At 32.0% G+C, this 144,179-nt stretch overlaps 7 protein-coding genes and 4 long non-coding RNA genes across 16 annotated transcripts; 5 read left to right on the forward strand and 6 right to left on the reverse strand.

Moving 5' to 3' along the window:
- The first annotated feature begins 6,444 nt into the window (after positions 1 to 6,444).
- LOC127149908 (uncharacterized) lies at positions 6,445 to 8,077 on the forward strand. The gene is made up of 4 exons (XR_007821775.1): positions 6,445 to 6,900; positions 6,999 to 7,075; positions 7,149 to 7,213; positions 7,826 to 8,077. It is a non-coding gene; the product is annotated as an uncharacterized LOC127149908 (long non-coding RNA).
- A 25,458-nt stretch (positions 8,078 to 33,535) lies between these two features.
- Positions 33,536 to 34,190, reverse strand: LOC127148137 (uncharacterized). The gene is made up of 2 exons (XR_007818850.1): positions 34,113 to 34,190; positions 33,536 to 34,015 (listed from the first exon to the last, which is right to left on the reverse strand). It is a non-coding gene; the product is annotated as an uncharacterized LOC127148137 (long non-coding RNA).
- Positions 34,191 to 34,367: 177 nt separating this feature from the next.
- LOC127148138 (uncharacterized) lies at positions 34,368 to 35,023 on the forward strand. The gene is made up of 2 exons (XR_007818852.1): positions 34,368 to 34,541; positions 34,654 to 35,023. It is a non-coding gene; the product is annotated as an uncharacterized LOC127148138 (long non-coding RNA).
- Positions 35,024 to 40,594: 5,571 nt separating this feature from the next.
- LOC103501238 (meiotic recombination protein SPO11-1) lies at positions 40,595 to 49,810 on the reverse strand. Of its 2 annotated transcripts, none has more exons than XM_008464768.3 (15): positions 49,719 to 49,810; positions 49,518 to 49,617; positions 48,910 to 48,974; positions 48,715 to 48,816; positions 48,424 to 48,497; positions 48,140 to 48,156; positions 47,787 to 47,856; positions 47,660 to 47,696; positions 41,855 to 41,902; positions 41,689 to 41,747; positions 41,586 to 41,617; positions 41,393 to 41,498; positions 41,131 to 41,251; positions 40,960 to 41,023; positions 40,595 to 40,871 (listed from the first exon to the last, which is right to left on the reverse strand). In XM_008464768.3, the coding sequence occupies exons 1-15, from the start codon at positions 49,771 to 49,773 to the stop codon at positions 40,670 to 40,672; spliced, it is 1,152 nt and encodes a 383-aa protein (XP_008462990.1). In that variant the 5' UTR covers positions 49,774 to 49,810; the 3' UTR covers positions 40,595 to 40,669. The 2 variants fall into 2 exon arrangements, with proteins under 2 accessions (XP_008462990.1, XP_008462989.1); XM_008464767.3 differs by having other exon boundaries at positions 48,910 to 48,983.
- A 12,778-nt stretch (positions 49,811 to 62,588) lies between these two features.
- Positions 62,589 to 68,366, forward strand: LOC103501237 (mitochondrial import inner membrane translocase subunit TIM50). The gene is made up of 10 exons (XM_008464766.3): positions 62,589 to 62,989; positions 63,117 to 63,205; positions 63,528 to 63,564; positions 64,369 to 64,430; positions 64,526 to 64,639; positions 65,059 to 65,163; positions 65,248 to 65,346; positions 66,198 to 66,354; positions 66,467 to 66,569; positions 67,857 to 68,366. The coding sequence occupies exons 1-10, from the start codon at positions 62,722 to 62,724 to the stop codon at positions 67,900 to 67,902; spliced, it is 1,080 nt and encodes a 359-aa protein (XP_008462988.1). The 5' UTR covers positions 62,589 to 62,721; the 3' UTR covers positions 67,903 to 68,366.
- A 4,795-nt stretch (positions 68,367 to 73,161) lies between these two features.
- On the reverse strand, positions 73,162 to 74,915 carry LOC127149868 (uncharacterized). Its single transcript, XR_007821689.1, has 4 exons — positions 74,409 to 74,915; positions 74,227 to 74,312; positions 74,055 to 74,123; positions 73,162 to 73,406 (listed from the first exon to the last, which is right to left on the reverse strand). It is a non-coding gene; the product is annotated as an uncharacterized LOC127149868 (long non-coding RNA).
- A 4,179-nt stretch (positions 74,916 to 79,094) lies between these two features.
- Positions 79,095 to 82,245, forward strand: LOC103501236 (zinc transporter 11). The gene is made up of 3 exons (XM_008464765.3): positions 79,095 to 79,793; positions 81,053 to 81,081; positions 81,646 to 82,245. Exons 1-3 carry the CDS (start codon positions 79,340 to 79,342, stop codon positions 82,177 to 82,179), a joined length of 1,017 nt encoding a protein of 338 aa, XP_008462987.1. The 5' UTR covers positions 79,095 to 79,339; the 3' UTR covers positions 82,180 to 82,245.
- Positions 82,246 to 82,688: 443 nt separating this feature from the next.
- On the reverse strand, positions 82,689 to 92,517 carry LOC103501235 (uncharacterized). Its single transcript, XM_008464763.3, has 6 exons — positions 92,148 to 92,517; positions 90,690 to 91,035; positions 83,648 to 83,732; positions 83,367 to 83,453; positions 83,044 to 83,283; positions 82,689 to 82,916 (listed from the first exon to the last, which is right to left on the reverse strand). The coding sequence occupies exons 1-6, from the start codon at positions 92,285 to 92,287 to the stop codon at positions 82,840 to 82,842; spliced, it is 975 nt and encodes a 324-aa protein (XP_008462985.1). The 5' UTR covers positions 92,288 to 92,517; the 3' UTR covers positions 82,689 to 82,839.
- A 2,891-nt stretch (positions 92,518 to 95,408) lies between these two features.
- On the forward strand, positions 95,409 to 102,089 carry LOC103501234 (uncharacterized). 4 transcript variants are annotated; one of them, XM_051079416.1, is made up of 6 exons: positions 95,409 to 95,540; positions 95,665 to 95,820; positions 96,209 to 96,404; positions 97,315 to 98,034; positions 98,324 to 98,535; positions 100,957 to 102,089. In XM_051079416.1, the coding sequence occupies exons 2-5, from the start codon at positions 95,666 to 95,668 to the stop codon at positions 98,513 to 98,515; spliced, it is 1,263 nt and encodes a 420-aa protein (XP_050935373.1). In that variant the 5' UTR covers positions 95,409 to 95,540; position 95,665; the 3' UTR covers positions 98,516 to 98,535; positions 100,957 to 102,089. The 4 variants fall into 4 exon arrangements, with proteins under 4 accessions (XP_050935373.1, XP_050935371.1, XP_050935372.1 ...); XM_051079414.1 differs by lacking the exon at positions 100,957 to 102,089 and having other exon boundaries at positions 98,324 to 98,821; XM_051079415.1 differs by lacking the exon at positions 100,957 to 102,089 and having other exon boundaries at positions 95,453 to 95,575; positions 98,324 to 98,821.
- On the reverse strand, positions 100,145 to 104,058 carry LOC103501278 (pectinesterase QRT1). Its single transcript, XM_008464817.3, has 5 exons — positions 103,706 to 104,058; positions 102,121 to 102,316; positions 101,819 to 102,022; positions 100,847 to 101,082; positions 100,145 to 100,524 (listed from the first exon to the last, which is right to left on the reverse strand). The coding sequence occupies exons 1-5, from the start codon at positions 104,056 to 104,058 to the stop codon at positions 100,377 to 100,379; spliced, it is 1,137 nt and encodes a 378-aa protein (XP_008463039.1). The 3' UTR covers positions 100,145 to 100,376.
- Positions 104,059 to 112,003: 7,945 nt separating this feature from the next.
- LOC103501233 (uncharacterized) lies at positions 112,004 to 118,396 on the reverse strand. 2 transcript variants are annotated; one of them, XM_008464761.3, is made up of 6 exons: positions 117,268 to 118,396; positions 116,625 to 116,719; positions 116,428 to 116,550; positions 114,648 to 115,463; positions 113,071 to 113,284; positions 112,004 to 112,953 (listed from the first exon to the last, which is right to left on the reverse strand). In XM_008464761.3, the coding sequence occupies exons 1-6, from the start codon at positions 117,560 to 117,562 to the stop codon at positions 112,412 to 112,414; spliced, it is 2,085 nt and encodes a 694-aa protein (XP_008462983.1). In that variant the 5' UTR covers positions 117,563 to 118,396; the 3' UTR covers positions 112,004 to 112,411. The 2 variants fall into 2 exon arrangements, with proteins under 2 accessions (XP_008462983.1, XP_050935382.1); XM_051079425.1 differs by having other exon boundaries at positions 116,428 to 116,536; positions 117,268 to 117,417.
- Positions 118,397 to 144,179: the final 25,783 nt, after the last annotated feature.

Raw genomic sequence — 144,179 nt, forward strand, 5'->3', positions numbered from 1 at the left:
CTATGATTGATTACTCTAATTTGAACGATCAAGTATGTTTTATAAACTCTATCTCTGTGAATGATAAAATTTGTTTCATAAATGTTTTCCATGAAAATGAATATTCTTCTGAAGGTAATAAAACATGGTTTATAAACGGTTGTGAATGGTTGATCAGTTTCTAATGTGATTTCTAAACTATTAATATGATCCTCATTTTGAAAAGGTGATGTTTTTATTTATTTATATGTTGAGTGGTCTTTTCTCTCTGGTTTTGTTCATAAGATTTTTCACTAATCTATAATAATCTATGAGGATAAGCGTTGAGTCATTGCTCCATTATCGTATTTGTGTAGTTGTGTGAAGTGAATTCAGCGTATGGTATCATAGCACTCGTTGTGAAAAGTTTGAGTAAGATGATGATGAGACGTTGATTGAGTGTGCCTCCCAAGTCTGAGAATGAATGAATGTGGAGAGATGCTGGTGGAGTCCGAAGTTACTCGCGTGATGCTAGTGAAAGCAAATCTCAAGTCTAAGCAAGGGGAAAACCCCAGGTCTTCGAATTGAGCATGTTTCCAAATGAATCCAACATATGGCATTGTAGCGCTCGTTGTGTGATGGGTGAACTATTGTAGATTATATGATGTGTGTTAACTATTTGATGCGATGTACTTGATATGATGTGACTCGATATTATTATATTATCTTTATCTTTGGATTCTATGTGTTTTTCCCAAAAAGGTTTTCTTAAAACCTGTCGCTTACTAAGTCTTTTTACTTACGTTTTAAGTGTTTCCTCTCTCTAGGTTGCGAGGCGTTGAGGGCATGTGAAGGTTGGTTCTGAGACGTTGTATCCTTGTTAAGGAGGGAAGACAGACTTACTCTGTAGTCTTACATGGCTTGGTAGCCATGGCATCTCATCATGTCTTTAAGGATTCGGAGCGTAAGGTTTCCGCTCCTTAACACCCAAACCTCAACTAAACAGGGAAAAGAGATGTAAAATCTTCAAGGAGTTGATGCGGTAGAGAAATGAAGCCCTAAAGATTGTCTTCTTACTCGAGGCGATTGGATGAACGAGGTAAAGAAGAAAAGGAGATTAAGCTTCACACTTCTAATTATCCGCCTCATAAAAGCAATAGAAGCGGCAAAGGAGAGAAAGGAAGATCCCAAGAAATGTCTTTGAGATTGATTATGGATAACAAAGGAAAAGAAAACGGGATTAGAGGCTTAACCACCACAATGCAAAAGGTTGCAACTTGGTGGAAAAAAGAAGGATGTGAGAATATTAGAGTCGGCTTATTCTATATAAAGCAAAGTTGTAAATTGTAAATTTGTACTTCTATGAGAACTAAGTTAGTAAAGAGGAGTTTTAAGTCATTCTGCTGTGTTATTTCTTGAGTATTTTCCACTGCAAAAGAAGTGAAGGTCTCTTAAGCTTAAAAGGAAGAGCTTCGTGAAGAGAGGAAAGGGAAAGTTGTTCCACTCACTAGGTGTTCGATGCATTATCTCGTGTGGGGCTATGCATTGAGTATCTAGGTTACACGTCCTCTAAATGGTCACTTAGAGTGGCATTTCGGCGGGGCGTGATAACTCTTCAAATCAAAAAGGTTATAAATGTTTTGATCCTTAAACAAAAAGATTCTTTGTGAGTTTGGATGTGTCTTTTCTAGAAAAAACAACCCAACTTCCCTAAAATTCTCTTCAAAGGGAGAAATCAAATTTGGAAGAAATTTTTTGGAATATTTGTATTCCTCTTTCCACTTCAGATGTTACTAGTTCTATGCTGCCAAACACAGGAACTTCTTAATCAGAGGGAGAAATACTATAAAATGATCATATTAATCGAGTTCCTAAGTTTAAGTTTTATACTAGAAGAAAATTCAATCAAAGTAGTCAGGACAAGATAGATAATCCTTTGCATAGCCAATCTAGGACTCCGACAAATGAAACTAGTAATCCTTCTTTCGTTCCTACCCCCCTCCCCCACTCTAATACCATATTGAAAGTAGTGATGAAGAAAAAAGCACAAGATTTACATGGAAACCCTACTACTGAAAGCTTAAAAAAACCATGGTGTAGGGATTTCTTATTATTTTCTTATGAAGATGATAATACAAAGTGATGACTTTATAAGCAACAAAGGCCTAGTTAAAAAAGGAATATAAATGAGGGGAATATAAACTAGGGCTGACAAGAAGAATGGCAACATAGGAGGTTCACTTTGGATAAATGACAAATTTATTTTAAATTGACTAAATAGCAAAATAGAAAAATCTGAAAAGAAAATTGCATGAGCAATGTCTTAAATGCCCCTACCTAATTGACAAACTTGAATCCTAAATACAATTGTTCAATAAACCCCAAATACCCTATAATTAAATAGAACTCCCAACACACAATTAACACCTAGCACCATTAAAGCTCCACATAATTTATGTAGTCGTTTTATATCTTTTTCAAATTGTGCGCTTTCAAGTAGAAATGATTGAAGTTAGTTTCCAGCTTTGTCCCCTTCAAAACCCTTTAAAGTCTTCATACATTTGGCACAAATCAAGAGATTTTCTTCTTGTCAGCTCCTCCGGATGGAGACTTACATGTCGAACAACCTACTGCAAACCCCAAAAAGAACCACGATGAAAAAATAGAACACTCACGACAAAACTCATCGTGAAACCCGCCGCAAACCCACACCAACGTTGGACGCCGTCAAACGCTGCTCAAAAAAGCCCGTTGTTGCTTATGTCGAAACTCCGACGTCTTCCTCTCCGTCGATCGCACTTTTCTCCTCTCTTGTTTGCAAGAAAAACTTTCTCCCTCTAATGTTTGTCTCTTGTGTCAGTTGCCCCCTCTCTCCCAATCTCCTTCTTTTCTTTTCTCAAATAAAACCTAAAAGAAGATTCAAATAATTACAAAAATGTCATTGAAGCATAATTAAAATTCTCAAATTTAAATTCAAATTTTTATTAAAAATATATATGATGTATTATTTAATAAATTGTTTAAAATATAAAAAAACAGAAAATCTTGTATTTATATTTGGCATTATTTTAGGAGAGGATCTAAAATTTAAATTCAAATTGTTATTAAAAATATTTATTGTTTATTATTCAATAAATTGTTTAAAATATAACAAAACTGAAAATCTTGTGTATATATTTGTCATTACTATAGGGGAGATTGTTGCAATCTTGTCCAGCAACAAAATAGCAGGTTTAATTAAGATTTACCAAATTTGAATGTTGTTTGCAAAATACACTGTCTTGTGCTATTTCCAATATCCTGTCTCATTTTTTGAGCTATTCAAATACATCATATTTGGAATATATTAATTATCCTATACTCAGGGGAACGATACTATATCTTGATGACCAAATCTTTTACCTTTTTGCATGTGTCCCAAATCTGTTGTTTATAACATCATTCATACTCGACATATACCATGTTTGGGAAATCTTAATTCTATTGGTTATTATAAAGTTCGTTTAGTTAAACAATCGTTATTATGATTCAATGACAATATTTAGAAAATCGTCCTTATTCTTGGTTTTGTAACAAATTCATCTTAATGTTAAGTTTTTTGGATTTAAAAAGCATATGATTATATGAGTCAATAATTATTAATATTTAAATATGTGATCATGATATAGAACGAATAGTTTATCACAATATTTAAAAGTATATATTACAGTGTAATTGTGTCAGCAATATATGTTATACATTCTATCAAATGTTGTGGATCTAATATGGAAAGAATAATATTGTCATGTAGTATGTACAAATACACTGTAACTCTATAGAAAATCAACGCAATCAAATCTAGCTGATTTAACCAATAAATCGATTTTGCTAAATTAAGAAAAAAGAAATAAACAATAAAACAAATTGAACAAATTAAATATATTCAAATTTATACTTCCCTTATATTTTCCAAACAAATATTTTCAAGTAGGTTAATGAAATATATTTATTTACTGACCATAAAAATATTTTTAAAAAGCTCAATGAAATATTCTCAGTTAAATAGAATTCATTAAGCTTTTGTTAATAAATAAATAAATTTGGAGATTATCAAAACAAATTAAAACTAATAAATTAGAATTGTTATTTTTAACATTTGAATCATCCAAACAAATAATCGTTATCTGTAGCATCGTTTTAGGGATAATTTATAAAATTTGAATTCAAAATAACAATTGTGTATTATGTATTATTTATGAAATTATTGTTAAATCAGCATAATTTTGGGGATAAAGATGTTGTGAATGAAGTTTGTTATCTTCAACATTATTTTAAGGAAGATAATCTAACTCAAATTAAAGTTGGGTATCTTTAGGATAATTTTAGGGATTCAAACTAACGATTTAAAATTAAGGTGTAAAATTTCGATTTAAAATTAAGGTATAAAATTTGAATTAAAACTAACAATTTTAGAGAGACATATATATTTGTAAACTCAAAATGTTAATAAATATAAATTATATATCATGTATTACGTCTATTTTTTGATAAATAGTTTGAATAATAAAAAATGTGAAATAGTTGAATTTATCTTTGGCATCATTTAGGGATACAAGGTATAATTTGAATTCAAATTGACGATTTTAGGGAATGATATAAAATGTAAACTCAAATTGTTATTAAAAATATGTAATATGTATTATTTAATAAAATTTTGATAAATAATATGAAATATAAAAAATTGTGAAGTAATTGATTTAAATCCTAATAATTTGTAAATCTAGTTGAAACTAAAGTCATATGCTTAGGGGACGTTGGTGCAATTTTCTCAGCAAAAGAATATTTTTTTTATTTAGTTAAGATTTACCAAAAGTGAATATGTTTACAAATGCACTGTATCCGAGCTCTGTGAAGGGGTATACCCGGGTAAAAAAAATTTTAAAAATTATCCGATAGGCGGTTTTGCTATAAATCAAATTATTTGTTGTATTTGCTATTTTTCTATTTGTCATCCAATATTTTGTTATTTTGACGGTTTTCTCTATAAACTACACAACTACTTTTGAACTTTCAACGTAACATGTAACAGGTCCACTAATCCCTAAGCATTATTACTAAGTATGTATGTATTTAGATTCGTTTACTAAAACAAATAAAATGTTTTTCAAATGTGGATTTTCCTGCAAAGAGTCTACTGAAGTTGCTTGGAAAAATAAACTAAGAGTTAAATGAAACTTTAGAAAAGTTGGTGTATATAAGGGAAACCAATTGTAATTAAGAGTTATTTCTGTGTAGAGACATTAAAATTCGTTACTAAGATTGACATTACGCAACGGTTATCTCCATCTTTTTCACATTACTAAAAAATTGAGGAGGGGACCTTTCTTATTAAGACAATAGACAGCATGATCACAACATGTATTATTGTGTTTTTTATTAGCTTATTCAAATACATCTATATAACTTTGTTATCTATTTTATTTCTTATTATTCTTGTTTTATTCCAACACATTTATATCTTTGTTTGTTTTTCTATGACAAAAGCTTGACTGGTGAGAGTTCACTTTTGACTATCAACTTTATAAATGTAAATTATAGAATTTAAGGAATAGTTATATTTCTTGTCTTATTTACTTGTACAGAATTGTGTATTTATTCTCTTATTACCCACATGTAAAAATATAGAATATTTCTCAATAAAATGTTTCCTCCTCATGGTATCATAGCAAGGAACTTTAATAAACCCGGTAACTCCTATGTAGTTGCTATTCCTGCCTCAAATGATTCCATCTCCCCCTATATTAATCTTCAAATAAGTGATCTTTAGAGCTTATTAAATGAGTTAATTTCATCATCTTGTGTAACGCTCCAACAAACTCGTTTTTGTTCATTTTGCTATTAATATTTATGTATGGTCTTGGAAAATTCAAATTATTGGGAGAACCTTATCATTTTGAATTTTCCGGTTTACTAAAGTTTGGGATTTTCCATTTTGTTTAAATATTAAGTATTTTTTTTATTTATTTTATCTATTTTAGTATTTAGAAATTATTTGGTGAATTAATGTTAATTGAAAGGAGGGTTGGTTGAATTTGGTGAGATTTGGAGAGAGAGAAGATGGTTGGTTTGGGTTATTTAAGGGAAAAGAAAAGAGATATTGTTTTATAAAAGCCTTGGGTCTCGTGCATAAAGAAGAAGAAAAAAAATCAAAGAAAGAAAGAGGGGAAAAGAAAAGAGAAAAAGGGAGAAAAAAAATAAAACCCTAGCCGTCGCACGCCGCCGCCGCCGCGAACCCGAGCCGCCAAGCCTTCCCCTCTCTGTTCAGCAGCTCAGCCGAGTCTGCAGTCCACCCGAGCCGTCGCCGAGCTTCCAGCCGCGTCGGAAGATCCGTCCAAGCCAATCCGCGCACGCCGAGCGTCCGCCGGTGCAGCCCATCTCTCGCAGTCGTCGCCCGAAGCCGAGCCCGCGTCACCCTTCGCGATCCGCAGCCGATCCGTCAGCCAGCCGCGTCCGCATCGCCGACGTTCACACGCCCAGCCGCATCGCGCCGCTTCGATCCGACGCAGCGCAACCGAAACGTCCGTCTGCAGCCGTCGCCGAGCGAAGCTGTGGTGTAACCGGACCACCCGCAGCCGTCGCGCCACCCGAATCCGGAAGCCAGCGCCTCGTCGCGCGAGGACCCGACCCGGCCGAAGCCCCCGCTCCGTGACCCGAAGCCCGGCCCGCGCCGAGTGCCTCCGACCCGGAACCCGAGCCGCGTGCACCCGCGAGCCGAGCAGCGCCCGCGTGCGAGCCGCACGTGCGTAGCCTCTTTACCGAGCCGAGCCGCGCCTGTCTGCACCACGAGCCGCGCCTGTCTGCACCGCGAGCCGAGCCGATCTTCAACCTCCAAGCCGAGCCGGTCCCTGTCCTTTTTCCAGCCGAGCCGCCAAGCCTAATTTGGCTCCTTCCATCCAATTTTTGGTAATTAAATTAATTATTTTGGCATTACCCAGTAAGACTCAATGTTTTTGGACACTAAATAATTTAATTTGGAATTAAATTAAATTATTTTCCTTAAGGGACGTCTTGGACCAAGTAACTGCTGCAGCGTGGGATTTCTTCAGTAGGGGCTCAAGCATTGCAACCTCTTTCTAGGGTAAGTCATTTCAACTGAGTTTTGAATCGTTATTCGTTGGTGACTTAATTACGAATTTTGGCGCATTAAACAGTTAGGATCTCGTTGCTTGGAAAGCACATTTGCCTCGCGGTTAGAACTCGCCAAGTAAATCTCCAGGTAAGAGATTTCTACTACTAGCTCCATGTTTAGAATTATGAGGTCACGTATACCTTCAATTGTGCATGTTGAGGACTAGACTGTACGATGCATGAAATTAATGATAGTATGATGCGATTGATGATATGGTTATATTATAGCATGATGTTGTGATGACGAGAACTGTTATGGCTGTACGACGGGTGTTGAGATGGAGAGTGAGATGATGATTAATCTGTTATGATTATATGATGATGCCATGTGTATGTATGTTGTGGTTAGGGTACCTGTTAGCTTAGCCTATTAGAGTCGTACCTGTATGGGTGTCCTTCGGGATCACCACCTATTTAGGACTGTGTGGTCCGACGGGACACCAGTCTAGCATGGATATAGATATGACTCGAGTGACTCGACGGGGTCCTCGCATCTCGATTGTCCTAGGAGTCCCCCGGGACACCGAAGACAAGAGTTACGTTCCTACGGGAGCGCATGTTGCACGTGTTCGGGAACGTGCCAGAGATTGGGTACCAGTTACAGGACTCTGATAGGAAGCTAACAGGCACCTAGTGGGACTAGTAGTGGGTCCCTTACTGAGTATTTTATACTCACTCTCTTCATGTCATGTTTTTTCAGGTAGAGGACGAGGTAAGGGCAAAGGCAAGCTGGCGAGCGACCAGAAGTGACCGTGGCGAGCCATAGGGATTTCTGCTTCCGCTTATTCTTGTTTTTGACGTTAGTACCTGAGTTTGAGTATTCTTCACTATTTACCACTTTTTAAAGTAGATAGGGCCCGAGTAGGACTTTAGAACGAAATTTCATTTTTGCATATTACTTTGTTTGGATTTTCATAAATAAATTTCTCAAACCTTATGCGTTTTTACTAAATTGTATGACTTAAACCACTTGTTCTACATTTAGTAATGACTTCGACTCAGTATAAGGAGTTGGGTCGTTACATCTTGCCGTCTCACCAGATAAACGATGGCTTCTTAACTCTGCCTATTGCAAATATATGACATCTAATATTTCCCTTATAACTACTTCTATTCCTGTAAAATCTTTACCTCCAATTCAGGCTGCTGATGGCAATTGCATAAACATCTCTCATATTGGCACCATTGGTACTCCCAGTTGGTTTTATTTTCCCTTAATCTCAAATTAATTAATTAATTAATGTTTTGATGATAAAAATTTATTATTTTGAATAGTTCATATCGTAAAGCTCAAAATAATGATTATGACACCTTTTGAATCACCCAAATCGAAGTTCAAACGAAAAAAATATTACTAAAAGAAGCTTAATGGAAAGATATCTGAGATGGTGATGTGGCAGCCAAATAATCAATTTGATACAATTAGAGAAAGTCACTTGGAGCAAATGTGGCTTTTGTTTTTGTTTCTTTTATTGACTTTTAAAAAGAAAATAAATTTAATATTATTATTTATCTTCGTGTCTAACTCTAGTTTTCGAGATCCCCTCAACCTGCAAATCCTAAACCATTGAAGTATTTGAGATCCCCCGTTGGTGCTTAAATAAAACCTATTGTAAATTTTAATTAGAAGGCAACATAAATTTTTCAAAAATAAATATTTTAGCACTTCAGTTGAATTCTAAACATTTTCTAGAATTATGTTAGGATCCCACCTAACAAGGAGTATCTCAAGAACAAAGGATAAACTCGAAAACACTTAAATAACAATCAAAGATGAGAATATATGAAATGTATATTAGATCATAAGAACAAGTAACAACGTAACTCTAGCATTTTCGAGAGGGCTACACTCTTTCAAGGTTCCATTACAAGGAAGTCTTTCTACAAAATTCTTCACACCTCTCTCCAATCCATCTCCTACTATTTTTAACAAAAAGACTTAACTAACTTACTAACTATTTACTAATAATATACACCGACTCAAATCCTAATTTTTAATTTAGTCAAAGTGAATTCTAGAATGGTGCTGAGTGGATATGAACTTTCTATTTTAAGTCGATTTGGTCATCAAAGAATAATAGGGTTCTAAATTAAAGTACTCATCAAAAAATTATTACCCCAAACGTGAGCTTCTGTGTGTCGTCGTCAACCGTGGGTCACCGTCGATGAGAAGACGTCAACAAATAGGTTGATAAAAATGTGAGACCTTCTGTATGGTGGTCACCAAAACGTGGGTTGTCGTCGGTTACCATAGGCCAAAACGTGGTCGACCGATGAAATGGAGAGGATTGAGGATTTGGAGATTTAGAGATTTAGGGAGGAAATTTTGGTAAAGTTTTAGCAACAATTTTATTTGTTGCTAAAATTATTTTAACTTTTACTGACATTATTTGTTGTGTTGCTAATTCTTTTAGTGACGCGAGTTAAAAATATGTTGTTAATAATAATATTTTGTGACAATTTTTTTTTATATCGCTAAAAATGATCATTTATTGACGAAAATTACTTGTGCTACTAAAACTTTGTCACTAAATAGTAAATTTCTTGTAATGCGTGAAAAGAGTCAAAAGAATGTTTTCAATCAAAATCCCAAGATGTGCTTGAGAAAGTGGATGTAAGTCGAGTTTTATCGAACCACGATAAAATTACGGTGTCTTCTTCTCTAACTCTTTTCTAATTATTTTTGCATTTAATTTTAGTTACATATATTCTTGTTGGTTGAGTTAATTTGATTGCATACTCTATTACATACTTTTTGTCAATATTGTTATTTAACATATTTTAGCTAATTTTCTTTGTTTAATTTAAAATTTATCTAATTAGTTAAATTTAGGCTTGTTTGTTAATTAATTAAACCCTATTCACCTCTCCCCTCTAAGGTTGCCATACCAGTTCAACACCAGTTTGAGTCTTCCATATACTTACTATGTCCCAAACTTAACCTTTAATCTAGTGTTAGTTGGTCAATTCTGTGATGTTGGCTTAACTGTTTCTTTTTTTCCAAATGGTTGTTAGGTTCAGGATCCGCAAACTAGGATAAACGATTGGCCAAGTCGCAAAGTGGGAAGATTGAGCTCATATCCCTCCAGTTTCCTCCTCCTTCATCTATCTTTACTCCTATCACTGACTCTGATACATATCAGTGGCACCTTTGTCTTGATCATGCTTCTTCTGAAAAACTTCGTCATTTAATTTTCGTTAACAATTTGAATAATGTTACTAAGTTTGTTCCTTTTAATTGCTTAAATTGCAAACTCGCTAAACAACCTACTTTGTCTTTTTCTTACTCTAATTCTATATGTGATAAACATTTTATTTAATTCATTCTGACATTTGGAGTCCTACTCCTACTATTACTTTTCATGGTTATCGCTATTATGTTCTATTCATTGATGATTATTCTCGATTTACATGGATTTTTTTCTTAAACATCGCTCTAAAGTATCTCGCACTTATATTGAGTTTGCTCATAATTCACACAAATTCTCTTGTCTTGTCCAAAATTCTTCGTACTGATAATGTCTTGGAGTATAAAAACTCCACTCTTCTTTCTTTTCTCTCCCAACAGGACACTCTTATCTAGTGCTTTTATCCCCACACCTTTAAAAAAATGGGCATGTTGAGCGTAAACATCACCACATTCTTGACTTGGTTTGTACCTTCCTTCTTTCTACCTCCTATCCTGAGAAATTTTGGGGTGAGGCTGCTCTTCTGCCTATACCATCAACCAGCTTCCTTCCTCTATTCTTCAAAACATTGTCCATTTGAAAGAGTATATGGTACTCCTCCCAACTACTCTAGCCTTAAAATTTGTGGTTGTGCATGCTTTGTTCTTCTTCATCCTCACGAACATAATAAACTTGAACCATGTGCCCACCACTGTTGCTTTCTTGGCTATAGCACAGAACATAAAAGTTTTCGTTGTTGGGATCTTCTTTCCAACAAACTTCGTATATCTCATCATTGAAGGGATGAAAACCCTTTACAGCGGAATAATTACAGAAACCCAATTTTAATTGAAACCTTAAAAATACCAATACATTGGCAAAAAATTACAAAAACAATTTTTATGGTTAAACATGCTTTGAATAAAAATACAGAGAAGAAAATTTACGCTCGTTGACGACTCTGAATCTACCAATCATCAATTTGGGCACCACCACTTGGAAACCTTCCTATTCTCTGATTGAGATGGTTTGTGGGAACCAAAATTGGAATAAGGAAATTTTTCTTAGAGAGAAAATTTTGCTCAGAGAGAAATGGGAGAGCAATTCATTTTCACAGAATTCACCACCATTTTTGTTACGCAAAGTATTCCCACTTCTTAATAAGTTGGAGATAATAAATGGGAACGTGGGAAAACCACCCACGTTCCCTATTAACTTAATAATAATTATTAAATTAATGTATATTAAACTAATTAATTAATTAAATTAAATAATTAATTAATTTAATAATTAATTAAATCATATTTAATTAATATTTTCATTTAAATCATATTTAAATGAATATCTCTCGCATAACCTATAGTTTTAATTTAATTAATTTAATTAAATCAAGTTTAATTAAATTAAATTAAACTATTAATTAATTCTCCAATTAATTAATTTCTAAATTAAATATCTTATATTTAATTTAATCCATAATTTGAATCATATTCAAATATAAATTTCTCTCATAACCTATAGTTTTAATATGTATCATATACACATTAAATTTTAACTTATAGTTTTAATATGAATCTAATTCACGTTAAACTAATATTTGAACTTATTAAAATATTTTATTCTCTCGTAAATTAATTTTGAATCATATCCAAAATTAAATTTATATAATAAAGTCTAATTAAAATATAAACTTTATATTATAATGTATCAATATGCATTATATTAATTCCCAAAGTAAATTTGAACATTTCAAATTACAACAAATATAAATAAATTTCATTACTCTTTATGAGTTAGGAAGGGGACCTAATGGACCTACAGATCAGAAGCTACAACGATATGAGATTAATTAGCTAAACTCATTAACTACATTAATCAATATTCGTTAAATGTGTGTACACTCCATTAAAGACTCACAGCTGAACTCTTCTCACTGTAGATATATTTCTGTGTCCACGGATATAGACCAATACCAGTAAGTTAGTCCTTCACAAATGTTCGTAACACCAGCTTGGTCAAATTACCGTTTTACCCCTGGGTTACCTCTAGTCTTTAAATACCAGTGCTCCTCTAATGAACAACCTGTTTATGGTCCAACCACTAAACAGAAACCCCTCTCGTGCCATAGAGAGAGTAGGGCTCTTTGTTCAAGTCCCAGAGATACCATATAAGGGAACACTTATCTACTTACCCTAAAGGTGGGAATGAGTGAATTCCATCTTGTGTGATTATATTCTCAGCTCCCTGCTCGATCTTGTCCCCAAAATGATAAGCATATTGAGTCGGAAATTTGGCCACTCTCACCCGTACAAATCAAAGGACAATCCCTCGCAAACAAGAGTTCATAATACACTCAAGATTGAGACTAAGTCACCTAGGTCATCCTAATGAAATAGAAATCCAACTAGTTAACGGAGTTACATCTAGTGATTACTATTTCGTGGTCCAGTCTTATGCAAACTCATTGCATAGAATACCCTCACTCGCATGTCGCATGCATGAACACATTGGATCAATGTATTTGTATCAAATACAAAGTGAGCCGTATCCATAGTGTTAACAGGATAAGGTACCCAACCTTAACCCTATACTATAGACCCTTTAAGCTGATCTTGAACATTGATCCCGTATGTCTCTACATACTGTTCAAGACTCATCAAACAGCTTAGGATGTTAGTTTATTGGATTTAGGTTATTAAGAAAAAACTAATAATATAATCAATAACACTTATTGAAATTATAATAATAATATACTTTATTAATGGCAGTCAATTGATTATATTTACTATCTATGAGTTTTAGGACATAAAACCCAACAATCATGTCACCTTTTGGGAGCGTACTATATTCTCTTCTTTGTCCTCATTCCATACCTCCTTCTCTAGTCCTCATCTTTTCTTCACTGATACATCTATTGAATTCTTTTCTCTCTCTGAGTCCACTTTTGATATTGAGCTTGCTCAACCTGCACCTTCTCTTGCAAATCTAAATCGGTCGCCTGTCTCCAATGATGATTCTAAGTTGACTCCAGATACCCCTCTACGTCGTTCTACTTAGGTAAGGCAACCTCTCATCCATCTTCGAGATTATCATTGTTTTCTCCATATTATTTCCCTTGTTGAACATACCTCTTATCAAGAGGCCAGTGCTGACCTTGTATGGCAGAAAGCAAAGAATGATGAATTGCATGCTCTTGAAAAGATGCACACATAGAACTATATGTTGATTTACCTCTCGGTAAACGACCCATTGAATGCAAGTGGATTTACAAAATAAAGACTCACTCTGATGGCACTATTGATCATTATAAGGCTCATCTTGTTGCGAAAGGATACTCTCAAGAATATGGTATTGACTATGAAGAAATATTTGTTCCTATGGCTTGAATGACATCTATTCGAAGTTTGTTAATTGTTGTTGCTGCCAAGCAATGGCCCCTTCTTCAGATGGATGTCAGAAATGTTTTCCTCAATGGGATGCTATCTGAAGAAGCCTATATGAAGCCACCTCCTAGTACTTCTCCTCCTCCTCACATGGTGTGCCTCATGCATAGAGCTTTATATGGTCTGAAACAGGCTCCACGAGCTTGGTTTGCACGTTTAGCTCTACCATTACTCAACTTGGTTTTGCCTCCAGCTCTCATGACACTGTGCTCTTCACACGTCAGACACCTCATAGTATTGTGTTCTTCTTCTTCTCTATGTTGATGATACGATTATAACTAGTAATGATCCACAGGTCATATCCAACCTCCAACATTATCTTGGTCAACACTTTGAGATGAAAGACAACCTTGGATCTCTCAACTACTTTCTTGGCCTTGAAGTCTCTCAGCGTTCGAATGGGTATTTGTTGTCTCAAGCAAAATATGCATCTAATCTTTTAGTTTGCTCAGAAATCACTAACTCCAATACTGTTTCGACGATGTTAGATCCCAATGTTCACCTAACTCCTTTTGATGGTGTTCCTCTTGAAGACATGAATTTGTATCGAAAACTTGTTGGCAGTCTCATCTGTCTAACAGTGACTCATCAGGATGTTGCATATGTTGTTCACATTGTTTGTTAGTTTATGGTTGCTCCCGAAACCATCCACTTTACTATTATTTTGCGCATCCTTCGGTAAATCAAGGGAACTTTGGGGCATGGACTTCAGTTTTCTTCTCAATCCTCTCTCGTATTATCTGGCTACTCTAATGCAAATTAGGCTAGGGATCCTACTGATCGACGATCTACAACAGGTTACTGTTCCTACTTGGAGATTCTCTCATTTCTTGGCACAGTAAAAAAAGCAAAGTGTTATCTCTCGTTCTAGTACTGAATCAGAATATTGTGCTCTTGCTGATGCTACCATTGAACTCTTATGGCTCCGTTGGCTCCTTGCTGATGTGGCTGTCCCTCAACAGGGTCCCACACTTCTTCATTGTGACAATCATAATGTCATCCAGATTACTCATAATGATGTTTTTCATGAGCATACGAAACACATTGAAAATGACTGTCACTTTGTTCGTCATCATCTATCGAGCAACACTCTCCTTTTACATTTTGTTTCCACTATTGAGCAATTAGGAGATATATTCACCAAAGCCTTACCATCTAGTCGCTTTAGTCAGTTACTTATCAAACTCAAATTGACATCTACTTTACCACTTTGAGTTTGAGGAGGGTATAAATGTAAATTATAGAAGTTAAGGAATAGCTATATTTCGTGTCTTATTTACTTGTACATAATTGTATATTTATTCTCTTATTACCCACGTGTAAAAAATATAGAATATTTTCTCAATAAAATATATCCTTCACAATGTTATTAATTATACTTTATAAATATTTAAAAGAAAACACCTACATTATTTTATAAGTGTGGCTTGTTCAAGAAACTTAAGCCTTATTTGGTCACAATCTGGCTCCACTTTGTTCAACCCTGCTGCAACTCATACTAGAATAGGTAGACCCTCACTGTCATATGAGACTAAAGAGACATAGTATTTTAGGTAATGATAACCCTGTATATATATATTTATAAGTTGATCCCAGGGTTCCTATAATTCCCTGGAATTAATGGGGTTGGTCTTTTCTCAGCAGATTACACTCCTATATGGAAATCTAAAAGTTATGGGCTCATAATTAAGATAAGACAAAGCAAATATGTCCATTAATGGCCCAAATGTAAATGCTAATTAATTTGCTACCCAACTATGAATTCATTATTAAATTAGGTTTTCTTACCATGCACGCTCGCGTTGTTCCATCAATGCTCGGATGGTTGCAGCGCCAACAAGACAACGATGAGTGCTCGCCCTTTCTGGAACCTCAACCTACTGTGACTCCCCACTCGTGCCATATCTATTATGGGACTTTTTTTTTTTTTTGTTTTTTTCTTTTTTTTGTTGTCTTTTCCACCTCTTTTGAAGCTTGAATATTGCTCTATTAACTCAACCAAAAATCAGTCAAATAAAACAACTTTTGAATTGATACTAAAATGGCCTTCCTAGATGATGTACCTAACACTTATAAATCACCACTTTTACTGAGTAAAGCTATCAAAAAAAAATTAACCAAAAGGCAATCCAACATTAGAAATCACAATATATATACAAGTAAATAAGTTTATAGGGATTCAGAAATCAAGCATAATTTTGCCAACTGATATGGCTTAATTCTATTGGAAGTTTCGGGTGGGGCAATTAAAACTTTTTTTGTAATCAAAATTCCTTCCCATCCCTTCCCTTTTCAAAAAGTTATTGGTGTTCGTTGTTTGTTAGGTGAATAGATCCATACTTCCAATTATTCCCACTAAAGGCTAAAGAGGTCTTTGACACAACCCCATTTTATACAATATTATCAAAATCACATCAAAAAATAATAATAAAATTATTACTAACAAAATAATAATAAAATATAAAGTCAAGATCAAAATTCTCCCAAAAGGAATTATGCCACTTGTCAACACTACAACTATTCTCCCTTCTCCCTTCTAATTCTCTTTCTTTTCTTAGTTCCATGCATTATTATTATTTAATAACAATTGGGAGCAATAAATAATAAAAGGAGATTTAATTTTTATTTAGGAGAAGTGGTAGTTGTTACTAAAATTAAATAAGCTTTCAAAGTTAATATTATGATAATGAGTTTGGGCATTTTGAGGAGAAGAACTACTCATCATAGGAAAATGCTTAGACATGAAGTCTTTTTGGCTACAAAAGGCAACCACTATTCTTCATATATATCACACTAATTGATTACTTTCCAACCAAACTATAACCAATATATAACCCACATTTCTTTTTTCTTTCTCTTTAGCCACACACACACACACCTCTCTCTCTCTCTCTCTCTCTCTCTCTCTCTCTCTCTCTCTATTCTCAAAGCCCTTTCATTTAATTTGAAGGTGACCTATTGATTAAATGAGTCCGGTACATCTAAAAATATCAACAAAATTGAAAATGAATTATACCATCACTCTTCATTTAAGTTTGTTAGTATTAACTTAGTATCAAACAAGTAGGTTTAGTTATATTGAGAGTCGAAAAGATTCTTAACGAGCTATCATCTCTCAACGACGTTTCACACATTGCAGGATCTTGATTTCTGGTCCTAATTAATCCAATTTAATTTAGAAAATATTTATGTGCAATCTAGGTGGTTGCAATTTGATTTTGGGTCCTAGTCCATTATTATTATTATTATTTAATTAAAATGGGTTTATGGGGTTGGAGAGAAATCTCCAAACATTTGAATTGCCCCTCCTAAAGGCAACCATTAATCATCACAGACTCCTAATGTTGGTGGTTTGAAAGTAATTAAAGATTTATTTCACGAAATAATGTTTCATTTTATGATAGCTAGTATATTAGATCGGTTTTTCTAACTTTTGAAAACTTAAAAACTAATGATAGTTAAAAAAAAATAAAAGATTTCGAGAACTTATTATATATTAACATATGTACAAACTAATAATTTAATATTATCAAGAAAAGAAATAGGAAGAATATTATAAAGAAACCATCAAAACAACCACATTTTTAAAAAAACCAAAAACAAACAAACTTCAAACTGTTGTGAAAATTCACGATCGAAATACAGAAATCGAGAAAATATAATATTAAAATAATAATATAATATAATAATTAAATAATTAAGAAATTAAGAAAAATTAAAAAAATCTCAAATTTCTCCAATTTCTCCAATTTCATTAGATTTCTCAATATTGGTGCGTCTTACAACTCCACAAACAGCCACTATTTATAGGCAATTTGGCAAACGTGTGGATTACATGGCCACTAAAACTCCATGTTTACTTGACATATGACATGAGTGTCGGATGATAAATGAGTCAGACATGTGACTATAGTCACTAAGCACACTAATGATCATCTATTTATATTATTAGTATTTATAATGCAACTCTATTTGATAACTACGTGATTTTTTTTATTTTAAGAGATTAATGTTGTAATAATTCTACTCGTAAGTTTTGGTTTTATTCATCCAATATTAATATTTTCAAAACACTCAACAAAAATACGAAAAAGAATAGATTTTAGTTTTAAAATTGGACCAAAAATTGAAAGGTTTTTTTAAGGAAAAAAAAAAAAGAAATATGGAAACAAAGAGTATGAAATTAAAAACAAATAGAGTTTTCAAAAACAGAGAAGTAAAGTGGAGATGGGTTTTAAAGAAGAAGCAAAATGGACATATACCAAAATGAAAAGGGTATTAAAGTAAATTCACCAAAACCCACCAAAAAGAAGTTCAAGGTTCTCTCTATATAAACCAAGCCACCATCTTGTCCATCTCCCATAATATCCACTTTTTCTCACCAACAAAACACACATACACAACACATACACACTTCATCTTCTTCCTCAAATTAAAGATTGAACAGAAAGAAAAAAATCAAAAACCATGGATCAAAATGGAGTAGTTCAATTCCAACACCAAAAGACAAGCATAGGAGATCAAAAGAAGATGAAACCCACCTCTCATCCAACACTAAAAAAGGTAACAAAATTACTTTTTTCACTCTCTCTCTTCTCCTTCTTCTTCACTAACCTTCCATTTCACTTCCATATCTCCTCCCATTTCTTCAACCAACCAATTGACAAAAACTCCATGTTCCTCCTTTGTAACGCCCTCCTCGTTTTCCTTGCAAATTACTCCGGTCTCTTCAAATCCCTCTCTTCTTCCCCCAAACATCTCGACACCAATTTCCGATTCTTCGACTTCGGCCTCGACCTTCTTCAGAAGCCGTCATCGACTCACTCTGAAACTCCAGAAGAAAAGAAAGATGACGCACAACAAAACACACCAAGTTTTGAACAACAAGAAGAAGAAGAAGCGTTAGGGGAAAGGCTTTTTGGAAGTGAAACAGGGGAAGTTGTAGAGATGATTCAAGCAGAAGAAGAAGAAGAAGACGACGAAGAAGAAGAAGAAGAAGAAGAAGAAGGGAATTGTGGAGTGATGAGTGATGAAGAACTCAATAGAAAGTTTGATGAATTCATCAAAAGAATGAAGGAAGAAATCATTCTAGATGATGCTCCAAGAACTCTAGTTGTTGTTTGATTATTATTATTATCACTACTTAGTTTTAGGCTAAATTACAAAATCAAAATTAAAATTAAAATATTTTAAATAAACTTCCTTATTTGTTTTTAAAATATTTTTATTTTTTTAAAAGGTGCAATAATTTACTTTTGACCTTTCATGAACATTAGATTGAATTTGAAATTTTGAATCAGTGTTGTCATGGTGTTTAAGTTCTAAATTTTAGTTTTATACACTGTTTCCAAGCATCAATTTTTGTCTAATATTCTGATCAATTTTTACTGATTTGAAATGTTTCAGAAAGGTCAAGGTAATTATAACTTTTGAAAAAATATGGATATTTTTTTAACAAATGATGACGTTTAAAAGTATTATTTTATTTGTAATTTAGCCTTAATTTTATTAAAATGATTGGAAATCTTAAAAGAAAAAAAATAATAATAATATATGACACCTCAAAAAATGTTTGTAATATATGTTTTATCTTCTTATAGCATATATTTCGTCGACAAGATTAATTTGTACCTATGAAGTGTTATTATTACATCTTTATAGATAAACATTCAAAAATCTGAAAAGAAAGATATTAATTATAGATTCACAATTGAATTCAGAATCTGAATTGAAATATTTATAATTAATTTATATTATCAATTAAAGTAAGTATAGGTATAACGCAGTGAATAATAGACGTAAATTCTTTTATTGGGATGAAAGATTTAAATTATTATGTTTGAAGATATTGTCCTAAATAAAATTCATATTATTTAATATCAAATAGAGAATTGTGTTACCAAACAAAGGGCATTTTGGTTGTATTGTTGGATGCGCAAAATTATTTGGAATTTGGTAGATCTCTTCAAAAAAGTTCTCTCCTTTTTATCAATTCATTTGGGTCACAAGTTTTCTTTAAAGTTTCTTCATTGGTTGGTGGCAAATTATCTTCTTACACAACTTAAAAGGTACAGTACTTTTAAAATTTTACAAAATTGGAGTTTGATATATTATGTAAAAGTTGGTTCGTTTTCTTCTGAACAGAAAAAAAAAAAAAGAGAGAGAGAGAAATTATTAACAGCTTAATCAAACATATATCATAGTGGTCAATTAAATTGGTTTTGGATTTTGGGTTTTGAAAGTTAATGTTAGGGAAAGGGATTACTTACTCTCTTAGATTTTCTCCCCTATTTTTAGATTATATTCTTACCGAAGGTCAAATTTTCTCTTCTAATTCGTTTTAGTTCCACAATTGTAAAATGAGAAAAAAGATTAAACTAAAGGCAAAATAATTAGAGGTTAAACTAATTGACTTTGAAGATGCTAATTGTTTATGTTATCCACCAAAATTGTTAGATTTAAATTTCATGTCGAATATGATAGTTAATTGGTTTTGGGTTTTGGGTTTTGAAATTATGCTTAAACCCTACTTTTTACTTCTAAATTTCTTTCGTCTATTTTCTATTGATATTTTTAAGAAACCAAACAAAAGTTTTTGAAAACTACAAACATAAAAATAAAAACCATATTTAGAATAAACCAATATTGGTTGGCTTAAAAAAAAAGAAAAGACATGATCTGATCATATTAAGTTATGGGTTTAATTTATGGTGGTTAGATATCTAAAAATCAATTTTCTACGAGTTTCTTTAACATCTATCTAATATGATAAGGTTAGGTAGATTGTCTCCTTAAATTAGTGGAAGTGCATGTAAACCGATCCAAATAACAATATACCAATACTAAGGTATAAGAAAAAAATGGAAAGAAATAAGCAAAATTAAGAAACCTATCAAACTAAAATTGGTATGAAGAATTGGCCTTAAAGACAAATATAATTTAATTTTAAAACATTAGATTAATTATTTAGGTTTAAAATGAGAATTCATCAATTAATTTAGTATTTTAGGAATGTTAAATATTTTCAAAAGGAAATTAAGCGGTGATCAGCCAAGCGTAATGGTCCAAATTAAAATTGAATTTTCAACTCTTCATCAAATCAAAGGTAAACCTAAACTTATTTAACTACATGTATTATCCACACAATTTAACCATATTTTCTAAAAGAAAAATAAACGGATCTTTTTAAAAATATAAAAAAAAAAAAAACGTCAATATATTTATACTTTATAGAACAATTTCAAAAACTGAAAAAACTCAGAGGCCTACCGTGTAAAATACCAAAAATGTTCCATCAACAACTCCGTCAACAACGCATGCCTAATATATTTGCGATTGTTTGGATTTGGTTATTGTTTGATACGCGATCGTTTAAATGATTTTTTTTTTCAAAATTTAGTACACGATTTTTTTAATTCTTTTGGTACACGAGATCGTTTACTTTTTTTTTTTACAGAATCGTTTATTTAGCTAGATCTTTTTTTTACACGATTGTTTACTTTTTTACACGATAGTTTACATTTGGCTACTCTAATCTAAATGATTTTTTCGATGTAAAAAAAAGAAAAAAAAGAAAGACGATGGAAAAAAATCGCAACGAAAAAAAGAGGAGGAAATGTAGAAAGACGATGGAAAATATTAAACGACGTAAAGAAAGAATTGAAAAATAAGAAAGATGATGGAAAGACATTTACAGAAAAGAAAAAATAGGAAAAAAGAAAGACGAAATCGCAGGAGGAAGACGATGAAAAAAATAGCAAGAGGAAGACGAATCACAAGGAAGAAAAGAAAGATGGAAGGGCAAACCTGAAATATTTAAAACATGACTAACTTTATGGGTTTTATATGAACCGTAAATAGTTTGATGTTTTGTTACATTTACCGATATAATTAACCTAAAGCTAAAATCTGATTAATAAAATAGAGAAAATTTAATTATATAATAGAAATATTAATTACATAAAATGATCATGTTGTTTCCTTTTTCCTTTCTCTTTTCCTTTAAAATAGATGAGCTTTCAAACCCTTTCCCTTCAAAAGAATCTCATTCTTCTTTTAAGGAAATAAAAAATAAAAGAATACTATCCTCTAAAAAAATTTTGAAAAACCTTACTATAATTATAATATACTTTTTTAGGGAATAATAATAATACATATAAACCATTTACATATTAAAAAAAATTATCAAAAATAAAATATTTGGGTTTAGTTAATTATATAATAATAAAAGTATACTGCTAAAACAAAAAACACATTTAAAATCAATTACAAATTAACTTTTCAACCTCAAATGAAACTACAACACAACAAATACTATATTCTACCCATCAATCAATGTCAACACTTTGATTCTTATGCTTTGTTGATTGCTTTGTGACAAGAAACAAATATTCTTTTTTGAAAAACTTTATTCTCTTTTTTCTATTATATATAAATATTAGTTCTATAAGGAAAAAGTGTTTTGACTCACAACTTAAAGACTTTTTGTTAACCTAAAAATTAAGAAGCAATATAGCTCATGCATATTTGTTTATCTATTCTTCTCAATAATATAAATCATTTTTTTCATAAATTCCAAACGCACAATTATATATCTACTTTTTCAAAACATAATTAAACTTACGTTAATCATATAAGTTTACACAAAATGATCGAGTTTTTATACGATTTGTATATAGATAGAATCCATCTATGTTATAAGATTAGTCCTTGAACTAATATATTTGTCTAAGACTGATTTTTAAACTTTCAATCCATTAGATCCCTAAACCTTAAAAAAAAAAATTGTATTATATGATTTTAAAATGTATTATATGAGTATCTAAACTTTCAATTTTTGAATTTAATAAAATTTTTAACTTTGGATTCTCGATCCTTTGATATTGTTCTTATAGCTCACAAACCTATTCATTATATACATGGGACAAACACAAAATTAAAAGAAATTTTGAAATCTATTTGTCATTTAATAAAATACAATCGAGTATCAAAAAAAAATGAAGTTTTAATTAAAGACATATTTATTATTTTTAAAACTTAGTATTCTATTAGAACAAAAAATTGAAAGCTTAGAAACCGATTTAACATTTTCAAAATCCTACCATCATTTATTAGACAGAAACATAAAAATCGTCGTTAAGAATGACAACGAGGATGTAACATAAGAGTTGATAGACTGAAGTTATAATTTTGGTTACACAAAATTTTCAACCCCAACTTAATTGCTTCTAAATGTCTCCACAAACTTTTCCTTCGTGTGAAAGAAAATGGAAAATTTTTAAAAATAAATAATTTTAAAAAACAAGAGAGAGAGAGAGAGAGAGAGAGAGAGAGAGAGAATTTGATGTGAAATTTAGAGAAGATTCGGATTCTTATAAGAAAAAAAATAAAATAAAAAGCAATTGGAGTGAATATATATTTTAAAAAGTCAACATCTACAATATGCTTTCTCCTTTTTGATGGATATAATCAATGATCAATTTAATAGTTCAAACTCAAATGTGCATCTATTTTCTTTTACATTACAAAACAAAAATTGAACAAAGGATCCCAAATGCCCTTTCTAATTTCTCCACTTTTTATCAAAAAATATTGAGTTATTTTTTTAGATTGAGTTATATTATGTCATCTATTTAATTAATGTTCTAGATTTTTAATTGAATATAGACTTCCTGGATGGAAATTCATTTCTAGATTTGTCAGAGTTTAGCTTAATTAAACTAGATATAGAGATACTTTAGAGTTATGCTCCTCCGTACATATACTAAACAATATACACACTCAATCTTCCTTGAATATTGTTATTACACAATAGTCATCTTATAGTTATCATCGATCTTTCAACGGAATCTAAGTAAGGTCATGTGAGAGTTTTGATTGAGAAAGACAATAGTCACCTTATAGGTATTAGGTATCATCAATCTATTTAATATAGATTTAAAGTATTTAACCTAGCATCTACTTCTACGATAAATATTACTATTCACCTTCTTAAAGTTAAAAGAGAGACTCGGGTCCATGTTTGGTTGAGTATTTGAAAACAAAAGATTAAATGAAACAAAATTGGATTCAATGTTTTATATGTGTTTGGTAGCAAAAGCTTAGAAAGAAAGAAAAGTTTGATGTTAAAAAAAAAAAATTGTATAATATTTCTTTTGTAAAATTATATAATTTATTGGGAAAATTGAAGTGTTGGTCCCTATAGTTAAGAATAAGTTAAAATTTAAATCTACTTCCTATGATTTTGATAAAAGTTTCATACCACATATATAAACTTTGAATTTAACATAATTTTATATATTAGACACTGTATAATATATATTTTAATTTAAAAAGAATGAATTGAATTTATAATAATTAACATGATATATTATATTTTTAAATATTTTTTTCTTATTTGATGTAATTACATTTTAAATTTCAAAAACTTTTAAGTATGGAATAAAAAACATAAAATGTTTGTTTTACGATTTGGATCATATATAATTCGACAAAAATGCAGGTTATTTGTTGTTGTATTTATTGAACTCAATAAATCTAAAATCGAACTATGCAGACTTTAATGTTTTAATTTTATAATGATTGTACTAAAAGGATTAATGAAAATAACTCAGAAATAGAGATTTTTTGTTTAAGAAAATATTGTAAGTTAGTACATATATTTGTGTTTTTAAAGTTTATGCCCTTTACCAATTTTGTCTCTTATTAGCATTCTGTTATATATTTTTCCAATTAAGTTCTTACGCTTAGTAAATGTTGATGAGCAACATTAGTAATTTCAAAATTATATGTTTGATTAATGGCATGATTAACATCAAGAAAACAATATTTTGGAAGATAAACTAAATTGAATCTTAAACTTGATAGCCTTGGTTCAATAATTAATTATTTATTCTTATAATTAGATAATGATCTATCAAAAATTGCATATGTGTATCTGTTTAATTAAGAGATAAGTTACATATATGTGGACCCATTTTCAAATTTATATGCATAAGTATGTGTATCTAACCCACCTAATTGAATATACGATATCTAATGGTAATTGATCATACGATAGTCTCCTTCGTTGAAAGCTAAAGTTTTATCTTCATCTCTATCTATTTTAATTTTAAATCACCAATTTGTGAAGTGATAGATTTTAATGAGTATAAGAAATGAAAAAAATGAAACTATACATTTAGATATATTTGAAAGAAAAATGGGTGAAGGGTATAAAAAATTGATTGAAAGAAAGAGAAATTGTGGAACATTGTTTGTGGGGGGGGCTAAAGAATCAAATGGATTCTTGCCACTCTCATGTGATAAATAAACAAATGGTGGTCATTTTCAAAACCAATATATAATAGTTTCTTCTTTCTCTCTCTCTAAAAGTAAATTCTATACCAAAAGTGTTGTCTCTTCCATCTTCAACAAAGTTTGTTTTCAAAATATGTTTTATAATTAAATCTCCTTTTTTTTTTTTTTTTTTTTTGTGAATACAACCCATTTGGAAGAATGAAAACAAATGGAGCAGATCATTCCCTTTCAATAATTGGTTTTCTACAAATAATTTTTTTAAAAAATGTAGAATAAGGTAATTCCATGGTCTAGAAATTACATAAGATTCTAGTTTGTTCGAGAACTTTACCACATGTGTTACGTAAGAATATATTAAAATATTGTCTTTTAGAAAGAGTAAAAAGTTTGCTTAGAGAAACTCTTTTTCTTCTTTAAAAGGTTAAATATGGAAAAATTTACAAAAATATAGCAAATTGTACTGTCTAATGAAGTCTTATAGACTTCTATTAGTGCCTACTATCAAATCTAAAATTTTACTTATTTTTTAAATATTTTTATTCATTTTATTATATTCGAAAATATCTCTAGTTTTATTTTTGTTTGAGAATAATCTCATCAAACATATTTATTCTTAAAACTCTAGTCAATTTATTAATTAAATAGGAAAAATAGTTTTTTTAAAAAAAAAGACTTATTTCTAATAAATTTTCAAGAGGCTCGTTTGACTCGATTCATGGAAACAACTCAATTTCAATAATAAAACACTACTGAACTTGCATATATATCTAGTAAACAATTTCTCGCTTTTTTACATTTTTCACATTTACCGATAAACTCAATGTTCTTCCACTTTATCTCTACTTCTCATGGTTAACAAATAACTTCATCTTAGTTTATTTATCAAGTTTTTGCAATTATCAATCAATTCTAATGTAACGACCCAAAAATTAAGATAATTTTAGAGTTATTATCTTAATTTTGTTTAATTAGATTTAATTTATTAGACGTTACTTTGAATTCATTTAATGAGAATTAATTGATTTATGTGGAAATTGAAATTAATTAAATATTTCTTGGATGAATATTTAATTAATTAGAGATTTTGACTTGTGGTGTTTGTTGAGATTTTGATTAAATGGTAGGTTAAGAGGATTAAGTAAAGTTGTAAAATTTTAGTGTTGTTGAAGTTGAATTTAATTATATAATTATGGATGTTATTTATTTAAATTGTGGGGTTGAAAGTTTGTTGGAGATTTAATAATTTTATGTATATGTGGAAATATATATATAATTATTATGTTAAATGAAAAGATAATTATATTTGTTGAAGTATAATTATTTAAGGAAAAGATAATTGTATTTTGGAGAAATGATATTTAGTAAGGGAGAAAAAGTAAAATAATTATATTTTGGGAAAATATAATTATTTGTAAAAGGATAATTATTTTGGAGGAAGATAAATAATAATTAATTATTGTGGAAGATAGTTAATTATTTTGGAGAAAGACAAATAATAATTAATTATTATGGAAAATAATTAATTATTCTACAGAAAGATAAATATTGATTCTGGAGTGGAGTTGTTATGGTTGGATAAGATAATTCATGTTGGAAGTTATAAGTGATTTATTGGAAAAGATTTGATTGATTAAATTAATTGAGTATTTAAGTTAATTTGAGTTTTTGGAGGGAAAAGTTAGTTTTGGTGGAATTGGAATTAATTGAGTATATATATATATATATATAATTTGGAAAAGTGAAGTTAATTATATGATGGAATATATTTATATTTGTTTGGAAAAGAAGATAATCCATGAGAAGAGAGATGGTTGATTTGATTGGACAAGAAAAAAATATATATTTATGATGGTTTAAATAAATATATATGTTTATTGTAGATTTTGGTGAGAGAAAAATAATAATAATAAAGAAGTATTATTATTTTTTTATTAATGGTTATAAATGCTTAAGATTTTGTGCATTTAAGACATTTATTTAGGAAAGATAATGGGAATAAAGATATATATATATTTTTTAGTATTATATATATATATATATTCCAGATATATATATGACCAGATATGCTCCTACGGGATCATAGATTGCATGTGTTCGGGAACGTGCCAGTTCTTGGGTACCACTTTTCAAGACTCTAATGGAAAGTTAACAGACACCTAGCGGGACTAGTAGTAGGTCCCTTACCGAGTATATGTTTATACTCGCTCTTTCTATGTTTAATATTTCAGGTGAAGGTAAAGGTAGAGGAAAGCTGGCGAGCGACAGAGAAGGATCCGTGACATGCTATATGGGGACTCAGTTTTGCTTCCGCGTTTATGTATCAGTGTTTTAGCATTATGTTTTCAATGAAAATTTAGTCTTCCCTCATTTCAAAAAGTGTCTCTTATTATTGTTTCTTTTTAGTAATGACCTCGACTTAGTATAAAAAGTTGGGTCGTTACATCTAAGCAAGGAGTATCCATGTTTTAGAGGAGTTAAAAGAGAAAGATAAATATGGTTGGTTGTGATGATCTTCTTGCACGTCGCCATGTCACGATGAACAATTTTTTTTCCTTCAAAGTATATGTTTTTCCTTAATTGACTAATTAATTGATTCTTCGTGAACCAAACTCCTATAGAAAAGATCTCCCTTATTGTTCATACGGGAGATACAAAAAATATACTTCTTTGTTTTTTCGAGCTTGACTTTTTCGAGTATTCTTATTTTGTTTTTTTGAGCACGTTTTTTGTTCCATTTTTCGAGCACAATCAAAGGGGAGTGAGAATTTTAATTGGCTTCCGATGGAGATCTGATCAAAACAAAAGAGTTTAGGTGGTTTATCCTAGGGCGTCGTGTCAATTTTTCAAATTGTTTACACACTAGGCATAGCTGCGAAACGTCTTAGAAAGAGTGTGATCCACGGCTCAGCTTTTACGAGCTTCTATTTTGCAAGTTTCATTCGGAGCTTCTGTTTTCTTATTTTTCATTCCCACTATTGTGTAGCTATTTTGGAATTTTGGTTCTTCCATCGTGTCGCACTCTGTACTAAGTTTCTATTGGATTGTAATTGATCCACAACACAAGTTATGGTTTGTAAGAACATAGTAGGTTAAAACTACAATGTAATACATCAAAAACCCAAGCAAATTAAAGGTTATATTTCTCACACAAAAATAGTATATTCGCATAACCGAATTGAAAATTTTAAGAAATTTTAAACCAAACATACTAATCATCCCATAATTTCTTAATTAATTAATCACGAAGCTCAAGATTATCAAATTTAAAATTAATTAAAAGTCGACATGTGTTTCAAATTAAAAAATATAAGATATAAGTCAGCAGATCTCGATGAAATCGCGTGTTTTTGTCATGATCGTTGAATTGAAAAAAATATTAAGATACATGTAGGAATGACAAATTTGGAGATGACGATTGAAAATATAGCAAAAATCAGTAGGAATAAGATTTTTAGCAAATTGAAGATGCATGGCTATCTGTTAATCTCGATTTTTCCCCTGATTCTAGGACATTTCGTAGGTCTAAAATACAATATATTTTAATGGATCGATTAAGGGGCAAGGTGACCAAATTTGGGAAACACATTGTATTTTACAAACCTAGTTATTTGGTTAAATCCTAACTAAACCCGGTATTTATTTGTGGGACGAAATTACAGCAAATGTCCCTATATTAGTAGAATATTTATCATTCAGATTCTCAATTAGTTATCTTATTATATCATAATTGAACCTCAATCTTTAATAAATATTAATATATTCATTTACTAACATTTCGAAATTATATAGTTAACTAATACATAATATATATTTTTAATAATATTTTGGAATTATATAATTAATTAATTCATAATATCTATTTTTAGTTAGATTCTGAAATTAAATACAAGGCAAATTTGAATTTCCAAAATAAAGTTTTTCTAATAAGTTTTCAAAATTGTTTCTTTATCTTTTTAATTCCTTTTTGTTATTTAAAATTGTATCTTTATATGTTTATTTTCAACATGTCCATAACACATATTTTCAAAATTTATTGGATATGTTTATTTTCTACATGTCCATAATACATATTTAAGAAATTGTTAAATATATCTATATAGCCAGCTTTCAATTCTATCTTTAAAAAATGTTCTTGTGTAATGCCCAAAAATTAAGATAATTAATTTTGAAGTTAATTATCTTAATTTTGTTTAATTAGATTTAATTTATTGGGCGTTATTTTGAGTTCATTTAATGAGAATTATCTGATTTATGTGAAAATGAAATTAATTAAATATTTCTTAGATGAATACTTAATTAATTCGAGGTTTTGGCATGCGGTGTTTGTTGAGTTTTTGATTAAATGGTAGGTTAAAGAGGATTAAGTAAAATTGTGGATTTTTAGTGTTGTTGAAGTTGAATTTAATTAAATAATTATGGATGTTATTTAATTAAATTGTGGGGTGGAAAGTTTGTTGGAGATTTGATAATTATATGTATATGTGGAGATATATATATAATTATTATGTTAAAGGAAAAGATAATTATATTTGTTGAAATATAATTATTTAAGAAAAAGATAATTGTATTTTAGATAAAGATAAATAACAATTAATTATTGTGGAAGATAATTAATTATTCTGCAGAAACATAGATATTGGTTTGGGATAAGATAATTCATGTTGGAAGTTGTAAATGATTTATTGGAAAAGATTTGATTGATTAAATTAATTGAGGATTTAAGTTAATTTGAGATTTTGGAGGGAAAAGTTAGTTTTGGTGGAATTGGATTTAATTGAGTATATATATATGGATATATATATTTAATTAATATTTTGGAAAAATGAAGTTAATTATATGATGGAATATAATTATATATATTTGGAAAAGAAGATAATCCATGAGGAGAGAGATGGCTGATTTGATTGGACGAAAAAGATATATATTTATTTACTAGAGAGAATGATGGTTTAAATAAATATATATGTTTATTATAGATTTTGGTGAGAAAAAAAAATAATAATAAAAAAGTATTATTATTATTATTATTATTATTATTATTATTATTATTAATGGTTATAAATGCCTAAAATTTTGTGCATTTAAGGCATTTATTTAGAAAAAATAATGGGAATAAAGATATATGTATATTTTTTGGTATAATATATATATCCTAAAAGGAAAATGAAATAATAATAATAATAATAATAAATATTATTGTTATTATTTGGGTCTATAAATAGAATTGGAATGCCTAAGTTAGAAAGTAAAGAAAAAAACATCTTCTTCTCTAAGATAACCTTTTGTTGTCGACGTCTCAACAGTTGTAATTAAGATTGGTCTCTTTGGAAGTTTGAGGATTTAAAGTGATGAATTTTTTTCCATTAAGTTATTCTTCAACCTCCATTTGAGTAACTTTGGTAAGCCAATAAAATTAATTTAATATTTTATTAATTTAATTTTGGATTTATTTGGGGTTTCTTTAAAGGTTCAATTAACTAATTTTTTTTAGATTTAAATCTTGAATTTTTACCAAGCTTGAATTGGTTTCAATCCCTTTTGTTTGAAAAGTTAATTAATTTGGGAGAATTTTTTTATGTTAGTCAATTGCTAATTTTATTAATTAAAATACTGAGTTTTCCTTTTATGATTAGGATCAAGTTAATAGGAGAATTTTTACTGTCAGGGAGTACTTTGTTTGGCTAAAATTTCAAGGTAAGAGATTCTATTACTGGACCTTCGAACTGAATTTAATAGATTGCATGTAATTATGATTATGCATTGATGGTAGCTAAAATGCATAATTTGATGCTATTGATAATGATTGTCATTGTATATTGATTGTTGATGATGACTGTTGATGTTGATATTAATGCATGATATATTAATCACATGATTAAGGACGTTAAGATTAATACTCATGCCATGTTATGATGTTATGTTATGTTACATGCTACGATAGAGTGTTCTGTTAAGTTTGTTTATTAAAGTCGTACCCACATGAGTGTCCTTCGGGATCACCACCTTTTTAGGATTGCATAGTCCGATGGGACCATCAATCTGGCATTGACATTGACATAGACATGATTCGAGTGATTCGACGGGGTCACTCGTAGCCCGATTGTCTTAGTGTTTCCTTCGGGTACACTAAAGACCAGATTTTCCTAGGTGTTCCTTTGGGTTCACCAAAGACCAGATTTGTTCCTACAGGATCACAGATTGCATGTGTTTAGGAACGTGCCAGTTCAATGGTACTTCTTTACAAGACTCTAATGGGAAGTTAACAGACACCTAGCGGGACTAGTAGTAGGTCCCTTACTGAGTATATGTTTATACTCGCTCTTTCTATGTTTAACATTTCAGGTAAAGGTAAAGGTAGAGGAAAGCTGGCGAGCGACAGAGAAGGATCCGTGACATGCCATATGGAGACTCAGTTTTGCTTCCGTGTCTATGTATCAGTGTTTCAGCATTCTATTTTTAATGAAAATTTAGTCTTCCCTCTTTTCAAGAAAGTGTCTGATGTTATTGTTTTTTTTAGTAATAACCTCAACTTAGTATAAAGAGTTGGGTCGTTACATCGTGTATGTGTATTTTGTGTAATATTTTAAAATATTGTTATTTATGTTTTTTTTATTTTAATGTTAATTTAAAAATATTTGTAGTCTATATCTTATTTGTTTAACATTATTTGTATATTAATTACATTCCTTATACTACATCCTTAAGAAGTATATTCTAAAAACACTAATGTATGTTATACAACTTGGAGACAGTAATTTAATTATAACGAACAAGTTTTTGTTATGGCTTTACAACGAGTAAAGACTATTTTTTATGGTAGATGTATTGAATCTTCCTGGTATCTCAATTATTATGTTGTCGAGGTATATGTTCCATTTTCATATTCGTTTCAAGAATTTGTAGAATGTATTCAAGGTAAACCTTTTCCTTCTTTCAATCTTTCCGTGATTCGTTCGATCGTTTATTAGGATGGTTGCAACCATTCCAACCTCATTCGAATTGTTTGAGGATAAGGATGCTTCTTGGCTTATGTTAGTTTTATGAAAATTTTTCAATAATGATTTACTCATGGTTGTTAACTCTATATCGGCTAGTGTTGCTAAAAGTACAGCATATTTGAATAGTGAAGTACCTAGAACTCAACAATCATATCATGATACTGTAATTATGGACTTTGATGTCTTTGAATCGTCGCATGATGAAATTTCTATTAAAGTAGGATCAATGTTTATAAGCAAATCAATATTAAAAAAAAGTTATTTATTTGCTTGCTATGAACAATAGTTTTGAACTTACTACTATTAGATCCAACCGTACCTTGTTAGATATTCATTGTAAGGATTCGTCGTGTCCTTGGTATTTACATGCTTTCGTATTTAAAAAAATGATATTTGGATAATTCGTAAATTCACAAATACCCACTAATGTGTTGTTGACATCGTTAAAGATGATCATAGGCAAGCAACATCTTCGATTGTTTCTAAGTGTACGAAGTCATTTTTTTAAAATGAATGAAAAGGGCTCCATGTCATCCTTCTGACGTTATTAATTATATGAAGATTCATCGTGGAGTGAATGTAAGCTATGAAAAGGCTTGGAGAGGGCGTGAGATTACTTTAAATTCTATTAGGGGTACTCCAAAGGCCTTATATGTCATGTTGTCAACATTCTTGAATGCATTGATCTGAAACAATCTAGGAACCTAGGTATACGCTATCACAAATACACTATAATTTAAGTGTCGTCCAATCAAAGTTTCCAAGTGTCTCATTTTTAATTTCATTGTTTGTAGGAACATATACGGCTGAAGAAGTAGACAACAAAGGTAAGCTTAAGTATTATTTCATGGTTTTGGTTGCTTCCATTGATACATCGGATTATTGTTTATCAATAATTTTAGTTGATGGTGCAACCATGAAGAATAAATACCTAGGTACGTTAATATCTACATGCACTATTGATGGTCATTCTCAAATTATGTCTCTAGCTTTTGCTGTTGTTGATTCTGAGAACGACCTGTCATGGTTATGGTTTTTTCGTAATCTTAAAGTTGTATTTGGAGAACATAATGAACTAGTAATTGTGTCTGATGCTCATAAAAGTATAGAGAATGAGTTCAATGTTGTGTACGAAACAGCTAAACATGGGTTATGTGCATTCCATTTGTATAAGAATCTTATAAAGAACCATAAGTCTCTTCCGATTGAAATTTCCTTTCATATATAGTTGTGCTAGAGCATATGCACCCGTGGAGCAACTTAATCATCTTTCTCCATCTTTATGAGTACTACGGAGTCCTAATATATGTTGTATGTGTAATCAATTTTAAGTTATAATTGTACAAGGCTATTCAAATAAAGATAGATCTTAATACAAAATTAAGTACACTTGATAACACACACTAGTCAGTCAATGCCTCAAAAAAGTTAGACTTAAGCAATATGCAGGGTAAACTATCAGTGCAACAAACAGAAGAATTCACCAAAATTACAAAATACAATGTACTTTAAATATATTTTATTGATTTCACTATAATTAAGTTATCTCAATCCATAAATTCAACTAACAGATGAGAGTGAAAATAGAGTCATATGCAGGCAGAATGCACAAATATAGTGTACTTGACCACCCATATCTTAGCTTTTCTATGTGCCATGGAGCTTTCCCTTTGTGCTCGTTGGATTCTTTGCCTTTTTTTTTTTTTTTTTTTTACTTTTTGCCGCTTTTTACTTATGATTTGTTTATAAAGTGTGATTTGAATAATATATTCTATAAAACCTTTCTAGGTATTAAAGGTGATAGATTGTTACCTTCTTTCCCTTTTATGTATCCTTTATTCTTGTATTGTTATCTGTTGATTCTTCCTCTGTTGTTGTGTCTTTTGTTTCTGAACTATGGTCTTCATTATCCTCTGTTTCATCTTTTTTCTTCTCGATGTTAGTCTTCTTCTTCTCATTCATCATCTTCACTTTCAGTACTCTTCTGTTCATTAAGAGTGGTTGGTTAATATTTCTATTACAAATATTCCAAATACAATATAGTTTATTAATTGAAGTACACAAGAATGTATATACTATACTTTCTCTTCTTTTTTAGGTTCTTCCCCTTGCTCTTCATTTGTTGGTTTCACAAATTTCCTTTTGCTAGCCTACTCATGACCATTATGGGTTAAAATTAGGTTGTATTGCTTAAAAAATCAAAGGCAAAAAATATTGATTACCAAACTTTTCATTCTTTATTTTTTCTGCATGACATTTTCTACTTTTGGAGGTTCATTCCTTCCCATTCTTCTTTGAAGTTTTAGGACTGTCATGCTTGTTTCCGGAGCCTACAACTATTGGATCTTTTGGTCTCTGTTAATGCTTATAAGAAATTAACAGTAAAAATCATGCATATATATTCAAAGGATTTGTCAGAGTTTCTGTTGTAGATATTTTTTAGGTGCTTTTGTAGGATTGGCAAAGAAAAGGACAACATGGAGGCATGATGGCTGCCAGATTCGTATTAGGTTAATGAATCAAAACAATTTTGTTTTGCTTGCTATCACAATTTTTTGTTCATTCAATGGAGTTCCAGAGGTTCGATTATGGGTTTTAATATTATTCATTTTTCGTTCATAGATTTCAAGAAGTTAAAGGATAACACTTTTGATGAAATTTTGACATTGAAGTTTTGTAAGAGCATTGTGGTGGTGCTTGGAGGAGGGTGCAATCCCTCTTTCTTTTGATCACATATGTTTTGTGCTTTATGATTAAGGATCATCACTCTTTTTTTTTTTTTTTTTTTTGTTATTAAGTATATAATGTCCAAATTGTGTGTTTATTCATTTGAGGAAACAGATAGCTGTAACTTTTGAATTATTTATTTTCATTTTGGAAATGTTCATATGGGGTTGTCCATATATTGTTCTAATTAATTTAGAAAAATCTTTTATGAAGTTGTAAAATTTTGTATTTGACAATGTTTGAAGAAATATAAAGTTTTGTCAAAGGTATTGGAGCAAACATCGATCCATAAGATTGAATCAACAATTTATTTATTATGTGATTGTTGCACTAGATTACATGACCAATTTATAGGAAAATATCCAAATTACAATTTCAAAAAAAAAAAACTCAAAAACAGACGTGATGTTTTTTAAATGTGGTCAACACTTATATTTTTTACATTTTTTTTTATCAACTATACAAAATTTTGACATTTTCACGTATCAAGAAAGAACCGTTCTTGACATTTTTTCAATGTCATCACCACTTACATTCTTAACATTTTTTTCGTATCAAGTATGCAACGTCTTGACGTTTTTCATATACCAAATAACATTGTTCTTGACATTTTTTACATGTCATGAAAATCAATATTCTTGGCATTTAATAAATGTCAAAGTTCACTAGCCTTGACGTTTATTCAAAGTCGTGAACATCATCATTCTTGATAATGACTTCAAGTATATTTTTAAAAACGTTAAGTATAGTGATTTTTTTACTGTTAGAAAACGTTGAGAGTCTGTTTTTGTAGTAATATAGTTTAACATATAAATATCATGTATTATATCCCTCTTATACCCACAATTCTATGTGAATCCGATCATATAAAATTAACATTCGAATCTCATCCAAATATATCTATCTCATATTGTAGTCCTTATATGAATCCAATTCAGATTAATATTTGAACAGCTTAGTCAAGGATCCAATTCAGATTAATATTTGAACAGCTTATTCATATATATCTTATATTGTAGTTCCATATAAATCTAATTCATATGAATTTAATATTCGAATCTCATTCAGATATACATGTCTCTCATAATATAATCTGGATTATAAGTCGTATATATCTATAATTAACTATATCCCGTTTATGTATCAAATTAAAATACACAATATTTTATATTAACCATATTAATATAAAACTTCCTTAAACAATTTGAAAAATGCAAATTATTCTTCGTTACTATCCTTCGTAAGTTAGTAGCAGGACCTAATGTATCTACAAATTATAAGCTACAATGATATGAGATTAATTAACTAAACTCTTTTAAATTAATATTTAATTAATTAAATCAATATTTATTAACTATGGGTCACTCCACTAAAGACCGATAGTTGCACTCTTCGCAGTGTAGAGATATATTTTCATGCCCATGGATATAACCAATCAACAGAGGATTGATCATTGACAAATTACTCATAACTATAATTGAATCAAATTATCATTTTACCTATGTAGTTAGGTCTAACTTCTTAAGTACCACTTACTCCTCTAATAAACAAATAGTTTAAGTCTAATTATAAACTAACCCCTCTCAAGCCAATGAAGGTTGAGGTCTCATTGACGTTCAAGACTTGAAATCAGCTATTAAGAGAGCAATTTATCTACTTTTCCTAGAAACGGGAAAGAGAGAATTCCATCTTGGGAAGCTATGCTTTCAACTCCCAACTTAAACAAATCCCCAAAATAGTTGGCTCGTCGAGTCGACTAGCATGACCAATCTCACCTATACAAATCAAAAGATTGTTGTCATAAAGCAGGATTTCACAACTTACTTAGGATTAAGGTTAGTCTCTCGTATGGTCATTCTAGTGAAATATTAGTTTCTTCAAGTAACGGTGTTATAAAGAGGAACCAATTATTTTGTGGTTTGGTCTATATATAAACTCCTTTTATACAAGTCGCCTCTACTCACATGTTTATAACACTTGCATCTCACGTAACAATTACAAAGTGGGGTTGTATTCATAATGTTAGTAGGATAAGTTACGCACCCAACCTTTATCCATTAATTGTAGACCTTTGAGGATATAACTTGAACATGAACCACTTATAAGTCAACCATATACTATTCAAGTGACATCATATTATCTTGAATCTTAGTTTATTGAATTGAACTAATACAATTTAATTGTTAAATAAAATACTTCTTGTTTTATGAGATAAATAATTTGTGTTATGAAACTATATAAACCATGAGATTTTGGACACCAAATCCAACATTATGTCATCACAATACTTCCATAGAAGAAATGTGTGCAATGGAACCCACGCTCATCTACAGAAGAACACTTCTTTTTTTTGGTATAATAACTCGAAGATGAAAGATCAGACCTTCGACTTTTAGGGTGGTAGAATGAAGGTCATGTCAATTGTTGTTAAGCTAATCTAATTTTATTCAGAGAAGGAAAATTTTCTAGTATATGTTAGATATTATATTAAATTTACCTCATCCCATCAGCTTCTATGTCAATCGATGATTTAATACAGTCTCAGAACATGTGTTTCAGGGAGGTATTGTGTTCAAGCCCTTATATTGTTATTTCTTCAATTAATATACATTTTCCACACCTGTTGGACCTTTCACATATTTCAAGCCCACAAATTAGAGAAAGTTGTTATTTCTTCAATTAATATACATTTTCCATACATGTTGGGCCTTTCACATATTTCAAGTCCTCAAATTAGAGAAAGTGTTAGATATTATATTAAATTTGTCTTTAATCGTCGGATCAAAACGTTCCTTTTTATAAAGAAAGATGATTGTTGTAAGGGCAATGAGTCATAGACAAAGAATTGAATGCTCCCAAGGTTCCTATTGCATGGTGTTAACATCGTATAAGCAAAGTAATAGACACAGCTTGACCTCTAATAATAATGGTTGGTGTTTGTAGAGGAGAAATCTCCAGAGTAAGCATTAGAATTTGAAATTGATGAGAAGGAAGTGAAAACCCTCTTTGTTGGGGAAAATAAAATCTTTCATTATTATTATTATTATTATGATTACTCACATAATAATTCAAGTTATGTGGTTTTTATATATTCTTCATTTTGCTTTCAGATGTACAACAATGATCTAGTGGTCGCAATCTTGTCCCACATATCACAACCAACTTCTACCTTTATAATTAATATGTTATTAAATGTATGACACCAAATCTTATTTTAAAACTATATATTTTTATTTACCTAAATTGTGGCTATTCTTCTCATCATTAATTATAGTTTATAAAATTAGATGTTTAAAATGATTACTTGATGATGTGGTTGCTTACAAAACAAATGTGGTATATATCATATATGTGCCCCTTCATCTTTCATGTAGGTAGGTCGTACTATGAAAATTTATAAACTATGGGCCTATGGCTATGGAAAACAATAATTTCTTCTTCTTTTTTTTTATAATAATTAATGTTATCTTATTATTAGGATTATTTTTAAATATAATAAATTAAACTAAAATATTTATAAAATATAACAAAATATTACGATCTATATACTATTGTAGACTATTATTCATGTATATTTGTATCATGATAGATACATATAATAGTTTAATTTGGTCTCTCATGATTTATTACAGATAGATTGTGATATTTTGTTATATTTGTAAGTTTTCTTATTATCATTGTTTTATAAATATTTTATAGTAATTATTTTAAATGACAAAATTTTATTGTCTATTAATAATGTAGAACGATAAACACTTTATTAAGGATTGATGATATAGTTTGTTAGTGTATTTATTGTAAACATATTGAGCGAATTAACTTGGCATTTAAATTTTTATTTTTTTATTCTTTCTTTTTTCTCTTATATTAAACTAAGAAACATGTTTTGTAATAACTATTCTTTCGTTTCATGCTGTTTGCTATTTTTTAAATTATATATGTAAACATTTTACATTAAAATAAAAAATTTTAAATTAAATATAAAATTTTATGCTTTATTTATGTTAGATAATTATTATACATTTTAGAAGTTAAAAAATGATAAATAATTCTTTTTATTTTGGTTTTGGAAAAAAAAAAAAAAAAAAACCTGAAACTCTAAGCAATAAAAGAATGAACTTGATTTCTTGTTTCCAAATTTTCGATGTAAATATGGAAACGTAATTTTTAAGTAAAATAAAAATAAATTAAAAAAAAAAACAATTCTAAAATGCTTTTGTTTCTTAAAAATCAAAAACAAGAAATAGGAACGAAAAATGTGTGGGAGTATCCACCTCACAAGTTACACAATTTAGGTTAATCTTGGATTGGTCTATCTTAAAAGCCCTGTATTTTTACTTCTATGATATGGGTATAATCCAAGGAGTATGAGGATCGTAAATATATCAATTACATTCAAAATATTTATATATATAGCAACAATTTAAAAAATATATATAAATATAACAAAATTTGTCAAAGTCTACCAATGATAGAAATCTATCACTGGTATACCATGTTACAAATGTTGTCTATCAAAGTCTACCCGATAAACTTAGTTATATTTGTAATTTTTTTAAATATTATATACTTAATTATTATTCCTCAAATTGCTATTTATTATAATTATCCAATGAATAAAGAGATTTTTACACGAAAAACTTTCCATTTAAATTCTATTTTGGTTCCTAAATCTTTTAAAATGTTTGCTTTAGTCGAGAACTTTTTAAAAAGAGTTTACTTTGGTTCTTACTATTAGGATTTTACTAACTCTCTGACGGAACAATGATATGATTTCTATATTTAGATGATTAAGCTGTAGATTCATCATATTAATTAAATTGACTAATCATGTAAACATTTATCTGCAATTTCGTAGGCTTTATTTTCTACCTAGTGTTATTCTTAATTTTACTTTTTAGTTTTTTTCACCTTGTCATGGTGGATGTTATTTGTTAACACTAATAGGCGAGTTTCTTTTTCTACTCGATGTTCTTATGATTTGCTTCCAAAATTTTGTAAAAGTAAAAATAAAAGATGTGGGAGTGAGGGAGGGAAAGATTATGTTTTTGTGTCGATAGAAAAGATTTATATGATAAATTAACACGATCTAAATTAAAAAACAAAATGAGATTTAGGATTTGTCTTTCTCACTATTGAATAAAAAAAAAAAAGAAATCAAACCCATTTTATGAGCTACAATACAAATGAAGGTGGTTATGATAGTTATATAAATGAAAATCTTTAATTCGTGATTGTGTTTGAAATGAAACCATTTTGGAAAAATAATTTAAATGCCAGTCTTTCCAGTATTTGTTTCTACATGTGGCATTCCTTATTAAAAAATTTTAAAAACATTTCAAATATTTCAAATCCTATTAATTACACACAAAATAATAATTTTAATAACTTATCAAACATGTTTTTAAGTCGAGGGACATCTTAAACGTAAAATTAAAAGTTCACAAACCTATTAAATATGAAACTCTTTAGAAGCTCCTGGACATAGACTATAATGTCTTGAAAGGCCAAACATTTCGATTGGGATGGATTTGATCATTTTTTTTTTTTTTTTTGTTGGTTTTGATCGTGTTCATCTCTTTTCTCATATCTCTACTTGCACCCTTCCAACAAAATTGTCCAATTTATGAATTCAAACCTCCCCTCACATCTTGCTTTGCTACGAAGATTCAGGGAATTTATCACTCTTAAGTTTCACCATCTTCCCTTAAAACCAAAACCTAATAATTAGTTTGAAAGATATTTGATCCGAGTAATCAATATTACAAAGAACTACTTGAACAAAAATTGAATCGTGAAATATGAAACCGATGAAAAAGATGGTTAAGTCGAAGCATGTAGAAACAAATTAGTATTATAAATTGGGCTAAAACGTTCGATCCAAATATGAGTTTTTAATTATGTTACATTACTAACTCATTCCATTACCATTCCAAACCAACCCCATGTTGGTAGAGTGTATGGATTGATAATCACCTATGAGTTTACCGGTTGTTAGTTCACTTTCTATTTTGGATGGTAAATAATGGTCTGACAAAAATGAAATATTGTGCACAGACAGTGCTTCAATCTCAAATTTCACCCCTCTTTGAAGCATGGAGTCCAATTCCAACCTAAGGGAGGAAGTAGTCTTTGTAGAAAATGGCAATGCATGAAACAATGATAAAAGGAAACTAGAGCTGTAATGGTAGTAAATTTTACCTCCAATGTGGTACCTCTCTCCGCAAGTAGCATCTTTGTAACAAGGCTTCAGTTCTTCTCTTGTCTGACAGGTTAAACAAGACCTTCAACAGATCAGAAATACAGAAAATGACATTTGAAAATGCACTGCGTACGTGTGTGCACGTGTGGGTGCCAAGTGAGATCCCGCACCCTTGGATGTCAATGGGATGAGACATTGTTCTGGTAGATCGTATTTCTCAGAATCTGAAGCAAAAGCTCCAATCCATTGTAGTTGTGGGATTCTGAGATTCTTTGCATCGTAGGCCATTTGCTTTTGAAAAGGAAACGGGTCAAAAACATTGAAGGGTAAGTAAGCTATCATGCTCTCATTGTTTCACACACAATACAACTGGTTAGTTTGGAGTCTGCATTAAATAATTTAGTAGATAATTGTTTGATTGAGGAGCCTAACCATAGAACCGAAACGATATGTAGTCAGAATGTCAAAACCATATGGATCACAATCTACCAAACAAAATGCAGGCAATGCCAAAACATCAACGAGAAGCCGCAAAAACCTGATCAATACATGTGTGCATATTTCAATGACTCACATGATCAATTGAAAAATGAGATTAGCATGTTTATGACCATAATTTCTTTACCTTCTAGTGGGAACATCTGGATATCCACGTCCCTAAAAGAAAAAGGCTAGCACATTTGAATATGAGAAATTTCATGTTTGTAGGACTTAAGAGGCATGCTCACCGTGATTACAATGCACCGGTTTCTGCTGCAGAACCGGTCATTTGCTAAACGCTGAAACACTGCACGCTCAAAAAATGAAACATCACATACTTCAAATGATCAAAGTGAAAGTTAATATTGAGCTTCCTTGAACAGTGAAACCAGCTTTTATCACTATAGCCTTGACCTGATTCTTTCTCTACAACGAGAATGTAGTCTGCAGCAGTAGCAATATCTGCATATAAAAATAAAAAATAATCATAAAAGCAAGCAGAACTCGATCAAAATGCTTTCACGAAGAGTAATACTTGGATGCATCCAAAGATGCACCCCACTCTCATTACATAACATAAAAATTTAATTAAAATATTTATAAAAAAAAGGTAGGAATAGTTTGTCACGTGACAAATTGTGATTATACAATTTGCCGGAATACACAGAGATAGGTGATGTCTCTAAGATGATGTCTCTAAGATGCATCTAAGGGTTTTCCTTTCAAGAATATGGAGGAAAAGGAATGCCATAAGAACAATGTAATTTAAAGGTATCATTCCAAGTGTCTAATTTAGGCTTCTAATCTAGCGATTTTGGCTAAGTTATATATTAAAAGCAGTAAAGAAAATACGACTCCGAGTTATGTGGAAACCCGAGTACCAGGAGAAAAACCACGATCTGATCACTTTTTTATTATTATCTCATATGAACAAAAGATACAATAGGGAAAAATAAATAGACAACAAGCTTAAGATAAAAAAGGAAAGAATATTGGGTTAATCTTTCCTTGGGCTTAAGCCCATTAATTCTAACATTCCCCCTCAAGTTGAACGTAAATGTCAACAAAGCCCAACTTGCTAACACGTGGATCATTTGAGAAGCCTCTTGGTAAGAACATCAGCAACCTGTTGACTCAAGGAGATGTAAGGAATGCATATGCTAACATTGTCCAATCTTTTGTTAATAAAGTGTCAATCAATCTCCACATGTTTAGCTCTATCATGTTGAACTAGATTGTTGTCGATGCTAATAGCTACCTTATTATCACATAATAATTCATCGACACGTCATTGTCTTGATGAAGGTCAGATAAAACCTTCTATAGCCAAATTTCCTCACATATCCTCAAACTCATAGCCCTATACTCAACTTCAGCATTGCTTCTAGCCACAACCTCATGCTTCTTACTTCTCCAAGTTACGAGATTGCCCCATACAAAAGTACAATAGCCAGAGGCGGATTTTCTGTCAACAAAGGACCCTGCCCAATTAGAATCCGTATAGGCCTCAAGAGCTCTTCTATAGATCTTCCCGAACATCAACCATTTACCATGAGTTGTTTTTAAGTACACCAGAATTCTGCCTCCATGTGATTCTCAAAAGGGGCCTGCATGAGCTTGTTAACGGCATTCACAACGTAGGAGATATCCGATCTAGTGTGTGACAAGTAGATCAATATTCCCACAAGGTGTTGATATTTTTCTTTATCAACTAGAACTTTATTACCTAAGTTTCCCAGTTTACAGTTGAACTCAATAGACGTATAAGCAGGATAGTCAGCAAATCAAGGGTATACTTCCTTTGATATATGGAGATGCCTTCTTTTGATCTAGCTACCTCCATATGAAGGAAATACTTCAGATTTTCCAAGTCTTTAGTTTCAAAATCATCACCCATCTTCTTCTTCAGTTGGATGATCTCAACGGTGTCATCCCCAGATAAAACAATGTCATCAACATAAACAATCAACATAGCAATCTTCCCACCCTTGGAAACTTTTGTAAACAAAGTGTGATCAAAGTGTCCATGACTGTACTTGGGACTTGACAAAGGTAGTAAACCTATCAAACCATGCTCTCGATAACTATTTTAGCCCATACAAGGATTTCTGAAGTTTGCAAGCCCGATGATCAAACTGAGCTTCAAACCCTGGAGAGGGGCTCGTATGGACTCCCTCTACCAAGTCCCCATTCAAGAAGGCATTCTTAACATGTAGTTGATATAAGGGTCAATCCTTATTCACAACAACAGATAACAAGACGCTAACGGTATTTAGTTTTGCAACTGGCACGAAGGCTTCAGAATAATCAACTTCATAGGACTGTGTAAACCCTTTTGCAATTAACCTGGTCTTGTGTTTGTCAAGAGTTCCATCTGCCCTGTATTTGACTTTGGACAGCATTTACATCCCACGGTTTTATGTCCCTTAGGGAGAGTATAGACCTCCCAAGTCTTGTTCTTTTCAAGAGCTCTCATCTCTTCCATAACTGTAGTTTTCCGCACAAGGCACTCAAAAGCAACGTGGGTATTTTTAGGTATCATGGTAGAGTCAAAGGTAGCTGTAAAAGCTCTGAGTTGTGGTGATAGTGATAGACCCCCTATCATCCAACAGTACAGTTGTAGAAGAAAGAAAACTAACATGTAAATAGATTGCTTAGTCGGTTATAAAAGTCTATTAAAAAAGTTAGTTAGAAAATTTAGTAAGAAAGAAAAGGTTAAATAGCACACTAGTCTAAAGGAATAGGCAGAGAGTTTTGTAAGAAGAAATTCCTTTGTTCATTCATGAAAGATAGGGTAACAAAGAGAGGGGTTCTGAATTCTGTAATTGAGTCTTACTATCAATAAAGCAATCTTACTGATTGATTCATAAGAACGGATCTCATCATATTGGTATCAAAGTCTATTCATCCTGGGCTAGAAACAAAAGATGACGAAACAGGCTGAAGAAAGGTTCAAAGTTGTCGAACAAGAGATTACTAATATTCAAGTGAAGAACTTGAAGCAAAGATCACGAAGTAGTTAGAGAAATCAATTTACAAAACGAAAAGAACCAACATTAGCAACAATTAATTTTGAAATACATGGAAGGAATGATGAAGGAGCAATCGAGATCAACCAGCAAAATGAAAGCAAAGATAACAAAGTTGATCGACGAACCTAACCCGACAGAAAAGGAGAACGAAGAGAAGAACAACAATTGGAACAAGTTCAAAAAAGTCAAAATGCCGATATTCAACGACGACAACCCGGATGCGTAGCTCTTTCGCGCGGACCGGTATTTCCATATTCATAAACTGACAGACTCCGAGAAGATGATTGTTGCAACTATTAGTTTTGAAGGACCGGCTCTGTACTAGTACAGAGCACAAGAAGAACAGGAAAAGTTTACAAGTTGGCCAAATTTGAAGGAACGCCTACTAGTGCGATTCCGATCTGTGAGGCAAGGATCGATATGCGGATAATCTTTTAAGATTTGACAAGAGTCAACGGTAGAAGAATATCGAAATCATTTCGATAAATTGATGACACCATTATCAAATCTACCTAACTGAGTAATTGAAGAAACCTTCATGAACGGATTACTACCATGGATCAAAGTTGAAGTTGAGTTTTGTCAACCGATCAATCTAGCCCAAATGATGCGACTAGGGCAACTCGTAGAAAACCAAGAGATCGTCTTAAATGAAGCAAATCTTAAAGGCTACAGTGGAGGTAAGTACTCTACATCATCCTCGTCCATTATTAAATCAAACATCACTGCAAGCCCAAACGATAATAAAGGCAACACCATATTTCCAATGAGAACCATCACATTAAGGGAAAATACGGCTGGAGAAGTGAAGAAAGAAGGACCTTCCAAGAGATTAAGGGTGTGTTTGGGATGAGGTTTTAAGAGGAAAAGGGTTAGGAAATTGGGCCAAACCGTGTTTGGCCCAACGGTTTGGCCTAAGGATTATGATAAATGGGGATTAGGGTTATCCTAATCCCTAAATAAACCTATCTTATCATCTCTTTTACTTTCTTACAACCCTACATTACCCTATCCAACTAACTCAATCCTAATTATATTATTATTTTTTAAATTACTACAATCATAATTTTTCCCCCGAACACATATTATATAGCACTACTATTATAATCCCTCATCTAAACATATACTATCATAACACTACCTTTTATATTCTTTCCCCCAAACACATATTACCATAACACTACCAATAATAACCTTTATCCCAAACACATATTATCATAACACTAGGATTATCATAATCCTAGGATTATTATAATCCTTTTTCCTCGTAACTCTTTCCTTCCCCCAAACGCACCCCAAGTGATGCATAATTCCAAGCTAGAAAAGAAAAAGGCCTCTGTTTTCGCTCATTGCATCGAAAACAGAGGCCTTTTTCTTTGGCTTTGCACCTATGATCATGAGAGTTGCGCCAGCCACATCATTTGGGCTAGACCGATCGGTTGAGAAAACTCAACTTCAGCTTCGATCCATAGCAATAAACCGTTCACGAAGGTTTCTTCAATTACTTAATTAGGCAGATCTGATAATGGCGCCATCAATTTGTCGAAATGATTTCGATTTTCTTCCACCGTTGACTCTTGTCGAATCCTCAAAAATTGTACGCATATCGATCCTTCCCTCACAGACCGGAATCGCACGAGTAGATGTTCCTTCAAATTTGGCCAACTTGTAAACTTTTCCCATTCTTCTTGTGCTCTATATCAGTACAAAGCCGGTCCTTCAAAACTAATAGTTGCAACGATCATCTTCTCGAAGTCTGCTAGTTTATGAATCTGGAAATATCGGTCCGCGCGAAAGAGTAACGCATCCGGGTCGTCTCCGTTGAAAACCGGCATTTCAAATTTTTTGAACTTGTTCCGACGTTGTTCTTCTCTTCACTCTCCTTTTTATTCGGGTTAGGTTCGTCGATCAATTATGTTATCTTTGCTTTCATTTTGCTGGTTGATCATTCCTTTGGTGTATTTCATAATTAATTGTTGTTGATGCTGGTTCTTTTCATTCTGTAAATCAATCTTCTCTAAATGCTTCGTGATCTTTGTTTCAAGTTCTGGTAGTCACTGGAAGTATTAGTAATCTCTTGTTCGACAACTTCGAACCTTTTTACAGCTTTTTTGCCATCTTTCATTTCTTGCCCAGGATGAAATCTCTGATACCAATATGATGAAACTCATTCTTATGAATCAATTTGCTTTATTGATTGTAGACTCAATTACATAATTCAGAACTCCTCTCTCTTTGTTACTCTATCTTTCAAGAATGAACGAAGGAATTTCTTCTTAAAAAACTGTCTGCCTATTCCTTCAGACTAGTGTGCTAAACCTTTTCTTTTTAAATAACTTTTCTAACTAACAACAGACTTTTATAACCAACTAACCAATCTATTTACATGTTAGTTTTCTTTCTTCTACGACTGTACTCTTCTACGACTGTACTACGACTATACTGTTGGATGAGAGGGGGTCTATGATTCACCAATTTCAAGCCCTGAATTATTATAGAGGCGATCAATTTCGGTACCACGAATGTGTGACTGCTATAAAGAATCAGAACTCAACGGCGCATGAAAACGGTTGATCGATGGATTTAGGGTTTGTGACACGTGGATTGGCAACTGACCAAAAGGGTTATGCAGTTGGGCAAAGGAGGTCGGTTGGTAGTAAGCCGGTTGAACACCGGAGAAGATGGATGGCGGCGGTGGACATACGGGCTTGGAAGAGGTGACACTGGGCAGACATACTTGGCGCATGCAGTTGGTTTCCTCCACTAGGCGGCGTGGTTGGCTCCAAGGGTGGTCCCAAACTGCTCACTGACGGCGTTTGAAGCTGTCAGAGCAATTTTTCCATGGCGGCGGCAATAACGGTGTTGATCCCAACGGCAGCAATTTCGGTCTTTGTTTTGGTTTCATCAATATTAGTGTCTAGGGTTTCGTCTTTACCTAGCTGTAATACCATATTAAAAGTGGTAAAGAAAATACGACACTAAATTACGTGGAAACCCGAGTATCGAGAGAAAAACCACGATCTGCCTTTCTTATTATTATCTCATATGAACAAAAGATAAAATAGGGAGAAAATAAATAGACAACTAAGTTTAAGATTAAAAAAAAAATATATTAGGGTTAATTTTTCCTTGGGCTTAAGCCCACTAATTCTAACATTATATATCTAGTATCAGCGAGACAGCATACCTGTAACTTCTTCAACTTGAACAGGAATAAATTGGGCCTGCATGAGATTGAGATGCATACGTGCAAATCAGTTACAGCTGAGAGTGACTAAAGAGGCAATTGTATTGTGAAGAATAATAATCTTTACACTGTTAGGCTTCTTCAAGCAATCAAATCTTCTGCCAGCTTCTGAGAACCTCAACCAACCCATCACCAACCTATAAAAAAAGTGACTGTCAAGATTCAGTTCTTAAATTTCTTCCTCAATGAAAATGTCAAGAGTCAGGGCTTAATTTTCTTCCACAAGGAAAACAGATTGCAGCGCTAAGAGGAAATTTAACAGAATCTAATGGTATAGAAAAGCCTGACATGGGTATCAACCCACAAAACAAATAATTATGAACTACAGACTGCTTGGAAAGGATTAAGTCAAGAAAGCAAGCAGCATTCCGCACTATATTCTTCTTTTCTGAACTGGCATATGTTTTCCTCGATACTCACCCATTACCAACAGAAACCTGAGAGAACACAAGTTTAAATGATCATCAGAAACAGACATAAACTATATGATTAAAAGAAAAGTGCAATTGATCGTAATTCAACACCTAATAGTGATGCAAGACAACAAATAATTATGCATTAATTTTATCAAAGAACAGCATTTTGTGGCACGGAGCCAACCCTAAATACTATACTGAAATTGGATCCCACATGAACCAATATAATCATAGAGGAAAAGAAGATATGTAAATTGAAGCCAAAGTAAAATGAAGTGCAGCACCAACCACATTCAAATTATGTCGGCTACATTGCAAAAGAATGCAGATGTCGTTGATTGCCCGGTCAACAACTGACTGATCTGAAAAGTATTCATCATTATATGAGGAAGCCAATGTCATTAAACTCTGTTATACCATAACCAAGCAAAACAAGGAAAGGTTCAGAAAATCTTCTGCCACAAACTTGCTGAAATCATAAATTTGAAGGATCTGTTGAAATTTGAATTTTCTGAACATGCCTGCCAATTAATTGTTGTAAGATGTTGAATCTTAGAACATAATTGTGGGTTTTATTACCTGTAAATATAGAGGGATGCATATAATACATATCTCTCTTTGAGCTATGTCTATTTTCTCGCAGAAGCTGCTGAATTATGAGTAGAACTCTAAGCAAGACATCTGATAGAACAAAATAATATCAAATACAAGTGTACTCTACAGTGTATACAGATTATGATTTTGTAGTATCATTCCTCGGAATAACCAATTCACCTAGTCTACGGACATGGCTTTCCCTTTGAAGTGTTAGAACATCCTTCCCTTCAGATAAATTGAACCTACAACAACTGCATAAAAAATTAGCGAAAAACCATCTAAAATCTCTTTTGGTACAAATATCGTTTTCAAAACACAAGTCCAATTTCAAGATAGTGTCATCTTCACATTCGAGAACTAAACTTTCTTGAAAAATAAAAATATTGTGTCTAAAAACAAAAGAATGACTGAAAACTAGGTCATAAACGTAAAACGCATTTTAGTTAAGAATTAAGATTGAGCAGTGACTTTCGAAAATGACAAATCGTAGCTAAACTATGCAACTCTGCTTCAAGTTCTAGAGATATATTCGCATCCAACTAACACATATTTTCTGCTGGTATTTTCTGAGCGGCTACTGATTTGGCCTTCGATACGATCCAATGACCCGATGGTAAATAAAGAATCGAAAACTAGAGAAAATTTTCACACGAGTAGGCAAATGAATGCTCGTAGTTGAGTAAAGCACTTAAAAACATTGTAGATCATGAACTTTATTTGGTTAGCAATCCGAAGATTCAAAAGATTGGAAGCAAAATGAATATTCTATACAGAAAATTACGAACCAGTTTTCAAGGGAATTGGTGCAGTAACTTTTGAACCGATCGATGGCGATCATCTTGGAGCTTCCATTGCTCAGTTCGACGATCATAGATCTAGTTAGCTCTGCAAAAGATTGAATTGGAAAACGGAAAGAAAATAGCAGCGACGAAACAGAAATCAATTGGAATAAATATGAAAATCAGAAAAATCAATGGAATTGTGACCTGTGATTTTCCTCAGAACTTCAATTCTCTCCAAGCTTCCTCGGTTTCCCTCCATTTTTCTTCGATGCAATTGGTTTTCAAAATATTCTGCATCCTTTATATATACGGCTGTGGCTGTACGCATTACTTTCTTTAAAAAAAAAATAGGAAAAAAAAACTTACTTTTGTTTAGTAAAATTGAACTTAAAAAGATTATTATTACGGTTAACGTTATAATAGTACGTAGTTATGATAATTTGAGTTTGAGATGCATATTATTTTAATTTAGATTATAATAGTATGTATATAATGTGTCAAATTTAGAAAAAGAATACAAATGTATCGAGATTACACTTGAATGAGAGATATTCGTAACTCTAACAAACATGTCTCTACTTTTTAAGGCAAATCTAATGCTAACTTTGTCTATATACTAGGTGAAGTCATCACAAAACAACGTTGCATCTCTTTTCATCATCTTGATTCCTCAACAACAAGATATCCATATTTCTATGTTGCGTCAAAACTTCACTAGGACGAGTTTTAGCCCTTCATTAGGACAAAACATGCTTGAAATGCTATATAGAGCTTAGGAGTGATTCACGCACTTTACTAGGCTTGTCAAGGTAAAAATAGTACTTTTCAAAACTCTACCAACCTACTTTGCAACCAAGCTTCTATTGACCTAATGGTTATCTAATAGGCTTTATCAGGTCATTACAACTCTTACCGAGATGTATAATTTATGTAGTTATTGTGTCGATTAAGAACTATTAAGTCCAATTATGTGCTTTTGGGTGTCGCTATGTGTATTGGGATGTCATCAACTTTTTCTCTCTTGACTGGACATGCTTATCAAGAACCATTATAAACCAACATATGGTCAACTTTCCAACTTAGCTTCGACGAACCCTTTGAGCCAGCTTGAAATCAGTAAATTCTTCACATGGATAGGGCTCAAAAACTTGGAAAAAAATCGCAGTGCAATTTTTTTTCCGACAAAGAGCAACCTTAATTATTTCTTCGATTACAAAGTAATTTCAACTATATTGACTTCCAAAAGTTTAAAAACTCTTCTTAACAAATTAGAACCCATAAACAATAGGACAACGATAATAATTATAATTACAACCCCAAGGTGGAATCTAATGCCAAATCATAATATAACCAATTTAACAACACAAAACATACATCACATAAATCTAGCAACATTCATCTCCTGAATAAGCACCCACCAAATGCATTAGAATGATTAAAGGATTAAACATGCTTTGTATAACTTCAAAAAAAAATTAGAAGTTGTACATCTGAAGCTCAAAATGCTCATTATTTTGTAGTCGTAGTTGAACACGAACAAGTCTTGGACAACCACAAGGTCTTTCCTACTATTTTCTTGGATTTAGAATTAGTTTATAGGAACAAGAATGTGATTTGAGAACAACAAATTAAGAGAGTTTTTTTTTTGTGAGATTTGCATAATTTACACTAAATTTGAGCAAATGACATTAAACCTTCATCAAAATTAATCCTCACCTACTTATAAGCATTAGCCATACAAGTAATGCTTGAAGTGAGTTAACAAGAATTTGACGGTTCAAATTCATTCCATTAAGCTTAAAGTGTTGGACACATCCACTGAGTTGATGTTGGATTTTTTCACTATAAAAATATTATACAACCATATGAAATTTGTAATTTAATTAGCCCTAAATTAATTAATTTTCAATATAATTATATAATATCAAATCATAAAATAATTAATAATTTAATTAATTATAATTTAATATCCAATATTAAAATACTATTTTATCTATTTATTCCAATCAATTGAATTTCTTATCTTTAAATCCTATTTAAATATCATTTCTCTCTCAATTTGTAATCATTAACTATATCTAATATTATTAAAGATTCAATCTCTAATTCAATTTGAACGATTCGGATTTCTCGATCACATTGTTCTAAGTGTAATTCCATAATGAGATAGTAGAGGGAACTAATAGACCTACTGATTATGAGCTCCAACGATCGAAGATTTACCAGCTAAACTATTTTTAACCAAGTTAACCAACATTCAGTAATTAACTGGATTTTCAACAATAGCTCATAGCTACATTCCTCACTATAATATATTTGCATCCACTTGATTTAAACATGATTAGTAAATCAACTCTTCATAGGTTGTTCATAGTTTTGGCCAGGTCAAAATATTGTTTTACCTCTGAAATTATATCTTGGTTTATGGCCCATCCATTAAACTAAGTTCCTCTTATGCCAATAAGAGAGCGAGACCACTTGTTTAATATCTAGAGTTAGCACTTAAGGGAATAACATTTCTACTATTCCTAGAAGCGGGATGGAGTTAATTCCATTATGCACCCTATGTCCCCAACTATACAGATCTTACCTTTGAAATAGGAGATTTATTGGGCTAACGTTGATAAGTTGCCCTCACCTATGGAGATCTAAAGACAATCCCAAGTAAACAAGAGTTCATAGTTCGCTCAAAATTAAAATCAAGTTAACCTAGGTTATCAAAGTTGAAATACTCAGTTTTAAACAATAAAAATTGTTATAATGTAAAATTGACTATTTCATGGTTAGGTCTTATGCAAACTCTTTTACATAGGACGTCTCCCCTCGTATGTCTCTACATGAGTGATTAGGGATCACATTACTTGTATTAAATACAATGTGGGTCGCATCCATTGTATCCTCGGAATAAGGTTCTGCATCCATTGTTTCCCGATTTGGAATAAGGTGCCCAACCTTATTTCTATATTTTAAACCATTTAGATTATATATCACTTGAACTTGATCCACATGTATGTTACTACATAAACTTTAAGTATTTATATCATAGTCAATAAATCCTAGTTTATTGAATTTTGAGTTTATAACGAGCAAATCTCTTATTTAAGAATAATTTAATGATCAATAACTCGTAAAAAAATTTATTGAATAATAGAACCGTTTGCATTCACAATCATGAGTTTTATGACATAAAACCCAATAATTGGAGAACATGATAGAACATGAGATCGTAACTAACCATAATATCTAGGTACAACCCAATAATATTTTTTAAAATCCAATTAAAAGTTTGCTGATGTTGTTAAAATATAAGACCTACTAAATATTAATATAATTTACAACTAACCTCCATTTCCCTAATTAGAACAACTATTTATGATTTTTAAGGTGGGATGTTCAAAATTTTGTAGTCCACTTTTGTTGCAATAAAAAAAATTATTGTCAAATATTTAACTATTTATTTTTAGAAATGGTTTGGAAGCCGATGAATTTATAATGTAATGTAATAAAAGATTCATGTGCTGGATTGAACTATTTTAAACCTTTAATACCAAACTCATTCAATTGGTTCTTACTAGTTTCAACTCAACCATATTTTCCACTCTTTTTAAGTTTGAGGATTCCATTTTCTTTTACACTCCCAATTTCAATGCCCTTCAGATTTTCGGTACATTCTAGTTTCTAAATAGTCCTTTAGGGAGTCATTTGGGGTAAAAATTATCTTAAGATTATGATGACAAGCCCTTCTTATAGTAGTACTATTAAAAAATTTCCAATTGACCATCGTAAACTCTATTTCAAAACCTTCATTTGCTACAATTTTTACTATTTTACATACATCGTTTTTTTATTAGTTTTACTATTTATTTCTCAAACAACTACAAGAAATGATGAATATTCCGACACATAAGTTCGTCGGGATATATACAAAAAGGCGACGAAAATCGTTCTCTCGATGACTAAATGGTCGTCGAGGATGTGGTCGGGCAAACCACGTCGAGAGAGGAACTGTAGACGCAGAGAATGCAAAGCATAAGGAATGATCCATTCCCAATGCACCATTAATACAACTTCGAGAGAGTTCAAAACTCCCGACACATAACACTTATGATTGTACATCGACTATAATAACCTATAACTAAAATAGCATCATTAGTATACTATTGTAATATACTAAAATAGTTTACACCTCAAACACATACTACTGTAACTCAAGTTAAGATAATCTATACATTCCAAACACAAACTATTGTACATCAACTATAATAACCTATAATTATAATAACAAACTCCTTACCCTAACCAGTAACCACCCGTTAATGAATCTCGTTTTTGGCGGAATAAACAATAACGTCAAAATGGTTTTAAAATTTTGAAGTGAATGCCTATAAAAGTTATAAATTTATTGGGTGTTGTTTTCAAATTGAGAAATGAGATTAAAATTGGGCATATACTAATTAAAGGCCTGTTGGAGAACGTTCCCATTTCTCGTTTTCTATTTAATGTTTTCTGTTTTTCATTGTGTTTTTTTTTTAAGAACAAGAAACAAACTATGTTTGATAACTATTTTTGTTTTTTGTTTATTGAAAAAAACAGATCAAACAAAAAATTGCTTGATAATCATTTCTTATTCCTCGTTTCTTGTGTTATTTTACCTAACATTTTCGCTTATTTTTTAGTATAAATATAATTTAATAATGTAAAAAAATAGAAAAACATATAGAATTCAATGAAAATATGAAAAAAAATAATTATATAACATAAATCTTATCAAATACACATCAATCTCGTTGAAAAGTTAATAACCATAATACAATAGTTTTTATTAATCATAAACGGTTAAAATTTGATTTGAAATATTATTTCTTATTTAATTCATTTCTCTTCAATTATTCAAATTCAACTCAAATTATTATGTAAATGTCGTTGTTTAAAAAAAATTATATAATGTAAAATTCTAACTAATTTCAATGATACTAAAAATAATAAATTTAAACTTAAAATAACATATAAACATGCATAATTTTAAAATTTAAAATTTAAATTGTGGTGGACCAAAATAATACATGAATTTAAAATCAATATAGGTAAATTGGAAAGAAAATTTAAAATTATATCTAAAATTTGAAAATCAAATGGTGTGTTAATCTAAATATTGAAAATTTAAAATTGAAAATTAAATTAACATATGATTATAAAAAATTAAGAGAAAAAAACAAAAACAAATTAAAAAATTATCAAACATATATATGAAAGATTAATAAAAAAAATAAAATAAAACAAATTAAGAAATATAAAAGAGAGAAAAAAATCTGCATATCTCTCCGCTATAGGTCAAAAAGAAATTTTAAGATATAATAAAAATAGAATAAAATAAAATGGAAACATAATCGGGAGAAACTATTTTCTATTATTTCTCTACTTTTGTTCAATTTTTGAAAACGCTTCTCAAATTTTGGAATGGAAAACGAAAATGGTTATAAAATACATGTTTCTTAAAAACTAAGGAACAATAAGTTATCAACTGGGCTCACTTTTTTGGAAAATAGTGACAAATTAAAATAGTATGTGAAAAAATGATAAAATAGGGAAAATAGGGTAGGAAGTCGTGTACCAACGTTAGCACATTTTAAAGAAAGCCACGTGGGTACACGATTTTCTTAGTTTTTTTATACGAAAAAACATAATATTCAAGTCTTATTATGATTATTATGGTTTAATTTCTTGAAAAAATACCCTATTTTTATAAAAACATATATATTTAATCAATCAAGTCTTTATTATGGGTTAATTTCTTAAAAACTTAATTAACGAAGCACTTATTTTTGTCATAATCCAACCAAAATTATTATGATCATTTACAACATACTTCAATTTTTATGTTCATTTGTGTTAGAAATTCCTCCACACATTTTTCTTTCTAATGCAAACATTTAAAATTCAGTTTCTACCTACTTCGCTTGCATTACTTACTTTTGAGACCATACAAACAATTTAAAGTAATTAATTAGAAAGATTTTTATAGTTTGAATTTTGAAACCACAATGACAACTTAATGCATAGTTGAAAGATGTGTATTAGAACATGGAAGCAATGAATTAGAAGAGTTCTATGAGATTTGTTATAAAAAATTTTAATTTAAAAAAATTGTATATTTTTGGGTAAGTTTTTTCTTTAAGCTTTAAAAGATTGCTTTTTACCTTAAGTTTGTAGTATGACCATGGTTTTAGTGCAAATAAAAAATTCATTTTCGTATAATTCTACATTTAAAATTGAAATGTATACGAATTAAAAATTTGATTTACAAACTAAGCATTATCTTAATCTCCCTCTACAACATCATCGATCTATCGTCGTCTACGTCAAATACGTCTTCGATCTGTGTCAGCAACGTTGAGTCATCTGGTCTGCTAAATAATTTGTTCTGTGTTTTTCAAGGTTTGATCACATATTGAGCTCAAATCTTGTAAATTGCGTTTCATGGAGTAAGCATGTACATCTTGAATAAAATTCTTCTGAGTGATTACAAATAATATAATTAAATAATGTGCATGATATAAAATTATAAAACAAATCATATTAAAATTCTTACCATGCAATTATAGTAAGCGCCATAGGGTGTGATAAAGCATCTTGTAATTGATGAGTACTAGAGCAAATAGTCATCTGATAATGTAGGTAGGGGTGTGAGAATAAACCGAGTAACCTGAAAACCCGAACTACCCAATCCATATTATGTGGGTTGAGTCTCGGGTTGGAGGGTTAAAAATTCGATTCAACCCAACCTAACCCAAATTAACATAATATATATTATATTATTTTTTTTAATCAAATACAAAGTTAAACCCTAGTTAAACTAAAAAGTACAAACACGCCCCCAACCCACACCGCTTCGTCTTCTGCCTTCCTTCGTCTCTCTTTGTTCGATCAATTTTGATCTCATCCTCGCCATTAGTCTTCTCATTCTCGCCATTAGTCTCATCCTTGTCGTGACGTCGTCAGTCTCCTCCTCACCGTCAGTTTGGCCCCCGCCTTCCGTCTTCGTCTTTTGTTACAAAAGGTTAGTATAAATTGATTTTATATCATAAAGATCCTATTTCAGTACTTATAAACTTCTTTTTACATCATTGTTATCACTTCATACAGTATTTTATTTTTAAAGAAATGAAAACAAAAAACAAAAGGACAAGAAATACATTTGCTTCTGCCTTCTGGACCAAAAGTTATTGTTATTTGACTGATTATAAAACCTTGATTTTGTGATGCTGTAATTACAATTAGATTTTGTAGAACCTTGTATTTGAAATACTGTAATTACACTTAGATTTTGTAATCGATTTTGTAGAACCGTATAGACACAAGAGTCATTTTGAATTTGAAATACTTAATTTAGAAACAAAAAAAAAAAAAAAAATACAACCCGACAACCCAACCCATATTTCACGGGTTGGGTTGAAAACTAAGTTCGGGTTATTTGGGTTGCCAACCCAACCAACCCGAAAATATGGGTTGGGTTGATAATGTCTTCCAACCCAACCTAACCCCGATTACACCCCTAACTGTAGGCTCGTGTGTTGCTACTTCTTGTGCACGAAAATTAATTCGTGAATGCCACATTGTGATATACTCTGCATTGATTTGACGCTGATCTTGATCATGTTTGCCTCTTAAATCAATTTAGTGTGGAGTCGGATCTATAAAGCTAAATGTTGAACGCATTTGCAGCATACTAAACTGTCACAACACACAGTTTGGTTTATGCATCTTGACGATATGAAAGCAAATTATATGACCCACGTAAGTCCACACCACTTGACCATTATGACATTAATCAGGAAGCAATGCCGTAATATCGGGCGTGTATGGTGTCCAATTAATCTGTTAAGAAAAAATAAATATAAGTAGACAACAAAAAATAAGTAGACATCATTTGTATAATACTTTACTACCTGAGAGTGTATTAATCGGTCAAATATCTATCAGTAAGTCAACAACATATTTGATGACCGTTCTGATGTAGGTAGAACACCACTCCAACTCTACCTAATGTGTGAAAAAAATAATTATAATAAGTTATAGATAATGCAAATTTTATTAAAAAACAATATATAAAGATAATAATACCTAAAACTCAAAGGTCGACCAACTGGAGCCTGTAATGCTACTTGTGGTGTCACAATAGGGAATTTGTCATATGTCTATACTTGCAGTAGCATTAGTGTGGGCCAACTATTTCTAAGGATTGTGCTTTGCTAGCTTGACATAATTCCCTATACATCCATGCAACGCCTCGAGAATACGTACCAACTTGGTCAAAATCACTTAAAAGCAGAAGAAACATACAATGTACTAGGATATTTGATTTGTCAACAAACAAAAATCCTCAAATGAGCTGTATAATGTATGCACAAACATATATCTAGACGCTTACAACATCAGCATCTGGTGGCAATTCTGTGAACTGTTGTGCCAACCATGGAAGACTCAACCGTTGACCTTTCATGTCAATATTGGGGTTGATGCCCTAAATCTCGTGGTCTTGTAGTTTGTAATTGTACTATACAAGCATTTTATTTATCTAATAAAATAAAGTATTTTATTTAATATTTAGTTGTATTAACCCACAAAACCAATAAACTAACATCCAAGGTTATCTTCTATAACCTAAACATGTATGTGAAGACATACAAGTGGATTATGTTTAAGTGATAGCCTAAATGGTTTGTAGTAGATAAATAAGGTTGAATACCTTATCCTGGTGACACTACAAATACAACCTGCTTTCTAGATGTTAAAATTGTTCTAAAGTGCTACTAATGATTCGATCATAATCATTCATGTCAAGACATTAAAGCAGGGGTATTGTATACAAAGAGTTTGTATAAGACCGAACCATGAAATGAATATATCTCTTATTAACACCGTTACTAGTTGAAATCACATTTCACCAGGATAGCCATAAGTGACTTGACCTGAATCCGGATTGAGTTGTGAACTCTTGCCTGTAAAGTCGGTCCTTTGATTTTCATGGGTAAGAATGACCTATGTCGTCGACTCAATATGCCTACCATTTTTGGGATTCGTTTAATTGAGGAGTTGGGAACACAACTACACAATAAGGAATTCACTCATTTTCTATAGATAAAGTAAGTAAAGAAATTACTCTCTTAAGGTCTGATTTCATGGCTTGAATAATGTGGCACCACACTCTCTCTTGGCCCGAGAAAAGTTTAATTATAGTGGGACTACAACTTATTGTTCATTAGAGGAATTAGTGATACTTAAAGAGTTAGATGTAACTATAGGGGCAAAACGGTAACTTTTGGTCTAGCTGTACTTATGAGCAATTTGTGAAGGGTCATTGCACTGTTGATTGGTTATATCTAATGGATACAAAAATATATCTACAGGAAGAAGAGTGCAACTGTTAGTCTTTAGTGAAATGATCGATAGTTAATGAATGAAGATTAATTTAATTAAAGAGTTTAATTAATCAATCTCATATTATTGGAGCTTCAATATGTAGGTTCATAAGATCCTCTTGTTAGCTCAATAAGGATAAATAAGAATCAAATTTATTTTAGTTTAATTTGAATCGTTCAAATTGATTAAAGGGAATAAATTGTATATGATACAATAAATATAATGTATTTTATCCATTACAGTATAAAGTTTTTATGAGAGAAGTTAATATTTGAATGTGATTCAAATAATAATGATAATATGAATTAAAATATAGGTTAAAATTAATATGGATTCGATTCATATTAGAACTATAAGTCATATGAGAGATTTAAACCATTGGTTATATTATATATGATAATATTATATGAGATATAATATGGTTTAAATTTATATTAATTTTACTTTTTTAATTAACATACATAATTAATAGAATAACTCTTCGAGAGGGAGGGAGTTGGTTGATAACTGCCCCCTCCATCTCTCTTAAAAAAATGGTTAAGATACAATCTTCTTCCCTTTGTATGATCACGATCTCTCTTCTGCAAAATCTCTTAAAGAAAAACTTTTCCCTTCACCAAATCAATATCACAGAAGCCTATAACTTTCTATTGATTTTCACCTTTAAAATAACAAGGAAGACTTTGTGGTGTTCTTGAGAGATTCTACAAATCTTAGAATTTTTTTTCCTTCCTCCTTGGAAGCATGTTTAGTTTTTTTTTTCTCTGAATATTTTTGTTAAAATTGAATTCTATTTGCACGATGTTCACACGCTTCTGCTATGGGAACTCCATTCCTTCAGTCAATCGGTAAAACTTCCAAGAAATCTCTGCATACTTGCTTCCAGTTATACGTTAACGATCCTATAATAGGCTCACAATCCACTGGTAATGTACCCCAACTAAGATCGCAACGTCCCTAATGTGATTATACATTCCCCACAAGCCATATGAAATATGTGGGTCTCTGGCCTCCAACATTTGACCAAAGCAGTAGTTAAGTGTTAATCTAATTGCATGAATCCAATCTAGGAAACCCAAGAAATTCAGCAGCTTCTTAGTATGGCACAGTACCCTAATTGAAAGGGATCATGCGATGGAAAACTGCCTCTCTCCTCCGACAACTCAAAACAACTGTGGAAGAGGTTTCCCATACAAACTGTGAGCGATAGGACGATCGTAGATATAGTTGGGTAGGATCAACAGGATCGGGTTCCATTGTGCAAACTCTTGTAAAAAGGTATTTCATTATAACATAGATGTATTGCAATAATAACATGAAAAATGAAAGTTCAACTACACAAAAGTGACGAATTAAAAATATTCCATAGCCAATTTATGAAACAAAATTTCAAAAGCATAAAATTAAATAATTATACAATATTGATGGCATGCTCGAGGTTCACTCCAACCTACCTCTTCATTGTTAATGGCAGTAAGATTGCCTCTATACCTATTAGAGATCAAACAAATATCATCTCGATCAGTAACGTATTGACACGGTGAATGAAGAAACCATGACCAACAAGAAGTATTTTCCTCTTTCAAAATAGCAAATGCAAGAGGAAATATATGACCATTTGCATCAATAAATAAGACAATTAACATTTTGCCCTTATGCTTTCCATATAAATGAGTTTCGTCGATCTGAATTAATGGCCTACAATATTTGAACACTTCTATTGCAGAACCAAATGACCAGAAGAAAACTCTTCCAAAAAATAGTATATGGAAGTCGTGTTCCAAATACACGACACCCTGTATATTAAACAAATGTGGCAGTCAAGTGTAGCGTTGATTGTCAGAACAGACATATATCAGCAGAGTTGTGTACCGGGTATACGACTCTAGTCACAAGTCGTGGATCGGTCCATGATTTTGATTCGTAGACATGTACTCAGTCCACGACATGACTTCGCTACTCTATTTTTGACATTTCTTTCTTGTCTACCCTATTTTTGTCATTATTTTTCAAAAATAAATTATAAAAAAAATTTCTAAATTGATTTTTTTGAAAAATATAACAAAACGGTAAAATATTTACACTTTATAAAACAATTCTAAAGGCGGAAAAGGCCCACAGGCCCACAATGGAAAATACAAAAAATGCTCTAGGCAACACATGATTAATTGGCCACACGCGCACATGAGTAATCTTCTTCTAAATTATTGTTTACTATAGTTTAAATGAATGATCTACTATCGTTTAGGTCATGATACATGACTGTGTAGTTTTTTTAACAATGGAAAAAAAAACTTTAAATTTAAACGATCATGTTGACCACGACAAATGATTGTGTTGATTATGGTAAGTGATTGTATAGTCTAATATAAATGATCATTAAAAATTTCAAATCAAACGATTGTGTTGATCATGCTAAACGATCGTGTTAACTACGGTAAGCGATCGTTTAGATCATGCCAATGCGATCGTTTAAATCATGCCAACACGATCGTGTAATTCGTTTTAAACAATGAGAAAAAAGCTTCAAATTTAAACAATCGTGTTAACCATGATAAACTGTCGTGTTGATAATGGTAAACGATCGTTTAGATCATGTTAAAATGATATTTAAACGACCTTGATATTTTCAAATATGAGAAAGATGAAGTAGCTTCATAGAATGTTGTCGAAAATAGTGAAGATGAAATAGGAAATAAGAATAAATTGTTTAAAACTAGAAGAAAGAAAATATGGAAGAGAAGATGAATAAATCACACATAAAAGAAGAAATAGAAGTGAGGAATTATATGTAATATCAAGAACAAATTTAAAAATTATAAAAATATTTTACCAATTTAATGATTTTTTTATATTTATGTAAAATTAACCTATAAAATTCAGACAAAATAATTAGGGAAACTTTAAATATTCCAAATTTTCCCTTCCATCTTTTTCTCCTACCATTTTTTATCGTTCATTTTTTTAGATTTGGGTAAACAAATATATTTTTTTTAACCAAATCTATTTCTTTTTTATTACTGTTTTTTTTCTTCACTATATTCTTTCTTCTTTTCTTTTTTATATAAAAAATCTTGAAAAAATTGGTTAGACAATTAAATTAGACTAACAAAAACGAAAACATGTATAAAGAATATCCTTCTTCTTTTCTTTTTTATGTGTATAAAGGATCTTAAAAAAATCGTGTAAAAGGAATATTGAAAAAAATCGTTTATACCAGATTTAAAAAATAGATTTGGTTACGATCGTGTAGCAAATCTAAACGTGTAGCCAAATCTAAACGATTGTATACCAAATTTTGAAATTTTTTTTAGATTTGGAACCCCAAATGTAAATGATAATCTAAACGATCGTATACCAAAATTTGGAAAAAAAAGTTTAGATTTGAGATAGCTATCTAATTAAACGATCGTGTACCAAATCGCGTTACACGCACATGGTTGACGGAATATTTTTGATATTTTACACGATGGACATTTGGTTTTTTTCTATTTTCGAAATTTTTCTATACAATGTAAATATTTTGTCCATTTTTTATATTTTTGAAAAGACGCCAGATAATCACGGAGAGTTTTTTTATTCAAATTTTAATAGCTGCCTTCCATATGAAATATGCAGCCAAACAAGCAGCTTCCAGAACCTGGACCAGAATACCATACACCGACTTCCAAACAGTCCCTTCTAACTTCAAACCATTACGCTCTTTGCCAAAACCCTACTTTCAAACTTGAAAATAACAAACAAAATTAGAAACACAACATTGATGATCTAAACCCTAATCTTAAAAATGTCCCCTCTCGTTTTCCGATCCCGATTTATTTCCCTTCTGAAGAATCGCCATGGCCGTCTTATGAGCTCCGACCTCGCTTCAACCCCTTCCAAAGATGCCATCAATGCCTCTCAGAAGCTCGTCTCCGATCAGATTCCACCCGATGCTCAAACCACTTCTGCTACTTCTTCTTCTTCTTCCTCTAGTAAGCCCTGGAATTTCTTCAAGTATAGTTTGATTGGTGCTCTCACAGGTGCAACCGCGGTTGCTGGTTACGCTAGTTATGGTATTTTATCCCATCTTTCTTTATAACTCCTTATCTCTCGTTTAGCATGATGCTATTTGATCTGGTTTCTATTTGATTTTACTTCATGAATGGATTGGAGTAACGAGGTGCTGATTTGTGTTTTCAGCCTATAGTTATGACGAAATTGAGGAGAAGGCGAAAGCTTTACGTCGTTCTGCTAGTCATACTGCCATGGACGATGTCTCGGGGGTTGATGTAAGTATGAGGATGAACTGAATTCAAATTCTTTTCTCTTTATCTCGATTGTTTTCTTTATTGGATTGGCTCTTTTTCTTTCCAATGCACCCACTCAAGCATGATCAAGTTTTGTACCAACATAAGTGAACTAGTACGTGCCTGTTTATTGGGATTTCTGGGATGGTGCAATTCCAAATTGATTTTCCTTAGTCGTGGTTGAAATTATTTTGAGTTGTTTGTGTCAAATGAGGTTGCGTGATTATGTATGTTTCTTCCCCGTCTCTTTATACCAGCTTCATGGTGCGAAACATAACTTACCGCCATTGTTTTTCTTTTGCAGAAAGTTCAGGGCATGCTCTACTCCACGATAATGACAGGTAGAAGAACTCATCTTTCTTTTCTCGTTGACTTTTTCAATTCAAACATTTACTCATTGCATGACGTTAATCTTAAGATTAAGACCGTTTACGGTTTGTTGTTTGGTTAACTTTTTTTAAATAAGAAACGTTTCATTGACTTTTGAAGTAAGGGGAAAACCCGTACATCTATAGGTGATTATAAGTTTACAACAAATATTTCCAATTGGAAACTAAATAAGATAAACTTGAAAGCCCTGCTGGCTATAGAGCACAATAACTCTTTGGAACTTATTTACGTTGTAGAAAATAAGTTAGGTTGGAGTCTTGAGATGAAGGTTTATGGTTTGGGCCTTGGGGAGGAGGGCAATTAAAGAATTTGCTGTTGGGGGGCTGAGGTTTCCACTTTCCACTGGAGAGCAATAGCATAGCACAGAGGGAGACCGAAAGATCATCTCACTTTCTCTTTTAACTGTTATAATTATAAGCCCTAACTGTTATAGTTGTAGGCCCTAAATTATATCTTATTATAAGCTAAGAAATGTGAATGTAAAATGTGTGCCTTGATGCCTCAGCTGCTGGGCCTGGTCCCTAAGTGCATCCTTAGGTGATGCTTGATTGAGTGTGCTCTTGCCTTCACTAAGGTGCCTTTGATGTTTTTGTTCACCTATGCACATTTTCCAAATGCTGCTCCTCTGACTTGACAAAGTAAAGATTTGCAAATACATTGTAGACATTGCTATTTACCCTTTAATGCATTATATGGCAGCATTAACTTGTAGAATCATAGTTTCTTTAGTTGACGAGAAGAACCTTTTGGTGCAGTTCCTGCAAAACTTGTTGATGTTTACCTGGATCTGAGGAAGACAATTGAAGAACAAGTTAAAGTGCGTATGTTGTTTCAGTTAAACGTTACTCTTGGAAGTTTATCAGCCTTAGTAGATTCACTCATCTCTGACCATAAGTTTCTTGCTCATTGTAGGGTTATACTGAGCCCAATGCAGAAATGCTTCTTCCAGATTTGCATCCCATGGAACGACATGTCTTTACGCTTGTTTTAGATCTAAATGAGACTCTAGTGTACTCTGACTGGACGGTAAGCCTAATATTGAAGATAATGTTGAGTTCTTGTGCGCTCGTAATTTTTTGTTTTTATCATTTTAGGTGCTTCATGTTGTTTTGGCCTTTTCTGTATGGCTTCCTTGTTGGTCATATCAATTTTCTTCTTTGTGAGATGGTTTCTTAGCCAAAAAGCTGTTATTTGTAGTTAGTGAATTTTTAAATTGCATTTTTACTCTTGCCAAAAAAGAAAGCATTTTGTCTAGCTTTTTCACCTGTGTTTCATTTTTTTTTTCATTTCATCACATTTCTTTTTTATTTTTCTTATCAACAAACTCTTCTTACATATCATTGGATTTAAGATGTTTATCTTTTATGTTTGTGCTTGATGATAACATAGACTTGTTGGGGCATCTTTTCATTGGTTGTAACAACTTATTTTTTTTGTTTACAAAGCGAGAAAGAGGCTGGCAGACGTTTAAAAGACCTGGAGTTGACTCTTTCTTGGAACATCTTGCCCAGTTTTATGAAATTGTTATATACTCTGATCAGTCAAATATGGTAATTTGTTCTCTTTTCATCATAACATTGATTGCCGCATTTCATCACTACAAAGTTCTAATTTTTTTTGTTTTGCTATTGTAGTATGTTGATCCTGTCATTGAAAGGTTGGATCCCAAGCATTGCATACGATATAGGTTGTCAAGAGCAGCTACTAAGTATGAGAATGGAAAGCATTACAGGGTATGTTTTGGATGAGAGTTTAATTCTTTTTTTCTCTCTCTGATAAATTCTTCCCCAGTTTTTTGGATCTTACAATTTTGAATTCACGTGAGTCTCTAAGATGTGTTAAGTTGTTTAAAGCTAGCTCGTGATATAAAATTTACCATTCCATATTGAGTGCTATCTGGGCACCCAGCTTTTGCAACTCATCCACCTGGCAAGCCCCCATTTTGCTACTTTTTCTTATATATATATATATATATATATATATATATATATATACACGTTTTTATTCTCCTTTTCCTCTTTTTCCCTTTTTCATTTTTCTGTTTTTTTTCCTTTTTTTCATTTATTTTCTTGTACTGTGTGGATGGGAAAAGAAAATAAAAAGTTGTATACATATTATAAAATAAGAAATGAAATTGATTATGAAACCTCTACTAGCTCTAGGTCATGAAACGTATTTTCCACACTGTTATTTTAACTTCCCAAATTTCTATCTATTAATTGAAAGTAAATGATCTAGTGTATATGAGAAAATAAAATGTGAATAAACAAATATTATAAAATTAATAATACTGTCAAAGAGTTTGTAAATAAAGAAAAAACCACCTTTTCGTGGCTGCAAAAGGCAAAGTTAAAGTGTGAACCACTAACTAGAAATCCACCCCCCCCCCCCCCCCCCCATCCCCCACAACAAGTTTTTCCCTTCTACGTTACATCACCTATTAGTTGAGAACTTCTTGTAATTTCTTTGGATGAAAAGTTGTAAACGGAAAATAAGGTGATGATTTTTATTATTAATATAGTAATACAGTAAGGTAACACAATCAAATTTTATTCAATTATATAAGGCACCTTTTTGTTGACAGGACTTGTCAAAGCTTAACAGGGATCCCAGGAAGATTATTTATTTGAGTGGCCATGCATTTGAGAGTAGTCTACAACCAGAAAATTCTGTTCCAATAAAGCCATGGAAGTGTGAGACAGATGACACAGCTCTTCTTGATTTTATACCATTTCTTGAATGTAAGTATTCTGATATTGCAATTACTATGATGATAATTCATAACTAGGGATGATTTTGTTAGGTTACTACAAATTTGTTTTAACAAATGCGGGCATTTCCTTGATTATGCAGTTGTTGCGCGAAATAGTCCAGCTGACATCAGACAAGTACTAGAATCGTATAAAGGATGTGACATTCCAACAGAATTTATAAGACGTTCTAAAGAGCATCAAAGGTGATTCTCTTCTCTCTCTCTCTCTCTTTTAACCTTTGCTACTGTTGCATTTTTATTCTCTCTTGGTCTCTTTCAATTTGAATTATAATTCTAGTTTACTTTGTTATTTTCAATGTGTAGGTCTAGTCTGTCCTTCCTTTCTTTTATTTTAGTCCTTGTGCTTTTATAAATAGAACTTAATATCTTACATTAATTATAGTTCATTAATAGAAGAAATTTACCTGGCATGGTGTCTTGTCAGTCAACTTTTTTGTTAGCATTTAAGGATAATTGGCATTGGAAAGCAAGAGGTCATAAACTAAATATATTAATGCTTTGGAACCAAATATCCTTCTGGTTGGTTTTTTATTTTCAGAAACTTGTGTCCTTGAACATTTACCGTCCTTTTCATCTATGCATGAAAAACTGTTTCTAGTGAAAAGAAAAATGAAAAAAAAAGAATAAAAAAGGCCATATAGTTCAAAACGAAAAATTACAAGGACTAGAATCATAATCAACCTTTTTACTTAATCATCTATTGCTTTGGCGTTGCCTTTGTTCAAATTCTTTCCTCCTTAAGCTTTTGATACCAAAGGCAGTGTATGCAAAGGAAATAGTTCCATTGTCACTTATGATCTATATTGGTTGTTGGACATTCAGAGATTTGCGGGATTGGTGAGAATACCACTCGTCTAGATTATTGTTTTATAAGTATACTTACCTGATCCATTTTGAGGCTTAATTTACTATTTTTGCTTTAATTTTAGGGGCATTCTAGTATCCTTGTAAAGTTGGACTATTTTTTTTATTTATTAAAAGACATCTAACAGAGTTAATTTGAAATGCCTTTGAAAAAAGTTAACTAAAAATGCTTGCAAAGTAGAAAAGATGGAAATTTACGCATTGTCAGATGAAATCAAATTAGATAACCAATTAATTTATCTTAAAAATAGAAAGAAAGGGAAGGACCAATTAGTTTCTAATTGATTAGAGTCTGTGATGGACCGCTTGGACCCGTTGGTTACTAAAGCAAGTGGCAAAAAGTTAAAAAAGGATTGATGAATGGTGCAAACCCTAAGTGTCACCTACCATAGATAGTTCTTAGTAAAGGGACTTAAACAACTTCTCATACTTAAGTCCACTCCTTGTCCCAAATGCTCCAGAAAGGATAGAGAAGATGAGTGATTTTGTTGTCCTTGTACCATTTGTTGCATCCATTTTATGATTTCAACTATTGACATATCAGTACTTCAAATGTGATATATCTCATTCTCATTCAAGAATCAATAATCTTAACTAATGATGCAGGCGGATTCAAGAACAGAAGCAGCAGGGGCGAATATGGAAACGTTGAGATCAAGATATAGTGTAAAAAGTTGATTGAAGATGTTGTCAAACAAAAACAAAGAATATTGTTTAGAATCAACTGGAGCCAACACTCTTCGTTCAGGCCAAGAAGCAACTTCAGATTGATTCCATCGATTTTCTCTTCTACATTCCATTAGTTGCAGCTTCTTGATACACAAGAGCAGTACGTAACATTTTCTTTTTGTCTCACCAATTTGAATAACCTTCCCCTCCCCCATAATTTTGCAACTTATTTGACCCATCATTTCTGGAGAAGAGATTCTTCTGCCAGGCAATGGAGTTTTGATTGTGTGTCATTTAGCTCCTTCCGAGTATTCCTGAATAGCTATTACTGTTCAAGTTTAGTTACAATTATTAACCCTTTGATTTTGTTTTGTTTTCTTTTTTAAAAAGATTATATTTGTATAGATCAATATTATATTATATCAAATTAGAGTAGTTGCCTCTCAATTTACTGGTTTTTTTTTTTAACTTTATTTGACTTCATCGTTACCTTCACTTGACAATGTAATATATTCTTGTTTTAAGTATTTGGTCACACATCATTTACACTATCACAAGTAATTGATTGATTTGATATGTTTAGTAGATAAATTTGTACCAAATTGCCGTGATATATGTAAGATGAATAGAATATTGGGTTTGCAATAGTACAATTGTGAGACTAAGGATTGAACTTCTGACCTCCAAGGACGAGCATGACTTGTCATACGTGTTGATGGTGATAAATGCAAGACTAAATAGAAGAGTCCTAGCACAATGAAGTTTGAAAGTTTGAAAATTGGCCGGTTGGTTTTATAACATGTTGCTGTTGGTTTTGTTGATGCAAAACTAAAGAAAACATTGAGTTTTTGCGTGAAATCTGAACGGTGATTGCTGTTGTTAGATGATTAAAAGATGTTATTAAAACTCTAATGCACATGCACAAAAATTTAATAATTGAAGAATACATCTAAATGGTAACATTTGTATTATTTGTTTGTGCTTATTCATTGTTATTTGTTGGCAAATGGGAAGTCACTTTCTTTGATAACTTCAAAGTCTTTGCCTCTTGTAGCAGTCTGATTCTGAGTCATTTTCCTTCTCAGCTTGACGCCAAAGCCTTATTTATCTTTTTTTTTTTTTATCGATGTGTACCCAATAATAAAGTATGACATCTATTCTTATTTATGACATCTATTCTTATTTCTGTATCTTTTGAATTTTCAACTGCTTACGACTTTTCTTTTTAACTCTTAAATGCATTGCTTGCTATTTCCTATTTCATACCTACTTTTCTTTTGGTAAACTATGACTACATTTCTCAATCTATTTATTGATGTTTTTGTTTAATGCATATATTTTACTATTAGTAATATATATATATATATATATATATTCTCAAGTTTGTAGATTTTCTTTTTTCTTAAAAGAAAATGTATTCGCATAATGACCAATTTTGCTTTTATAATTTGCTTAAGAATTTTTCTTATGATGCTTTTAGTCTTTCGAGAGTTTATTTCAAATATCTATTTATACTATTAAATAAAAGTGTCTAAATTGAACTACAAAAATTGTAAATTCAGGTTACATTGGTATCACTAGTGTAGAAGCAATGCTTTTCTGGTAGTATTTTCTTTTAACTTTAAAAAGCACTTTACATATATTTTTTTTTTCCTTCTTAAATTGCAAATGTAACTTGTGGACTCTGATGTAGTTGTATTAAAACTTTCCATTCAATAGGTTCCTATTCGATCTGGTCAGTAAGTATTTAAGTAGAAAAATTGAATTATTAAACAGTTTTAAGATAATATCAAATTAACACAAAATTCAAGGTTTAGAGATGGTGTGGTTATTTAGAAAAATGAAAATAAATAACTTAATAGTAAATAAAGTGAACCTTTTAAAAAGAATTAAGGGGAAAAAAAATGAAGAAGACAAAGTCTGAGATTTGTGTACATGAATTTAGGCAACATTGTATCAGCATGGGGGTGTAGAAAGATGGTTTGTTTAGCATGTTTATATAATTTAGGTTCATGGGTTCTCAACCTCTGAGCTACTCCTTTTATAATTATGTTTCACACTAATTCATTTTTCTTTTATTTATTTATTTTCTTTATTTCATCTTTTGTATTTTTAGTATTTCCAAATAATTTAGTGTATATAAACACACTAAAATACAATCAAATTAAAGTAAAAATTGGATTACTGTATTATAAACAAAACAATACTCAAACTGATATATCAAATAATTTACCAAAATAACAAAGTAAAGTGAAGTAAAAACTAATAAATATACAAGTATATCATTAAATTAATTATTAATTAAGACCAGAAATTGTATGTGATATGAATTTAAAGATATTACAAGTTTAACAACTTAATCTTAGGACATTCTCATGTGCGAAAATGAACATAGTTAACAAAAGTCAAATTAGGGAGCTTCGACAAGAATGGTAAAAAGGTTAACAAAATTTAGGTTCATACCTCAACAATATGAAAGTCTGTAAAAATGGCACGGATACAATCCACTTCAAATGAACAATGAAACTGAAAAGTGAAAAGTGACCTTATGGTTCCCTGACTTTAGCGTGAAATTTGATTTATACGTGATTTCTACTCGGATTATCATTTGATTACCTTTTTTTTTTTATTAGTTAATTGTCAATATATAATGACCTTTTTCTTTTATTCTTGTATAATTACCTTTTGGTCAGTTAGTCAGTAGTTAAAGTGTTTGATATTATCATCTATTATTTGGCACGTCGTTAGTTGTTTATGATTTTGTCATCTAATAGCAATATTGTTATTTGACATTGTTCCTAATATTATCATTTGATTTTCATATGATTTTGTTCTTTAATTGTGATCTTATTAGCTTCTATTCTTTGATATTGTTTATAATATAAATTGCTTTCGTTAACGCACTTCATTGACACATAATTAGTAGTTTATGGTATTATCAACTGTTTTTCTTTTTTTTTTGTCAATTAGCATGTAGTCATGACACTAATGGTTGAATTACTATTAACATCTAATAAAAATCAATTGATAATCATATAGGCTAAATTATTAAAAAAAAAAGTCTCAAAACTTTGTGGGCCGTGTAAAAAATGTCCATGAATTTTTAAAAGTTTCAAAAACACCATTAAGCTTTCAAAAAATGTTAAAAATACCCTCACCGTTAGTTTGGAAAGGAAATCGTTAAAATTTTGTTTCAAAAACACCTCTAAATTATTGAAAAATTTCATAAATACTATTAAACTTAAAAAATAATAATTAAAAAGTCAATATTTTCATCAATAGTTTCACTTTAAAAAAATTTCATAAATACCCTTAAACATGTCAACTGATCTCGTATACCTGACATTTATAACGAGTCAAGTATATTTCATCTTGACACTTATAAAATATATATATAAAAAAAAACTTCTATTCTTGACACTCGATTACTTGATTCATTTAAAAGTGTTAAATAAACAAATACTTGATTGAGGAAAAATGTCAAGTAATGCTATTTTTGTAGTAGTGAATATAAATAATATATGTATTTACTTATTGGAAACTAATAAAATATTTATTTAATAATTTAAATTTATTGATAATTTTTTCAGAAATACCCATCTAATAGAATTTAATTTAGGGGTCTTTTCAAAAATATAAAAAAAGGACAAAATATTTACACTCTATAGAACAATTCTAAAAACGGAAAAAGTTTAGAGACCCACCGTGTAAAATACCAAAAATGCCCCGTCTACCACGCTGTCAATAGCACGTGTAATATATTTGAGATCGTTTAGATTTGGTTATTGTTTGATACGCGATCGTTTAGATATGACTACAATTTATCTTTCCAATTCATCGTTTAATTTTGTTACACGATCGTTTAGATTTAGAGACCCAAATCTAAATAATTTTTTTAAAAAAATTTGGTACACGATTTTTTTAATTCTTATGGTACATGATCGTTTAGATTTCTTTACATGATCGTTTAGATTTTTGTACATGATCGTTTACATTTGGCTACTCCAATCCAAATGTCTTTTTTCAAGATTTTTTATACACGATCGTTTAACTTTTTTAAACGACCGTTTCGTTTACATTTGACTACTCCAATCTAAATGATTTTTTTTCAAGATTCTTTATACACAATCTTTTATTTTTTTATACGATCGTTTACATTTGGTTACTCCAATTTAAATGATTTTTTTTCAAGATTCTTTATACACGATCTTTTAGATTTTTCTATTTTGTTGTACATAGTCTTATACACAGTCGTTTAGATTTGGTTACCCAAACGTAAACGCGTAAATAAAAAAGAAAGACGATGGAAAGAAATCGAAGCGAAAAAAAAAACGAAGAGTAAAAGAAGAAAAACGATGGAGAGATTAAACGACATAAATAAAGAATTGAAAAATAAGAAACACGATGGAAAGAAATCGCAGAAAAGAAAAAGAGAAAAGAAGAAAGACGAAATCGCAGGGGAAGACAGGGAAGACAAAATAACAGGAGAAAGACGAATTGCAAGGAAGAAAAGAAAGATAGAAGGGAAAATCTGAAATATTTAAAAAATGGCTAACCTTCGAGTTTTGTTACACGGGCCGTAAATAGTTTACAGTCTTGTTAGATTTATGTAAGTTTCCTTTAATCTATAACCATAAATTAAATTGAAATAATTATAGAAATAATAGACATTATAGAATTTAATTTATGGTTATAGATTGAGTTTTAATTATAAAAAAACAACTATTAATTAATTGAGTCCAAACCTAGTATATAAACACAAAGTTATTTGGATGTTTTTCACATTTTGTGTCAATTCTGACTTTTTGAAGGTGAAAGATTGCTCGAGATGAAAATGAAGATTATTGTTCATAATAAAAATATATTTGCTAAATTTCTATATTTCATTATAGTTTTTACTTTTTTTTTTTAATAATTCAATAGTTCATAATATTTTTTGTCCATTCATATACACAACTTCACTTTTTTAAACTTTAAATTTATTAAAAAAGAATGAGGTGCATTTCTTAGGATAACAAAAAGTTGTTTAAAATTTCTTTTAAGGTCATTGACAAAAATTGTAATTGTTCACAAATTTATGCCACAACAAATAGAAAATAAAAATAGAGAACCTTCTTGCATTTGAAATTTTATAGTTATTACATTTATTATAATGCGTTTAAAATTGCATTTAAATATTTATAATTTTTAAGAGAAATATGTTCAGAATAACACAATTGTGAGAAAATTATTGAACGGAATCTAAAAAGGGAGAACATTTTTTTTATTCCACAATTCCAATAAATCCAAGTTTTGCACATACGTTAATATATAAATTAATTGATAATTTGTGAACAATTAGTTTTAAAAGAGTCATAATGAAAATATATATAAAATATACTGAAATCAAAAGTGATAACATAACGGCAGAAGCAAGTTTCCCTATGGCACGCCACAGTCACTTCTTGTCAGTCGCCATCTTTCCTCTACCTCTATCTCTACCTTTACCTGAAAAATTAAATATTTAAAAAGTGAGTATAAAAATATACTCAGTAAGGGACCTACTACTAGTCCTACTAGGTGTTTGTTAACTTTCTATTAGAGTCTTATAAAGTAGTACCCTAAATTGGCGCGTTTTTTAACATGTGCAATCCGTGATACTGTATAAACATCTCTGGTCTTTGGCGAACCCAAAGGAACACCTAGGACAAAACTGGTTTTCGGTGAACATAAAGGAACACCTAGGACAAACTGGTTTTTAGTGAACTCGAAAGAAACACTAAGACAATCAGGTTGTGAGTGACCCCGTCAAGCCACTCATATACATATCGTCTTATACTGAACTAGTGATCCCATCGGATTATACAGTCATAAAAAGATGGTGATCTTGAAGGACACTCATGTGGGTACGACTCTAATAGATAAAGTTAACTGAACATCCTATCCATAGCATGTAGAATAACATAACAAGCATGACATGAATATTAATCATAGTATTCTTAATCGTGAGGTTTATATTTCATGCATTAATATTAACATCATCAATCATCATCATTAACATAACTCAGTCATAACTATCATTCATTATCAACATCAATACATTATGCATTTTAGTTACATCAATGCATAATAAGAATATCAAATGCAAACTCTTACTTCAGTACGAGGGTCTAGAAGAAGAATCTCTTATCTGAAGATTAGCTTAATCCTGACAGCAAGGTCAAGCTTCCCAAGAGAAATCATAAACAGTAAGGGTAAAAATATACTAAGTTCAATAACTTAATAAACAGTTGCTTAAGGATCCAAAAATTCATTTAATTCAACTTACCCAAAGTTGAGTTGAAGTCGAATCCAATTCAACCTTAATTTAGGAAAAATTCCACAGCACCAACTCCCTATTTGATCTAACCAGTCCTTTATAAAAAAGTAATCCAATTAATCCAAAATTAAATTATTTAGGGTCCAAAATTAATCTTTGTTGGGCATTAACCAAAACCCAATCAAACTTACAAAAAATAGGTGAAAAAGACCCAAAAATAATTTTGGCGGCTCAACGGCTTGGCTAGAGAGGAAGGTAGACACGTGCGGCTCGACTGAAGGAGGGAATCGTCTCGGGTAGGGGTCGCTCGTGCTATGGCTCGACGTACGTGGATGTGCGGCTTGGAATGAGTCGCATGTGGCTTAGGCGTGGCTTGCGCGGGTCGAAGTTTGTGTGCGCAGCTTGGTGACTATGCTCATGGCTAGGCTCGGCTGAAGTTCGACGGACGGAGAAGTACCGGCTTTGTCCTGACGTTCGTAGACGCAGTTGCTGAACGGTGTGCAACCGTGATAGGTGGAAAAGCTCAACGGAGCAATGCAGCGACAAGCGAAGATATGCAAAAGAGGCTTCGATAGTGACGACGTTTCGTGGTGGCTGTCAAATGGAGGAGAGAACGACGGCGGCGACGGCGGATCCTTGTTGGTAGCTAAGGTTTCCTTTGTGAGGTTAGAGTTCCACAATGAAGAAGATAAGGTGCACAACTCCACACATGAGGCCTATTTAAATAAAAATAAAAATATTATTATTATTATTATTTTCATTTTTACTTTTTTCTTCTTTCTCAGTCTTTTCCAAATAAACCAATTATATCTTCTCTCCATTCATTTACAACCAATCAAATCTTTTTTTAACTCGAATATTCTCTCTCGTCAATAACTCTTCCTATCAAATCATCATCTCTATCTTCTTTTATTATTTTCTTTCAAAATAATTATATCTTTTCTCAAATAATTATATTATTCCCAATAATGTAATTATTCTCATCCTTTTCACAAATTAATTAATTATATATATATAATCCCCTCAATTTCACCAAATATAAATCCACCAAAAGTTCCAAATTTTAAAATAGTTAATTATCTATTTTTCCAACAATATTTAATTAATTCTAATTTCTCTAAAATTAAATAATTTTTTCAACTAATTCAAATAACATCCAAAATAATTTTAAATTGGGCAAAATTAAACTTAAGATAATTCAAATTAAAATTATCTTATTTTGGGGCGTTACAAAAATTATATCAATTTTTTAGCACACTTTGATTTTTCAACGATTATTGAATGAAAAACTTATAGTTATTTAAATTACACACTTCAATAATTTTAAGATGAAGTTTAAGGTAAGTATGTATTATAAAGCAACTTAGCATATTTAAAAGGTAAGAGTCTGCTTAATAGGCATGAAAATGTTAAGAAATGATCAAATAAAAATGTAAAAAGAACAAAAAAAAAAAAAAAAAAAAAAACAAGATGCAATTATTTGTAATTAATAAAAGGAAAAAGTCACATATATGTAAACTAAAATAAAGAATTTGATTAGTTTTTCTTATATTTAATCATGTTTGCTTATAATTAGTAATATGTTACATTTGCTACTACTGGAAAACATTAACGTTGTTGAACGTGTAAATATTATATTATAGACTTTTTATATTTAAATATTACTAAACAAAATAATATGTCACTAAGAGTAAGTTTTTTTTAGTATAATTGAGTAGGGAAATTCAAACTACAAAACTTCACAGATACTAATATACTTTGATGACAAATGAGCTATGTTATCTTTTACAATTAAGAGTAATTTAAAATAAAATTAAACTAAGTACTACAGTTTTAATTTAGAAGCAAACATTTGTATATACAGTGATAAATTACCTCTTCAACCATAACAATGAGTCTCAAAGCATCTACTTATTCTTCATTTATATACATTGTAACAATTTTCTATGAATGTCGCTTGAAAAAATCTAAGATCGCATGTTCATATTAATTATGCATAACAAAATATAATTCTAAATATGATCTAAAAATAAATTTTATAAAAATGACTTCACAAATTTAATACAATAAAACAATTCAAATCTTAAAATAAAATTTAACAAAAAAGAAAAGAGAAATAAGAAAATCCTCAATGAATTTGAACCATAAAAAAAAGATAATGAAGAAAGAAAAAACAACGGTTAGTTTATTTCCAACTTAATAGAAATATTTATTAGAAAGAGAAAATTATCGTAATAAATGTCATTATATCATTTTTTTTACCGTCTTACGTGTATATCTTCAAGTCTTTATCTAAAATCATCAAGTATTAACATATTGTAACGCACAAAATACATAAAAGCAAAGCCAAATATGAGTGATGTGAGTTGGATCAATCAATATTATATATTAGATTAAAAATTTGGAAGTAGACCAACACATGACAATACAACTATATAAATACAAAACACAATTAAAGAACAAAAAAGTAATCAAGGTGAGTCAAACTCAGATTTCAGATTACCATTGATTTATTATGTTTTTTTTCTTAGAATAAACACGACCTAATGCCATTGAATTTTATTATGGAAGGCTTTAGTTTTGATAATTTATAAATAAATAGATTCAATTATCAAGTATTCCTATAATATGAAGTATAAGGATATGGTTAAAAGTAGGGGTGAGCAGCGAGCGGTGGGGGTCAGTTTTCCAACCAAATCGCTCCTGAACCGACCACAAGTTGGCACAAAAGTTACAAAATCGGCTTTAGCTGCTGTTTCCAACAAAACCGGCCGGTCCGACAGTCGGTCGGTCGGTCGATTTTGGTCGATTTTTTTTTTCTTTTCCTGCCTTTCTTTTTCCTTCTTTTTTTTTCTTTTTCTTTTCCTTTTTTCATTTGTTTTTTGAAACGTGAAATATATAGATTCAATTTCCTTTTTCCTTTAACCTTTGAATTTCCTTTTACAAAATATTATGGATTGTGGTTTATTGCTGGAACAAATTTTTTTTTGATAGACGATTTTAAAAGTTGAGAATTGCATCATTTTGTTTTATTTCTCTTTTTAAACCTAAAGTTATAATTATATAATACTATATATATATATATATATATATATATATATATGAGAAACTTTCTTAAATATAACAAACTACTGAAATATTTATAGCATGTGTAACAAAGTCCATAAATTTAGTCATTTTTTAAATATTCCAGATTTGTCATTCCATCATTTTCTCCTGTAAATTTTTATCATCTTCTTCCTCTGTACTCGTGCATTTCTTCCATCCTTCTTTTCTTTAGATTTGGGTAACCAAATCTATTTCTTTATATTCCTGTTTCTTCTTTTTTTTTCATTGTATCTTCTTTCTTCTTTTCTTTTCATTGCATCGTCTTTCTTCTTTTCTTTTTTAGTCATATGGTGTATAAAGAATCTTGAAAAAATTGGTTAGACATTTAAATTATAGTAATCAAAAGCTAAAAGATTGTGTATAAAAAATATTGAAAAAAATCGTCTTTCTTTTTTTCTTTTTTACGCAAATGGTGTATAAAGAATCTTAAAAAAATTGGTTAGGGATCTAAATTAGAGTAACCAAAATAAAAAGATCGTATATAAAGAATATTGAAAAAATCGTTTATACCAAATTTTGAAAAAAAAAGGTTTGGAACCCCAAATCTAAACGATCGTGTAGCCAAATCTAAACGATCTTATACCAAATTTTGAAAAAAAAAAATGGTTTAGATTTGGGGTAGCCAAATCTACACGGTGTAGACAAATTTAAACGATCGTGTACCTAATTAATTAAACGAGATCGTATACCAAATAGCGTTACCAAATATATTACACGCATTGTTGACGAGGTTGTTCACACAAGATTTCAGGAGAATTTAATTAACTTTGTATATTGATTGATATATGGTGTTGTGGATACAATCTCTAATATTTACTCCTCTGATTCTTTCTCTTGAATACAAAAAATAAAATTTAGAACTTCGTGGTCTTCGATCTTCAAGAAGTTGTAGTTGCAAGTCAATTCGAGCTTCAATCTTCTGGAATTCAACGAAAGTTTGATTTTCCAAATCTTCGATCTTTCAGAATGATGATCTCAAGGTTGATGATAACTTGCACGTCTTGAGAGCCTTCAGAAGTTTTTGTCATCAATTCTTTAGAGCTTCAATTCTTCTTTTCAACCAAAGGTCCTTAAATGAATGATGAATGGTAGATGTCTCTATTTATAGAGAAATTTTATGGGCTTTTGGTGGGCTTAGGCCCATTTGCTTTTTAAGCTTGGGCTTGGGCCCATCTGCCTCTTGCTTTTATTTGTTGGGCTTGGGTTTGGGCCCATTTCTTTTGTAGATTTGGCTCGGGCCCACTTGTTTGATAGACTCGAGTCCATTATTTCTTAGTTTAATTTTTATATTTAAGGCTTAACTAGATTGAGTATGAGAAAACTTAATTATCCAAACTCAATCGATTTATAATTATCACAATGTTTATTGTGATGACCTGACGAGATTTAGTTAGCCGAAATTTCTTGCTGAGAGGCATTTTTGGTATTTTACACGGTGGGCCTATGAGCTTTTTCCATTTTCGAAATTATTCTATACAATGTAAATACTTTGTCGCTTTTTTATATTTTTGAAAAGATCCCTATATATATCAAGTTAAAAAAAAAATACATGGGTCGGTTCAAATAGATCAATTGACCATATCAACCAAACCGACTAACGACAACTCGGTTGTTGAGTTTCTAGAACCAAAACTCGACCGTCGATTGTACTATTCCAATCGTCCAACCTCGATTCGTTCGTTCGATTTTTGAGCCTACCATGTTCACTCCTAATTAAAATTTTAAACATAAAAATTAATGGTTTAAACAGTAAAATATCAAAATTAGGAAACTAAAAGAGGAAAAAAAAAAGATGTATATGTGTTAAAGAAACCGATTTCTCTCTCTAGTACAAATTGAATTTTCCCAATTCATCCTCCTCCTCGTACGAACCGAACCTCCTCCAAAAGGATCCCCAAAAACTCTTTCAATTTCTGTACTACACAAATCACAATACACCACCTCCCTTCTTCTCCCCTTTTATATACATTACTCCCCACAATATGCTCTTCATATTCCCCCTTCTCCACTCCCAATGCTCCGCTTTCTCTTCCTCCTCCTCCTCCTCCTCCTCCTCTCCTCCGCCGCCGCCCACAGCGGTCACTCCGATGAGGACGCCGCTCCCGAAGACGGCCCTTCCCCTTCCCCTAACCTCCGCTCCAAACCTCTCATCCTCGTCAAGATCGCCTGCCTCATTCTCATCTTCTTCGGTACCTTCATCCCCGGTATCTCCCCCTGTTTCTTCAAATGGAACGACGGCTTCCTCCTCCTCGGCACTCAGTTCGCCGGCGGCGTCTTCTTCGGCACCGCTATGATGCATTTCCTTTCCGATGCTAACGAGACCTTTCGCGATTTGACTGATAACGACTATCCCTTCGCCTTTATGCTTGCTTCTTCGGGGTTTTTGATGACCATGGCCGCGGATTGTGTGATTTCCTATCTCTATCGCAAACCAACCGCTGATTCTTCAACCGATGTTGAACTTGGAGGTAATTAATTATACATATATTAACTGTGATGATTTGAATTTGAATTTAAATTTGAGTTTTGTTACTCTGTTTGACTGTGAATATCAATCTGTTGGTGCTGTATTCTGAATTGCGTGATGAATCTTGTTTTTAACTTTTGTGGACTCTTTGATTTGATTCAAAGAGAAAATCCGATTTGCTATTTCTTGAAAATGTGCAATTTCCTAAGCTTGGTTTGAACCAGAATCTGAGGAAAAAACCAAAAAGTGAAACAAGACAAATTTATTATTAATATTGGGGGGCTTACAAATCACCTTTCTAAAAGCTGTTTCCCTTTTTCTTCTTGTTTTCTTTATTTATTTATTACCATTGAATTTGGTGTTTGGGATAAATGAGTAATTAACTATCCAAATTCCAACACATTTCTATTGTTTTTTTATTTATTATTATTATTCAATTTTAATTATTAAATTACAAGTTTAGTCCGGCCTCTGAATTTTTAAAGATTGTTTTTTTTTTCTTTTAGTTTTATGTGTTGTATTATTTAGGATGGGTTCTTCTCATTTTTATAATCATGGTTTTCACTTTTGTTAAAACACACTCTGAACTCAATTTTTTGTGCGTAACCAATAACATAAAGTAAGGAAGTTGTGTTTATTAACTTGTTATTTGAATTCACAAGACCAAAATTCGAAAGTTTAAGTCCCTATTTCTTTTTAACTTATGTTTGTCTACCCATTATCTCTTTCTTTAGTATGATTTTCACATTTAAAGAAACTATTGAAATAAGAGTCTATAGTTGGAGAGTCGAATCTAATTGGGTTTGTTCAATAGGAAAATATATTTTTGTGTTGTAAACTTCATACAATAGATTAGTTTTGAAAATAGTTGAAGATAACACTCGGAAAACAAAAACATTATTTTGCTGTTGCATGTGTTTGCTCATTCTTTGATCGGTTTCTAAAATTTACGATTTACTTGTAATCATTATTCATTTTATATTTTAAAATTGATTGGAAGTAGTAATCAAGTATAACTCAGTAACATAGTTGGCCAATAAAACAACTACCAAAACAAACATCAATAATCTGAAAGTAAAGCAAGAAATTAAAAAATCAATTTTTCCATAAACAAATTAAAATTTGTTTTTTGAAAAAACATTTTTCAATCAGTTCCAACTTCCAACCCGATTTGTTTTTTTAAAAAAAAAAAAAAATAGAAGTGTATTTATTGTTGGTATTTATAAAACCCTCAATAATTTTGGTATTCTTTCACTGCAGGAGCTGCAACTTCACCCTCAAAGTTTCAGGTAAGCTGCACTTCATCTCATGCTTATGATTTCTAAATACCTAATTATTTTTCTTTGCAAAAAAAAAAAAATATATATATTGTATAATGCATATTACCATCATAAGAGCTTGGAGTAATTTTGAAATATACAAATATAAATGCCAATTTATGATTGTGTTTGGGAATGACCTTTGATTTTCATTAAATAAAACAGTTTTAAAACCATCAAATTAACTATGAGAAATATTTTTCATTAAGTTTCAATATTAAACATTCTCACCCTTGAGTTTTCGTGAATGCCCATTTTGGTCTATGGCATTAACTTTTCGTTAAGTAAAAGTATTCATTAAGGGAAATTTCTAAATTAAATTTAGTTGTGATGGAAAATTAATGAAAAGCTAATAAATTGTTATCAATCAAGACAAAAGGTGAGTATTTAGTATAAAATAATTAGGTTAAAATTAATTTTGAAGCATGGGATAAAAATGTAATTTTTCGAAGAAAAAAAATGTAGCTATCAAAGCTACCCAAACACCCCTTTTATTCATATTAGCAACTTGAACTTATTTTATATGTAATTCAGGTCCAAAATGGCAGCAATGGGCATCATCCACATCCACACCAAGCCCTCACAACAATGGGTTCATTTGGGGACAGCATTTTACTGATTGTTGCATTGTGCTTTCACTCCGTCTTTGAAGGCATCGCCATCGGAGTTGCAGAGACCGAAGCCGATGCCTGGAAAGCCCTATGGACAATCTCCCTCCACAAGGTTTTTGCAGCCATTGCCATGGGCATTGCTCTCCTCCGAATGATCCCAAACCGTCCTTTGTTGTCGAGTGCTGCCTATTCCTTTGCCTTCGCCATCTCGAGCCCCATTGGCATTGCAATTGGAATCGTAATCGATGCCACGACACAAGGTGCGGTGGCAGATTGGATATTTGCAATCTCAATGGGGCTGGCTTGTGGAGTGTTCATTTATGTGTCCATAAACCATCTGCTTTCGAAGGGATACACCCCTAGGGATTCAGTAGTTGTGGATAATCCAAATTACAAGTTTCTTGCTGTGCTTTTAGGAATTGGAGTTATAGCTATTGTGATGATTTGGGACACTTGATTCTCAAAATATAAGAACAGTGAATAGGGCTTTAGTTTGTTATGTAAAGTTCAAGAGTTTTTGTTTTGTTTTGTTTTGCTTTTCTTCCCCCTTGTTTTCAGCCTAAGTTTTGCTTGATTTTTATGTATTTTCTTGAGTGCAGCTAGCTAATGGGATAATTGCTGATGGCTAGCAAATAAGTGTAACATTTCACCTGAATTTAATATGAAAAAACAGTCGAAAGAGTTTAAGATGAAAAGAAAACAAACAAACAAAAACAAGTTTTCAAAACCTATTTTACCCCCCCAACAACAACTTTATCGCAGAAAAAAATAAAAGAATGAAACACACAGGTAACTACAATAAAACTCAAATGACTATCTGGTAAGTTTTGTTTAAAGACTAGGAAAAAGAAACTATTAAACATAATGATGTTAGGAATGATTTCATAAGGACTAAATAGAACTTTAAAATCAAAGACACTAAACTGAAATCACACTAAAGCCTTAACAGAAAAGAGAATAAATAGATTTGGGCAGGAAATGAAGTTTATGCATTAATAACGTATGAGGACTTGATTAAAAAAGGCCTGTCAGCAGGGGATCAGTAGAAAATTCAAAGAAATCAATACATTCCCATTTAAAGTTTCAAAGAATCAATCAGAAGATTATACCCCAGAAGTTAAAGATCCAAGTTCAAGCCTTTCTCCAGGAAAATTGTTACAATAACAGGTCCTGCCAAGTCCCCCACAGCACATCCTGCACACAAAATCATCATAGATTTCACTTATTAGAACCAAGCCAAATCACTCTGGTGCACTGATGATTGATCGCTATGTTGCTAATGCTTTTTTCGGAGAAGGCATTAAGAAGGGTGTGAACTTACCAATCCACTGGCCTGCTGATGGGCGGAAAAGGGTGGCGCCGATGCCTGCTCCAATGGAAGCAAAAACAAGTGATGCACTACAACGGAGAGTAGCACCTGCAATCTTCTTCCTTAAAATTATAACTTTGTCAGTTTCGTCAACTCCATCGTCTTCTTTCGGTTTTACTTTTGCAGAAACGTATCTGTAGATTTCAATACCGACTTGGACAAGCCATGAAGCGGCAACTCCTAGAGCATGTCCTGCATTGTTGAGTCCAAACAGGAAAACAAAATGAGCTTCTGAGAGTGGTGGAGTAGGGTGGAGGGTGTAAATGAAATTTAACCTCTGAAAGTTGTCCTGGTAACTCGGAAGAAGTAGACTGAAGTAGGCAGTCCTCGTCCAGCCTTGCGCACGGCAGATTTGGGAACATCTGTCAAGTCAATGAATGGACAAGTTTTATTGCATTGCTAGCTACTATCAATTACAAATGAAAGAAAACTAACATATGCTTAAGCTGATGCCATAATCATTTTCCCTACCTATCTTCAAATCTTGTGCTGAAATTTCAAACATTTCTTGCAATAAACGTCAAAATACAATATTCAGAACGATGAAGATATTTACCTTTAAGAAGCTTCCATGCAATTCGCTGCGAAGCATAGTGGACAGAAATTCTTTCTAAAATGCGTCTCGTTGTGACAACAGTAGTCTGATTATATCCAAATGAGGTGATCAATTAGCTTGATTCAAATGTTACAAGGAATATGTTAGACTATCAATTATTCATCGATATCATAGAAGGAAGAAGGATGTAAATAAAAAGTGTTAAGAAAGTCGTTAGTTGGTTATAAGGGGGACCACTTAGAAGAGTATAAATAGATAGAAGAAAGAGAAAGTGGGGGAAATATTTTCATTGTGGTAGTTGTTTCTACTGGAGTTCTTGAGAGATAGAATTACAATGGGAGAGTTGTTTGTGAATGAATTACATTCTATAATTCATTCTTTAGGGTTTAGGGTTCTATAATTCATTCTTCTCTTTCTTATATTGTAAGCATTTTACATTGAGATTCAATAATATTGATCATTCTCTTCTTGAGAATTTTGTGTTGGATTTGAGATCCAACATATTGGTATCAGAGCAACAAACCTGGAAAAACCAAAGAAAATGGCTAAGAATCATGAGGAAAGATTCGAATCGTTGGAGCAGGAAGTTTCGGAAATGAAGAATGACTTACAGAAGTTGCCGGTGATGGAAGAAAAGTTGTCGACAATCATGAAGACCATAGATCGCCTGAATGTGCAGAATGAAAAACAGCAACAACAGCAACAAGCGTTGATGAAGAACTTGGATCGGTTGAATTCGAAAGCCGAGACGCAGCAACAGCAGCATCAGGTACTTATATGAAGTATATTGAAAGTATTGTTAATGATAAATCAGTTACGACTTCCGATATGGAAGGTTCGACGAGTAAGATGAAAGAAGTGGCGGTTAGCAAAGATTCGAATGATGAAACGAAAAAAGAATCGAAGGATGAAGAAGATAAGATAGTCGAACGAAACAAATTTAAAAAAGTTGAAATGCCTATTTTTAATGGAAATGATCCGGATTCGTAGCTGTTCCGAGCTGATCAGTATTTCCAAATTCACAAACTAACCGATTTCGAGAAGATGACTATTTCGATGGCCAGCACTCGACTGGTATCGTTCACAAGAGCAGCGCGATAAGTTTACTGATTGGTCAAATTTAAAAAGGAGGCTGTTAGAGAGATTCCGATCAATCCGCGAAGGTTCCCTGTATGGCAGATTTTTCGTGATTAAACAAACAACGGCTGTTGAAGAATACCGGAATTTATTTGGTCGACTTGTGGCGCCATTATCCGATCTTTCGAATAAAGTCTTAAAAGAGACTTTTATGAATGGCCTATTTCTGTGGATTAGAGCTGAAGTCGAATTCTCAGAACCAGTTGACCTACCACAAATGATGCGATTAGCATTGAAGGCGGAAATTAGAGAGATCATTTGGAGAAAAGCTAATTTGTACAGGTATTTAGAAGGGAAGTATTTGTGCAACCCGACCAATTATAATAAACCGAATGCAGCCTCAACTTCGAACGATGGGAAGAGTAATAATATGACTCCAATGAGAACGATTACACTACGGAGTACTGCAAGTGGTGAAGCCAAGAAGGAAGGGCTGAGTAAATGTCTCTCTGAGATGCAGAGTTTAAAGCTGAAAGAGAAAAAGGACTATGTTTCAAATGTGATGAGAAATATTATTTCGGGCATAAATGTAAAGATATGGAACTCAGAGAGTTGAGAATGTTCGTGGTACACGATGACAATGTAGAAGAAGAGATCATTGAAGAAGACTGTTATGACCCGAAAGAAATGAGCATGTTTGAGATAGAAGGAGGAGTTGATGTGGTGGTGGAATTGTCCATTAATTCGGTGGTTCGTCCCACAAATCCTGAAACTATGAAAGTAGAGGAAAACTACAAGGAGAAGAGGTAGTTGTATTAGTCGATTGTGGAGCAACTCAAAACTTTATCTCAGAAAAGTTAGTGAAAGAGATGAAGCTACATATCAAGGAGACCTCCCATTATGGTGTAATTCTAGGATCTAGAACTGCCATTAAAGGGAAGGGTGTTTGCGAAAACGCAAAGATCATGTTAAATGATTGGAAGGTTACGACAGATTTTCTACCATTGAGTTTGGGGGGGTTGATGCAATTTTAGGTGTGCAGCGGTTGTACTCCCTAGGAGTTACTAAAACAGATTGGAGGAATTTGACAATGACTTTTTTCCATGAAGGCAAGAAAATCATAATCAAAGGAGATCCGAGTCTAACAAAAACCAGAGTGGGGCTAAAAACAATGATGAAAGCATGGACTAATTCTGATCAAGGATACCTGGTTAAGTGCAAAGCTGGAGAGAGGAGTAATTTTAGCTGAAGAAGTAGTGGAAGGAGTAGATATGGTACCAGCTGATGTGCAGAAAATGATAGACAAATTTGTTGATGTTTTCGATTGGCCAAAAACATTGCCTCCACGGAGAGCAATTGAACATCAGATTCATCTGAAATCAGGGATGGATCCAGTGAATGTCAGACCTTACAGGTATGCATTTCACCAAAAGGTAGAGATGGAAAGGTTGGTTGATGAAATGTTCTTCTGGAACTATACAGCCAAGCACTAGTCCCTACTCCAGTCCGGTGTTACTAGTCAAGAAAAAAGATGGAAGCTAGAGGTTCTGTGTGGATTATCGTGCGCTCAATAACGTAACAATACCATATAAGTTTCCCATCCCAGTTATAGAGGAATTATTTGATGAACTTAACGGTGCAAATCTCTTTCTTAAAATTGATTTAAAGGCTGGATACCATCAAATAAGAATGCATAAGGAAGATATAGAGAAAACTGCATTTAGAACGCATGAGGGACACTACGAATTTTTGGTGATGCCTTTTGGTTTAATAAATGCACTAGCTACATTTCAGTCTCTTATGAATTCTATTTTTTGGCCATATTTGAGGAAATTTGTCATGGTGTTTTTTTTGATGATATTTTGATATACAGCAGTGGAATGGATGAGCATACATATCATTTAGAACTGGTATTTGAAGTCTTACGTGAGCATAAACTATATGCCAACAAGAAGAAATGCAGTTTTGCTTTTCAGAAGGTGGAGTATCTTGGTCACATTGTGTCAGGTCAAGGTATGGAAGTTGATCCAGAAAAGATCAAATCCATTAAAACAATGGCCAGTACCAACAAACATGAGGGAGTTGCGGGGATTTCTAGGGATTACTGGATACTACAGGAGATTTGTGCAAAACTATGGTTATATTGCAGCTCCTTTAACTCATCTATTGAAATTGGGAGCTTTTAAATGGAATGAAGAATCCCAAGTGGCATTTGCCAGATTAAAGGAAGCTATGATGATCTTGCCAGTGTTGGCATTACTAAACTTTAATCTGCCCTTTGAAGTGGAAATAGACGCATTTGGAAATGATGTGGGAGCAGTCCTAATGCAGAACAAGAGTCCAATTGCATTTTTCAGCCATACGCTAGCTGTGAGAGATCGTGCCAAGCCTGTGTATGAGAGGGAACTCATGGCTGTAGTCTTGGCTGTTCAGCGTTGGCGTCCATATTTGTTGGGAAGAAGATTTGTGGTAATGACTGACCAGAGATCCCTTAAATTTTTACTTAAGCAATGAGTAATTCAACTGCAGTATCAAAAATGGATTGCGAAATTGTTAGGTTATTCATTTGAAGTTATGTACAAGCCCGGTTTTGGAAAACAAAGCAACTGATGCTTTGTCCAAAGAGCTCTCTATAGTGCATCTAAATCAGTTGACGGCCCCAACATTGATTGATTTGAAGGTCATCAAGGAAGAAGTGGAAAATGATGATCGCCTTAAGGAGATAGAAGAATCAGAGGGGCAGAAGAGGTACAGAAGTATACATTACAGCAGGGTATGTTACAGTATAAAGGAAGGTACCATTGCAAAGAACTCAACTTTGATCTCAGCTATACTTCATACCTACCATGACTCTGTTTTTGGGGGTCACTCGGGTTTCCTTCGAACATATAAAAGACTAACGGAGGATTTGTTTCGGCAAGGAATGAAGGTACAGAAACATTGTGAAAAATGTGCAATGTGTCAACGAAATAAGTCCTTGTCTTTGTCACCAGCAAGCTTATTGACACCAATTCCAAGCAGGGTTTGGGATGACATTTCAATGGACTTCATTGAAGGATTACCCAAGGCAGAAGTAATTTTGGTAGTGGTGAATAGGTTTAGTAAGTATGGCCATTTCCTTACATTAAAACATCCTTTTAATGCCAAAATTGTGGCAACTGTTTGTCAAGGAGGTGGTGACTGCATGGTTTTCTACAATCAATTGTGTCTGATAGAGACAAAATTTTCTTGAGCCATTTCTGGAAGGAGTTATTTCGTTTGGCTGGAACGAAATTGAACAGGAGCAGAGCTTATCATCCTCAAACGGATGGGCAAACAGAGGTGGTTAATCGTTCGGTAGAAGCCTATTTGCGCTGTTTTTGTGGGGAGAGACCAAAAGAACGGATCAAATGGATTCATTGGGCAGAATATTGGTATAACACAACATACCAAAGGTCACTTGGAGTTTCTCCTTTTCAGGCTGTGTATGGCAGAACTCCTCCACCATTGGTGTTTTATGGGGATCACAGTACAATGAACTCTACACTTGATGATCAACTGAAGCAAAGAGATATAGCTTTGGGAGTGCTGAAGGAACACTTAAGAGTGACTCAAGACAAGATGAAAACTTATGCTGATTTGAAACGAAGACACGTTGAATTTAAGGAAGGAGATATGGTTTATTTGAAATTAAGACCATATAGACAAGTGACTACGAGGAAACGAAGAAATGAGAAACTTTCGCCCAAATATTTTGGGCCATATAAAGTCCTTAAAAGGATCGGAACTGTGGCTTATAAGTTGGAGTTGCCGCCCTCTACAATTATTCATCTTGTGTTCCTTATTTATCAATTGAAGAGAGCTTTCGGTGAGTGCCAGAATCTGCAAGATTTGGCTCCTTACATGACGCAAAACCATGAATGGCCAGCGGTTCCAAATGAGGCCTATGGGTATCGGAAGAATGATAAAGGAGAATGGGAGCTATTGATGAGCTGGAAAGGATTACCGAGTCATGAGGCTACATGGGAGAAATATGATGATTTTCAACAATCATTTCCTGATTACCACCTTGAGGACAAGGTGAAACTGGAGCGGGAATGTAATGTTCGACCACCGATTATTCATCAATATCATAGAAGGAAGAAGGATGTAAATAAAAAGTGTTAAGAAAGTTGTTAGTCGATTATAAGGGGGGACCACTTAGAAGAGTATAAATAGATAGAAGAGAAAGTGAGGGGGAAATATTTTCATTGTGGCAGTTGTTTCTACTGGAGTTCTTGAGAGAAAGAATTACAGTGGGAGAGTTGTTTGTTCTGTAATTCATTCATCTGTTTCTTATATTATAGGCATTTTACATTGAGATTCAATAATATTGATCATTTTCTTCTTGAGAATTCTGTGTTAAATTTGAGATCCAACAGAATATCTATTATAGAGATAGATTTAAAATAAGACGCAGCATAATAAAAGGTTCAGATAAGCAAAGCAGCGAAACTGTTGCAAGGAGGCAGTATAGGGAGAAAGGTTCCACCCAGAAGCTGATAGCTTCAATTCATGAACCAAAAAGTTTGCCGTGTCCCTAACATTTTAACTCGAGTGTAAATCACGAAATAGAAGACAGTATTTAGTATCAATTAGGTTTATCATCAAACCAAAAGCCAGAAAGAAGATCATAACTTCTCAAAAATAATTTACTTTATGTACGGCAATCAAGTGGGGTTAACACAAAGCAATTTCAAGTGTTATGATGAGAAATGAGCTGATACAAATAATATGAAAATTCAGGAATGCTATAAACAATTACTACTGCTAAATTTTAAAAGACCGGAGGGTTATGCATTTCTTGCAACCAGCTTTTACAATGTGAGATTCCTCACTCTTTTAACACTAATATAACTATCTTAATGGCAAAAAACAGAGGCAGCACTCTGTATTTATATATTTATATTGCCAAATAACAGTAGCTACAATATGATAAAGGGAAATAACAAGGAAATAACAACAGAAACTCATAAAAACATACCAACTATCCTCTAAAGCTAGGGCACACTCCCATAGCCGCCAAGGCTCTCCTCACCATGACATTCATAATGTTTTTCCTGCCTACCCTGATCCCCCCTCCCTAATATTTATAGGACAAGTGCCTGAATAGGACAAAATACAATATCCTGTCGGGCCCACCTGCTATTCCACTATCCCACTACCCCATTCTAATTCTTTTTTCCATCCATGCTGTCTTGTGGATTTACTTTCTTGCCCTTTCTCTTATACACATTAATAATAGGAGGCCTTACATACAAACTATTAAGGTCTTATTCGATAAGCATTTGGTTTTTGAAAATTAAGCTTGTAAAGTTAGGTACTTAAAGCACCTTGAAGAATCACGCACCAAAAGCTAGCTATTGGGGTGGGAGAGTCAAGTCACTTAGGTATCACATTGGTCATCCCATTCTAACTAATGTGTGCCAAAGGCATCCTGTGCTACCTTGATTCCTAACTAAATACGACTTCCACCAATTAGGAGTGTTTTCAAAATCCAAGTCTAAGTTTTGAAAACTAAAAGGAGCACTTTTTATAAACTTATTGCTAAGATTTTAAATGTTTGCATGAAAAATGAAAACCATGACAAACAAAGTGTGAGAAAACCAACATGATTTTCAAAAAGTTAAAAAAAAAATGGTTATCAAATGAACCCAAAAGATCAAGCAATTTCCACCAATGGAGCATCACTTGGTTCACGAAATAACAATCGGTAAGTGACTCAGAGCATTTAGAGTAGTTCACTTTACGACCGAAAAACCTCGAAAAGTAGGCAGGCAGTAGCAAACAACTGAGTTAACAATATCAGGTATGGTTTCAGATCTAATAAAAAAGAAGGGAAAAAAACTCAATGCATGTACTCTTAGATCAGCTAAAGAACAAGTATTCACTCAACGCAAAATGAAAAAAAAAAACAAAAAAACAGAGAAAGAGCAATTCAACAGACCTCACGAACTATTTGCTTGATGGACTTTTTAAAGGGAGAAACTAGATCGACTTTCTGCTCTTCTTGGTTATCATTCAAAAAGTCCTCATCGTCTTCGTCTTCCAACTTGGCATGAGGCTCCAAAAGAGGCAAATAAAACATCAAAAACGACCTTAACGTTGTCATACCAAGCATCCTCCATTGAAAAGCAGAGAATAATGGCTTTAACTCAAGGTTGTACTCCTTTGTAGTGTATCGAAGAGACTCATGCTCAAAGATTTTCCTTGATGCACTCTGTAGATTTGAGAAGTAGTCCTCAGTCACATCAACACCGGCATCACAATGAGCAACTGGAATTCTGTAATTACTGTAATAGCATGGCCAGCCATGTAAAGCATTCTCAATCATAAATAAAAACGTAAATCATAGTATAAACTGCCTAGAAACATGAATTCTCCACTGTAAGTGAAAGTTAGGGAAGAAAGCAACTAAAAACGTTTGTAGATTTTTACATATTTTGTTTACAAGAGCCTTTGATCCTTCCTATGAAGGCTAAAACTTCCCTCTCTTGATAACCAGATCATCAAGGCAGCCAGCTCCTTGGATCATAGCCCACGTCCAATAACCCTACTCCGAGATTTAACATTTATCTTAGGTTATCAAATATTTTACTTTGAACTTGAATTCTAAACGAGGTATCTCTAAAATGGCAAATAAACATCGATAGGAATTAACTTACCAACTCCCCAGACAGTCTATAAGAATCGGTAGTGAACATCTATCCCAAATCCTTACCACCATAACTACCCCTCGGGATTTGAAGGTGAATATTAAAACGTAGTGGACTAGATTCTCTACTCTGACTAACAAACATAAAAATCATACTTTTCTTTTAAACAAGCAATGTGGGAAACTTCATCATAGCTGCCAAAATATAAACAGCCTAGAGGTGGAAGTAGAGAGGACCCCGCCAAGGAACTACATGATAAATGCTTTCCAATCACTAACAATAATTAAAAGACATAACAACTACGTAGTTACAAAAGAATTTAGAAATGTGGAGATTATTATCATACTGCTCCCAAAGAACGTGATTTAGATGCAGATTTGTGTAAAACAAGCTAATGGAAAAGCAAACTTAAACATGCTCTCAAACGGATAAACAATGACTAACAACCAATTACGAACGATTTACACAAACCTCACGGCAGTCACCAGTGTATAAAATATTTCAAAGAGCAGTTCATTTCAAATGTCAAGACGAACATTTGAACAAGTCCATCGTTTCATCAAAAAGTTTACAAACATGACAGTATATGACCAGCTATAAATTTGCACTTTCCAAAACTAGAAATTTCTACAAACAAATCCAATCCAAAGGAAAATTGCAGCAGATACAAAGCGAATAAAACAAGACCAATCTTCTCAATAGCAAAGAAACCACGCTAAAGAAACATGAAAACCATCATCAGAACATACCCTAAGAAAGCTCTGAAGGCAAAAGGGGTTCCGGCAGCGGCGGCGGCAGCGGAGAAAGCCCCATAAGAGTGGAGGCTTTGGGGTGTGTTGGTGGCCGAATTTTTCCGTAATAGATCCAAAACAATAGCTAAACCCGCCATTGTTGAACAGAATTCAGGAATCCAGAGAGGAAAACAAAATCAAATAAGAAACGGATTTGAAGTAGAGCAATCTGTTTATGATTCGACTGTTGGGTGTGTTGAATAAATGGTGTTCCCTTGTCAATGGTTGCTCGTGAGAATAACCAAATTAAAGAAAATAATCGAATTAAAGAAAATAGGGAGTATTTGAATGTTAATAAGTGTTAGAAGTAAGTTTCTCTTCCATTTTACCTTCTCCAAAATGTATTTCTCTCTATTTTAAAAAGTAAGTTTGTACATATTAGTTTGATAAAAGGTAATCTGTTCTATCTAGTCGATTGAAAACTCCAACGTTAGGAGGAGACCACATGAGAAATAATATCCATTCTCTTTAGGGGTCATTCTTGGGAAAAAAAAATCCAAGACTACTATGCATATTAAGGAATAATGTTGAAGAATAGAAACTGAAATCTAACTTTAATTAAATTGTCTTAATATTGTTGTTAGGAGGAAAACTACATCAAAGCATAAAAACACATCGTATAATAAAGATATGAGCCCAATGAATTCACTTTGTCTTCTTTAAGACAACTTACTCGCCCAGTACCAGAGTTTCAAGAGTAATAACCTCTCATAATAGAACATATCACTTTTCTTCTAAAGGTAACACTACGTTCAGAAGATCAACGAACGAAACTTTTGTAGATGTACTGAACTTCAACATTTTTCAAATGAAGAGAAATACTTTTTGGAGAAGGTAAAATATTATGGAAACAATAATTTTGTACACAAATTGAAGAGATCACTTAATTTAAAAACTTAATTGTCGTTATTTGAATAGTCGTACCTTTTTTTACACAAATATCTCGAACATAAATGCAAAGAGATAAAACTTCAGTAACGTGTGGCCTGACTTGGGATTAGGGGTGACACACAAAGAGATAAAACTTGAGTAACGTGTGGTCCGACTTGGGATTAGGTGAGCATTACCACCTAAAAAATTAATTCGAATGACTAAAATCGACCGAACGGACACCCGATGGTCGATTTTATTAAAAATATGGTCGGTGACTGATTTAATTAAAAGGTTTTGAAAAACTGACCAAAATCGATCCCCTTGTTATCCCAAACCGATCGAACCCGACCAAACCTATATGTATGTATGTATGTATGTATGTATGTAAACCATTGATAAAAGTATATTAGTGTTTATCAATGTATAGAATGTGAAATTTTGCTATATGTTGTAAATATTTTGTCAAATTTTCTATATTTGAAAAAGTCCTTATATATATATATATATAAATAAATGTAATATAAATATTATTTGATATTTATTATTTAATATTATATAATAAATATAATATGAATATTGGATAGTTGAAAATATAGTAATTATATTCAAAATAATTAAGTACATAACAACATTTTTAAAAAATTGCAGATATAACAAAATGGTTAAAATCTATCAATGACATATCACGTAGCAAATGTTGGTCTATCACCGATAAGCTTTAAGAGTCTATCCACGATAGAAGTCTATCATTGATAGACTTTGCTATATTTGCAATTTTTGAAAATATTGCTACACACTTAATTATTTTAAAAATTGTTACTCATTATAATTATCTTATAAATATTTGAAGTAAAAGAAAGGTTGCCATGCCTAATGGGCCATTAAGATCGGTTTAGTTCTTGAACATCGATTGTCGATTTCCCATATTATAGGCTTTAAACCCATTTTTTTTATGAACTTTTAGTCAACTCCCTCGTTAGGCTTTTACTCGACCTTACAAGTAAATTGTGATGATTGCACTAGAGAGTAGTTGTCTAATTGTATTATGTACTCTTCATTCTATATGTCAAGACTTATCATTATACATAATATTTTGTGCCCTTCCAATAGCTGTTTGACTATCATTATGTATACATATTGCATACACCAACTTAGACTAATGGGGAATATCTTCCAAAAAAATTTGAAGTCATTTTGCTTATTCTCTAGTCATATCCAAAGCTATAGATTCATATTCTATTGTGAATCTTGCTATACATGTTTGTTTGGTAGATTTTCAAGATGCAACCCCACCTTTAAGAGTGAAAATGTAACCACTTGTAGATTTGAAGTCTTTAGTGCTCACTATCTAGTTGGCATCACTATAACCTTCAAATATAATAGGATATCGAGTATAGTGTTAGCTATAATTTGTAGTGTCCATTAAGTATCCTAAAATTATCAATATAGCTTTCTACTGAACTTGACTTGGATTGCTTATATAACGACTTTAACTTGCTAACAACATATGCTACATCAGAACATGTACAACTAATAATGTACATTAAACCACCAATTATGTTAGAGTATTCTAGTTGTGTTATACTATCTCCATTATTTTTACCATCTTCTCTTAGGATTTCCTACATGTACACAAATTGTAGGCTATCAAATTAAGTATAAATTTCAGAGTGATATCGACCGAGAAAGACCAAAGAAGTTGTCATCGTGCATCACCATCTCCTTCATTTTTTACCATAGGAATCCATAAGTCCAATTTGGATCATGGTGACCCCTCCAATATCTCAACAATGGTGTATGACATTGTCCATTTTGGACATATGCCCTCATGACTTTAAGGTCTCTTACTATGGAGATAGTTTTTTTCATTTGTATATATATACATGATAATTCTCTTATCTGGCCAATGTGGAATCAATTATCATAACTAATGTAGGACTTTCATCGCATTTCCAACAATTTCGAACTCAATCTGATATAGAAATAAAAATTCTCAAAAGAAAAGCGGTTCTCTTTCCACTAATTCAACACCACAAACCACCTTATCTCTATGACATAAATAAATCCCTCCCATATGGTCTCAATTACGATGTTGGTGAAAAAGGTTAGGAGGAGGAGGGTTAGAAAAGAGGTTGGAGAAGACAAAGAGGAGAGATGCCACATTATTATGAAAATAAAACTAAAATAATACTACTTAGCTCATCTTTTATTAGTAAACTAATGGTGTAAGAACTTTGAATCACATTAAACTTTAGAACCAAATACACATAACACATCCATTACAAACATGAACAACCAAATGTCCATTATGTGGTAACAAATAATAACAATACAAAATAAATAAATAAATAAATAAATAAATAAAAACGTCGAAACTCCTCCCTTAGTTTTGAGAGAAGCGTTTCCCGACCTGGCCTCTCCTCATCAGAGTTTCTTGCCCTCAAACGAACTCAAAACTCCCGCCAACTCTCGATCAAGGTAGAATGTATCTCTTCTTCCAGATTTCAATGCCGGTTCGATTTCTAAATAATCCCTAATCTGCTTCAAACATTCTTTCAATTAACTTATTTCCATTTCAAATATATCTCCTCTCCTCTCTTAGCATGGATGTCCGCGATCTTAACAAAGTTTGGGAAATTAAAGCCCTGAAGAAGGCCGGAGAGAAAGAAGCAAAGGACATTCTCGAGAGAATTGCCAAACAAGTTCAACCCATTATGCGTAAACATAAATGGCGAGTCAAGGTTCTTTCGGAGTTTTGGTAAATGTTACTTAAAAGGCACTCTACTTTCTTCTTCTTCTTTTTTTTTTCCTTCATTTTTTTGGTCTGAAGTTCCCATCACGTTGTTTCTTGTTGCTTATAATGGCAGGTTTTAGTTTTTGTTGTCGGATTTTCTCTTGGATTCTATATCCATTCATTTTTGGCATTATTCTTGATGGTTGTTTGAAATGAAAAACTTAAGATATCATTTCTCATATCATTTAGTTTTCTAATGCAAGGAATGATGAAAGGAGAAATTTGTTTAACCAAGTCAAACTGCCCAAATATTTATTCTTGGTTTATCCCTGTGCTTTTTTAGTCTTATGATTAGAAAGGGAAGTAATGAATTTCTCACTGTTGTGCATTATGTTTGTCGATAAATTTGCAGCCCTAAAAATCCAGCACTTTTGGGGTTAAATGTAGGACGTGGAATTCATGTGAAGTTGAGGCTTCGAAGGCCAAATAGGGATGGAGATTTCTTCCCCTTCAATCAAGTTTTGGATACAATGCTACACGAGCTTTGCCATAATCTTCATGGTCCTCACAATGCAAATTTCTACAAGCTTTGGGATGAGCTTAGAAAGGTGTATCATTTATGTTTTTTTTTCTTGTTCAATATGATTTTGTAGTAAATATCTGAAAAAGACACAAAGAATGATATTCATGTGTTGTCGTAGGATTATGGTTCTCTTATTTGCAACCTTTCGTTTACATTCACCTAAGAACGTACATTCTAGTGTGCCCATGCCTAGCACGTGTTGGACACATTGACACTTGTTGGATACTTATTGAACACTTCTTAGGACAACATGTATCAGACATGCATAGAACACTTGTTGAGTAGACTAAAAAGGAACATATATGTTGATGTTAATAATGTTTGAGTGTGAAATACAAATACATCAAACTAATCTTTTAAGCATATAAATGCATCAACTATTTGCTTTGAAATTTCTTATGGTATACAAATGATATATATTTTTAAAAATGTACATTTTAGTAAACATGACTTTGTTGTGTACGTGTTGTGTTGTATCAGTGTCTCGTATCCATATTTGTGCTTTGTAGACATTCATCCTCTTGGTATAAGTTCATCCTGCCATAAGTAAGGTTTCTGGTTGGCTCGTATTATAGTCCTATTGCATGCCAACAGATAGACATAATCATGGTTAAGACAATTGGTCTATATCAGAGATTAAAGAAGTGGTACTGTCTTCTTGATATTTATTATGAAGTGCTGCAAGGAGGGGGCTCATCCAATTGTGTACTTAGACCACATTTTGCTGCTTTTAGTTCTCTGCATTTCATAACTGTTCATCATGTTTTAGTTTTAATGACTAAATTCATTTATAACTCATGTGCATATGTTTCCTTGAAGAGAACATTCTTCAACATAACCCTCTATTTGTCTTTTTCTATTGTATTGGATATTTTCGTTTTTATTGGATGTTGCCTTTTATCATACATCAAATTTGATGGTTTTTGTGAATGAAGGAATGTGAGGAGTTGATCGCTAAGGGAATTAGTGGTACAGCACAGGGATTTGATCTCCCAGGAAGGCGTTTGGGTGGTAATGTGCGCCAACCCCCTCTTTCTTCCCTCCGCAAATCTTCCTTAGCTGCTGCAGAAGGAAGAAGACGTTTGGCATCTCTACTTCCGTCTGGGCCTAACCGGCTTGGTGGTGATAGCAACATCATGGTTGCACTAAGTCCTGTACAAGCAGCTGCAATGGCTGCAGAAAGGAGGCTTCAGGATGATATTTGGTGTGCTTCATTTCAAGGAATGCCTGTGGATGAGGATTGTTGCCCTGTGGATGAGGATTGTTGCCCTCATTTTCCATCAGAAGTAGCACATTCCTCCAAAGGAGTTCTAAGGAGTTCTAACAATTTAAGTAAGGGTGTGGACGCATTACACCAGAAAAGAAGTCGTGAGTCAGAAAGGAGTTCTAACAAGTCTTCCAATGGTCATCTGATATCTGATTTTGTTGATTTATCCAAAGATGATGCAATCCCTGGTTCCTCTGCTAACTATCGTGCTGAATCAAATAAGCGCCATAAACTGCCAGATAGAATTTCATTTCCTCAATCTTCTGCAGAGGCTAGCTCAATAGATTTGTCCTGTTCATCCTCTAATTTGATGCCAAGACATGATGGAACTATTCATCCTGGAGAACTTTCCATGTGGGAGTGTGGAAATTGCACCTTACTAAATCCAGTATGTGTTGTATTCGAATATTTATTACTATATGAACCCATCATCTTTTAGTACATGTGCAGCAGTAGGATCGCAGAAACTAACTAGCACATAGATTGGTCCTTTTATTTAACTTAACATTTCTACATATAAAAATGTATGTGGAAACTTTCCTCAATTAATCAAATTCATATTTACCCTTAAGTTCGTACAGTTTTACTTTGAAATATGGTTTTGGGCATGTTATTATTATCATCCTGCCAAGCTTCTCACTGTTTTTTTTCCCGTTCCAATGTTCATTGTTCTGCAGCCGCTAGCTCCAATATGTGAGCTCTGTTTCTCGCAAAAGCCAAAAGATTCTGATACCAGATACAAATTCTGGTCATGTAAATTCTGCACCTTAGAAAACAGTGTGAAGTTGGAGAAATGCACAGCATGTGGTCAATGGAGATATTCTCATGGCCAGCCAGTTTCAACTCGAGGACCAAATCTCGGTACTTGAGAGGCTTCTGATCTATCCTTGTAAGGCTTCTGAACTTCATGATAAGTTAACTGATTGCTAACAAAATTAGGCTTCTGATATATCCTTGTAAGGCTTCTAAACTTCATGATAAGTTAGCTGATTGCTAAAAAAAAATTAAGCTGCATCGCCTTTTGAAATTTGGGAGGCTTCTGTCATTTTAATTTCTAGAGACTAGCCATTTCTTCAAGCATGCTTTTTTTGAAATGTTGAAACACTTGCACATACTTATGTAAATTGTTCTCATGATGCAGTGAAGTTTCTTTATTTCTTTGGTTCAGGTTAAAATATTATTGTCCCTATACTTTTAAGACTTGTTAAGTTTTGGTGCGTGTAATTTCAAATGCAAAATTTTAGTCTCTACATTTTTAATAAACCTTAAATTTTGGACTTCTATATATTTTTTCTTTTTGATTTTTCAAAAAACGTTTTGTTATCTATTAAGCATTTTGACTATAAACTCATGGTAACATATTTAAATTATATTGCATAAAAACTATTGTAATTATTTAACCAATTTGATTAAAATACAACTTTTGATGGACTAAATTTCCTTTTTTCTTTTTTTCTTTGAAATTACAAAAGACTAAAAAAGAATAAACTTAAAGTATTGCGACCAAAATTATTTAATCTATTTTTTATATTTTCAAAAAATAATTTACTCATTATTTGAAAACTTAGTACATTTTTTATTGTTTTAGAAAGTAGATTATTGTTTAAATCGTATTTTGGTCCCTGAACTTTGAATTTTGTTCTATTTTAGTTTCTAAACTTTAAAAAATGTCTATTCTAGTCCCTGAACTTTTAAAAAATGCTTATTATGGTCGCTTGTATTAAGATTATGTTAACTCTTAAATAGAGGAATAAGATAACTTGGATTTTTGGATACCTAAGTTGCCAAATATGTTAGCTATGCTAAAAAATCTTAGATTTCAACTAGGAATAGGTGGTAAAGCCTCAATAACTAAGAAAAGTCATGGGTTCAATTCATGGTGGCCACCTATCTAAGAATTAATTTACTACTAGTTTTCTTGACAGCCAAATGTTGTATGCAAGTTGCCCCTTAGATTAGTCGAGGTGACATAAATTGAAACACTCATGGAAATAAAAAACAATGGTAGTAAAGCAATTTCTATAGGAGAACTTAAAAGTCATTTTGCATTTAAGATTATGATTTTGGTTGTTCAATATTTTGACCCATTTGGTTGTTGACATTTTACTTCTCAACACATGCTAGATGCAATTTCATCCTTGAACATATTTCATTGTTAAAGAGTTACATAATCTTAATATTAGATATTAAAATAAACACATTTAAAAGTTCAAGAGCTATAATAGACGGTTAAAATAGAACAAGATCCAAAGTTCAAGAACTAAAATAGGATTTAAACTTATATTAAATTAACTAGTCATCTTGGCAACTTGAGCATGGTTTTTATAGCTTATATCCTCAAACAGAAAATTAAAGAAAAAGTTGATATAATGTGTGTGTGCATGCTAGTCATAGTTATATGTACGATCATATACTCCTTAAAATGTTGTTATTTTGATCACTGGAACATTGAAAAACCACAAAGCCATAAGATTGGCCACGCTTTTTTTTCATTTTAGTTTTATCGTAAATGGATCTCTTTGCAATCAATCTATCAAATAATTCAATTCATGCGTTTAAGAAAATTTGTAAACAAGAAAAGTAGACACAACCATTTGAAAGAATTATGAAATGCTCTAAACGTAGACGCTAGTTTGTAGATACTCTATGGTGTTGATGTAATTGTATTTGAGAAGGAAGAAAGAAGTGTAAGTTTTGAAGTGTCAGAAGTTGTTATTTCTTCTTGTTAACTCATAAGTTAAGCCACTGTTCTCCTTTGATGTATTTTCTATCTACAAAAGGTCTCACTTCCTCGTAGCTGAAAGTCTTTGCCCATGGCACCCAATCTTTAGTGTTAGCTCCACTGCCCCTGCAATTATATTGCCCAAAAACTACTGTCCTGTGTACATAACATTTGAAAAAACTTGTATTAGATTAGCTTGATTCAAGACTATTAATCTCATAGGACGTATGTGTAAATATGCACTCCTAGATTTGATAACTTTTTCCAAGGGTAAACCCTGGGTGTGTACATTGACGAAATACCTGTAAGGTTTTTTTGGAGTACCATCAATTCCAGTTTTGATGGTATCCAAAAAGTCAGGTATTTGGTAAAACACATCCGGGTTTTTATGAAAATCGGAGTGGGGCACTGAAAAAAGTCTGCCAAATTCGGGAGTGTACTTTTTGTCTTGGGGGTGGGGTTGGCTTTTGAGTTTTACCTTTGTCTTGAAGGGTCATTCCAGTCACTCCATCCTAATGGATTGATTACATCTTCAATGTAACAGTTAGAATATATTGTTCTTGAGTAGTTCCCCCACGCTCTTCCCAGGTATACTTTGCCACTTCCATTAATTACACAGCGGACGAAGGAGAAACCGGTGTCATCGTCTGGTGAGGCTCGATGATGCGCTGCTATTGCTCCATAGCTCTCTGCTGTAGAAGTTATTACACATTGCTGGGTTTTCAAGAGAGAAGATCAATATCAGATGAAGAGGTTGCAAAGATTAAAAGATAAAAGGTTATACTAGTCAATTTGACCACCTTAGAACTTAGATTCAATTCGATCAGTATAATTTTAGGAGTCTTCCTATGATATATTTAAGTTTCACAGATCGTCTTGGGTACTCCCAACCACTGTCATATCAGCTCTCTGCTATGATATACTAGGAGTCTTGATTTAGGATATATTAAAACACAGGAGAATTTTGGTTGGTTAAACGGAAAAAGGAAAAAAGAAAAAAGAAAAAATCAATTATAATGGAAATTATTTTAAATAACAAAACTGTAAAAAATATTAACAAAGTTGGCAAAATTTTATTTTCTATTAGAAATAGACCCAGATTTTAAGTAAAAAATATCTATATGGATTTATTATCGTATAAAATTTTGCTAAATTTGTTTCAATCTTAAAAATTTGATTTTGCTATACTATTTCAATTTAAATCTTGAATGTTCATAATTGTACCGATCTAAATCAATTTAGACTCACAGTTAAGATTTCATTTGAGTATTATCTATACATCAAATCTAGTCTCATCTAAAAAGTTTATACATAATTATAAAATGCATGGGCAATTTTAAAATGTAATGTAGTAAAGTGTTCAAATAGATTAATTTATAACAATTTAGAAGTTTAGACTAAACAATAATAGAAGTAAGAAGATATTTTTGAAAGTGTTAAAAGAGGGTACCTCATAGAGTGATCTAGCAGTACCAAAAATGAAGTCAACACTTCCTCGAATGTGACATTGATAGAAATAATGTGTGCCCAAATCATCGAGAAGTGTATCTTGTCCTCCCAAGAATTTCACTCTATAAAACACTGCTTTATCTCCTGTTATTCTCAATGCTACACCTTGTCTTCCTTTATCTCCTGGCTTTGCCACATTTGTATTCTACAAATATCAACATTTCTATTATTGTTATTACTACTATTCTTATTCTAAATGTTTATACTCTCCCTATGGTTATATTGTTTCTTTTTGGTGCTAACCTCAAATGTGATTCCTGTGGCACAAAAGTAATCCGAATCGATTGCAACTGTTGCTGTTTTATACGTCCCGAGCTCGACTCCGTTGATATTTTTGTCTGATGCTTTGTCGTTCCATGTAATAACAGTTTCTGTAACTCTATTCTTGTTTCCGATCAAGGAAATATATGGCTTTGTGATGGGTATGTATAGCTTCTCTCTACACGATGAAAAAATTAATTCTCTAACCAAATAAAAATATATCAAAATGCCTAGTGATCTCAAGCAAGATCAAGTTAGACTTTAGTTCTTATTATTTGATAAAGCCCTTATAAATATATAGTTTCCTATGATATAAATTAAATTCTAATTCTAAACCATACAAGTAAATGAACCAAATCTACCGTTTAACCTTCCAAATATGGAGTTCACACACTTTTGTTAGAATTATTATTATATTTTGGAAAAGTAATTCAAAACATCATAATCTCATACATTTTGATAAAATTTACCTATAAAGATTAGCATTTTAGAAGTTGACATTTTTATTTTATTATAATTAATATAAATGATTATCCGCAATCCAAAACATCATCAAATTCAAAAAGTGATCTAAACTAAATTTGATCCATTGATTTATTCAGAATTTATAACTCATCAACTTATCAAAATTAAGAGATTTTTTTTTCTTAAATATAACCTAAATTCATCTTTCGAAAAAGAAACCTAATTAACCTCATCTCTTCTCAAAACAAATAAATAAACAAACAACATTTACAAATAATTGTTTTATTTCTGTTTATTGTTTATCTCAAAAAAAAAAAAAAAAAAAAAAAAGGAGTTAAATTTTAGCAAATATAACCTTTTCGACGATTTCTAGCTTCAACAACCAATTTATTTATTTATCTGAAATAACAATGCATTAATTTTACAAGTGATTTCTAACGCATTTACTTTAATCATATGTGTTTTATTTTTTTTATTTTTTATAATTTAACTTTACTTTTATTAATGCCTAAAGTATACATAATTAATGTCCTTATAATATACTTCAATCTTTAAAGGCTACCTTCAATGTAATATTAAAAGAAAACAACCTCTAATGATCATATACATAATCCTTAATAATTTAAAACTGTTAGGGTTAATTATTTTATTTTATTTTTATGGTAAATATTTCCAAAAGATTTTTAGACAAAAATTGAGACTTGTAACGTTGGGATAACAACCCTAAAATAGTGTGAAAATCTAAATTCTCGTTTTAGGTATCACTGCTCTATATATATTTTTCAATTTTTTACTTTTGTTAAAAAAGTTCAAAAGATTATTTTAAAGTATCTATATAAAGTTTTAAGTATAATAATCTAACTTTATATGTATTTTCCAAACAAAACAAAAAATACATCATGGGTAGTTTTTTTTTTTAAAAAAAAAAAGAAAAAGAAAAAAGAAAAACAACAAATTAATTAATATCTAATATTTAAAGATGATATGTGATAATGTACACAATAAATTTAACTTTGATCTTTGCATATGTGATTTCTACCAATAAAAGAAATTAAAAAAGGGCAAAAATGATGATATATATAATTATATATACAACACGAACCTGTAAATGCCAGGAAGAATGTAAATCTTAACTCTCTGTTTGTTATTATGAGGAACCATATCCACCGCCCCTTGCACCGTGGTGGAGTCGCCGGAGCAATTTTTATCCACCACAATTATTCTAGTCCCATTCCTTCCCAACCCCTCGCCGGAGCTCATCCTCTGCCGCAGCCAAACATCCACACGCAAATCATCCCAACTGATCACACCGCCACCACGACCCCTACCGCTGCTCTCTCCAGAGACCACACACAACAGAAGGAAACTCAGAACAATAATGATGGAAGGGAAAAACCCTCCATTATTGTTGTTATTCTTATTATTGTTACATAGGAAACACAAGAAGTTCCTCATCATCATGATGAAAAAAATACGATGAATGCTCAAAAAAGCTTCGATTTTTAATGGTGATATTAAAGTGAAAGGTGGAAGGAGTTAAAAGGGTGTGGAAGAGAGGAGTTAAAAATTTGATTTAATTACGAGTGAGATGGAGAGTTAAATAATGTTCATGAATTTTAAAGGGTTTTTCTTTTTCTTTGGGATCGGAGGGGGTGGAAAATAAATAAAGGAAGGAAAAATACGAAAGGATCTTTGAATGGGAATGTAATTTATGAAAAAAAGGGGGTGTTACGTTTAAATAAAGAATGAAGAGAAGGGTTTGGAGAGTAATTGTTGTTTTGATGAAAATTGTCTTTGCATGGGAAAGAAGAAGAAATAAAAGGGTTTGGAGGGGTTTAAATTTGAGTAATGAATGGATTTGGGAGTTTTAAATAAACTTCCCCACGAACCCACTACTTTGTGTGTGTGTGAATCCTACTTTAATTATGAGAAACAACTGATCCAAATATTTAAACAGGATCCTAATTTAACAAATTAAATGGAGAAGATACGTAACCATTATAATATATTTCTTTTTTATTATAATTATTAAATTTTTAAAGAAATAGAGAGATTACCGGGAGAGATTAAAGAAAACTATATGTATTTTCGTTTAAGATTTTGAGTTCCTCTTTTCATAATAATAATAATTATGGGAAATAGACGGTTTTTTATTTTTTTAATTTTTAGTTTTGTCTTTGAGTTAGTGTTAAGTTCAATAATTATGGAACTAATTTCTTTAATGCATTTAAATTAACAATAATTCTTTTACGTTAGAAAGAGATAAAAAGAGACCATTTTTTTTTAATTTAATAGTTTTGAGTTTTAGTGAGTTTTCGTTTCAATAATTATGGAGAGGAGTGAAGGTTTTTTTTTTTTTTCCTTCTTCTCTCTTTAATTAATATATATTTCTAGTACAGCTATTAACATTCAAATTCTTTTACGTTTGGGGTTGATAGTTATGTGTATAAGAAGAAAATTTGTGAAAATGTCTGCTTTAGTAACACTTTTTTTTTTTCTTTTTTCAAATTGTGTACAAACCAAAGTATATAGTAGTTCAAATAATTATCACCTCAAGTTTTATTTGCAAAATTCAAATACTTTAATGCTTCATTAAATAACTATTTATTGCCCAATTACTTATATCAACGTTTGGTGGGTTTTATAAGACACACGAATTGTTAAAGATTCCAATGAAATCGGAGATAAATGGATAATTTCTTATTTTCTTAGTTTATTTTAATTTAATTTCATTTTTTATATATTATATTTTCTCAATATCTATGTTTAGTTGTGTTTATTTTTACAACACATTATCAACACAAACTCTTATCGTTTTCTCCACTAAGGATAAGTCCTGGAGGTATGTCAGTTTTTTTCATCTTTTAATTAATAAATTTTATTTTGCATGTTTAGTATATATTAAATTTCTAATATAATATTACTATATTATATAATAGTGTTATCTTGAAAAATATTACAAAATAATTATAATTTCTAAAATTTGATACTAATATCAGTAATTACTTACCATGACTACTTGAAGTAAAAATATACCAAGATACCATAAAAATATGATAATCAGAAAGCAACTATTCTTCTTAAAGTTCGTTATAAGTCGATGCACTTGAAGCTCCAAAATTTTAAATCAATATGCTAAAGAAGAATTTTTGTACGTTTCAAATATGCTTTTGTAGTAACAATATTGAGAGAAATATTTTTAGAAATGTCATGCACTTATCTAATGTACTTCTTGCGGCTAAATGATATAACTAGTGATTGATTGAAAAACCATGAATGTCAATCAATTAAAGAATTAACATTTTTTGAAATAGATGTTGTAAAATTTAATAATGGTGGATGAAAAATCATGAATCTTAACCAACTGGAATAATCTCATTTCATAAAGGGAATGTTGTAAATTTTAAAAATGGTAGATGAAAAATCATGAATCTTAACCAACTAGAACAATCTCATTTCATGAAGTGAATATTGTAAATTTTAATAATATTGGTGGATGAAAAATCATGAATCTTGACCAACTAGAACAATCTTATTCCATGAAGTAAATGTTGTAGATTTGACAATTGTGATTGAGGCTGTGATTGAGTAGAGGAAAAAATAATTAATTTTCGTGGTTGATTGTTACATGACCGTCTATATTTCTATACAATTCTCTATACAACCTTCACTCGCCACAATATTACTTATCTATAATAACTTGTAATTTCTTCTAAGAGACTGGTCGACATGGTAGCAATAAGCTCAGCTCAGGGCAACATGATCCTTACTTGAAAAGTGAGAACATTTTGAAAGAATAAGCTTAAAATGTCCAATGAGTGATATTTTCAAACCATAGTTTCCAAATAGTTATGCTCGATGTTTTAGCTTCAAACATAAGAAATCATTGAAAAAACATAGTATAGTAAAACTTTTAGAAACGTTTCATAAGATCCCCTAAACATCCATAGCATTTTATCATATTATACCAGCCTCCTACTATATATTTGTAACGTAGGTCACATATTATTGAACCCTTTTTCTATAGGCAACAAAGCATTCACTGATGTTAATCACCTTAGGCCCCTCTATAAAGCTCCTTCACATCAGTAATCAAATTGGGAATCATATGTGCATATTCAAAGGTAATTATATAGTACTGACATAATTCCATGAAAACTTCTAAATAAGCTTATACCTTAGCTTGGAAACCATAAACATTTAAGAAAGCTTTTAAAAGCAATCAAGCTTGTAAATTTCCTTAGAAATCATTCAGAGTAAAGTACTCACGAGTTAATGTGTGTATACTTTAAATCATGGTATTAAGTAACATTTCAAATCCAATTTTACTCACTCACGTGATGATTCCTTCCTTAGCTCGAAAATTCTATCAAAATTTACTTTTCCTGAAAATAGGGTATTTGTACTCCAATTAATCCCTAATAACCAGAAAATACCAAAACTTCAAGCAAAAATGGCAAAAACACGCAAAAATGCCTAAAATGTCTGATTAGTGTGCAAGCATGGGCGATAGGCTTGTGCCGTGCACACATGGTGTCGCGTGCACTGGTGCCAAGCGCATGACACACCTAAGGCACCACCACGCTCTTCATGCGCAGCCCCACCCCGACGCTCGGCCACCCAGTGCAATATAATGTCCAGAAGTTGGATTTTTCGACTAGAATCATAACTTGACTTTGGAACTTAAGAAATTAAAATCTAGAACTCAAATAACAAAACTTCCTTATACAAAGTTTCTTAGAAATGTTTTATGTATCTTACATCCAAATTTCAGCTTAAAACTCCTTGAGATGTATGATGTAGCCTCCAAAAAGTGAACACGGTTCAAAACTGCCCATAAATGACCTTTGGTGCTTCAACTCCAATGTTGACCTTTCTCCTAAACTCTTTTCAATCCAGTAGCCTCACCTTCAAAATTAAACTCAATTTAAGAGGTTTTGCAAGAGGAAACAAGAAAGTATCACGAGTGGATATGATGCTCTTCTTCTTCAAAATTTCCTAGTAATAGAAGGGGTTGCATGATTTAAGGTTGACACCTAACACCCTACCTCATGCTTGCACTTCATGGTCTTGACACCCTCTCCTAGCCTATCCTAGACATGTCTTAGGTGCCTTGCATGCGCCCCACCTCCTACTTAATATCAACAAAAAGTTCTTGTCTTGACATGCCCATTCCTTCTTGTTGCCAAGCTCGTATTTTTGACAATCTTCCTTCCTTTTAATATTTAAATTTCCATGACGCTCCAAACATACACTCCTACAATGACGCACCTTTTATGACATTTGAAATATATTAACCATTAACTAACTTCTAAAATAAAATTTCCTTTTAATTCAAGTCACTATACTCATCTTAAATGGGGTTTTCACGGATTCTTTGATCCGACTATAAATACTAGAAATTTCGATACAAATTCTTTTTTCCAATTTTTCTTGACTGTAATTTGGGAATGACTATGATGAAAAAGTTCTAAGAAATTGTAAGTTAAGTTATACTATAATCATTTGATTTTTTTTTCTTCCTTTCTTTTTGTGAGATTGTGATTATTATTCAGTGCAATTATATTTTAATTTGGTAATTGTTAGATTCGAAAGGAAGTTAATCTCTTTCTCTTCTTTCTTTTTTTTGTTGGGATTGTTACATCTACAATATTTACATTCTAGGTATGTTTCTTTAGTGCAATCATATTTTAAATGCTTTGGAAGCTGGAGTTAGGCATTAGGAATAGGACACCTAAAAAAATAGTTTTAGGCGTCATAAATTGGATGCCTGGACAAAATGCCTGATTCGAAAATTCGCGGTGAACTGAATGCCTAGTGTAAAATACGTCCAAATGAATGCATGGAAATGGACGCTCGGATCTCATTACCTAGAGTACAATGCCTAGGGTATGAGTCCAAAAACTACAAAACAGAAACTAGTGAATAGAAATATTGAGTCACTGATCGAACTCTCTTTAAGATGTTTCGCAACTTCGCTAAGTGTAAACAAATTCGATAATGCCTAGGACCCCCAGGATAAAAAAAACCAAAATTTCGATCGAAGCAACACCAAAATTGATTGGGATAGTAACTCTCGTGAATGATTTTGCTCGAAACTAAAATAGAGAGAAAAAGGATGGAGAATTTTTTACAAGAAGAGTATTTTCTAATATGTTCGAAAAGAGTAGTGCGAGGACTATATATAGATTATGAGTTTGTAACATCTCAACGGCCACGTTACCGCAACGCCTTTCCTAATGCTTAAAAGGTCACAATCTCATTGCACCTTAACAAATAAAAATTAGATGAACAAATGTTTTTTCTTTCTTAGACGGATTTGTTTAAATTGAAAATAAAACTTTTGACCATTTGTTATGGTAAAAAATTTAATAAAAAATGATATTAATATTTTATTCCTCCCCATACCATGCCTTGACATGTGTGGAAATACCAACAAATCCACATTTGTATCTCTTCACCTTTAAAAAGCATGGGTACTACATCGTACACAAAGAAGCTTCCACATTGCAATATTAGCAAATCTCAACTTGGAATGAAATATTAATATAAATTTCCTCAAACAAAATTTTCATCTATAGATGTTGGAATGCCTCGAAGGAATATCGCCTAAACAAAATGCCTAGACAGAACGTGTGCTTTCTCGCCTTGTATCTCGCCTGAACAAAATGCCTTCTCTAGTCAGCTTGCCTACTGGTCAAATCGTATAATGATCAAATCGTCTGGTCAAAATGCCTACTGCAAAATAAAAACAAGTTAGAATGTTGAGTTGCAGATCTCGCTTTCTTTAATATGTTTCGCGACTCTACACTACTAGAAAAATGGATTTTAATGATACTACTAATCAAGATATTGTGTCGTTAAAAATAAAAAAAAGGGGTGTGATGAGGTAAATTGTGTCGTTGAAAATAAATATACGAATTTTTTCTTCAATTTCACGCGTGCGAGCTCCAGATCATGGTTTTGAACCTCAATACGTATTTCCCCCCCTAATTTCTCATCAATTCATCAATCCAACTCCAATTTTCACCAAAATTCTCTCTACATTTTTGTGCAAATAGATTTGTATCACTTCATCATCCCCAAGATAAAATAGTCATGTTTCGTCAATCAGAACTGCACCGAAAATTGATTGGAACACCAACACTCAATTAGACACTGCCGGAATACCAACACTCAACTAGACACTCTTATGCTCGGTATACTGAAAGAAAGAAATTTTAGCCGAGAGAGGGATAGTATGCGGAGAGAGACGGGAGAGAACTTTGGAGAGGAAGAAATTGTTTTGTGCTTGTTCTATCTTCGAGAGAAGAATGAGGCTCATATAGTGAGCAGGGAGAGAGGCTCAAAATTAATGACAAAAGGAAACAGCTAATTGTTTCATTCAATTTGAAACGGTTTCGATTTTGAAAAATTTAATTTACAAAAACGTCTATAACATAAGAAACCGTTTTGAAAATTAAAAAAAAAATAGTTTTAGCAAAAATATGTTATATTAGGGTAATTATAATATGTAGCAATTTTTAGAATAATTATTAAGTATGTAGCAATATTTTAAAAAAATTGCAAATATAGCAGAGTCTATCGGTGATAGACTTCTATCGTTGATAGACTTTTATGGTTTATCAGTGATAGACCAACATTTGTTGTATGGTCTATCAGTGATAGATTTTGGCAGATTTTGATAGATTTTGCTATATTAACAATTTTTTAAAAATATTGCTATATATTTAATTATTTTGAATATAATTGTTATATTTGCAACTATCTCATTATATTATTATTTTATTCTTGGTCTCACCCGTCAGGCCCAAACCCATAGATAAAATTGCTACCTTAGCAACATAGGAATGCTATTTTTGAAATAAAATATCAATATAAATGATGGATTACTAAATTTTTTCATTCAACCGTAGCTAAATCAAATCAATTTTTTTTTTCTTTTGCTTTTGGTTGGAATCGTGATTATGAGATTCTACAATGTATTTTTCTGTTGTGCAATAAATAATTTAATTTGGTAGTGGTCAGATTCAAAAAAGAAGGTAAACTTAGATATATTTTTATAGTTGTATTTGATTTAGTAAATTTAGATATATTTTTCATGGCATAAATGGAATAGGTTGGTGAAATTGAACTCAATAAGATCTTTAACCCAATAGAATCCTCAAAATTTGGATTAGATTGGGTTGTCGAGTTATTTATTTGTTTTCTTTTCTTTTTTTTAATTATACTATTTATTAACTTAAAATATTTATATTTGTCTACAAACTTAAATTTTAAATATCAAAGTTCATCATATCTACTACAAACTTCGTAATATGTATTAATTATAATATTTATAAGTTAAAATAAATATTTTAATAATATCAGAAATTTGAATCGGGTTGGATCAACCCAAAGGTTGATCCAAACTCAACTTAATTTGAAAAATACATTAAAAAAATTCAACCTAATCCAACCTAAAATAAAATCTAACCTAATTCAATATAATTTAAGATTGTTATTCGAACACTCGTAATTTTTTAGCTGTATTATTTGATTTGATAAATTTATTTAGGTTTAATGTATCTTTTCCTGTTGTACTTGATTTGATAAATTTTGTTCAAAGGTAAAATAAAATCTTTTTTGGAATGGTTTTCCTAGATTTTGGCATTAGTTCAATTTTGGAGTTTTGGGATTTTTGTTTGAGATTTTTATATATAAAATCATCTTTCCACCCTATATTTCACAATTTTTTTAAAAAAAATCATTATTATTTTAAATATACCTAAAATATTCTAAAATATACCACTTATAATCTAAAATATGAAATATATATACTCAGTTAACGTTGGACATATAAATAAAAAATACTCAATTATATCAAATGAATGAATACATATACCATATTATATATCAAATTTACTTTTAGAAAAAATATATATGAGAGTATTAAAAAAAAAAAAAAAAACTTATAGATTAAGTAAACCTTAATTATATCAAAGCTAATGTGGGTAAAACAAAAATGGCACATAAATTAAGTAAACCTTTAAGATTCCTTCTTTAGAATATTTTAAAATATGGGTATTGGTTATAGGTTGGAGACAAAAAGGTAATTCACCTATAATATTTGTATAATTAAGAAGTAAACTTAAACATTTTTGTATATAATAGAAAAAATAGAATATAAAATGTAATATATATATATATATATATATATATATCAGGGCCTAAAGGTATTTTCGTTTTTTTTGCTAATTAGTATTTTATATTTATAAAACTTGGTTTGTTATATTTACCATTTTCAAATGAAACTTCAAAATTTGCTGGGCCCTAACTTTCATTTTTGTTTTTAATCTAGAATATGACTAGAAAAACATCTGGGCTGAAAGATAATAAGACATTTCAAAAGCTCATGAGATTAAAAACAGGAACCAAAAACTTTCAAGATTAAACTTTTAATTTAACTAACATAGTATCATTTGAATTAATTTACATTAAATGTCCTTGAAATCCTAGACAAAGTAGTCCATGAAGAATAGTTTTGCTACATCACTAAGAGCAAGGTTGAGGAAGATCTTACTTACTCTCAACTTAACACAGCCGACTGATATGGTACCAGACCTCAATTCTGTACATATTAAGGAATAGCACCAACACCAAGTGAAATTGTTCTAAGAAGTTAGCTTTATACACCACCACCACCACCACTAACCGCCAAACACCAACCAAACTATTTACAACAACCTAGAATAAACACAGCAGTTGCAAATGCTCGATAGAAAAACCAAAACACTGCAACTATTCATATTATATAAACTCTACTGTACTATTCATCTACACCTTCCATATCCATATCCATATCCTCTGCTTCTTCCTCTCTACAGTTCTGTTCAGAAGTTTCCATGGAATCCATTTCTGATTTCACACCATTGCTATTATCATCATTATCATCCTCACTACCACTACTAGTATTATCATCACTTTCCCCATTATTGTTCTTCATATTATGAGTCGTGTTTTTGGTGTCAGCCATATCATCCTCACTCTGCTCATCTTCTTCTGATGACACTTGCTTCTGCTCATCGTTTGCTTCACGAAGCTTTTCAAGACTAGCTATTGCAGTTTCCTCGAGTGTTTCCTCCTTCATCTGACTAAAATCAGTCCCGGCATTAACGTCGATGCATGGCATAGCTAAACTGTTGGATTTGACATGAGCAACAGACTTGGAATGTTTATCATCTGTTCTGTTAATGTCACATATTGTTGAAAGTATAGATGGTCTTGCCTCGACATTAATCCAGCGGCCCTCAAACCAATCTCTAGATATTCGAAGATTGGTCTTGTGTACGTTCAATAATAAGCTTTCACCTATTAACAGCAAAGGAATTCCATCGTGAAGAAGGATGACAAAATAAATGTAGATTTAGCATAAAATTGATAAAGGGTAAGAACCACATTTATGCTTTTTTTTTATAATCAGAATACCTGGAAAGTAAACATCCACGTTATCCTTGCCTGAATCATCTAGGCCAGTAACGACCCCTTCCCACCAGCCATCACTCCACCACGCATCGACCGCAACACCAATATCAAGGGTTAGCTCGATTTGCTCTTGTGGGGCTGGCCTTGTAATTAGGCGATGAGGGTGCCTCATGCCGAGCTTATCAGGTAGAGCAACTTTACAAGCAGGAACCCATTCCTACAAGAGGAAAAACTTGTCAGTTCACTTACTTCACTTTAAAATTCCTTGTTATAAACGAAATACAGCAGTAAGGCTAAACCTAAAATGCTCTTGAAAATTGAATAAAACAGAGACCGTCTGCAATTCTACAAAAGTCAACCAAATATGGAAAGCAGTATGCACGCTGTACAACCTGGATGGTTGTGATCAAACTATCAACTGGTAATTAGGAACAATAGACTTATAGCACGTTTGGAGTGATTTTAAAACGGTAATAATCACTTTTGTCATTTTCCAAATCACTCCAAAACTTACTTTCAACGATTCAACATTTCTAATGGCATAAAAATTAACTTTAAAAGTGTAAATTCAAAAATTACATTAATTTAGAACAATCAAAGATATGTTTCTGAGTAATTTTGAACATAAAAAAAAAGAGGTGATTTTAACCATTTCAATAAGAATTGAGAACACTCCCAAACATCCCCTGTATGTAAAAGCTCTAATTGTAGAATAAAACTTTGATCATAAATCTTGTGAAAAGTCCCAAGGGCAACATGGGATTGAATAGATCCTCCTATACCTACTTCTGGGTTTAATTAATTTTTTTTTAGGGAATTCTTAAATTAACAATGCACTAAAAATGTTAAGACGATCAAACAAGCGAAAATGAACTTTAAATGGAGAGAAAAGAACAATGTAGAGACTCAAACACAAAACCTCCCTAGACCACCTACCTTGATGCCATCTTAAATCATCAATTGGTCCAAAAGCTTAAGTCAATGGGTGAAGGTAAATTTAACTATATATCACTAACACTCCGCCTCACTTATAAAACTAAAATAATTGAAAGGTCCAATCAGTGGAGAGAAAATAACAACGTAGGACTTGAACACATAACCTCCCTAGACCACCTAGAGTGATACCATCTTAAATCACCAATTGACCTAAAAGTTTACTGATAGGTGAAGGCAAGTTAAATTGTATATCATTTAATAGACATGTTTGGACCAAGAACTATCTAAAACCATAATAATCATCTCTTCATTACCGTAAATACTATTTTGTAGACCCTGATTAACTACAATCAACACTATTCCAAAACCCCATTACAATATTTACTATTTGCTATAATTTTTACAATTTTACATTCATCATTTCTTTATTCTTTTATACAATATTTACCATTTTCTTCTCAAACTAACATAGTTTAAACTTCAAACACAAACTATTATAACAAAAACTAAAAAAATCTACACTCCAAACACAAACTATAACAACCCAAGTATAACAACCTAGGATTATAATAACTAATGCCCCAAACACCTCTTAAAAGAGTCAAAGTTCAACAAAATAAAAAGAGTAACTCTTTTAACACTACCTCAAGGTTGCCATAGCCATCCTCATCTTGCAAATCATCATATTGTACTCTAATTTGTTTTGGTGATGCATGCAAGACTGTACACCTGAACCAGCAGCCTCGAATGCCACTATCTTGACACAGTAATTCTATCTTCTCATTGACCTCATACATTGGGTCATTATCATTCAAAACATGTTTATGTGAAAGGAACCCACTGCCTAAAAAGCTGTAACTATGCTTCTGACAAGATTTATGAGTCAGCATATGTCGACGACTACCAGATTTTCTAACTTTTGCATTTTCAAACTCAAATGTCCCACATCCTTTAGCATTTCTGATCCTTTTAACTTTTGGTCTAACATTATTTTTTGGGTCCAAATCTTCATCATCTTCCCCCGTCAAGTTATCAAACATGTGCTCAGATTTTGATAATCCATTGAGACACAAACAAGAGAAGACTGGCTGATCAAAATAGCCACGCAATTTACTCAGGTCAAAGGGTTTTAACCGGTTGCTTTTGAACTGCCTATAGCAAAGATGAACTTTGGAAAGTGAATCATGAGGAAAGGCATTCATACATTTTTCGTAATGTTCACGATTTAAGACTGTCGCAGAACCATCAACACACTCAACACTAATGGCCTGCACATATGGTGTGATGAAAACCTCTTTCGGGTGAGAATTTCGTAATGTGATCACGCCTTTCACCTCCTGACTATGATGAAACCACCTCACTTTCACCTTTTTCTGGCACCTCTTATCTTCGTACATGTCTTCCAGGTAAGCAAGATAGTGGTTTTCTCCCTTAGCCATGACATAAACAAAGGAATGTACCTGAATAGCATTGATAAGTAGGAAAGGAAGAATATCATTATTGGAAAATGATGGTAAAAGCAGATAATGCAAATATCAAGGACATAATCTAATAGACCATCAAACCACGAATACCAAGGATATAATCTAATAGACCATCAAACCACAATTTTAGGGTATCATGGAACAAATGCACAAAGAAGATATCGATAGCTCTCTCAAAATAACTCCCCATTAGTTTGAAGAGGAAACATCATAAGAGATTAAACTTGGATATAGTGCAAATTTCCTGATACCAAAAACATCCAAGAGTCTGGAACATGTTGTACCAACTTTTACTACCACTTTATTTTCGAGTAAGAAATTACTCAAGGAGTAAGAGAATAACTACTTCAAGAAACCAAATTTCACCTTATCCCATAATACACGTGATATAGGTGCTACGATGACTATCTTAGCCTAGCATAGTAAACTTAAGATATACACATTTTTGCATTTCTTAAACATTAAATTACAAAATATTGATACAACATTGCTCACATAAATGGGATAATATACAGGGATACTGAAATTTAAACCAGATTAATCAACCATCCGTGTTTATAAAAGCCCAAGGCGCACTGGCCCTCTGGAGCCTAGGTGCAAGGTCCCCAAAAAGCCGAAACTTTTTTTTTGTGAGGCACACTACATACAAAAATATTACATTAAAAAGAGAAAGCATAGTTGAAAAGGAAATATGAAAAAAAAAACCTCAGCCACAAGATTTTTTGTACACTTGATTCTTTTAGTTAATAAAGAAGGAAAACCCTTAATTATTGCTATTTAAAAAACAACATGAAAAAGCCCAAGGCTTTGAGCCTTGGGGCTTCACAAAAGGCGCGCCTAAGGCGCACTTATTTTGTGAGCAGGCAAGGCGCTAGACCTGCACCTTGAGCCTAGGTGCGTGAGGGCTTTTTAAAACACCAGGTATAGAGTAGATGCTTACCATGATTGAAGTTCCATTCCTGCTAAATGATGGGTAATGCTTGAGTCGTTTACCACAAGTCCATGCAGCACCGGACCATACAATATCTGATGCAAGTCCCTTGGAATTCCTTGATGGGCGAACCTAAGTCAAAATCAAACTAAGGGATAATTTCCCAAAATTGTTTGAATATAAGTAATGGATGGGAAGGAATTTACCTTATCATCTGGTACATCAGATTGCGGGACACCTACTCCACTTTGTGAAAATTGAAGAGACCCCAGTGTTTGTATTGCATCAAATTTACCAGGTTCTGCATAAAAAAACTGTCAAGATGCTGATACCAACAATGCAAGAGAGCATAAAATGCTTTTGAAGGTGACAAGTATCTTTATCCCCTCAAAGCAATCAAGGAGTATCGCCTAATAGAAGTGAAGTACACTTGAATAAATAACTATAATTTATAAATTATATAAGCTTGCAATATGTAAGTAGCCATATAACCGCAGAACCTTGTTGCCCAACTCTACCTAAGCATGGCAAGAAAAAAAGTAACTATGGTATGTGGCAAATTGAAAAACCATGCCATGATTGACTTGAGGCGATTATGTTGAAACTCAGCTTGCCTCAACCACACTATATGGTACTTTATCAATTGTTCTTGATAACAGATCATGTAAATCACGATTCACGTCAAATGGAGTTGCCAACTAAAGAATTTTATACGCAAATGCTCTCACAAAGGTGGAGAGATAAAGAAAGGTGTTAACTTTAGAAAATTCGGTACAACACAACGAGAATTCACCATAAAACCAACTATGGAAATGAAGTAAAAGATAAGAAAAGAAAATCAAGACAAACCAGAATGATCCCCAGAAGAATGCTGCTTGGATAACATGGAAGTAAGCCAGTCCACAACCTCCCTCCTCGATCTCCATTTGAAACCAGCATGGACAGAACTTTCCTTCCCATGAGCTTGCAAGAACTCATCGGCAACAACATAAAACATGTGTCTGACGCTCCTCTCAGTCCCCACAACAGCAAGAATAGACTCTCCAGCAGAATCCTTTAAAAAATAATGAACCACGCGGTTTCCTCGTTCTTGGGATACAAATTGCTCCTTCCACTCCACAAAACAGTTACCATGTCCCATCATTTTGGCCAATATTTCATACAACAATCAACAAGAATCCAAGTCAAAAATTAAATGCTAATTACATGGGCAGGAGTCCATAAAAACGGCCAATGGACGCAGTATCGTTCATCCCAATAACTACTGTATGAAATCAACCTGTTCCTGAATGTTGACCACCAGTCCATCAAGATTACCCAAAATACATAAGACCACAAATTCTCAGCTAAAACTGCCAGATCTCAAGTCAAAAGGGAAAAACTACGTACACGATCCAACAAGCTTTGAGCCCCTAAAACAAATGTCCCTGGAAATCATAACAGAAGACCATAAACCCTAAGACCAGCAACAAATTCCAATTATTGAACTAACAGTTGCAGGAACAAAAGAAGTGTGTGTCCCCACAAATAATAGGTTTCTTCAATCCCCCTGCAAAAGAATTGAAGAAAACACCAAGCCAGCGGAAAAAACCCTTTTGACAAATGACGCAGACTCCTCCACAGAGAACTAAATGGGCAAAAAGAAAGAGAAATCTGCAATGGAACTTAGGCAGGGAGCTCTCCAAGCTTCGAGGAGGAAAACTCCAAATTTGAGGCTGAAAAACGGAAGAATTGCAAGAATGGGAAAATTGAAAGTTGCCCAAGTGTTTAATGAGCGTGATAATGAAAATATGAAAAGGGGAATGAGAGATGAGAAGAGAAAGAGGGGAGAAACGCCATAAAGATTGGAAGGAGGAAAGTTTCAGAGGAATTGATGAGAGGGAGGGAGAAAGAAAGGAGAAGAGGGGAGTGGCAGCACAGCACCGCACCGCAGCAGAAAAGTAATGATACTGACCAAATCCTAAGAGTCGGGTCCAACAACTGAGAAACATGGTCTTTTGGATCTATGGGCCGCCATTGTTGTTGTTCCTACACAAATTGGAAAGGTTTTTTTTTTTTTTTAAAAAAAAAATATAACAAAACGGACAAAAATATATTCACTATTTAAAATAATTTTGAAAACAGAAAAAGCACGGACACCATAAGTTCATGATTAAACAATCACTTCTTCTTCTAAGTGATCGTATAGGAAATGATATACAATCGTGTAGTTCTCTTAACGATGGAAAAATGTTTCGTGTAATTCCTTTTCTAAACGATCATGATACGCGAATTATACACGATCGTGTAGAAAATTATACACGATCACATGTACCATAAATCATACACAATATTTTTTTCAAAAATATAACAAAACGGACAAAAATATATACACTAGTTAGAATAATTTTGAAAACAGAAAAAGCTCACATGCCATAAATTATACACAATTGTGTGTAGGAAATTATACACGATTGTGTAGGAGATAATACACAATCGTGTAGGAGATGATACATGATCGTACAGTTCTCTTTAACAATGGAAAAAAAATGCTTCATGTAATTCTACTTTTAAATGATCATGATACGCAATCATATAGAATATAATATGCGATCATGTAGTTCTTTTTAACGATGGAAAAATACTTCATATAATTCTTCTTCTAAATAATCATGATATGCAATCGTGTAGGAAATGATACGCATCATTAAAAATAACGATGGGAAAAATGCTTCGTGTTGGAAATGATACACGATAGTGTAGGAAAAATACTTTAAATGTAAACTCGTTTAGATCATATCAAAGTAATATTTAAACGATCTTGGTATTTTGAAAGAGGAGTTGTAAGAAAGAAAGAGAAGATGAAGATGAAGAAGGTGATATTTAAACGATCTTGATATTTTGGAAGAGGAGCTGTAAGAAAGAAACGATCTTGATATCAAAGTGCTTTAAATGTAAACTCGTTTAGATCATATCAAAGTAATATTTAAATAATCTTCATATTTTGGAAAAGGAGCTGTAAGAAAGAAAGAGAAGATGAAGAAAGAAAGAAAAAAAAAGTATAAACTGGAAGAAAGAAAATCTTGGAAGAAATCTATATTTTATTTATCCAAAAGAAGATGAAGAAATGACGAATGTGGAATAAAAATAGAAATAGAAGAAGAAAGAGCTAAAGAAATTTGAAGTAGCTGAAGATAAAAAATAAGATAATGAAACATCAGATGAAAGTGATGAAGAACAAAATATAAGAAGGGAAAACAAAACAAATATCTCATTGTCTTTGTCTATCTAAGAAGAATAAATAACTATCATTACCAAAAATTCATTATTCTTATTATTAACTCCAACCATTTCTTGCGGTTGGAAGAAAGAAAGAGAAGATGAAGAAAGAAAGAAAGAGAAGACGAAGAAAGAAAGAAAAATCTAGAAGAGGAGTTGACCAAATTAGGAAAAGAAGATGAATAAATTGCAAAGAAGAAAAAGAAAGAGAGGTGATGATCGTATGCAACATCAAAGAGAAAATCTAGAATTTATGAAATTATTTTACTGACTTTCTGAACTATTTTATCTTGTTACACGTGTCATAAATATTTTGTATTTTTATTATATTTATGAAAATTAACCAATTGAAAATACGTATGTTTTTTCTTTTTCTCTCTTTTCCTTCTTTAATACTATTTAAAATTATTTTCAATCATCTAATTTTACTTTTCATAATTAACTAAATCTTAAACTTAGTCAGAGGAAAAAATAATTTTTACTGAAATTTTATTATTAATCAAATAATAATAATTTTATGTTATAAATAATTGTGTTCCCCAAAATTTAAAGTAAATTTATTATCGAAAAAAAAAGAAAAAGAAAAAAGTGGACTAAAATTAAACGAGCTTCGATAGGGACCAAAATAGTATTTTCAATATTTTTCAAGTAAAAATTGGGGGTGAGGAATTTGAACCAATACCTCTTGCTTAACATGTCAATTAAGCTAAATTGTTTTTGGCTTCCCATGTGTATTCTATATTGGAGCATTTTCAAAAATAACAAAATATTGAAACTATTTAGTCCATTTAAATTTTTTTGTTATATTTTGTGAATAGTTTTTTTTTTTTTTTGCTATCTATAACAATTCCCTTTCTATACCTTTCATTTTTTTAAAGGGAGAAATGTTAGTTTAAAGTTGATCATACATCTCTTTCAATTTATTCCACAAGATAGGGAGATCTTTATTCAATTTATTTCAATTTTAAGTTGTGTATTCAGCTGCTGTGTTAAGAAAGTTTGGTGTGTAAGCCTTGCGCTAAGGCTATGAAAGAGAAGTTGTTCCGCTTACTAGGCGTTTGGGATTTACTACGCGATGTGATAGACTTTGAAGGTCTAGGCGGCACGCCTCCACTCAATTGCGAGAAGCGACTTTAGCATAGGACGTGACACATCTTATACCAGATCATACAACAAGTATAAGATATCCTATTCCAGATCACAAAGCAAGAATAAGACAACATATCCCATATCATAAAGCAAGAATAAGGCATCATATCCCATATCACACAACAAGGACAAGACAGCGCACACTAGAACACACAAGTATGAGGTATCTCATCGCGCAGAGTACCAAAGATCATTTCACCATAATCATTTCAATTCATCTTTAAATTCTATTCATTTGTAAGCCAAACCATTTTAAGAATTGGAAAAGCATAAAAGAAATCATTGAACTTAAGAATTTCAAGAGAGAAATATATAAACATGTATAAGGATTCAAACATGAAGGAAATTCATTTAGATTGAAAACGTTTTAAGAGAACCACTCACAACAAGTTGACCTCCTCCTAGAGCTATTGGGAAAATCTTTGCTGGATTCCAAACTTGAGTAGTCCCCAAAACTCTTTACAAATTCTTGCTGAATTTGAGCTCGTAGTAACTTAATAAAATCTTCGCAATTCCTCCAACTTTTTCTTAAGAAAACACAACGCAATTAAGCTCTCAAATTAGTTGAAATTCCCTTATTTTATAAGCTTTTTCAGTGAGATTATCCAAGCCGAAATGATTACCTACGTCTGACGGTAAGCTTCACCAAATGTCAGCTCGCCATGTAGATTCTACCATGTCTTTATATTGAATCCAGTTGGGGAATAGGTCAAATCAACCCATCGGCCTTATGACCTCAGCTATTTCCTGGTAAAGGAAGCTCACATCGGCTCCCAATTCATCGCATAATTCCTTCTCATTGCATAGCTAGAATGCGATTCGTAGATTACTTTGCCCTTTCCAATCGCCAACTCTCATCGCATAGATCAGAATGCGATCAAGGTCTCACAACTCAACATCAAATGCTCATGGAAAATAAATACTACCATTAATGTTAAGGACCACAAATTCTAGTTTTACAAGATTTGTTATGGTAGTACTATCATAAAGTATTATAATTATATTAGAAATTTAATATATACGAAATATGCAAAATAACATTTAATTTATTAATAAAAAAACCAACCTACCTTTAGGAATTACCGTCAATAGGAAAAATGATAGATACTCGTGTTGATAACATGTTGTGAAAATGAGACACAACGGAAGCACCATTATAAATATATATAAAAAACTAAATAATAAAATAACGAAAATGAGAATTGAAATATCCAAAATTCTCCAGGTTTTCGAAGAATTTTGGATTTCTCACTGTTCGCACGAGGTTTTCGAAGAAACGTGTTTCATGGAGTTGAACTTGTATTGATATTCTATTTGTGTCAATTTAATGTAATGTGGTTTGATCTCTAGTACTTGATTTTTTTTATTCTCTCTTGGTTCAATGTGTATGCTTGATTTAAGGAAGCGGAGTGCATGATGTTCTTGGAGTTATCTTCAAGGAATTTGATCTTCAAGTGTGGTTCAATCTCCAGGAGTTAGAGAGTTTTTTAATTGTTGGGAGAATTCTCTCTAGGCTTTTTTGGAGTAAAATTTTCTGAACCCCACAAATGAAAAGGCCTTCTCTATCTATAGAGTTGTTGGGTTGGTTTTATGGCTTGGACTTGGTTGGTGAATGGATTAGACTCCCTCATCTCAACTATATGGATTTGGGCCTTATTTAGAATTTAGGAAAAATTAAGCCTATTTTTGGGCTCAATTGAACTTTAGCTCAAATAAATAATATTTAATTGGATCAAAATAATTATCTTGATTCAACAATCATAATGAAAACGTGTGGCATCGTCAGGATTTACCAATTTATGTCTTCAATTTCAATTTGAGACGCATGTCAAATTTTAATTAGTCCCAAATTCAATTATTTGTATTTTCGTCATTAATTTGTAAATCACGCGACAATTCTTGATTGGTTGAAAATTTATCATTAAAAAATGCCCATTTTTCTAGATTCATGCATGTATATGGGTGGATGAATTTTGAAAAAAATGCCAACACAAATTCAGCTCAACTAGCACCTGTTTGTACCTGAGGACAAAAGGTTTCGGGTTTAAATCCCAATCCCAAGTTGTATTACAATACCTTAAAAAGAGAATATATGTTAAAATACGAGCAATTTTTTTGGTTCAACTTGACATATCGTTTTATCCATGATTTAATTTGTCTTGAGGGTGCACAAAAAAAATACACAAAAATTCTTTTCATCATGGATTTTTTTTTAAAAAAAATTTGATACACTTCTAAACCTATAAATAAACTCACATCTCAATCATTTTTTTTCTCAACATAAGAAAGCAAACCCATAGAGAAAGATTAAAAAAAAACTTCTCTTCTTTTCTCTCTCTTTTTTTTCTTTTCTTTATTTTTCTTCTTCTTTGTTTTTTTAATTTTAACGCTTGAATTGTTGGGTTTTCTTTTTACTTCCACACATTTACAAAAAGTAAGCTTTTTCATCTTGTTTTTTTTTGTTATGTATATTTTGACCTTTGCAGGGGTGACCTCCTTTTCACTTTGCCATCAGTGATCCTACTTCTTTTAGGAACAATCAAGTATCTTTACTTTATCGACAACGATACGATTTCTAATAGGAACCATCGAGCATCTTTACTTTGCTGTTAGTGATCCCACTTCTACTAGGAATATTCAAGCATCTTTACTGTTCTGTCAGTGATCCCACTTCTAGTAGGAACGACTAGACATCTTTTTTCTATGGTCAGCGATCCCCCTTTCATTAGGATTTACTTTGTCGTTAGTGATCCCATTTCTAGTAGGAACAATCGTGCACCTTTATTATACCACCAGTTGTGAGGCCCTGATTGCGTCGTGTCTTATGCATGTGATAAGATTCATGCGGCTAGATTGGACTATGCGATGAGACCTTTATGTTGAGAAGAAAAGTGCAAAGTAACTTGTGATTTGCGTTTAAGCTACGTGGTGAGAAGGCTACACAATGAACTATTATGCATTTTAAGTTTCCTACACCAGGAATTAGTGATGTCATCCTTGTGTAATCAAGTCAGCGTTTGATTTAATTTTGCCGCTTAATCCAAATTCAGGATAAGAAAGTGGCAGGGACCAATTCTTACTGCCGACAGAAGTAATCATTCCAGCATGGAAAACTTCATTGAAAAGGCTTTTAAATAAGTTAAAATTTGGTCTTTTCAAAGCTGCTTTTACCCTAAGCTTACTTAAGAAAGAATGGAGAGAATTTTCAAAAGTTTTTAGAGATCCAAAATGAGCTTGAATTCGACAAACATTGCAAGGAAGTGCAAGGGAACTCGTGACTAAGAATCTACCTGATTGTGATTGTGAGTGGTTCTTCTTATAAAATGCTTTCCAAAATAAAAAGAATTTCTAAAATATGTTTAAATTCTTACTATATTTCTATTGAGACCATGAACAATTTGATTTCTCTTATGATTTCCACACTTGTACAAATTTGAGTTTTAACAACACTACAAATCAAAACATTGTGTCGTTAAAAATAAAAAAGGGGTAGGGTGGGAGTAAAATGTGTTGTTGAAAATAGAAGTGACACACTATTTCTTGACACAATTCTATTTTCACAATTTAATTTTTCTTGACACATTTAAAGTGTCGTTAATTAACGACAAATTCTTTGTGTCATTAAATAAAATTTGAAATAAAAAAACAAAAAATTCAGAATTTTCCAATTTCCTTTTCGCGCGACATTCAAAAAGAGTTTTACAATTTGCTCAACATTTTCTCTCCCCCTACCAAAAAATGAAAAACAACGTAACTCATCTCCAAATCTAAGAGATTGTCGTCAAACCCACTAATCCCACATCGTCGAACAAGCAAATCCCGTCGAACAAGCAAACATTGTCTAAGGGACTACCGTCGAACCCACCAATCTAAGAGACTGTTGTCGAAAGATCTTAGCAGCTCCGATTTCTCTTCTCCCCCGGCTACTAGAAAAATGGGTTTTAATGACACTACTGATCAAGATATTGTGTCGTTGAAAATAAAAAAGATGGAGTGAGGTGCAATTGTGTCGTTGAAAATTATTTATTGACACAATTCTATTCACATTTAAAGCTTCGTTAATTATCAACAAATTTTTTGTGTCATTTAAAAATTTTCGAAATAAAAAAACCTCAAATTTCAAAATTTGTTAATTCCATCTCTCACGCAATTAAAATTATATGACAATAGCATATTTTCTCTCAACATTTTCTCTCTCTACCAAAAACGCGAAAGCCTAGGCTCTCTCTACCTATATCATGCATATATTCGTTATTTTTATAATTTCATACAGAATTAGAATCTAGACTCTATTACGAACCCAATGCAATGAAAAACACTTAAAACGAAGTTCGAACAAACAAAAACGGGTAAATCGAAGATCAGAGACCAATTGGTAAATAACAAAAAAGATTCAATACTTCCACGCGCGTAAAACACCTCAAGGTCGCGAGTTCGAATCTCAGCCGAGCGTATTCCTTTATTCCCCATTTTTGAAAGATTTCACGTGCGCACCTTCTCCACTCTTCTTTAGCCAATCTATGTCCTGTGTTCGAATCTCATAGCCTGCAAATCATTTTTTATCACATATTTTCAATGGCAATCTTGTAAATATATAACAAATTTCTGAAAATCCTCTCCTTTCCTTCCAATTGAGCTCGCCTGACCCTGAAGTTATGAGTTCGAAACCCATGAAGCGGTTATTTTCATTTCTTTTCTATATATAACTCATTTTTCGTAAATCTTAATCAATTTTCAATTATATTTGATCCATTCATAAATCCAACTCCAATTTTCATCCAAATTCTCTTTAAATATCATTTTTTCAAAACTCTCCCATCTTTCATTCTGTCATTTTTTCTCTAAAAAATGTTCTGACAATCTTTTATTTCAATGGAGAAAAAATTCCAGCAAGATATTCCATCAATCTTTTATTCTAATAGAAAGGTAATCTTTTAAAAGGTAAGAGGATCATGGGTATTCAATTTATTTGAGAGTTTCTTCCATTTTTCTTCTAATTTAGCATGTTGATTCTTTAATTTTTCGTTCAAGAACGAATTCAATTCCATGTGATCTCTATGAAACAATCTTTAATTTTCTCTTGATTGTTTAATTAGTATGCAAGATACATTTTGTTTAAAAAATTAAAGTGCAAAATTCAATTGATTATCTTTGTTTACAAGAAATATTTTTTGATCCAATGAAGGGGTAATCTTCTAAGAAGTTGTAGGTACAACATTTTGTCATTTATTTATTATTTTATTTTATTTTATTTACTTTATTTTTATTTTATTTTGAAAGTTGGATTTGAATTTGAATTTAACTTTTTCTTTTTTATTCTTTTAAATGAATATTAGTCTCTTCCCTATTTTCCAGCAACTTACCCAATTTTCTCTCCCACTCCCACCTTTTCCGCTCTCCTCTCTATTTTCCCCCAATTAACCCAATTTTCTCTCCACTCCTACCTTCTCCACTCTCCTCCCTATTTTTCCTCAACTAACTCAATTTTCTCTCTCACTCCCACCTTCTCCAATATAAAGATGTGTATGATTTATAACTGATTTGGACTAATTATGAACTAGAATGATATGATGTGATAATATGTATTTGAGAAATGTACAAGATTTAATAAAAATTGAAATGATGAAATGGGATGATCTTTTGTACCCTATGCACTGGGATGCCTTATCCTTGCTATGTGATTTGGGATAAAATGTTTTATTCTTCTTGTGTGTTCTGGAATAGAATGTCATTCATGCTGTGTGATCTTGAGTAGGATGCTTCATACTTTTTGTGTGATCTGGTATGAGATGCCCTTTGTTTTGTTGAGTGATCTGACATTGGAAGATGTGTTATGCATAATGGAATTGATGAAACTTGCTAAATGTATTGAAATTACTCCTCATAGTGAATCTTTTTTTTAAATAATGTGTTTTTTAAAAGTAATGTCAAAAATAGGGTAGAAGACAAACTGTTAACAAAAATAGGGTAATTTGGGCAAAGTCGTGTACGGGGTACACGACTTTGCTTGTACCCCACACTTTATTCTTTTTTTAAACATATTTAATATTCAAGCAAATTCGCATGTACGGGGTACATGACTTCGTCCAAATTACCCTTTTTTGTCAATAGTTTGTCTTCTACCTTATTTTTGACATTACTTTTAAAAAATACATTATTTAAAAAAAGATTCCCACATAGCTGCAACTTAACAAAAGAGTGTAGTAAACTCTTGAGTAGAGGAAATGGTACAAAGATGTAATTAAACCCATGGAATAATTCTGCGAAGTGATTATGTTAGTATAAGCGAGATGCATACCATGTGATATGATTTACGATGAAAGAATTGAAAAGAAAGTGATTTCCATATGAATTATGACTTGTGAAAGTTGTTCACAAGATTGAGATGTTATGAATTTCCTAACACATTAAAATGATTTGATTTAAGTTCAATATTATATTGATCGAATTGGATATTATTTGTATTGCACGATTTGACGAAATGATTATAATGCGTTAAGCAAACTTTATTTTGTCAAATGAGTTGACAAAAGACCCTACTCACTAGACATTTTCGTCTAACATTTCAAATGTTTTGTTTTAATCCCCATAGGTAGCGAAGGACATCTAGTGTTAAATTTGTAGCCTTGAAATGCCTACTATACCATTCGTGAAACGCATCATTTTGTTAGTGGCCACTGTCAGCTCGTATATCATACAGAAGCTAGGCGATAAGAGTTTAAATGTTGTTTTTGAGTTGTATCTAGTTCTTTTGAAAGTAACTTTGTATTAAGTACTAAATGTACCATGTTATATTTAACATATCAATGAAGTCTTCTTATTCCATTTGAGTTCTCATTTTGCGTTTAAGTTTATTGGTTGCATTTATTTTTGTTTACTAGGCGTTATGCATGTCATTTCGTGGAGAGACTCGCTTAGAATGTCTAGGTGGTCACGTCTCCACTTGGTCGCATAAAGTAACTTTTGGGTTAGGACGTGACATCAACGATCCCACTTCTACTAGAAACAATCAAGCATCTTTACTTTGTCGTCAACAATTCCACTTCTAGTAGGAACGATCGGACACCTTTACTCAACCGTCAATGATCTCACTTCTACTAGAAAAAATCAGACATCTTTACTTTGCTGTCAGTGATACCACTTCTAGTATGAACGATCGACACCTTTACTTCACTGACATTCTGAAGAGGCGAAACTGCACCATCATCATTTTGGAGAAGTAAAGACAGAGTTGCACTATCATCGTTTTGGAGAGGCAAACATGGAGTTGCACCATCATCATCATCATCTTAGAGAGATAGAGGTGCACCACCACCATCTTGGAGACCACCATCCTGGAAAGATGGGAATTACATTACCATCATTTTGGAGAGGCGGAGCTACGTCACCATCATCTTGGAGAGGCAGACTATATCACCATTCTTTTAGTAAGGAGAGTTTTACGACCATCATTTTGGAGAGATGGAGCTACACCACCATCATTTTAGAAAGGTTAACCTGCACCACTACCATCTTGGAGAGGCAGAGCTATATCACCAACATCTTGGCGAGGTGGAATGCACTACCATTCTTTGGAGATAGAGTAGAGCGTTGATGAATCCTCTGCATTTTCCCTTGAAGATGAAATGGTATTTAGACTTGGTGGATGAAAAGAATCAAGCCACAACATACATGAAGATGGAGTAGCAATCAATGGAGCAACCACCAAACCTAGAGATGGAGAAATGACTACAAAGCATCCATCAAACTTGGAGATGGAACCTTTTGGGTTTTATGTCCTAAAACTCGTAGATAGTAAATGCAATTCATTGACCGCCATTAATAAAGTGTTATTTATGTAATTTCAATAAAGTGTTATTGATTATTAGTTTTGATTTAATAATCTAAATCCAATAAACTAACATCCTAAGCTGTTTGATGAGTCTTGAACTATATCAAGAGATATACAACTATCAATGTTTAAGATACAACTTAAAGGGTCTATAGTATAGGAATAAGGTTTGGTACCTTATTCTGGTAATATTATGGATACGATTCACTTTGTATTTGATACAAAATCGATGATCTAACTCATTCATGTAGGTGACATGCAAATAAGGGTATTCTATGCAATAAGTTTGCATAAGACTAAACCATGAAATAGTAACCACTAGATGTAACTCTGTTAACTAGTTAGGTTTCTATTTCATTAGGATGACCTGGATAACTTCGTCTTATTCCTGAGTGTAATTTGAAATCCTATTCACGAGGGATTTTCCTTTGATTTGTACGAGTGAGAGTGACCAGTTTTTTGACTGATCAATATGCTTATCAATTTGAGGACAAGACCGAGTAGGGAGATGGGAATATAAATATCACACAAGATGAAATTCACTTCTTCCAGTCTTTAGGGTCAGTAAATGAGTGTTCCCTTAAATGGTGTCTCTGAGATTTGAACAAATAACCCTACCCTATTTATGGCACGAGAGAGGTTTCTATTTATCGGCTGGACCATAAACAGGCTGTCATTAAAGAAGCACTGATATTTAAGGACTAAAAGTAACCTAAGAATAAAATGGTAATTTAACCCAACTGGCGTTATAGATACCCGTGAAGGACTAAATTCCTGTTATTGGTTTAGATCTATGGACATAGAAATATATCTACAGTGAGAAGAGTTCAATTGTGAGTCTTTAGCGGGGTGTACATATAGCTTAATGTGGTTAATGAGTTTAGCCAATTACTCTCATATTGTTGTAGCTTCTGATCTGTAGGTCTATTAGGTCCCCTTCCTAGCTTATAAAGGGAATGAGGTTAATATATATCTGATGTAATTTGAAATGTTCAAATTTACTTTGGGAATTAAGATAATGTATGGTGATACATTATAATACTAGTTTGTATTTTAACTAAACTTTATAATATAAATTTAATTTTTGGATATAATTCAAAATTAATTTATGAGACACTACTACAAAAACAGACTCTTTTGACGTTTTTTTAACAGTAAAGAATTATTACTCTTGAAAATTTTAAAAACGTCATTGAAGCCAGAATTAAAAAAGTTGAAGTTTATGAACAATTAATAAACGTCAAGAATAATAAACGTTGACAGTTTATAAATGTCAAGTCTACAAATGTTCATAACATGTAAAATCGTCAAGTATTGTAATGTTACGACATTTAGAAAACACCAAGAATATACTTGTTTACGACATTTAAAAAAAGTCAAGAATATACTCGTTTATGACATTTGAAAAGCATCAAGAATATACTCGTTTATGATATTTAAAAAACGTCAAGAATATACTTGTTTATGACATTTAGAAAACGTCAAGTCGGTTTCAAATTTTTTAAAAATTGTAATTCAGTTATATTTCTTTAAAACGTCAAGCTTTGTAATCCATGTAGTGTGGTCAAACAATCTCATACATATGCATGGGGACAATTCCAAAACTTTAAAATATATTAACATTTCACCATATATATATGAACATTTCGAAAACTTTACATATTTATTTGATATTGTCATATACATTACATTACTTCCATCAATTCCAACCTAATATGATAATTCCAAAATTACAAAATCAATCCAACTATGCTATTCCTAAAATCACAAGATTGCAACTCTAGTTCAAGAAACATAAACTTAATTAAAGAAGCTTGAAACTCATTGACCTTGGATGAACTTAGCTTCAAATACGGACTTGGATTCCACAACCTAAACTAAAATACAACAACGTCAAGTTAAAATGAGTTTTCACACATAGCAACATTTTATCAAATAATTGCCTTCCTTATGCAATTTAAGAATAATAATAATAATAATAAAAAAAACAACGAAGAACGTAAAAAACTAAAAAATGTATAGTTGCCACAAGAAGAAAACGACGAAGAATGCCAAAACACTTACTGAATTAACATGATCCATTCACTCATCCTTTGGTACAAATCTTAAGCATTAGAAGCATAATATAATATTGCTTAAACGAGTTCGAAAAAGCATTAGAAGCATAATATAAGTTATAACAAATCTTAAGTAGAAAATGAGTCAGAGCATATAGGTTTGTCCAAAGTAATAAAAACAAAAGGAAATGATGTAAAACTATATTTATAAGAACAAAACTACAACCTCCACACTTTCAAGCAAATAAGGCAAGACATCAATTGAAATATTAACCACTCTCAGGAGAAAGAACGATCATTTTCTTGATATCTGCAACTATCTCTACTACAAAAATAGACTCTTTTGACGTTTTAAACTATCAAGAATTATTATTCTTGACGGTTTTAAAGCCATCATTGAAGCCAACGTCAAGAAAGTCGAACTCTTTGACAGTTAATAAAATGTCAAGAGTATAAGTGTTAATGACATTTAAAAACCGTCAAGAATGTACTTGTTTGTGATATTTAAAAAACGTCAAGAATATACTTGTTTATGACATTTAAAAAACGTCAAGAATATACATGTTAATGCCATTGAAAAACCATCAAGAATGTATTTGTTTATGACATTTAAAATTGTAATTCAATTATATTTTTGTTCATATATTGTGTCCCATAGTCCCTATATAGTGGTCCAGAAACAAATCCATAAATATGAACGACGATATTCATCAAATATAGTCTCAAAGCTAGAACATAGATGAACCTTTCACTATATATATATATATATATATATATATATAATAATAATAATAATAATAATAATAATAATAATAATAATAATAATAATAATAATAATAATAATAATAATAATAATAATAATATTAATAATAATAATAATAATAATAATAATAATAATAATAATTTCCAAAATTTTATATATATGAGCATTGCATAATATTGTCATATACAAAACCTTACTTATATGAAAGATATTTGTAAGTTAATATGGACAACCCCATATGATCATTTAGAAAAACAATATATATAATTCCACTAGCTAGCCACGAATTCAACTCAACATCCTTACTGACTTATCCCAAAATTAGCTAATTATAGAAAATCTAATCTCAAAAGTATAACAAAAAATTTTCCAACTTCTAAATGACAAAAAAATCATCAATCACATGTACAAACCCAAAAAGTTAGCCAACTCAACTTGCACCTCGTCCAACTTGATCGGTGAGTATGATCTTTGTGTGTCAATCTATATACCAATAAACATGCATACTAAATGAATTAACTCACAATCCAAACAGGCCAATTAACTCAAGTCTCAACAACTTAGATGCTTCCCTACGTTATTTGAATGATCAAAATAGTTTGGTAACATACTGAATTCGAGATGACAATGTTTCCTTTAGTCACAATTTCATGACAATGTTTGGTAACATACTGAATTCGAGATGACATGATTTAAATTTGATTAAATTTAATATAACATATTTAATTTAGTAATTAATTAATAGTTTACTTCAATTCTACTTAATTAAATTTGATTTAATTAAATTAAAACTATAGGTTATGTGAGATATTCATTTAAATACGATTTAATTAATTATTAATTAATTTAATTAATTAGTTATTTTAATATTAATATAATATAATTTAAAATAAAATAAAATAAATCAAATAAATAACTCCCTTATGTAGAGTTGTTTAGAGAACGTGGGATGCTTTCCCACGTATCTCGATCTCTCCCCCTAACTTTGATGAAGAAGAGGCAAGTACAAAGATGAAGCAATTCTTGGTTCTCGTAATTCTCTCAAAAAGAAAAAGGAAAAAAAAATCTCTTTCTTCCCAAAAATTCTTTTGGTTTCTACAAACCTAACCCTCAATTACACAGAACATATGGAGGTTTCCAAGTGGTGGTGACCTCAACTATTGATGTTTAGTAGATACAGAGTCGACAATGAGAGTAAGTCCAATTTCTCTGTATTTTTTTGAAAGCATGCTTAACCATTAATTTTATGTAGGTTATAGTAAGTTTTATTTTTGTAATACTTTTAAATATATTGGTTTTTCTAAATCTCAATTAAATTTTGGTTCAATGGTTATGTTAATTGTTTCCGCTACAAAGGGCTTTTATCCCTTTAGAACCAACAATAGTGAAGCGACCATCAAATTTAGAGATAGAGAAACCCCCATGAAGCAACCATCAAACTTGGGAGATGGGAAAACAATAAAGCAATCCTCGAACTTGGACATGGAAAAACAACACTGTAATCCTCGAGGCTGGAGATGAAGAAGTATTGGTGAAGTATCCAATCTTGCATTTGAATGAGTCTTGATAAAATCTTTAAACTTGAATTTGAAGAAACGTCAACAAAACCTCATAATTTGATTCTAAAGAACTTCTAAACTTGAAGATGAAGTGTTGAACTCTAGGGAGTGATGCTCCCTATAAGCATCTAACTTTGCAGCATCTTACTCTTGGTGCCACTCCTTTTTTATTTGTTATATCATCTTCAGCAGGGGATCTTCAACTCTAAGTTGACATTCTTTAATGAGAATGAACACCATCAATTGCCAAGTGCCATGCTATACATAGTCATGACACTACTCTTGTTTGTGTGTGACTAGAATTAAGATTTATTTTTAAGTTACCTACTTACTTTTATAGAGATCAATTAATAACGTAGTTCAAACTTGTTTCTTTGGTTATTTAACTTAACTTAAAATTTTCTTTAAGCTACCTATGTACCCTATATAATATATGGATTAAGTCATAACGTAGTTCAACTGAGTTCTTCTTTTCTTTTTCCATTCATCTTTTAAGTTCATGTGGGCTAGGCTATTGAGATAAAGAGCTTTGCAAATTTAGCAACTCATATTTTCATCAAGAATTTGTCCACCTCCTTCATTTCTAGAATTAGTGAATATAATGAGTCTTGACTTCACCATGAAGGAACTTTTTATAGTTATGACAACGAACAACTTCCACTTCTTGCGTGATGGGACACGACTGTGAATCTTATCGTCATTATTTTCTTCATTAAATGGTTTTTTCTTCAAATTCTCATCTCTCATTCATGTTAATCACTTGTCATCTTTAAACGATCAAAAGCAGATGTTGAAGGTCGATCTTTCTTTGAAGTAAAGATACTTAGCCTTTTAAAAGTTGAAGTTCAAGTGGAAGTAGATGTTGAACATTGGTTTTTTCATCTTATGTGGTCATACTAAATCTTTGAAAGACTAAAGATCGAGTAGTTGAAGGCTTGATACAATCGAAGACAGAAGTTCTCTGCTCGACTTCCTTCAAATCGTTCACTTTTTTAGCAAATATGTGATTGTTGTCTACCTCTGCTATGTTGACAACATGACATGCAACGACTTCTAATACTTCTTCTAGATGATCATCAAGAAATTTCTTGGGATGAATTCTGCCAAAACTATCGATCATTGAGGTTGAGGGAATTTCTCGTTTCTTTCTTGACAGGTTTAAGCTTCCATGCTCTCTTATTTCTTTTCTTTATTTGAGTCTTGTTTTCTCTATTGTAATGTTGACGAGGAAGTGTCTTTTTTTTGTTGAACTTGACTTTTCTTTCTTTTGATGAGTCATGAAGATCCTCCCTTTGCCATCATCTTCAACATGCTCTTTTTATTTTGGGAGTCTGTTGTCATGATCTTTTGTTGGAATCGAACAACTATAGGTTCGAAAGTCTCAAACTGAATTAAGCTTTCCAGGATCATAAAGCGGTGTTGATGGTATAACACTTGAAGTCATTTTGATTGCAACATCATTTGTCTAAGCTACTTCATCAATATCCAACTCGATCTTATTTTCACAAGTAAACTTTAGAATCAGCTTCATCAACACGAAATACTTTTCAACAGGGTGACTAATAAACTGATGATACTTGTAGTAGTTAGGATCATCTACTTTTCTTGCTTATTCTAGTTGTTTGCATTCTGGCAGCTAAATAAGTTGTTTATTTATTAATTGCTCCAGCATATCTGCAACATCAAAGCCAAAAAATGGATAAACTTTTTTTTTGTATTTCTTTTAGAGTTAGGCGATGCTTCTCTCTGCCATCTCTCTTTTCAACTTTGGTCTCATTTTCTTTGGAGAAAATTTAATGGGGTCGTATGTACCATCATAGATTCTTTAATGGCACTATCTTCAGTCTCTTCAGTGCCTTTGATTCATTTCTTCCCTTTTTTTCTTTTTACTTATGGGATTAGGAAATCTTTAGTTCCCTAGTTGATGCTCTATTCCATGTTGTGGATGCAAATCGCCAATTCTTCAAATGTATGAGTTTTTATTCCTTGCAAAATATAGAGAAGCTCCCAGTGCATACCTTGAATACATATCTCCATTGCAAACAATTCTGTGAGTTTGTCTTTGCAATTTAGACTTAGAGCTCTCTACCGGTTTATGCAGTTGATGACTGACTCTCTCTTTTGCTACTTGGTGTTTGTCAACACCATCATGCTGACGATGCGTGTGAGACCCTAATTGCATTCAGAACTACGCGATGAGAGCTGACAATTGAAAAATACAAAGTAATCTGCATATTATGTTCTAGCTATGCGATGAGAAGGAACTATAAAATGAACTGAGAGGCGATGTGAGCTTCCTTTACCAGGAAGTAGTTGACGTTATAAGGCTGGTGAGTTGATTTGACTTTGCCGCCTTACTGAATTTCGGATAAGAGGTGGTAATAACACATGGCGTTTTGTTATTGGTTAAATGTCACTGCCCGACTAAAGTAATCATTCCTGCTTGGAAAATTCATCGAAAATAGTTCTATAAATAAGAGAAGTCCGACAAGTTTAAAGGATTATTTTTCCTATCTCGTGTTCACTTAAAAGAAGTTGCAAAGATTTTGGGTGTTATTGTGAGCTTGAGATTTGGCCAGAAGCTACAAAGAAGAACAAGGGGTCGGTTAAAGATTCCACAAGGAGGTTATTTGATTGTGAGTGGTTCTCTTAAAATGTTATCAAACTAAATGAATTTTCATTGTGTTTAAATCTTTATACGTATGTATGTATTTTTTGAATTTCTTGAGTGCAATGATTCCTTTTATGCTTTCAAATTCTTAAAATGGTTTGGCTTATAAATAAATAGAATTTGAAAATGAATTGGAATGTTTATGGTGAAATGATCTTTGGTACCGTACGCAATAAGATTCTTCACACTTGTTGTGTGTTCTGGTATGGGATGCCTTATCCTTGTTGTGTGATCTAGGATGACATGTCCTATTCTTGCTGTGTGATTTTTAATAGGATGTCTTATACTTGTTGTGTGATCTGGTATAATAAGATGCTCTATGCTTGTTGTGTGTTCTGGCATTTAAAGATGTGTTATGTGTGATGGAATTAATGGAGAATTTGTTTTGATGTTGAGATTTCTCCGCACAGCTGTAACTCAGCAAAACAGTGTGGTAAGCGCTTGAGTTGAGGAGGGAACAAAGATGTAATTAAGCATGCAGGATGACTCAGCAATATGATCTATAAAACATGTTATGCGAAGTACTCCCTATGCGATATGATTTAATATGAATGTTTACAAGAAAATGATGCCTATTATGATTTAAAATCATTTGTCAATATGATTTAAAATGTTTGAATCGCTTAACGCATTGCAAAAATCTTATTTAAATTTACAAAGTTTATTATGCCTACCTATTTATATCTCGCATGGTTTTTCGAAAAGAATTACAACGTGGAAACCTTATTTATTATTATGTTGGTGAAAACCCCACTTACTAGATACTTTTGTCAAATCTTTCAAATATTTTTTTTATACACTTTTATTGTTGTGTAAGTGAAGGACATCCAATGTTTAACTTGTTGTCTTGATAGTAGCATAAACTAATCGCCTCATCTTGGTAGTAGCCACTGTCAGCTCGCATAACATGTAGTATTAGGCAAGCAAAACAAAGTGTTGTTTTTAAATTTGTATAAGCTTATCATGGAAACTCTTGTACTTGCTAAAATTGTATTCTTTTATACATGGTCACATGAAGTGACTGGGGGGCAGGGAGTGACAATACGCCTAGTGCTATAAAAGCGATTGAGAAGTTTTTTTTTTCTAGTTGTTCATAGTTGTCAATCACCTCTGGCTCCAGATCAATATACCACTTGAAAGCATTTCCTTTTAAGCTTCGAATGAATTGCTTGGCCAGTTGTACTCCTCTTGATTCTACGTTCTCGCATGTTTCAATAAATTGAGCAAATGTTGCTTTGGATTGCTCTTTCCATCGAATTATTGGAACTTTGAAAATTGGTACTCAACATGCATTCGTAGGTCATTGATATTCTCTTGGTATATGGCTTGGAGTACATAAAAGAAGTTTGTGGCGGTCTTTCATACTGAGCTCTTATGGAGCTAGCGGTCATATTTTGTAGCTGCTAGACTAACATAGAGGCGACGAAGATGGGCTGTTGCATCTGGCTTTCCTTCAACACAACTTTCCTTTATCATCAGCTTTGACAACAGGAGTTTGACTCAACTCAACAATTTCACGAGCCTTCATATGATCTCTTAAGACAGGGATTTCATGATCTCACTCCTCGATAGCTTTCACTAAGAGATTTATTTTCCTCTCCATCTCTATCATGACTTCTTTAGCTGTTACATTTGCCATCATGATAGACATTACTTCAAGGTGTGATTCTTTCTCTAATAGATCGAAAGCATGAGTAGAGTTGTTGAACTAAGGATTCTCTCTGATGATGATCTCTTCTTGAGGAGATTCCATCAGTTGTTCCAAACTTTTCTTTATGAGGACAAAACCTTGTTCTTGTTCTTGCATGCTCCTCTTTGAGTGACTTTAAATGACAAGTCTAGTGTAAGTGTCGTTTGCGACAGTAGCTTTGGATGCAACTTCCATTAGTGTCATTAATTGGTTTGTTTATTTGAGTTTTGAGAGAGAGATAAGAGATAAAGAAGTCCCATAGGTCGTGCCAATTTATTTGCACAAGGTTTCTGGAAAAACGTATTTCGTGGAGTGAACTTGTAATGATGTTGTATTTATGTTGATTTGATGCAATGTGGTTTGATCTTTAGTACTTGATCCTCTAATTCTCATTCAGTTGAATGTGTATGCTTGGTATATGGAAGCGGAGTGCATGATGTTCTTGGAGTTGTAGTCTTGGAAAAATATTTGCATCTCCAAGGAACTTGAGCTTCAAGTATGGAGTCTCCAGGAGTTAAAGAGTCTTAATTTTGATTTTTGGGAGAATTCTCTATTTGCATTTCTTAAAGTAAAATATTATGACCCCACAAATAAAGAAAACTCCTACATCTAATCCCAACCATATGAATTTGGGCCTTATTTAGCATTTGAGCTAAATTAAGCTTATTTTTAGGCTCAATTGAATTTTACCTCAAATAAATAACATTTGATTTGACCAAAATAATTAACATGATCAAACGATCATGATGAAAACACATGTTATCATCAGGATTTACCAATTTATGTCTTCAGTTTCAATTTGGGATGCATGCAAAATTTTAATTAGTCCCAAATTCAATTCAATTATCTGTATTTTCATCATTAATTTGGTAAATGATACAATAATTTGTGATTGGCCTCAAATTTCTTGTTCTACAGTCACCAATGTATGTTTTCCTAATTTTACCAAATGATCGAGTGAATACAAGATTTACCAAATCTCACTATTTATAGACAATTTGACAAATAAGAGTTGAGTGATTTGGACACTATTGATGAGTATTTAGAAGACACGTGGTCAACATGACACATAGGAAGATAGAAGTGTGACTCATGAATCATTAGGACACCAGGGTTGGGGTATTAAATGACACTTGGTTTATGGATAATATGCATGAACATCTAACAATATTATAAGTATGGGAAAATATGGATGGACATCTAATAATATTATAATATTTATAATTAGTCATTGAGTTTTACAAGAAATAATTAACTTCAAATTCAAGGAGATGTTCGTAACACATAATATAAACTTTACCAATATTTGCCCAATGTTGTGATGAAAAATACACTATTAGAGACAAGCTTTCAATGTTGTTATATCAAACAAATAGTAGGACAACTAAAAATAAATTTTGAATAAGTACTTTTTTTTATCCCTGAGTTTTCAAGAATATGGGCATGTAGTTCATAATATTTCAAATCGATAATTTTAGCTTCGAACAGGTTTAAGTAGGAGTGAGCATGATATACCAAAATATCGAGTCGATAAACCAAATATCGGTAGGTCGAAAAAGGAGGCAATTGGTTGTCGGTTTTAGAAAACTCTAGATTTGCAATTTTTTTAAAAAATAAAGAATAAAATCGAGTTGACCAACCCACCGACCTTTACTCCCAGTCGGTTGAGGTCGATTTGAATATTTTCTAAATCGACCATAGTAAGCTTGCAGTGGTTTGATTGAAAACCAATTACGACCCATACATGCTCTCCCTTATGTTTAAAGGCCTCTGCTAATAAAATTATATACTTTTAATATTTTTCCCTCTTCTCTCTTCTTTCTCTCCTTTTTCTCCCCTCCCCCTCCCCTCTTATTCTCTCTCCCGTAAGTCTTCCATTTTCATCCTCTCTCTCTTTCAATTAGAATTAAAATAAAATGTACTTTTGTTAACCATTTTAGAGGTTTTGTATAAGTTTGTTGAAATTGAACTGTGACAGTTCGAAGACATGGAAGCGATGGAAGAGTGATTGAAGAAATTAGGAGTGAAATAAACTCATTCTCTTCACAATTTTAGAGGTTTTGTTTTAGAGCTCATGGTGGAATAAAGATACCTTTAATATCTTTGATGAAGTTCGACAGAATTAGATGGTATTGATGATTTTTTTTCCTTTGTGTTGAGAGCTTGTTGCTTGGAACAAAGTGGTTGATTTGTTAGTTTTGATTGTGAAAAAATAGGGATTTTGGCAAAACATAAAAATAAAAAATAAAAAATGAAGCTCAAATGGTTAAAGAAAAGAAGATTTTATTTTCTTGAAGTATGAAAATAGGATGAAGACGAGTTTTTGGAGTAAAGGAAGACTCAAGCTTTCCATTTGATATTTGATACTGTACGATACTCAAATATATAAAGAAAAGTGGGGACTAAAAACCATTAATCTACACGCACCCACACTATATAACTTCTTATGTAACAAACAATTTATAAAACCATAGAACAACGGGGACAAATATAAGAATGGAAATTAGAAAAATAGCAAACTGTTATTTTTTTTTTAATTATGGTAAAACTAACTGTCTGAAATAGTTTCCCACTTTTTTGGTCTGAAATTACCCCTCAACGGATGAGAATTGTCCAGATTCAAATACAGTATATTTAAGAAGATCGGAAAATCAAATAAAATATCACATATCCGATTACAGTGTATTTGTGAACACACTTATGATAATTATTAACTAAATCAAAAAATTATTATATTCTTTCAAAAATCCCTAAACATATTCAATTGGTTTCAATATCCCCTAATTATTTCGATTTTTACCTTCAATAATTATATATTCAAACTTTAGCTATTAACGCAATGAATACGTCCTAAAATTTTAATGCAATAAATACTTCCTAAAATAATGATAAAGATGATGCAATAATTAACTATTAACAAAAACATTAAAAAAGTAACGAAAAATCATTTAAAAGATTCAAATTTCAAATCTAAAATTCAAATTCAAATTCTAACCATTCCTTAAAATTATGGCAAATATAATGGAAATACTTAATTTAGAATCAAATCCAAACCTTCCCTAAAACCATGCCAAATAAAATGTGATCTATCTTTAATTTTGCCAACCAATCGAAATTAAGGAAAATGAAAATAGAAGATTCACCGGAAGACAATCAATCGAAATTAAGGGAAACGAAAATTTGTACTAAAAGAAGAAGGTGGAAAACGACGGTGCGGGTGGAAAACAAATACGGGTGGAAAGCCATTTGAAAATTTGAAGAATGTTAGAACTGGAGAAAATTTGAAGAAAATTTGAAGAACTCGGTATTTTTTACCGATACATGCAGAAAACAGAGGAAAATTCCTTTGGGTTGAAGAAGGAACAAAAGCGTGAAACGAAACAACTCACCCATACTTTGGGTGGTGCAAACCGATTAAAAAAGGAAGGGCGTGTAGATGGTGAAAAAGCGATGGAAGAGAAACCGACTGTGGAAAAGCGACAAAAGAGAAAGCGACGGTGAAAATGCGCAAGAAAGCCTTTAAAAAACGGAAGAACAAATGCGCCGGAAAGCCTTTACAGAAGATGATTTATTTTTTTGGGAGGGAAAATTAGAAAATAGAAGGGAGTGCATAGTATGTATTAATTATAGGGTATTTGTGGTTTTTCTTACTATTGTATTTAGGAGTCTATATTGTAAAGTAGGTAGGGGCATTTAAGGCATAGTTATCTCATTTATTATATGGAAATTAACTGTTTTGCTATTTTGACAATTTAAAAATAAATTTGCCATTTATCCAAATTGAAGGGAGTGCATAGTATGTATTAGATTTTGCTATTCTTCTTGTCGCCTCTAGAATAGTAGAACAAGAAAAAGAAAATGAAAGGTCTTAATGGGCTGAATCTAATGTGCTGTTTTAACACCCTTGCAAACTAATGGCTGCTTCATCAACAACGATGAGTTTATTCTTCAATTTATGGAAGGTTGTAGCAGACAATGGTTTGGAAGAACATATCTTATTTGTTCTGAAGCTAGAAGATGTTGAATTGAAATAATCTTTTTTTGTATAAGATCTTGAACAAAGTAAATATCAAGCTCTACATGTTTTGTTTTGGAATGTAATATTAGATTTGCACGTACTTAGATTATCACACCACAGAATAGGAGGATTAGGTATATTAATACATAAACCAAGTAACAGCGAGTGAATCCATACCAATTTAGTGGAAAGAAATGCAAGGCAATGGTACTTTACTTTAGTACTAGATCTGGAAATAATCGATTGTTTCTTTGAACCCCAAGAAACTAAATTGTTACCAAAGTGAACACAAAAACTTAAGGTTTGACTTCTTATCATCAGGGTCAGAAGCCTGATCGACATCAGCAAAACCAACTAAAGATAGAGTAATAGAGCACCTAAGTCACAAGCCATGAGATATAGCACCTTTAAGATATCTCAAAATTCATTTCACAAGTTGCTAGTGTTCAAGTTTATGAGAACGCATGAATTGACAAGCTTTATTGACATTATAAGATATCTTGGGATGAGTAAGAGTAGCATATTGTAATGCACCAACTACACTACGATACATGTATGTGACATGAAAAGATTCTTTGTAATGAGCAGATAATAAAAGACCATTTACCATTTGTGTTGCAATTGATTTTGCTCCAAGCATTTTGGTTTTATGTTGCAAATCAATTATATATTTTGATTGAGATAGAAATAAACTTCCATTTGTAAGGTACGATACCTCTACTCCAAGAAGACAACTAAGTTTCCCCATATCTTTAAGAGCAAAGTTTTTGTTTGAAGATTTAATCAGAACATCCAAATCCTTTTCAGAGTCTTCCATAACCGTTAAATCATCAACATAAATAAGAGCATAGCAACAGGAAGAAGAAGTTATTCGAATTAAAAGTATACGAATAGTAACTGGTTTCACATAAGGCTAAAATTTTCATTATAGTCAATGCTAGGTGTTTGATGAAAACCTTTTGTAACTAAACGAGCTTTATACATTGGAGTGATCCATCTAAGTTTCTTTTAATTTTAAAAACCCATTTGCAGCCAACTATTTTCTAACGAGGACTTCTTGGAATAAGTCTCCATGTATCATTTTGTTTTAAAGCTTGAAATTCCTCTTCCATAACTTTCCTCCAGTAAGGATGCTTTAATGCTTCTTTAGCATCATTAGGTTCATTCTGAGTATAGTCAATTCAAAGAACTTTAGATTTGAAAATACCATGTTTGCTTCGAGTCATCATTGGATGAGTACCAAGTATAGATGGTTGAGTTTTGTTGATTGGCTCATCCTAGTGTTGTGGTGGTGTTGGACTTGATGATGATATTGTCCTCTCACAAGTTCCTTCAGTTGTGGATTCTTCTCGAGAGCTATTTTGAGTACCTGTCTCTAGAAGATGCACAATAGTAGGATTCAGATTATTAGTGTTATAAAAAAATGTGTTGGTGTGTTGCCTCTCTTCATTATGGTTCATGGGTGGTTTATGAACTATATGGGTTTAATTGGGAGGGGACATGACACTTTTATTTGGTGTAGTGATGGAAGGATATAAGAAAGATGAATAAGGGAATTAATTCTCATCAAATAAAACATATCTAGATATGTAAATACTACCATCTTGAGATAGACATTTGTAACCTTTATGAGATATGTTGTATCCAAAAAAATGTGTGTGGTTTGGATCTAAAAGATAATTTGTAGGATTAATAAGGTTTATGAATGGATAACATTTAAAACCAAAGCTTCTCAGAGAAGGATAGTTAGGTTTTCAGCCAAATAATTTCTTCAATGGACTGAGTTGATTAACTACAGGTATTGTCACTAACTACAGGTATTGTCACTCCCCCTCCCAAATCACCTACTCTCGATTCGAGAGGTAGCATGAAATCAACCGATATCGCTTCTCTTCTGAATGACACCAACTGGCCCTAACTAATAAACCCTTTGGAATACTAAATAACTTAAACAAATTTAAAACTTAAGTAGCGGACCAACACGAATTCATGAATTAAACATAACCCGAGACAAATAATATCGATTTTTTTAACTATTTGACGACATAAAAAATGGACAATCATGCAAAAATTTAATAAAAATAAATTTTTAAAAATGAACCTAGAAGACAAGACTTCAATGTCAGTTTAAAAAGGACATTAAAGGCCTCTTTAATGTCGATTACCGACAATGAAGACCAATCGACATTAAAAGTCTTCAATAACACTTTCAAAGATGTCGGTTTTAACCCAACATTAAAAAGGACTTTAATGTCGGTTTTAAATTGAAATTAAAGCCCAACCGACATCAAAAGGTCATTAACAACACTAGCAAAGATGTTGGTTGCCAACCGACATTAAAGGCATTTAAAGTCGGTCGATTTTAAACCAACATAAAAGGCCAGATTTCTTCTAGTGTATAGAACAAACATGATTTTCTTACTTAAAACCTTTCTCATCAAACTCATGCTTTTGCAAGTATCTTTCTAAAACAGTAAGTAATTCTATTTCAAAAACTTTACGCATACCTTTAAATCATTGCTTACAAATCTCATCAAGAAACTTAACAATAAATACATGCTTTGTCAAAACATTTCTAAACTCATGCTTTGGAAACACTTTCTAAATAAGTATACTCAAATACTTTTCACAAACATGCTTGTAAACATATTTAGAAATCATTTTATCACTCACAAAATGGTAGCTTAGATCCTCGACTTGTAAATTTTCCAAATCTCCTCTTGGCCCGAAATAACGGGAGATAAATCCAATTAATCCCCTTTGAT

This window comes from Cucumis melo, chromosome 1 (assembly GCF_025177605.1).
Source record: "Cucumis melo cultivar AY chromosome 1, USDA_Cmelo_AY_1.0, whole genome shotgun sequence".
Taxonomy (NCBI): Eukaryota; Viridiplantae; Streptophyta; class Magnoliopsida; order Cucurbitales; family Cucurbitaceae; genus Cucumis; species Cucumis melo.

Bases quoted from the DNA above. Each gene is read 5' to 3' on its own strand.
- LOC103501238 (XM_008464767.3), bottom strand. From the start codon at position 49,773: ATGGAGGGAAACCGAGGAAGCTTGGAGAGAATTGAAGTTCTGAGGAAA. The intron at 41,252-41,392 runs GTTAGGCTCCTC...CCTTTTCAAAAG, and splicing joins CATATCGTTTCGGTTCTATG to CAAATGGCCTACGATGCAAA. The intron at 41,024-41,130 runs GTGCGGGATCTC...TTAACCTGTCAG, and splicing joins CATCCCATTGACATCCAAGG to ACAAGAGAAGAACTGAAGCC.
- LOC103501237 (XM_008464766.3), top strand. From the start codon at position 62,722: ATGTCCCCTCTCGTTTTCCGATCCCGATTTATTTCCCTTCTGAAGAAT. The intron at 66,355-66,466 runs GTAAGTATTCTG...TTGATTATGCAG, and splicing joins TTTTATACCATTTCTTGAAT to TTGTTGCGCGAAATAGTCCA. The intron at 66,570-67,856 runs GTGATTCTCTTC...CTAATGATGCAG, and splicing joins CGTTCTAAAGAGCATCAAAG to GCGGATTCAAGAACAGAAGC.
- LOC103501236 (XM_008464765.3), top strand. From the start codon at position 79,340: ATGCTCCGCTTTCTCTTCCTCCTCCTCCTCCTCCTCCTCCTCTCCTCC. The intron at 79,794-81,052 runs GTAATTAATTAT...CTTTCACTGCAG, and splicing joins AACCGATGTTGAACTTGGAG to GAGCTGCAACTTCACCCTCA. The intron at 81,082-81,645 runs GTAAGCTGCACT...TATGTAATTCAG, and splicing joins CTTCACCCTCAAAGTTTCAG to GTCCAAAATGGCAGCAATGG.
- LOC103501235 (XM_008464763.3), bottom strand. From the start codon at position 92,287: ATGGCGGGTTTAGCTATTGTTTTGGATCTATTACGGAAAAATTCGGCC. The intron at 91,036-92,147 runs GTATGTTCTGAT...ATGCTATTACAG, and splicing joins GCCTTCAGAGCTTTCTTAGG to TAATTACAGAATTCCAGTTG. The intron at 83,733-90,689 runs GTCTGTTGAATT...GGATATAATCAG, and splicing joins TCAAGCAAATAGTTCGTGAG to ACTACTGTTGTCACAACGAG.
- LOC103501234 (XM_051079416.1), top strand. From the start codon at position 95,666: ATGGATGTCCGCGATCTTAACAAAGTTTGGGAAATTAAAGCCCTGAAG. The intron at 95,821-96,208 runs GTAAATGTTACT...ATAAATTTGCAG, and splicing joins AAGGTTCTTTCGGAGTTTTG to CCCTAAAAATCCAGCACTTT. The intron at 96,405-97,314 runs GTGTATCATTTA...TTGTGAATGAAG, and splicing joins TTTGGGATGAGCTTAGAAAG to GAATGTGAGGAGTTGATCGC.
- LOC103501278 (XM_008464817.3), bottom strand. From the start codon at position 104,058: ATGAGGAACTTCTTGTGTTTCCTATGTAACAATAATAAGAATAACAAC. The intron at 102,023-102,120 runs GTTAGCACCAAA...TGATATTTGTAG, and splicing joins CCACAGGAATCACATTTGAG to AATACAAATGTGGCAAAGCC. The intron at 101,083-101,818 runs GTACCCTCTTTT...TTGAAAACCCAG, and splicing joins CTGCTAGATCACTCTATGAG to CAATGTGTAATAACTTCTAC.
- LOC103501233 (XM_008464761.3), bottom strand. From the start codon at position 117,562: ATGATGGGACATGGTAACTGTTTTGTGGAGTGGAAGGAGCAATTTGTA. The intron at 116,720-117,267 runs GTTTGTCTTGAT...TTTTTTATGCAG, and splicing joins TTCTTCTGGGGATCATTCTG to AACCTGGTAAATTTGATGCA. The intron at 113,285-114,647 runs GTAGTGTTAAAA...TTCCTCTTGTAG, and splicing joins ATGGCTATGGCAACCTTGAG to GAATGGGTTCCTGCTTGTAA.